Source organism: Ornithorhynchus anatinus, chromosome 5 (genome assembly GCF_004115215.2).
Source record: "Ornithorhynchus anatinus isolate Pmale09 chromosome 5, mOrnAna1.pri.v4, whole genome shotgun sequence".
In the NCBI taxonomy this organism is placed as follows: Eukaryota; Metazoa; Chordata; class Mammalia; order Monotremata; family Ornithorhynchidae; genus Ornithorhynchus; species Ornithorhynchus anatinus.
In genome coordinates, this window is record NC_041732.1 from 34,553,529 (window position 1) to 34,667,074 (window position 113,546).

At 49.1% G+C, this 113,546-nt stretch overlaps 3 protein-coding genes across 7 annotated transcripts; 1 reads left to right on the plus strand and 2 right to left on the minus strand.

Moving 5' to 3' along the window:
• Positions 1-12,301: 12,301 nt before the first annotated feature.
• LOC103169451 lies at positions 12,302-24,359 on the minus strand. Of its 5 annotated transcripts, XM_007664862.2 has the most exons (12): positions 24,100-24,359; positions 23,748-23,806; positions 22,372-22,471; positions 21,053-21,141; positions 20,083-20,218; positions 18,848-18,959; positions 18,369-18,475; positions 17,330-17,397; positions 16,325-16,409; positions 15,805-15,955; positions 12,922-13,281; positions 12,302-12,430 (listed from the first exon to the last, which is right to left on the minus strand). In XM_007664862.2, the coding sequence occupies exons 1-11, from the start codon at positions 24,152-24,154 to the stop codon at positions 12,945-12,947; spliced, it is 1,299 nt and encodes a 432-aa protein (XP_007663052.2). In that variant the 5' UTR covers positions 24,155-24,359; the 3' UTR covers positions 12,302-12,430; positions 12,922-12,944. The 5 variants fall into 5 exon arrangements, with proteins under 5 accessions (XP_007663052.2, XP_007663056.2, XP_007663047.2 ...); XM_007664866.2 differs by having other exon boundaries at positions 12,302-13,281; positions 18,402-18,475; XM_007664857.2 differs by having other exon boundaries at positions 12,302-13,281.
• A 6,723-nt stretch (positions 24,360-31,082) lies between these two features.
• On the minus strand, positions 31,083-60,621 carry ATP6V1B2 (ATPase H+ transporting V1 subunit B2). The gene is made up of 14 exons (XM_029065416.2): positions 60,478-60,621; positions 47,452-47,507; positions 45,475-45,573; positions 43,821-43,914; positions 43,625-43,702; positions 43,105-43,244; positions 41,736-41,837; positions 40,040-40,137; positions 39,554-39,677; positions 35,898-36,048; positions 34,907-34,989; positions 34,218-34,322; positions 32,860-32,989; positions 31,083-32,703 (listed from the first exon to the last, which is right to left on the minus strand). Exons 1-14 carry the CDS (start codon positions 60,578-60,580, stop codon positions 32,564-32,566), a joined length of 1,503 nt encoding a protein of 500 aa, XP_028921249.1. The 5' UTR covers positions 60,581-60,621; the 3' UTR covers positions 31,083-32,563.
• Positions 60,622-75,060: 14,439 nt separating this feature from the next.
• Positions 75,061-103,509, plus strand: SLC18A1 (solute carrier family 18 member A1). Its single transcript, XM_029064620.2, has 15 exons — positions 75,061-75,261; positions 76,223-76,580; positions 78,988-79,046; positions 80,674-80,757; positions 83,038-83,130; positions 84,238-84,327; positions 85,557-85,600; positions 88,399-88,459; positions 88,575-88,670; positions 94,758-94,836; positions 96,892-96,943; positions 98,065-98,128; positions 98,700-98,819; positions 98,936-99,069; positions 103,018-103,509. Exons 1-15 carry the CDS (start codon positions 75,138-75,140, stop codon positions 103,132-103,134), a joined length of 1,575 nt encoding a protein of 524 aa, XP_028920453.1. The 5' UTR covers positions 75,061-75,137; the 3' UTR covers positions 103,135-103,509.
• The last annotated feature ends 10,037 nt before the right edge of the window (positions 103,510-113,546 follow it).

Here is a 113,546-nt window from a genome sequence, read left to right on the forward strand (position 1 = left end):
GGACTGTGTCCAACCTGATTAGTTTGTATCTACTCCAACACTCAGTACAGTGCCTCACACATAGGAAGCACTTAACAAATACATTCTTTTTTTAAAAAAAAGGTCCTCTGCCTCCTAGCCCCATGCCCTTTCCATCAGGCCACACTGCTTCATCCTATATATCCTGCTTAATTCTCAGTGCCCGCCCAGTCTTTTAGGCCTAGCTCCTCCAAAGATCAAACATATATTTGAGACAGCAAAGGAGAATTTTACTTTATGCAATAACTCCTGAATAATTTGATCCTGGGTCTTAAAGGTCTAACTCCATGAGGGATCAGAGAGGATATCTGAGGCAGAAAAGTAGAGATTTGGTCCCTAGAATTTTCTCCTCAATTTTTAAGACCTGAGAGAGCAGAGAGGATGTTTGAGTGATAAAAGAGAAAGCTGTTTGATGCATTTGTTAATGATTCATTGTTTCCTGAGTCTTCAAGACCTAAAACTTCAGGAGAACGGAGAGTAATTGAGATTTACTTCATGCAGTATTTCTTGTTTTATTCCCCCTTGGGACTTCTAGGTCCAACTCCCTGGCAGAGCAGAGAGAATTAAAGAAGTGGAAAAGGAGAGATTTGATTTGCTTCTAGGAATTTCTCCCACTTCTTATTTGTGTCTCTTGGAATACTTCATGTGGAAAAAGAGAGATTCACTTGAAGTAATATCCAACGCTGACTTCTCTCCTGGGTCTTTTAGGCCTAGCACCTCATATAAACAGATACAGTATCTGAGATGAAAAAACTGAATGTTGCTTCATGGAATATCTTCTCACTCACCTCCTCCAAGAGGCCTTCCCAGACTGAGCTTCCCCTTTTCCCTCTGCTCCCTCTGCTGCCTCTCTACACCCCCCTTCACCTCCCCTCAGCTAAGCCCCCTTCCCCCACCTTTCCTTTGCTCCTCCCCCTCTCCCTTCCCCTCCCCTCAGCACTGTGCTCATCCGCTCATTTGTATATATTTTTATTACCTTATTTATTTTGTTAATGAGATGTACATTACCTTGATTCTATTTATGCTATTGTTTTAATGAGATGTACATCCCCTTGATTCTATTTATTGCTACTGTTTTTGTCTGTGTGTCTCCCCCGATTAGACTGTAAGCCCATCAATGGGCAGGGACTGTCTATCTGTTGCCGATTTGTACATTCCAAGTGCTTAGTACAGTGCTCTGCACATAGTAAGTGCTCAATAAATACTATTGAATGAATTAATTCTATGTAATTCTCTCCTGGCCTTAAAGGACTAACTACATGAAGAAACATAAAGAACATTTTTACAGAAATGGAGGGATCTTTTTTGATAGATTGTATCTTCCTTAATTTTCACCTTTAAGGCTCATCATTCATTCATTCATTCAATAGTATTTATTGAGCACTTACTATGTGCAGAACACTGTACTAAGCACTTGGAATGAACAATTTGGCAACAGATAGAGACAATCCCTGCCCAATGATGGGCTCACAGTCTAAACGGGGGAGACAGACAGCAAAGCAAAACAGAACAAAACAAAAACAAGACATCAAGATAAATAGAATCCCTTCCCCGATCTGTGATTTAAGTGCTGCCTCCTCCCTGCTCCCACCCCTCCCCTACATACACACACTAAATTCTAAATAATGATGGTATTTGTTAAGCGCTTACTATGTACCAGTGAATGGCAAGGTATTTGAGGTGAGAAAGGAGAAAGTTGATTTTTGTATTTTCTAATGGATAATTATCTCCTGGGTCTCCAAGACAAAGGAGAATGAGTGAGATTTGCTTCATACAATATCACCTACTTACTTCTTGCTATGGTCTCTAAAGCTTAGCTGCTCATATCACAGAGAATATTTCATGTACCAATGGAGGAATTTGTGGCATACAATATCTCCTGCTTAATTTTCCCCTGGGGCTTCAGGATCTAACTATTCAAGGGAGCAGGGAATAATTAAGGTTTCCTTCATACAATATTTCCAGTTTAATTCTCTCTTGAGTGTTCAGGTCCTAGCTCCCAAGAGATAAGACTCTAATTAAGGTTTGCTTCATGCAATATTAACTCTCTCCTGGATTTCAAAGCCTAAATCCTCCTTTGAAAATGAAAAGGAGAGATTTGATTTTCCACATTCACTAGTTCCCATTTATGTCTGTAGTCCATCTTCAAGGCCTAGATAATCAAGGGACCAGAGAAGATTTGAGGTAGAAAAGGAGAAATTTGAAATGCATCATGCTCTATCTCCCACTTTCTTCTCACCAGGGTCCTCTGTCCTGTCTTCTCTAAAGAGCAGAGAGAGTATATAAAATAGAAAATGAAATATTTTGTTTCACATTTTATCTTTTGCTTGACTCTGTGCTGGTAGTCTTTAAGGCCTAGATACTCATATGAACTCACATAGGATTTGACGTGAAAAAGGAAAGTGTGGTTCATACAGTAAATCCTGGTAAATTATCACCTGTCTCCTCAATGTCTATCTTAGTGAGCAGAGGGAATATTTGAGACAGAAAAGACAAGAGGTGTTTTGTTTAATATCACCTACTTATTTCTCTCATGCCTCCAAGGTCTAATTCTTCATACAGCAGAGGTTGGATTTAAGATTGAGAAGGGGAGTTATGCTTCAAGCGTAATACTCTCCTGGGTCTTTAAGGCCTTGGTAGTCAACTGAGCAGAGAGAATACTTGAGGTGGACAGGAGAAATAAATTCTTAATTATCTCTCTGGCTTTTAAGGCCTAGGCTCTAGAGTAGGGAAAGAAAATATGTGAAGTGAAAAAGGAAAAGTTGCTTCTTGCACTATTTACTGGCTAATTCTCTCCTGGACTTTCATGCTCTCATTCCTCCAGGGAGCAAAGATTAACTGAGATTTGCTTCATCATCATCATCATCATCATCAGTGATATTTATTGAGTGCTTACTATGTGCAGAGCACTGTTCTAAGTGCTTGGGAGCATACAATGCAAATTCATTCATTCAGTCAATTGTATTTATTGAACACTTACTTTGTGCAAAGCACTGTACTAAGCACTTGGGAGAGTACAACAACAGACACATTCCCTGCCCACAGATAGCTCACAGTCTAGAGCAACAGAACTGGAAGACATGTTCCTGGTCAACAACTAATTTACAGTCTAGAGGATGAAATATCTCCTGTTTCATTCTCTCCTGGGTTTTCAAAACCAAATTCCTTAAAGAGCATAGAATAATTGAGAGTCTCTTCATACACTATCTATGGCTTAATTATCTAGTGAGTCTTTTAGGCTAAGTTACATCATAATAACACCAATATTGCCAACAATAGTTTTAGGTTTTGTAAATCACCTACTACTACCAAGTATTTTACTAAGTGCTGGAATAGAGATAAGATAAATCAGCAGGAATTGTGTCTGTTTATTGTTATACTGAACTCTCCCAATCCCTTAGTACAGTGCTTTGCACAAAATAAGCACTCAGTAAATACAATGAATGAATGAAAGGTCATACCTCAACCCTGTCCCACATAGAGATTAAAATCTAAGTAAGAAGGAGAACAGGTATTGAATCTCTAACAAATCAGGCACAGAGAAAGTTAAATGACAGGCCCAAAGTCATACAGAAAGTGGTAGGGCATCATCATTATCAATGGTATATATTGAGCACTTATGTACAGAGCATTGTACTAAGCACTTGGGACAGTACAGTACAAGAGATGGCAGACACGCTACCTATCCACAACATTTACAACCTAGAGGGATTAGAACCCACCCTAAAACACCCACACCCATGCTCTTTCCAGAGCAGAGGGAATACGTGAGGCAGAAAAGGAGAGGCTTTTCATGCAATATCTCTGTTTAATTCTCCTCTGGGTCTTCAAGACCTAATTCCTCAAAGCAGCAGAAAATAATTAAGATTTGCTTTATGTAATAAACCATTTGTAAAGTAAAAGGGGGTGATTTGAATTGCAAATATCCCCCAATTATTTTTGTATTGGGCCTTTAAGACCTAGCTCCTCATCTGAGCAGAGAAAGCAACTCCACAAGGAATCAGAAAGACTAAATAAGGCAGAAAATGAGAGATCTGCTTCACCAAGCATATTCTCCTTAATTTTCTTCAGGGTCTTTCAGGCCTAGCTACCTGGGTGAGCAACAGAAATAATTGAGGAGAAAAAGGGAGAGATGTTGCATGTAATATCTGTTACTTAATTCTCTCCTGGGTCTTTAAGACCTGGATAGTCAAGTGAGCAGAGAAAATATTTGAGGCAAGAAAGGGAAATGTTGCTTCATCCATTATCTATTGGTTAATTTTCTCCTTGGTCTTCAAGGCCTAGCATCTCAAGACTGTACAGAATAATGAGATTTGCCTCATGAAATATCTCCTGCTTAACCCTCTCTTGGATCTTTAGGGCCTAACTCCTCTAAAGAACAGAGAATAATGAAGATTTGCTTTATGAACTATTTCCTGCTTAATTCTCTCATGGCTCTTTAAGGCCTATGTACTGAAGTGAACAGAAAGAATATTTGAGTGGAGAAAGGAGAAAGTTGCTTCATGTATTATCCACTGTTTAATTCTCTCCTTCAAGATCTTCAAGGCCTAACTCCCCAAAGGATCACAGAATAATTGAGAGTTGCTTCATGTAATATCTACTGCTTAATTCTGGCTTGGATCTTCAAGGCCTGATCTCTCAAGGGAGTAGAAAATAATTAAGATTTGTTTCATGCAATATTCCTGTTGAATTCTCTGCTGGGTCCTCAAGGTTTAACTTCTCAAGGGATTACAAAGGTGTAATTACTTGAGAGGAGGAGAATGTATGAGGCGGAAAGGTTGATATTTTGTAATGCAATATCTTCCATTAATTCTCCCTGGGTCTTCAAGGCTTAACTCCTCCAGGGTATGGAAAATAATTAAGATTGGCTCATGTAATATCTCCTGATGTATTCTCTCTTTGGCCTGAAGGCCTAAAGTCTCAAGGGAGTATGAAATAATTGAGGTTGGCTTCATATAATATTTCCTGCTTAATTCTCCCATGGGTCCTTAAGACCAGGTACTCAAGGGAGTGAACAGAATAATTGAGGGGACAAAGGTTAAAGTTGCTTCATGCTTTAACTAGTGCTTAATTCTCTCCTGGATTATCAAGACCTAACTCCCTAAAGGTTCACAGAATGACTGAAAGTTGTTTCATGCAATATATCTGCTTAATTATCTCCTGGGTACACAAGGTCTAACTTTTCAAGGGAGCATAAAGGCATACTTACTCAATTATACTTAGGTGAGCGGAGGGACTATGAGGCCAAAAAGTTGAGTTTTTTTAATGCAATAACGTCTGTTAATTCTCTCCTGGGTCTTCAAGTCCCAGCTCCCAGTGAGAGCCAAGATATTAGAAGTAGAAAAAAAGATGTTAGAGATTTGTTTCCAGGAATATCTCCCGTTTACTTCTCACCTTGGTCTTTAAAGCTTAACTACTTAGTAAGCAGAGAATTCTGGTTGTGGAAAGGGAGAGATTTCTTTCAAGCAATATCTCCTGCTTAGCCCTCTCCTGGGTTTTCAAGATCTAACTCCTCCTTGTGGTGGAGAGAATACTTGCTAAAGAGAAGTCTGATTTGCCTCATGCAGTATCTCCCGCTTAATTCTGTATTGGATCTTTAAGAATAAGATATCTGAGTGAGCAGAGAAAAATAAGGTGGAAAAGGAAAGATTTGCTATGCTTCTTGCGGTATCTGACACTTACTTTTTATAGGATCTTCAAGGACTTACTCCTTGAAAGACCAGAGATAATATTTTAAGGTGGGGAACTAGATTTGTGTCCTATAATCTACCTTGCTTAACTCTCTCCTCAACTTTAAGGCCTATTCATATAAGCAGATAAAGTGTTTGAGGTATGAAAGCAGAGTTTTGCTTCATGTAATACCTCCCGAATCTCTAAGACCTAACTACCTGAATGAGCAGGAATATTTGAGGCTGAAAAGAGAGAGAAAGAGACAATTGCTTCATGTTATATCTCCTTCTTAATTTTCTCCTGGGTCTTCAAAGACTAGTTCTGGAGCCATCAAAGAGGCTAAATGAGCTGGAAAAGCTGATTTGCTTCATGCAATATCTTCCACTCACACCTGGCCTGGGGCTTTCATTCAATCAATCATTTGAGTGCTTACTACGTGCAAATCACTGTACTAAGCTCTTGGGAGAGTCCAATACAACAATAAACTGATACATACTCTGCCCACAGTGAGCTCACAGTCCAGAGGACTTCAGGGCCGAATTCCTGGAGAGACTAAAGGGAATTTAAAGTAACAAAGGAAAAATTTTCTTAATGTAATATTTTCCACTTAATTCTGCACTGGCTCTTCAAGCCCTAGGGTATTTGAGGTACAAGACAGTAAAAAAGATTCATATTACTTCCCCTAATAATCCCTAGAAGAGTATTCCCAGCAACTGCAAAGGATAGACCAACGGCCCCTGCACCTCTGTATCAGCAAAACAGGTAAGGAGGAGGATGTTCTGGAAGGTGCAGGGGGGCCAAGGTTTTGATTATTAGGAGGTATTTAATCTCCTACAGCTTCCTAGGAAGATCTCCACCTTAAGTCTTCAAGGCCAAGATGCTGGAGGGAGAGAATAGCTTCATGCGAAATCTCCTATTCAAACAAGGTCTGCAGGAATCTAGTCAGATTACAATTTACCATTGAAATGATTCAAACAGTCCAGAGATAAATCCTTTCCCTTCCCTCTTAATCATACCAAGTACAAACTGAATTTTTATTTACTAGGTCAGTCTTCAGTGGAAGACTATTTTCACTAAATTCAGTTAATGTCACACTTAGACGTTTCTGCATCCATCACATCCGTATTATTTTGAAAGTCAGTAAACTAGTTAAAATAAATAAATAAGTGTAAAATAAACCTAGGGAACCCAACTCAAAATAGTTTAAAATTAAAATGAATCATTAAAGCATTGACATATAATTACATACATGTTTTATATATATACACGTGTGTGTGCATGTAATTTCCACAGTAATTTTCACTGAAATTTTTTTCCACTGAAAAAAAGAAATGGGGATTTTTTTTTTAGGTTAAGCAATCATTCTCTAGTCTATGCTTTCAGAAGAGGAAAGATAGAAAGGCATATCTTTGGAAGATTTTCATGAAAGGGGTGGACCCTGGGGGCCGGGAAGTGTCCAGTTGATCCAAGATGAGCACATTCACAGCTGCTGTGGATTTGAGAAGCAGCATGGCGTAGTGGATAGAGCATGGGCCTGGGAGTCCGAAGATCATGGGTTCTAATTCCAGCGCTGCCACTTGTCTGCTGTGTGACCTTGGGCACAATATTTCACTTCTCTGTGACTCAGTGAAATATCACAATTATTTTCCATTTCATAATCTGTGGAGATAATTTTAGTTCCCTCCGGCAGGAGAGTATCTTCGGCCCTGTTGGGTCCAGGAACGATGATTTAACATTACAGGTGGAGCAAAAGAGCACCCCTGGCTGGTGAAGGAGGTGTGAGATTATGTCTGCTTGGCTGAGCTGGAAGCCGCCCCTGCTGCCCCATACTGCAGGGGGAAAGGAGGAGCAGCATGCGGGAGTGGGAACTGTGGGTCTGAACCCACCTCACTGCCACCAGGTACCCCAGCGGCACTGAACAGTGGCAGTGCCAGAAAGTGGGGCAGGGAAGCAGAGAATGCCACTGGGCTCCCCTTTTCAACATGTTCCCATCTTCCACTCTTCCCCTTCCCCTCCATTCTTTTTCCTTCTTTTAATCCATCTCCTTCATCCCTTCCTCCCACCCCCCAAAAAAAATCTTTAGTCACAATAGCTTCTCCACTTTCCTGGACCACACCCAATCCCATCCTAGCCAGATGGTCCAACGTCCTCCGGAATTCATCACTAGCTATCTTGGAGCACCCCTGACTCACCATTCCTCAACATCCAGCCAAGACATTCCCAGACCTCTGTCATCATTAGGACCATCAGTAGTATTTACTGAGTGCTTACTAAATGCAGACCACTGTACTAAACAGGAGAGTATAATACAACCCAAGATGACAGGTACATTCTCTGCCCACACCAAGCTGGCAGCCTATTAGGGGAAGCCTGCCGGTGGATTTTCCCTGCGACTGGAGCTCTCTCTCCAACTATCGCTACGTTCTCCCTTAGATATGCCCAAGAACACACAGTGAATAGTTAATAAAAATGTGCTCACCCCAATTGCAGCCCTGTTTATCTTCTCTTATTTGTGGGAGTTTATTCTGGAAAGGGGTGGAGTCTACCGTGACTAACCATGTGACAGGACAGAAACATTTTTCAAAGTAGTTTTTTTTCTAAGTGATGACTGACCACCACAGAATTCTGCCTTGTCTCTGGGTAGCACATAGAACAAAGCCAGCAGAGAGCCTGGTGGGCACATAGGCCTGACCCCCTAGGCCAACCAAATACATTTCATCCAATCGTATGTGTTGAGCGCTTGCTGTTTGCAAAAACACTGTACTAAGTGCTTGGGGGCGTACAATAGAACAGTAACCAGCCATAATCCCTATATATACTGAGTTTACAGTCTAGAGACAAGCATGTTAACGTGCAACATTTAGAAGGTTGGGCAGTCCTCTCACCGCTTGGCTCTGGGCTCTAGCCACCAATTATGGGGAACTCCAAGTGTGTTCTTTGGTCCCTGGCTGCCCCCCACTTCTGCGGTCACCATTTCTCCTCTGCCCACTACTGAGATGCCTGTGCGTAGATCTCAGACCCAGACAGCTGCTCCTGTCACCTACTGGTTTCCACGCCATACAGTAAACACTATTTCCTCGTATCTCCAAAGTATTTAAGTGTCACTAAATCTCTCCTGCTAGATCACAAATTCTTTAAGGACTGAGCTCATGTCTACTAACCCATATGCCCTCTCCCAAGTCCCTCATACAGTGCTCTGTACCCAGGATTCATTCGTTCGTTATTTATTGAACGCTTACTGTGTGCAACGCACTATATCAAGCGATTGGAAAGTACAACTCAGCAACAAATAGAGACAATATCTGCCCACAGTGGCCTCACAGTATAGAAAATGCACTGAATAAATGCAGTTGATCCATTTATCTCATGTCAACCACTTCTTTAGATTGCTTGGTAATAAACAACCCAGACTCAACAAAGAATCACACAATATAGGCACTTGCCAAGTTTCTCCTGCAACCTCACACAAGAATCAGCATGACTAATAGTTAGAGAACAGGCCTGGTAGTCAGAAGGACCTGAATTGAGGCGGTCCGCAACAGTTCTAATCCTGATCTGTTCTTTGTCTGCTGTGTGACCTTGGGCAAGTCACTTCACCTCAGTTACCTCATCTGTAAAATAGGAATTAAGACTGTAAGCCTCATGTGAGACAGGTACTGTGTCCAACCTGATTAGCTTGTATCTACCCCAGTGCTTAGAACAGTGCCCGGCACATAAATACCACTCTCGCCACCTTCAAAGCACAACGAAGGCCACATATTCTTCATGAGTCACTCCCTGATTAAGCACCTCTTTTCCCCAGCTGGCTCTCCCTTCTGTATCATCAATGCATTTGGATCTGTGACCTTTGGACAATTGATATTCACCCCAAACCCACAGCACTTGTGTACATATCTTTAAATTATTATAAACTACTTATGTATTCATATTAACATCTGTCTCCCCGGATTGTAAACTCGTTTCGGACAGAGTGTTTCTACTAATTCTGTTGTACTCTCCCAAGTACTTAGAATGGTACTCTGCACATAGTGGAACGAACATGGGCTAGGGAGTCAGAGGTCACAGGTTCGAATCCCGGCTCTGCCACTTATCAGCTCTGTGATGTGAGCAAGTCACTTAATTTCTCTATGCCTCAGTTCCCTCATCTGTAAAATGGGGATTAAAACTGTGATCCTCACGTGGGACAACTTGATTACCCTGTATCTACCCCAGGGCTTAGAACAGTGCTCTGCACATAGTAAGCACTTAAATACCAACATTATTATTATTGTAAGTACTCATTAAATATTACTGATTGGTTTTTTTAAAAAAAGCAAACAGACAACCGTATGCATACAACACCAGCAATGGGGAAGAGCTGCAGCAGAGATAACAGGTGAGAAGAATTTCCCATTGTTCCTAACTCCACCACTCCCTGAGATTTGCATTTCTTGGGCTACTGCTTCAGCCAGAGCCCTGAATGCCACAATCATCATTAGGTATCTTGGAGACTGGAGGAAATATGAAACTGCAGAGAGAGAGGTTGGGGCTAGCCAGGACAATCTTGGGGGCCATTTGAGTACAGGTCATTAGTGAGAATTAATCTGCCTCATGGGTAGAACATAGGCCTTGGAAATAAAGGACCTGGATTCTAATCCCACCTCTGCCCTTTGCCTGCTCTGACACCTTGGGCAAACCACTTTACTTCTCTCTGTCTCCAATTACCTATCTGTAAAGTGGAGATTCAATACCTGGTTTGTCTCCTACTTAGACTGTGAGCCACTTTAGGGACAGGGATCGGGTCCAACCTGTACCTACACCCCCACCTAGTACAGAACTTGGCACCTACGGTTCTTAAATTGCCACAATTATTATTAGAGAAGCAGCATGACCTAGTGAATACAGCACGAGCCAAGGAATCAAAAGGACTTGGGTTCATTCATTTAATCATGTTTGAGTGCTTACTTTGTGCAGAGCATTGTACTAAACACTTGGGAGAGTGCACTGTAACAATAGACATATTCCATTCTAATCCCAGCTCTGCCCCATGGGCAAGTCATTTAGCTTTTGTGCCTCAGTTTCCTCATCTGTAAAAAATGGGGATTAAGACTGGGAGCCCTTTGTGGGAAAGGAACTGTGTCCAACCCCATTACCTTGTATGTATCTACCCCAGTGCTTAGAACAGTGCCTTACACAGAATAAGAACTAAATACCACAGTTTATTATTTTGTACTAGCTGAAGCTACAGGAGCAGAGACTGAGTTTCCCAGGAGAGCGAGTGCAGGTTTGCAAGTGAGCAGGATGGAGAGTTAAACCTTATGGGCTGACAGAGTTGGAGAGTGGTAGGGAGGGGAGGTAAAAAGCTGGTACAAGCTTGGGAAATCACCATCTCCACTGAAAATGAGACAGCCCTTCCTCCTCCTATTATACCTGCATGGAATAACATACCCCTCTCTTCCAGAAGGAGGTGATACATTACCATGTGGCAAGAGGCCTTCAACCACTATCACTACCAAAACCTTGCAGTTCTCATGAGATGGGGGCCAGAGAACCAGCTACTTTTGGTCCACGGTGCAGAGAGGTAGAGTGAATAACTGGTCACTCTCTCACTGCCTTGAGGGCATCCACTTCTAGCATTCTTGGCCCCACCTATGCCAAGATGGAGTGCGAGGCCCCGTTGGACCAGTACTGTGTCCAACCCCAATGCTAAGAACAGTGTTTGCCACCTAGTCAACATTTAGTAACATAAGCTGGGGGTCCAGTTCCCTAGAGAAACACACAACCATAGGCTGAGATGGGTACTTAGTGGCAGCCCCAGCCCAATAGACACGTGAAGCTGCGAAAAACCACACTTCCTCCCCGCTCTCCCCTCCACCACAGGAGCACCTGAGAGCAATCAGTGGGGTAAGGGTGCAAGAAGGTTCATCATCCACAATGCAGAAATCCAAGAGAGCATTTGCTTGGCGGAGAGAAAGGTGGGAGTAGTTATGTTTGCTGGATGGAGGAAGGGGAGGGGGTGTGGCAGTGAAGAATACTTCTAATTTAGGAAGCCCCAACCAGCTTTCTGAATGGCTCTCATTGCCCAGTCATTTTTGGGAAGTGTTAAAGCCTCTGCTAGGAATAATACCCTGCCTGATCCCCTCCTCAGCCTTTAAGGGGAACCAGAACATTGTCAAAATAGGCTTGCCCACACCTGCCAAAAGGCACCTATTGGCACTGTTTGAGTTGTTTCTAAGCAGTTGGATCAGTGACCTGATCCACTACTCCCATTTATCCATTCCCTTCCTCCCAATGGCCCCTGCTTAACTGCAGAGGTGATAGAGTGAAGAGAGTCAAACTTTCTGCACATGAGGATGCTTAGCATCCTTGCTCAGCTCACTTTTTGAGCCCGAATCAGACAGCAAAACTATCCAGCAGGAATCTGAGGAAGACACCTGCATGTGGGTTCAGCCTCTTAAAAGTGCTCCTTGCTCCAACTGGTGGGAGAAAGAAGAGGAGGTAGAACAGACTGGATCCAGACTTTAGCAACATCTCTTCCCTCCTCTTATCTAGTGGCCAACTTAATTGATGCCCATGTCCAATCCGTAAGAAAGGAAGATGAAGGCTCCGTCATAGGGAATAGAAGATCAGAGACTGAGTTCTCAACTACTTTATTTCAGAAACAGGATTAAAATTGGAGGCATAGGAGAAGCAGCAAACTCTTCCTATCACTGGGAATTATTCTTCCTTCTCCCAGCAGTCAAGACAGGAACAGAGGTGAGTTCTGAAAAAGTGTAGCAGGCCAGCGCTAACTCACCCTTATTTAGACTGGTTTATTGGGAAAATGCTCAGTAGCACGACTGTGGCGCTGGGGGGAGGTTGCAAAGTATGAGGCTAATTTAGGAAGTGAGGGAAGATGCAATCTGTAAAGTCTTTCTAGCACAAAAATGAGTTGGACTGGGGGCATTATTTAAAGTTTGGTAAAGAGGAGGTGGGGATAAATCTTGCTTAGAACTCTGGCTATTAAGACATTGCAAGTGCAGGCTGGCTATCCTTCCCTGGTTCAAGTCCTCTCCCTCTTGATCGGCATTGAGGTCTACCTAGCAGCAGCCTCTAACAATACTATTAGAACCTGCTGTGGCTATAGCTGCACCCCTTACCCTGTGTAACCCCTCCCCACCTCCATCCTACTCTGGGAGGATACATCTGAGTTGCCACTGGTCCCTGGTGTCACATGCCTTCTGCCCCTCATTTCCCTGGCAGCGTTCTACCTACCTGGACCAGCTGTTACCACATTTTTAGCAGAAGGCACCTTCGGCGGTGGGCGAGAAGTGTTCAAAACCGGCATGACCTTCGGGCTTGCTGGAGTCGGTGAGGTCAGAAGACTCTTCGTGCTTGCTTTCTGATCTGGGTGCCAAGCAGCTCAAGGTAGAAGTCAGACCAGCTTCTTGGCACTGTTCTCCGGACCCTGCTTCCTCACTACTCAGCGTGGGTGTACCGCCACCGCCCTCTTCCCCGATGACTGACGCTCTGCCGGCTTGAGATGCAGGGAGCTCTGCTGACGTGAGACTGGCCTTCTCCCAGCCGATGTCCTGCTGGTCCTCCTCAGAGCCGTCCTGAGAAGACTCCTCCACCCTAGAGGAAGCAGAGTTAGGTCCCCCATGCTTTAGAGGGGCCCACCCTGTTGGGAAAGGTTTTACCCAAGCCTTAGCAGTTGGGATTACTCTACCATCTCTTCCTCATGGTGCCCTTCTAGCCTCTCTGGTCTCAACACCCTCACATATTAGGAATGGAGCCCCAAAGGACAGTGACCATATTGAATTTCCTCTGGGCATTCTCTCCTAGCAACAGTCCATTTAAACACTTTTAACTGTGTATATAGCTATGATTCTAACAATGTTGGTATTTGTTAAGAGCTTACTATGTGCAGAGCACTGTTCTAAGCACTGGGGTAGATACAGGGTCATCAGGTTGTCCCACGTGAGGCTCAGTTAATCCCCATTTTACAGATGAGGTAACAGGCACAGAGAAGTGAAGTGACTTGGCCACGGCCACACAGCTGACAAGCGGCAGAGCAGGGATTCGAACCCATGACCTCTGACTCCCAAGCTCGGGTTCTTTCCACTGAGCCACGCTGCTTCTCTTTTCTACTTTGATGGTATTGATGCCTACTTGTTTTGTTTTGCTGCCTCCCCTTTTAGACTGAGTGCCCATTGTTGGGCAGGGATTGTCTCTATCTGTTACCGAAGTGTACATTCCAAGTGCTTAGTACAGTGCTCTGCACACAGTAAGTGCTCATTAAATACAATTGAATGAATGAGTGAAGACTTTATTACTACTACGAGGTCTTAGATACAACACAGGGCTGTTGGCAAAAATCACAGAGACTTAAGGCTCTTGTGATACTGGTTAAAAATGGAGATCTTGAGACCTTTCTTGTCCCCTCTTTTCCCTGTCCCTTCTCTGTTTAGAGAGATGGGGAGGGTGTGCAGACAACCTGAAGGGTCTATGCTTTGGGGAAGAGAGGAACAGGAGAATAGCCAAAACAAAGTTGCTGTTCTTTGAAACCTTCAAGGGTCTCACCCAAGTATGAGAAGACAGCATTACCTAAGATTCAAGCATCATAGGATAGCTTAAAGTACTGAAAAGCTGACTGGCTGGATGGTGGAGATCAGTGAGGATTTTTTAGAAATAGACTTCTGCAAGTTTCCAGCCACACCCCCAGGAAGCCCCTCTTCCAATTTCGTGTCTTAGGACAACTTTCCAACTAATAGTTGCTGATAGTTTTCTCCTCCCATCTCTCTGGCCACTGATTCTCAGTCTCTTTCACAGGATCCTCCTCTGCTTCCCATCCCCTAACCGTAGGTGTCCCTCAAGGTTTAGTTCTGAGTCCCCGTCTACACCTACTTCCTCAGAGAGCTCATTTGCTCACATGGCTTCAACCACCACCTCTATGCTGTTGACACCCAAATCTACATCTCCAGCCCTGATCTCTCCCTTTCTGCAGTCTCGCATTTTTTCCTGCCTTCAAGACATGTCTACTGGGTTGTCCTCCCTTCACCTCAAGCTTGTTAGGGTTAAAACTGAACTTTGAACTTGACTCCTCTCTCTCATTCAACTCACCACTAAATCCTGTCAGTTCTACCTTCACGACATCAGCCACCAGCCCTTTATTGTTAAATAAAACAGGAAAAAAGCAAAGGATAAGCACCCCCCTAGAGAACTGATTTAACCACTTGAGTAATTTTTCCAATCTTAGCTACCTATGAGGGTGTTCTGACACTCTGGTCTATGTGACAAGCTCCCCACCTCTTCCCAGTGACCATTAATGAAGGAGTGGGCTGGGCAGGCAACAAATTCCACTGCCCCAGAGGTAAATGCTGGGTTGCCTTCAGAAAGCTTAAATTCAGAGGCCCCTACACCCTGCACTTCACTCTCCAGGATAATAGGAGGGAACGAGGCCTAGATGTGAGAGAAAGTCAAACCTCTATTTTAGTGCCACAATTAAGTACCTCTAAGTCCACTTCAGAGTTACCTTCTGGGAAGGGATGACTCTTTTAAAACTGAGTGCCTAGAATCCAATCGTCCTTCAGCATGGCCAATCCCCATCCCCCAAAGTTTGAAGTCAGGTTCTCCACATGTCTGCTGTGACCTTAGGCAAGTCACTTAATTTCCTCTATGCCTCAGTTTCCTCATCAGCAAAATGGAAACTCCATAGCTGCTCTCCCTTCTGAGACAATCTCATTTCAAACCCGATTATCTTTCACTTGCCCTAGCACCATCATCACCACCACCACCATTAGGCTTGGCCAACTTGGCTTTCGCATTGGACATCGCATTCTATTAGTCTGACTGACTGCTAAGTGGCCTCATCAGCCCAGTAGCCTAACAACAAGCAACAAGAATCATAGCAACTAGCTGAGGTTCTAGCCCCTCCAAGAAGGGAAGGCAGCTTGGCATAGAGGAGAGAGCCTGGGATAAAGTTCCCTTTTGCCCCTAACCTCCTGTGTAACCCTGAGAAAAATCACAACCTCTCCGGGCCTCAGTTTCTTCATCTGTGGAGACAAGATCGACCATAAGCCTGAGGAGGGAAGTCTGTGGCTGATCTTATAGCCTGTATCTACCCCAGTACTTAGCAAGCACTTAATGTAATATTACCTCTGTGGGTCAAGTTCACCATGGCCAAGATCCTGGGAAGCAGGGGCATCAGCTAGATCACTGTGACTGGAGATTTTCCTCATTTGGCATTTGGAGAGGGCTGGTGTGAGGCTTAAACTGGAGTCATTGGAGGAGGAGGAGGAAAGTCCATCTATTGGCAGAAAGAAAACCTGTGATTAACATGGCTAGTCGAATCTCAACCATCACAGCGATCTTTATCATATCTTCCCCAGAGTGAGCTGGAGTAAGGGTAGAGGCTCTCAGCCTGGCTCTCTGGCCAAAGGCCAAGAGCCTGAACTCTTGATGAAACCCTTCCCCACACAAGCTTGCTAACTCTGGGGGTAGGCAGGGGCCTCTAAATGTTTGGCAGCTATGCTAAGTGGAGGTAGTAAGAGAAAGCAGTGCTAACTAACGTTTGAGTCACAAGTTTTAGAGGCTGTGAGATCAGGAACTCAGGACTTGCTCATTCGCCTCCCCAGGCCCCACTTCATGATCCCGCCATCCCCCAGAGCTCAGCTACCTGCTGAAAGATTCTCCCCATCTGGCTGTTCCTCTATGAGGTTGACTGTGGAGCCCTCTCTGGCTGCTGCCCCAGTAGTAGACGCCTGCGATCGACCAGGGAGGGAGAAGGCGGGAGAGAGTGACGTTAGGTGGTCCGTTCTCGGCAGCTCCGTTCTCGTCTAATCCTCCGGCCTGATGGAACGTCAAATGGGGCACAGCCCACCATCTTGGGAGAGGGAGGAAGGACCAGCAAGAGGTCCTGGGACCCATCCAGCCCACTTAGATATCTGGCTGAGAGAGGGTTTTGACATACCATCTCTCTCGCCCCCACACCTGTACTTCAATCCAACGAGGAACGAGTTAAGGGACTAGACTGAAGACTCTCCAGCCTCTAAACTCATTGTGGGCAGGGATTACATCTGTTTATCGTTGTACTGTATTCTCTCAAGCATTTCGTACAGTGCTCTGCACAGAGTAAGCGCTCACTACAATTGAATAAATGAACTAAGGCAAAGTGGTCAGAGATGCTGAGGCAGGTGGTTAAAAAATGAGTATTAGGTGAACATCTGCTCACATAGGAGCATACCATACTGTGCTCTTCACTCAGCGGGCACTCAATACTATCGATAAAGTTCTTTGTGGGCAGGAACTATGTCTACCAGGTCTGTTGGAGTCTCCCAAGTGCTTAATTCAGTGCTCTGCACACGGTACTGATGATTACATACACGGTCCAGAGATCAGGAGGAAGCTCGGATCTGGGAAGGCAGGCCAGACCCAAACCTGGCTCGGGGTTGGGACGACCCTGTCAGCATCCCTCCACCCCTACCCAGTGTCACTTTGGGCTGAGGAGGGTCACTGTCAGTATGTCATTTGGGACAAAGTCTCAGCGGCCTCCAGGGTCAGCTGGGTCTGCATGCTAGAGCAACACTGACTATGCTCCCCAGCTCCAATCCCGGCTTCCTTGGTGGAGTTCCACCCTCCATGACAATTTGGACAATGGTGAGGGGCCAGCAGGGCCACGCACCTTTGAAGTCAGCTTGGTCAGTGTGTCCAGCACCTCCTTCACAGTGCCCTTCACGGGTGGGGACTCACCTGGGTCACAAGGCAAAGGAGACTCGGTTGGCTTTGCCTGCTTTCCGTTTGGGGGCGGGCAGGGAGAGGGGACTGGGAAAAGGAGATCCAGACCACCACAAGAGAGTGTGTGGAGCCAAGAATTGACCAGCCTCCTCTGGGCTGTTCCCAGGAAAACCTCAAGGCAGAGGACTCACCAGTTTCCTTCCAACAAGCCAGGCACACAGTATTTAGGAGCTTGATCTAATACTGAAACTGTTTTGGGGGGAGGGGGTGTGGATATGTGGAGGGAAATGGGGAGAGAAGAAAGAGGAGAAAATGGAGAGGGCAGGAAACCACCCATAGTACTAAGCCATCCCCCTGTAAAAGGAAGCAAGACTAGAGGACATAGCTATGCTAGATGCAGGAGTTCCTTCCTTTAAGCCAGATCACTGATTTTCTTTGATTTTGCCTCAAGGGTTCCTGCCTGCTCTTCCCCACCACCCGACCTCCCTCTCTCTGCCTCCTAAACACACACCCACAGCCTTGAAATGCCAACCATTTCACAGTATCTTGATTTCATCTACCTTACCACCAAGCCACTTGCCCATGTCCTGCAACTTCTTCCCTCTTCTTATCCAGACAATTTCTCCCCATCTTCAAAGCCTTATAGAAGGTACACCTCCATGAGGCCTTCCCTGATTAAGCTCTCATTCCTCTTCTCCCCCTCCTTTTTAAATCCACCCTGATTTGTTCCCATTATTCATCCCTCCCTCAGCCCCACAGCACTTTTTATGTCCATATCTTATTTATATCAATGTTTGTCTCCCCCTCTAGACTGTAAGCTTGTTGTGGGCAGGGAATGGATCTACAGACTCATCTTATACTCTCTCAGAGCTTAGAATACAGTAAACGCTCAGTCTGATTGTTTGCCCAATCTGGTTTACTTTGACTTGTGCCAAAGCGATGCATGTCTGTCAGCTGGGACAGGGGCTGAGGTAACCACCCCTCACCTTCTTCCCTCTCTTGGGAGTGGGAGCACATACCACCTGGCAGAGCCTTCCTTGTTGATTTCAGCTCTGGTACTGTTTCCGAGCACTTTCTCTGGGAGAAGTTGAGCCTTTGGAACAAGATTGGAAAGAGGATCAGCTTGACGACTGCTTCTCCTAGACTGGTCTTTGAGCAGGAAGTGCCATATCTCTCCCCATCCCTTGGAATGCTAATCCCAGCAGAGGAGGCAGGCCCAGCCACCCACTACAGGTCAGCAGATGGAGTGTCTGTCTCTTGTTGCATTGTACTCTTGCAAGTGCTTACTACAGTGCTTTGCACACAGTGAGCACTCGAAGACAATTCAGTGAGTGAACCAAGTGGCTTCTCCCACAGACCAAGAGCTTCCCCTATTGGGTCATAGGCATTGAGATGAACCGCCTGGAATCCCCTGGGCGTGGACTTCAATCGAGTGCCCAGTCTAGGAGGGAAGGAGCAGCCTCACCTCACAGGAGCAGGGGAGCAGAAGCCGGGGCGAGACGGAGAGGTAGCCAGGGGACAGATGTAAGGTGGAGATGGAAATTTGGTCCTTTGCAGTTGGTCTTGTAAGAGTGCAACTAGGAAGGGGAGATTGGAGTGGACTCAGAACCAGCCAGTTCTGTGAGCCTCAAAGACAGACAGACAAGAACAAGGCATGCACACTTCACTCTAATACCAGCCTACTAATTGTATCTTCATCTATCTCACTGCCAACCCTTTGCCCATGTCCTCCCTCTGGCCTGGAACTTCCCCTTTGACATCTAACAGGCCACCACTCTTCCCACCTTCCAAGCTATCCAAGGGGGAAAAACCAAAACAAAAAAAACCCTCACATCTCTTTTCTTTCAAAAGGCCTTCTGCAAAACCCCCCCACATTTCCCTTATACGCTCTCCTTTCCGCATCACCTATGCACCTGGATCTATACCCCTTAAGCACTTGATATTCACCCCACAGCACTTTATTACATTTGAGGGCTTACTTTGTGCAGTCTACAGTACTAAGGGTTATACTCCATTTCCCCTAATTTTAACATCTGTCATATCCCCAGACGGTAAATTCTAAGTAGGAAGCTCCTGTGAGCAGGGAATGTATGTTTGTTGTACTGTACTCTCTCAAGTGGTTAGTGCAGTGCTCTGCACACAGAGAGACAAGTATGATTGAATGAGCTGTGTACACCAACTCTATTGTATTTTCCCCAAGTGCTCTGGACACAGAAAGTACTCAAGAAAAAGTAATTAATTGAGGGGATTCTGCAGAGGAGGAAATTTAGGACAAAACTGCATTTGTTTGTTGGCCCAAGACTCCAGGATAAACTGAAGGCCCATTTGACTACAGTGAAGGCGCTTGCATTCTGGCGGGGAAGTGGAGAAGTCCATCCTGAGGCCTTAGATAACAAAGCTCCCGGTGGGCAGGATGTAGGCCACTTGGCTGTTTTGTATTTCAAGCACTTAGTGTAAAGAATGCAGTAAGTGCTCACTAAGTATTACTCCTCCTGTGACTGGCAATCACTGCCACCTTAGAGAGGGAGAGGGTTGGCGGGGAGGGGTGTCCTAGAGGATTGAGCTCTGGAGAAAGGTGTCGAAACAAGCTTCTCTGACCCTAGTTCTACCAAAACCACCCCAATTCTCCACCCACCTTCCTCCAAGGGCCCCAACCCCAGAGGTCAATTCTCCACCCTCCTCCAGGAGCTCCGACCTTACCCTCTTGCTGGAGGTGGGACATACAGTGCAGATGTTTTTCCAGAATCTGCTTCTCTTTCATCAAGTCCTCCAGGGACTTCTGCTTCTCCAGCTCCCGGGAGGTCTGCCTGTACATCCTTGGCCAACGTGGCTGCTCCTAACCCCACCGGAGACTTGAGTCAGACACTTGCCCAGCTTTCACGTATGGAAGGGCTGAGTGGTTTCCTATATTAGCTGAAAAATGCTGTTTACCAGGCAGAAGGCTCAGTCTTGAGTCAGATAATAATAATATTATTTGTTAAGTGTTCACTGTACTAAGCGCTGGGGTGGATACAATCAAATCTGGTTGGACACAGTCCCCTTTCCCAAATGGGGCTTGGTCTCAATTCCCTTTTTATAGACAAGGTACTTGAAGCACAGAGGAAATGAAGTGACTTGCCCAAGGTCACACACAGCAGACAAGTGGCAGAGCTGGGATTAAAAGCCATGCCTGACTCCTAGGACCGTGCTGTATCCACTTTGCTGTGCTGCTTCTCTGGTCCATCCCTGCTCCTCTAGGCCATGAAGGGTCCCGAGCCATAGAGAAGCAGCATGGCCTAGTGGATAGACCACAGGCCTGCGGGTCAGAAGGACTTGGGTTCTAATCCTCACTCCACTGCTTGTCTGCTGTGTGACCTTGGGGACGTTATTTCACTTCTCTGTGCTTCGATTACCTCATCTGTAAAACGGAGATTAAGACCGCAAGCTTGGATCCACCCCAGCACAGTGCCTGGCACATTCTAAGCACTTACAAAATACCACTGTTATTAAGCCGTAGCAGCCCCAAACTCAGATCAAGTTTCTCTACCAAGTAGGCCCAGCTCATGGCGCCCATCCCGATGCAGCTTTAGCCTGCGAACAGACCACCACCGCGGAGGCTGAACAACACAGTGCCCAGACAAGTGGAGATGCAGCCAGGGATGTCTGAGCCCCTCTGGTCTGCTTCCAGTACCTCAAAGTCCACGGTGTCCTCTAGGTCACAGACCCAGATCGTCTGCTCCTGATTGTACTTCGAGGCATCATTCGATTTATGCTGCAGACCTGCGGAGAGGTGAGAAGGACCGACTCACTGCAAATGCCGTAGCTTGTGAGGTTTAAAACTGACACCTCCCTCCTTCAGGCAGACTCTGCTTTTCTAGGCATTTTCTTTCTAGGTTATCAGGTCAAGCAGAGAGCTTCCATCTGGGGTGGGAGCCAGTGGCCTCTCTCTACATGAACTGCTGAAAAAAAAGGCTTCATTTTTGGTTCTTCAGCAGAGAGGGAAATCATACATTGTGAACACAAACAGTGCTTATTCCTTCATGAATCTGGTACTTGTAAATGCATCACTCGGGGGGTGCTTGAGCCTAGTTAGCACTCAGGGACCCTCCAGAGCTATTTGGATTTATGGGGGTCCCCCCCACCACGTCATCACGATCCCACCACACCCAGTCAGCAGAATGATGATATTTCCTCCTCTGGCTTCATGGCAACAGCTGTTACTTCTTGCAGGGCAGAAGTCAGTCTCTTCCCAGGCCCTCCTCACCCCAGGGTGTGAGGGCAGTGTCCACACAGCTGGACACAGGAAGCAGCAGTGAGACCCTTCCCTTGCTGCCTGGACTCACCAGCGGAGGACAGGAACCCCTCCTTCCCTCCGCTTACCCACAGGAGCTGCCGTCCCCAGGCCCCTTTGGCTTGTGGCCAGTGAGTGGCTTCTCTTGTGTTGGAGTCGGGAGTGTGATTCTTGGGGCTGCACAGTGGTAGGGAGTTAAGCGGGGGAGGTGGTCCCTGCCTGCAGCCCTCCACTGCTGGATTCCACTTCCCTCTTGGCCAAGTGCTGGTAAACTCACAGGAGCCTCCATCCAGGGTAAGCAAGATTAAACGGTTCAGATGGCATTCCTAACCCCACCCCAACAGCTGGAGAGGCACACAGTTCCTTGAGAAGCCAGAGATGCTCCAAAGCAGAGACAGAGAAACAGAGACACAACATACAAACCCTCCAGCAGTACCCCAGGGCAACAAGGTCCTGCAACATTATGGGAGAGTGACAACCTCATTCACAAAACCCAAGGCTTCCTGGACTCCCTTCTAACAGGCTCTAGTCCAGTAAGACAGTGGAAGGGAGTTATAACAAGGCACAACTATCCCATCCCCGCTCCCCACCTCGCTGCCCCACCCCAGGCATACTCGGGTTGGCTCTATCAAGACTAGGAATGGGATCCAGAGCTGACCCCCAAGGACAGGTAGTGGCCCGGGGACTGGCCTCCCAATGCCCAGCCCCAGCCCACTCACCACACAATCTGTCCTGGAAGTACAACTCCTCCAGCTCGGATACGCACGGTCCTTTAGGCGATCCTGCCGTGGTCCCTTTAGCAGTCCAGTAAGATCTCACCTTTGAAAGAGGAAACAAGTCGAAAGAGAGAGAGGACGGAGCCCGCTTTGCTGGTTCAAATGGGTACCCCGGGGGGGGGGGGGGGGAGGAGGAGGGGCATCCCTCAGAGAGATCCCACCGGCCACCTGGAAGCCTCGACAGGGTCAAGTAGCATCGGCGACCCAAAATCCGAGTGGTTTTCCCTTTCCTGGAGTCCCTCCCATCTTCTGCTCCACAAGCACTATCTCCTCCAAAAACCTCCTCCTCCGGGACTACTGCTCTTCTGCCATTCTGCCAAGGTGATCTCAGTTTGCTCTGCAACAGTAACTAGTGCTTCCCCTTTCTGGCCACAACTCAGTTAGCCACGCTGTAGTCAGACCACCCCCTTTAGGTTTCCATCTTCCTGGATATGTGCAAAGGGAGGTCAAATACATTGACAGTTTCTCAGACACTAACTGTCCCCTTGAAAAGGAACTAATAATGCAGTAGTATTCATCAAATACATGCACACTATGCACTCTGCTGTGGTAGATAAGATAAGCAGATCAGGCAGTCTGTTCCACATGGGGCTTACAACTTGAGAAGGAGCATGGCCTAGTGGGAAGAACACGGGTCTGGGAGCCAGAGGATCTGGGCTCTAACCCTGGTTCTGCCAATTTCTTGCTGGGTGACCTTGGGTAAGCCACTTGACTTCTCTTTGCTTCAGTTCTCCCTCCAAATTAGATCCTGAGCCCCATGCGGGACAGAGATTGTATCCCACCTAATTGACTTGGATCTATCTCAGCACTTAGAACAGTGCTTGACACAAGAGCAAGCACTTAAATACCTTGAGAGAGAGAGAGAGAGAGAGAGAGAGAGGTAGTGAGCACAAGCAGGTATTTAATCCCCATTTTACAGATGAAGAAACTACATCAGAGGAAAGTTAAGTGATTTTGTCCAGAGTTACTCATGAGGCAAGTGGAGGAGCTGCAATTAAAACCAGGTCTCCTGTACCCAAGTCTTGATTCTATTAGGCCACCCTTTTTCTCAAGAGAAGAAGATGAAGTTAAGAGTGTTTAAGTGGTCAAGACTGAATCTTCGAAGACTGGTTATTCACAGCCCAGGGAGCAATACACTCATTTTACATATTCCTACTCCACCTGAGAAAGACTGAGCAAGAACAACCGCCCATCTCTCCACTCTTCAAGGTGATGTTTCTAGGCCCCCACTGCAGCCTTTACAACTCAGTCCCAAGCATTAAGAAACAGTCTGACGGCAGTATTTGATTATTTGGAAGCTGCCCTCACCTCCCTCTTACCTCAGGTGGGTCACATTCCAAGTCAGAGAAGTTCTGAAAGTCAGCCTCAGATAGACTATCTAGAAGACATGGAGTGGGAGAGGAGGAAGAAACATTCTACCCCCATTCACATACTTGAAATCATTAACTGAAAGTAAACTCTTCTCCCATTAAACACCCCACTCTCATGGATTCATACGCAGGAAGTCCAACACTGGAACAGGAGGCTGTATCAATAAAGGGGGAACAACCTTTAGCCCCACAGGAAGATTTTGAAGGCCAAAAAGTTGATTTCCTTCCTTACATCACATAAATCAACCCAAGCCAGCCCTCCCACCCTCCTAGGAAAGACTTAAAACCCAAGATTCATAACCTGTCAGTTGGCAGCAAAAAGTTTTCCTCAAGAGACCCCAGAACTTCCTGGCCATTGCTGTCTGGTTGGAAGCAGCACTGAGCACTTCCTAGCTCCCAGGCTGCCCTCCTCTCAACAAGAAACAGTCAATGCTTGCTAGAGAGAAGAAAAAAAACTACCATCCAGTAAAACCCCAGTACAACAAAACCTCTCAACAGTATATAAGAACTGGCTCACAGAGAAAACTCTACTGAATCCTTCCCACCGGAAGCTTGCTTAAATAGGAACCAGGTGCTGGAAGCGGTCTGCTCCGGGAGAGATGCTTGTGAAGTGGTCCCACCTGAAGCCCTCCGTGAGCGTGACTGAGGAAAAATGGGCAGCTCTGGCCCCATTGGGGTTAATTTCAAACAAGTGAGTGAAGCTCAAATGGACACAGCAACTTGTTTGTGCTGGTGTGAGGCCCGAGGCCACGAAAGTCCCGGACGGACGGTGCCGCAGATGAGAGCTGTCTTCAGGAGAGAACTTCGTGCTCAGCTCTGGACAAGCTCCGACGTGACCTCTGCTCACAGAGCCAAGTGGAAAACTGAGACGAGTAACCCAGATCATTCAAGCTCCAAACTTGCTTTCACCTGACTTATCCGGATACTTGGGTAGCAGCTGGAAGGTGGGCAGGGCAGGGAGGAAAGTTGCCTCAATTAATCAGATAAATTGCCTCAATTGTCTTGAAGGTTTTGGCTTCAAAACCATCCCCAAATTGGAGTCTAGGAATTCTTGCTCTCAGCTAGACTTTCCTCCTCCCAGGGTTTTAACGGGGTCTCTAGTGCTCTAGCACTTAGTACAATGGCTGGCACCTAGTAAGTGTTTAATAAACACCATTATTATTATTATTAGAGTCAGGAGTTTCACTTTGGGGAGGAGCTGAGGGCTGGAAGAGATGGTTGTCACTTTGGGGAGGAGCTGAGGACTGGAAGAGATGGTTGTCACTTTGGGGAGGAGCTGAGGGCTGGCAGAGACGGTTGGAAAGGATATGGGAATATGTCTGCTTGTTAAATTGTACTCTCCCTAGCTCTTAGTAGAGTGCCCAGGTGCTCACACATTCAATTGTTTTTATTGGGCACTTAGTGTGTGCAGAGCACTGTGCTTAATGCTTGGAAAGTACAATTCACAGTAAGTGCTCAGTAAATATGACTGAATGAATAAATGAGTAACGGCTATAAGTGCCTCTAGACCGTTAGCTCTTTGTGGGCAAGGATTATGCCTACTAACTCTGCTTCACTGTACTTTTCCCAAGTGCTTAATACACAGTAAGCACTCAATAAATACCACGGCTTGATTGAAGCGACATTCTGCAGAGAAGATGTCAGGGATCTGTGGTTGATTGGGGAAAGGAGGAACAAGAAGCAGCATGGCCTAGCGGATGGAGAATGGGCTTGGGGGGGTCAGAAGGAACTGGGTTCTAATCCTGAGTTTATCACTCATTTACTGTGTGACCTTGGGAAGTCACTTAACTTCTCTGTACCACAGTTACCTCACCTGCCAACTGGGGATTAATATTTTGAGCCCCATTTGGGACATGGACTGTGTCCAACCTTATATCTACTTCAGCACTTAGTACAGTCCCTGGCACATAGTAAACACTTAAAAAAAGAGAGAGAAAAGAGAAGTAATAGAGGGAGCTGGGGTCTTGGCTGGGAGGGGCAAGTTAGGTCTAAAGCACAAAAAGGGGCCTGAGATAATAATAATAATGATGATGGTATTTGTTAAGCACTTACTATGTGCAGAGCACTGTTCTAAGCACTGGGGGAGATACAGGGTATTCAGGTTGTCCCACGTGAGGCTCACAGTCTTCATCCCCGTTTTCCAGATGAGGTAGCTGAGGCACGGAGAAGTGAAGTGACTTGCCCACAGTCACACAGCTGACAAGTGGTAGAGCCGGGATTCAAACCCACGACCTCTGACTCCCAAGCCCCGGCTCTTTCCACTGAGCCACGCTGCCTCTCTAATGCTTAACTGAGATGCTTAATCGAAAATCACGAGCTTTTTTATGGTATTTGTTAAGTGCTTACTATAAATGCCAGGCACTGTACTAAGCACTGGGGTAGATACGAGCTAATCAGGTTGCAGACAGTCCCTGTCCCATATGGGGCTCATGGTCTTAAACACCATTTTACAGATGAGGTAATTTTAGGCCCAGAGAAGTGAAGTGATTTGCCCAAGGTCACACAGCAGACAAGTGGCAGGGCAGGGATTAGAACTCAGGTCCTTTTGGACTTGGATTGTCTTTTATCTCTCCCAGCACCTAGAATAGTTCTTGGCACCTCTTAAGAACTTAATATAACATTTGTATTTATTAGTATTTAGATGACAAATTCAGTTTGGAAAATGTTGAGTTTAAAGTTTAAATGTTGGGCCCGTGGACTGTCCGTAAAGCAATGTGAGATTGAGCAGTGGGAGAGGAGTTGGAGTGAGAGTGATGAAACTGAAACTCATTCATGTTGAAGTGAGTCAGAAGGACCTGGGTTCTAATCCCAGATCTGCCACTTGTCTGCTTTGTGGCCTTGGGCAAGCCACTTCACTTCTCTGTGCCTCAGGTACCTCATCTGGAAAATGGGGATTGAGACTGTGAGCTCCGCGTGGGACGCAGATCGGGTCCAACCTGAATAGCTTGTATCTACCTCAGCACCCGGCACATAGTAAGCGCTTAACAAATACCATAAAAAAGTGGTAGCTGAAGCACATGAGCAGATGAGCTCTTGGAAATAATCATAATAACAATTATGGTATTTGTTAAGCGCTTACTATGTGCAAGGCACTGTTCTAAGCGCTGGGGAGGATACAAGGTGATGAGGTTGTCCCATGTGGGGCTCACAGTCTTCATCCCCATGTTACAGATGAGGTAACTGAGGCACAGAGAAGTTAAGTGACTTGCCCAAAGTCACCCAGCTGGCAAGCGGCTGAACAGGGATTTGAACCCATGACCTGTGACTCCCCAGCCCGGGCTCTTTCCACTGAGCCACGCTGCTTCTCTGAGAGTTTACTGCAAGACCGAAAGGGAGGCCAGCAGAGAACCTTGCCTGACCCCCTCTGTTAGAGGGGGAAGAGTTTGAAGATCAGTGAGTGAATGAGGGGCAGCCAAAGGTCAGAACGGGGTAGGCGAAATCAAGATCTGATCGGGTTCCCACGATAAGGGGGTGGTAGATAACACCGAAGGAAGTTGAGATTCTAGCCAGTGCAATGTCTGACTCCCTTACAGTACTCTCCCAAGCACTTAGTACAGTGCTCTGCACACAGTAAGCGCTCAACAAATAGCACTGATTGATTGAGAGGTCAAGGAGGATTAGAATAGGGTGGAGCTTCGTTGGACTTGGCTCTGCGGGCGCCCTGGTTACCTACCAAACCGCATAAAATGCTTTTGACTTTATCCCCTTCTCCCCTTGCCACGGTCTGGAGAGGTCTGCAGCCAGCAGCTCCTTCACTTCGTGGAGCCGTTGGAAAACGGCTTTCCTCCAGTGGGCGGACAATGCAGAACCAGAGGTACGTCGCTAAAGCCCCCCTCTTTCCTTCGTAAGGTCTGCCTAAATGTCGCACCAAGCTGCCCCTTATTATTGGGGTATTTAAGTACTTACTCTGTGCCAGCCACTGTTCTAAGCACTGGGGTAGATACAAGATAAACGGGTTGGACACAGTCCCTGTCCCACATGGGGCTCACAGTCTCAACCCCCCTTTTACAGATGAGGTAACTGAGGCACAGAAAAGTGACTAGCCCAAGGTCACACAGCAGACAAGTGGCAGAGCTGGGATTAGAGCCCAGGTCCTTCAGACTCCCGGGCCCGTCTATCCGCGAGCTGCTTCTCATCCCTATCTGTGATTGCCTTCGCGCTTACAAGACGACGTCCAAGAGGCGCTGGCATCTCAGAGGTGAATCGGTGACTGATAGGAGTGTGGTCGAGTTACATTCTCCCTCCGAGTCTTCCGCGTAGCACGGCCCCTTAGCTGCTTAATGTTTTTGGAAAGGAAGGGCTCTTATTTGCTAACGTTAGAACAAAGTTCCCCCTTTATTCCGCGGGTTCCCTGGCCCACCCGGCCTAGCTCATTTGGGTCCTCTATCACTTTACCCCAGGGCCCGTCTACTATGCCTTTTCCCTTAAAGGGCAACACCTGTGCCTAATCGGAGGCCACCATCTCATTGCAAACACGGCACGGGGTCATCGAGTGACCTCTGCCACGCTTTTCACCGGCAACCACCCGGAGAAAATTTCCACTGTTGCAGCCAGTGTGGAGCAATTGCTCTTATCGGAACATTAGTCAACAGCTTCCAGCGTGAAGCAATTCCAGGTGGCCTTAGTCAGCAGGGTTCAAGTTGTACGCCCCAAACCGAGAGGGGTGGGAAGGGAGAGGAGGCGGCGGCGTAGCCCTCTTTGAGCTCGCCTTCTTTACATTTTCTCCTACCTACACCTTTTACCCCCAAGAATGTGGACTGCAAGTTCACCCTCTTGGAATTCTGCCAAAGCGCGTGATGCAGCAAGGATCAGGCAGTTTTGTTACAGATTCCAGTTCCCTTAATAACTGGCCCCACAAAGCGGTTTCATAAGTCAGGCTTACTTAAGTGAATATTTAAGTAGGTTTTGGGTTGTCTTTTTTAATTTGACTTGAAAGCATTTTTGTGCTCCCGCAGGATTATTGCTCCCTTGATGGGCAGGGGGTGCGTCAGCTAATTTCTGGTGCATCGTACTCTCCCAAGTGGTTGGTACAGTGTTCTACACATAGTAAATGCTCAAATACGATTGATTGGGAGTGGGCAGAGTGAGGAAGAAGTCCGCACGGGAATGATTTAGGTTCGGTTTCTGTTGCCTGTCTAATCGTGTTTGGAATTTTCAAGTATCCAGAAAATGACTCACTTTCCTAAGGCATCCTGAGCCACTCAAGGAGGGAAATTGATCTTAATGAAGTGATACAAAGCTGAACAGCTGCTGATTTTTACACTTTTAAGTCACACAGACAAGAGTAAATCACGTGTAACTGATACATGCTGAATTTAATGAAACATTTGGTGGACTTCTTTTAAATGACACTGAAAAAGCACTTGAAATTCAACGCAAGATGTGAGGGAAGAGACATTTTCTCAATTACGTTCTGCATTTGGCCAACATCTTTAGTCTGTGTTCAACAGTGTCAACTGAGTTACTGGGCGCTTACTATGTACAGGGCACTGTACTTGTACTAAGTACTTGAAAGTCCAACTGACCAGAATTAGCAGACACGTTCCCTCATGTCATGAATGGAAGCTCCTTGGGGGCAGGAAACATGTCTACCAAATTTGCCATTGTCTACTCTCCCAAGCAGTTATTCATTCATTCAATAGTATTTATTGAACGCTTAGTATGTGGAGAGCACTGTACTAAGCTCTTGGAATGTACAAATCAGCAACAGATATAGTCCCTGCCCATTGACGGGCTTATGGTCTAATCGGGGGAGTTAGTACAATGCTCTGCACACAAGCACTCAGGAAATACAATTGAATGAGCATATTTTCTGCACAAGTAATCATAATGTAATCGGGGAGAGTTAAACATTATTCTAGCTCCTCTCCCTCCCCAGCCAAAGAAATGTAGCCATCAATTAAATGGTTGCTTTCAGTAGAAAATGAATTTTAACGTTAACATTGGTAAGCAGGCTGAATATAGAATATAAACAGCTGCATGAAGTTGGTCGGAAAGCTATGGGAACCAGAGTCTGCCTTTTAGTTAATAAAAACTTACTAGGCAACACTTCTGCTACTTGTGATGTCCTAATACAGACGAATTGGGGCCAATGGGCCAAATATGAATTTCGGTGCTATTACCTCGCCTATTATGTACTTCTATGTAGGTATTTCACATTTTCACTTTGTTCTGCATCAATTGCTGCTTTGGCAGCCATTCGGCCTAGGTTTCACCGGACGTCTTCAGGGCTCTCTGTGGTAAATGCTGAGGCCTGCCTGGACAGGAGCAGGAGGTGGGCTCGAGCCAAAGACCCTGGCTCACTCAGAGCCACGGGGGCTCGGCCCAACGGTCAGTAACCGAGCCACCTCCCCACCTCTCCCAGGGGCAGACGACAGGCCAAAACCGGCCACAAACGTCGTACAGTTGGGACACTTGTACGAGTTGGAACCAGAGCACCCTAAACGGGAACGATGAGAAAGCCAAGGGATGAAATGCTACTGACGGTCTTCATTTAGCTGGTTATTTTTTCCTGTGGGTCAGTTCTTCCCACGTAGACTGCAAGCCCACCTGGGTTTCGATTTTTTAAATAGCATCTCAACTCCACTCGTTCTAGCAAGAAGCAAAGATCCAAACCCTCTGGGTCTGGGAAACGGGAGTGCCACACTCAAAAATGATTTACTAAGTGGGTGAAAGTACAGTAGGCTCCGCTGCGCAGATCAACAGATCTCTTTGTTCTAGACTACAAAATCGGCAACTCCCGTGGTAGAGTGTGCCGTAGGGGACACGGATGACCAAGCAAGTACTAAAACACAGTACGGTACATGTCCTACGCACGGTGGGACGAAACACCTTCCCCGCCCAGCCTCCAAATCCAATGCTCGGAACACAACGGAAGATATTTCGCTGTCATCCACACACCGGAATGAAAGTCTCACCTTTTATAGTTTCATCTTCACATAGGAAGAACTCTCAGGAGTTCTTCTCTTAGAATGACTCATAGGAGCTAACTCCATCTATATCTACCTTTCCAAGACGCTGTCCCTACCGATATTAGTTGATGTAAGGAGTGTGGTTTAAAGACGTGGTAAAGACCATACCAGACAAGGTAGCATGCAGTCTGATCTTTGGTAAGTAGCCAGTCAGGGCCTGGGGGCTGGCTGGTTTGCAGTTTAGGCCCACCCATGGCACAATATTTTCATCTAAACCAGACCCCTCTATCTCTAACAGGGTAATCCACCTGCTGCTGTTGGCTTCCCAGCCAGTGGAGATTAAAGAGATGGCAGTCAGAATTACTAGGCCAAATTCCATTTGATTGAACATTTATTTATTGTCCATGTTTCATATTCAGAGGTCACATTTCCTACGTTAAAATATTCTCATGCTAACACCCCGTCAGAGAAAAATAAAGAACTTTACACAACTTCAAAGATGGAATGCACTAGAGTAAAGGGATTGCTATTGCACCCAAATTACAAAAAGAAAAAAAAAACAACCAAAAACACAAGAGACCGAATAATGGAAATGTTAGAACTGCACTGGAGACAGCCACAGGGTTAACATGAGGAGGGCGCCAGTGTTAGAATCCTTACGTGTTTTTTATTATTATTATTATTATTATTATTATTATGTTTGTGCCACTGGGTTACCTTGGAAAGGCAGGAGTGAATGGAAAAGCAGGAACAAATGGGGAATCCCCAAAGATTACTTGATAACAGAGTTCAGAATATCCCTAAAAACATGCCGAGAGATGGACTCATCCTATTCTCCCAACAAAATCTCCAGTTTTGGGTAAACAGTTTTAGAACTGTTATCTCATAATCCCAGTGCTTTGCGATTTGGCAGGGAACTGGAATGAATGGAGTGCATCTGCCTGCTTCCCGATTCTCTCCAAGACGAGCAGTTCAAGTTGATTGACTTATGCAGCCAAGGATCTCATAATTCCCACCTCTGGAAGTCCTTCAAGGCTCCCCAAGGAGAAGTCAGGTAGGAGTCTTTCTGAACTACCGGGTCAAAAAAAAAAAAAGTTACCAGTTGTGCAAATGATGCATGGTTCTACAAGGACCTCTGAAGGAGCAGCAGCAAGACCCAAGAGCCCCTACTCCACTCAGAGTCATAATCAAAGCCAAAGGCCGCCTGGGCTCTGGCGTCGCGTTGTACGTCATTACTACATACTAAAAATAAAAGAGGGGCGGGAGAGGGAAGAGGAGACTCCTCCTGCTCGTCCGACCATCAAACTGGCAAGAGCAAGTCAGCGGCAGATGCCATCTGTGTGGAGCAGCAGTAAGGCGACAAAGGCCTGCAGGTAGACCAGAAGCAGGTGCATTCAACTATCTGCTTCTTGGCTCCTCCTAGAGAAGGATTCGGACACACCCGGGTCGGCCTTGAGTTTTGAGGCCGAAGGCATTACAGCTTCAGATAGTCTCACTCCTGAGGAGATACAGAAACATGAGGTCTAGGCGACCAAAATAATTAGGGTGTAATCATGCTAGTAACTACACCATTATAGACACATACACACACACACACACACACACACACGCAGACATAGTGAGACAAGTTCGGCCTCACCCCGGCAGCCACTTTAGACAAAGCTTGGAAGATTGTGGTTTTTTGCGCAGGGGATATTTTAAACTCTGTTATCAGCTTAAAACATCAGGAACACTGGCACAACGCTACCTAGCCTCGGTTTTAATTAGAGGGTAACAAGTAAACACCAACACAAGGGGAAAAAAGAAAGCAAAACCAGTATTTCACGGAGAGCGGAGCCCGAGATGAAACTGCGGCTAGTGCTTGGCGGAGTCTCTCGGGTAGAACTCGCTCAGGGTGCTTTGTGGGATTCTTTTCAGCATTTCTTTGGGGAAGATTCGCAGGAGTTGCCAGCCAATGTCTAGAGTCTCATAGACGGTGCGATTTTCATAAGGACCTGAAAAAGAGAGGCAGATTGTTACGGGACGGTCTGGATTTTCCTCGAGGCGGTGCCAGTTCTCTCAGGCTGGTGGCAGAAACTTCCGACGTTATTGGCCGGGTTCATCCTATGGCAGTATATGCCCGTCTCTGATGTTCTGGATGAACGGCTTACCCTGAGCAATGAAGTTCCTTTCAAACTTCTGCAGAAATTCCAAATAGAGGAGATCGTCCGAGGTAAGGGCTTCCTCCCCGACTACAGCTTTCATGGCTTGCACATCTTTACCGATAGCATAGCACGCATACTGGAGGGAGAGAAGGGTCAAAAAACAAAACCAAATCAAAAAACAAAGTGCCATTACGGTAATACCTTCTTTAGTCTAGCAGTAGCTTAGCCAGAGTAAACATTCCCCAAAATCGGAAGAGTCAGAATCATTACTTTTCAAATTTTGCCTTAGAAAAATGTTAGCTTATTCAAGGCAATGCAGCTCCAATAGTATTGAGACTTCCAATGCAGGATCAAAAAAGATTTATCATCGTATTCAAAAGGGTCCCTGGCTCCAAGAATAATTATGGCATCAGAGATGGAATTATCTGTGGCATCACTGTGTTTACTAGTGTGTATACTAGTAAATTACATTAAGCTCAGAAAAAAGCATTTTCTGATACACCCTTTTACATTCATCCAACCCTGAGAATATTCACTGCTCCTAATTTTACATATAGATGTTTCTAATGTATCCAAAAAGTTTACTTATTCTACACATTTTTGGATGTTTAAACGACGCAGTATACTTTAAAAAAGCTCCGTTAGCTTGTGGTTTAGAACCCTTTGATACATTTAAAATGCATTTGAAAGCGTGTAATGGGCAAAATAGTTTTTGTCCTGAAATACCTGAATTCCCCTAGCTGAAGGAAGATTGCCTTGGGCCCAATGAATACGCAGTAACTTCCCCCACGGCCTTAAAAGCTTCTTCGATCGACGACCCACTCTCCTCAACATAGAAACCCCTCCTATAATCACAACTCCAAGAGGCCTCTCCAGATTAAGCTTTTATTTCCTTACCTGCCCTACCATCTGCATCAGTTACGCACTTGGCTGTGTATCCTTTAAGCATTCTGATACACACACTGGACCCATAATACTTGGATAAATATTCTTAAACTCTATGTCCCATGTCCCTAATCTATTTTAATGTTTATCTCCCCCAAAGACTGTAAGCTCCTTCTGGGCAGGGATCACATCTGCCACGTCTGCTGTACTGTACTTTTCCAAACGCTTAGTTGAATGCTTACTGTGTGCCAAGCACTGAATTACCACTGAGGCGCAATCTCAGACGTGACATTCGCAGGTATACTCACAGCCTGGGTTTTTTTTTTTGGGGGGGGGGGGGGGGATGTGCTCTTGGGAGGGGGTACAGAGGGGAAAGGAATAAGGAAGTTTGGTTGTCCGGGGCCCAGGGAGCAAAAGAAAGAGGAGAGTATTTCTTTAAAAACAAAGAAAAAAAGCCCAGCTGAAATCAGCATACATACCAACTGATTTGATACATCCGCATGATCCTTCCTAGTCATACCCTCTCCGATAGCAGACTTCATCAACCGTGATAAGGATGGCAACACATTAATAGGAGGATAAATCTTTTGGTAGAAGAGAAGCAGAAAATACATTAGCAAATGGGACTGAGAATTTAAAATTTAACTTCTGTTGCAGCAGTATTTGAGACCCTCGTTTTGGCTTGAGGTGGACACGAGTGCGCCCCTGCATCCTACCACACAAAGTTGGGAAACATTCTCCAAATAGGAAAGGGCACGGACACCTTAGCGACGACTTGGTTGGGGGAACAAGATGTATGTGAGAGCCAACCCAAAACTTTCTCCAATTTCATCGGCAAATAAGATTTCACATTAAGTATGGTATGGAAAGGCAAGGAACGGGGGTTCAAGAGTCAAACCATTCTATTTTATCGGGCAATAAATTTAAACAAGATTTAAGTAGCCAGGGATAGACTTTTAATTTAATGTCATTCCTATTATAGACATTTCACACTACCTCAAAAGATAATCAAAGGCAAAACTTCCAAAGCTAAAACTTGTTCAAAAGGGAAAGAAAAAAAATGGGGGGGGGGGGGGTGTCAAAAAAAAAAAAAAAAAAGGTTAACTACAAGGAAAAGAGCTCTTTTCCATTTCAGAACAATAAAAGTGCTAGATAGATTGGCTCTTACCTGTCTGTTGTGCAGCTGCCTGTCCACATAAATCTGTCCCTCTGTAATATATCCAGTCAAGTCAGGGATGGGATGTGTGATATCTGACAGAGAAAGTAGGTTTTTATTATTAGACTAAATGTTTCATGTTCCAGATATATTACAGCGAGGCTGTTAGTTCAGGGTCAGGCTCAAAGCAGCCTTCCCAAGGCTTTTTGTAGAGAGGTCACATAGCTGATTGGCACAGGGCTGGGAATTAGGAGTCCTGGGTTCTGGTCCAGCACTGCTCTTGGCCTGCTGTGTGACAAGCCAATTAACCTCTCTGTGCCTCTATTTCCTCCTCTGTAAAAATGGGAATAAGATACCTACTCTCCCTAGACTGTAAATGCTGTGGGTGATAAGGACTGTGCTGGATCTAATTATCATTCATTCAATCATATTTATTAAGTGTTTACCGTGTCAACCCAAATGTTTACTATCTAGTAAGAGCTTAAGAGATATCATGAATTGTATTTACTTGCTACAAAATTAATTCTCATTCCAAGTCTACATCGAATAAAACACATTTTATTTGTCTCTCACTGTGACCCATACGATATCATTTTAGCAGCACAGACAACAGAACAACAGTTACAAAATTAAGCATCAGGGGAAAAAAAACAATTATTATCCCACGTAATAGTCAAGTCAAATGAAAACATTCAATCGCCCTTCTAACACAAGTTACCAAATGAATTGACTAGGCCTCAGTTGCCCAGATGGTTTGGTTATGCAAAACAATCTTTGAATGTGGTATTATCAGCAGGGGGGGATGCTAAATTCAGTTTGCCCTAAAACAAGTCAAGTAGGATTCCTAGGACAGGTGGGTCTAAACCCACAGCTCTGTGGTGTCCTGACTGAGCCAAATACTACTAGACGCTTAGAGTTGATTGGGCAGTTATTTTCCATTTCCAACTAAAACAAACAAACATACGTTACTCAATTCTTTAGGTTCAGAAATCAAGGCACTCACCATCATTGGGCATAGTGAGAATAGGGATTTGGGTAATAGAGCCATTCCTGCCTTCCACACGGCCAGCTCGCTCATATATCGTGGCTAAATCCGTGTACATGTAACCTGGGAAGCCACGGCGGCCAGGGACCTCTTCTCTGGCTGCTGAAACCTGCCAACGATTCAAGAACATGTATTATTTCAGCTGCCTCCCTCGTCAGAGTCATCATCACTAAATCCCCTGCTTTTACAAACAAAAGTTTAGAGATATTCACCTTATATTGGGGCAAACTGGAAGATTACTCTACGATCCTTTCCAAATACACTCTCATGATGAGTATTCTGCATTATAGAGGTTCTGAATTGGAAACCAAAAGACTAATGTGTCACTGCTGACATCTGACTGTCCCAATTCAGACGTTTAAATAACTTGCTATGGAGGAGACAGTTTTATATTTCAGTTGATGTGTATGTGCACACAAGTACATCAATATTGCCATTACTAGGTTAGACAACAATTCATCTCAGCATTCCTGGACAGTGGCAATAAGCTCACTGTGGGCAGGGAACGTGTCCACTGTGATGTACTCTCCTAAGTGCTTAGTACAGTGCCCTAAACCCAGTAAGCATTCAATAAATAATAATAATGTTGGCATTTAAGCGCTTACTATGTGCAGAGCACTGTTCTAAGCACTGGGCTAGATACAGGGTCAATAAATATGACTGACTGGTGGCTACGTGGCCACTCTCAATGCTTAGATATGTGCCTTTCCTAACTTTGTCTTCTAAAAGCTCTGAACTGACCTCCGCTCTGTGTATTTTTTCAAACCTGTTTGGTTTTTTTTTGCTTTAATCACAACTTTATCACAAATCATTTCCACAGGTTTCCTACACAGTGGATGAAAAATTACATTTGTCATTTTAAACCTCTGCTCTTTAAGCACAAATGAGTACCCTCTAATGGAGGGATTTGGTGAATAGTATCTTTTTCATCCTATCCACAGACTTCCATCCTGTTCCATCTGTCTTTATCTTTTTAAATCAAAGTCCTCTCAGTCTATCCGGGAAGCTGTCCCACCTCCCTTGATCATTCTGTACTATCTCCTGCTCTATTAGGTGGTTTAAAGGATGCGGCAGTTAGAAAAGCATAAAGCATCCCCGTCCAGGCAAATCATGATTTTTCTCTTACTGCCAAGACGACACCTTTGTTCTCTACGCTCTTTCTGGTGATGGCCAATATCTTCTTGGCCTTTTTGCTCCTGCTGTACTTTAAACCGGTGATTTGAGGAAACAGATTCCAAAAGATTTCTTTCTGGAGTTTTGACTGACAGCTTACAGGCGAGCCAATAATTTAAATGACTATTTCCTGGAGAGTACTGTCTGTCACCTGCTCACGCTGAAACTCGTCTGGCACTAAGCCAACTCACCTTTATTAGATCGTCCAATTTATCCCCATTATTATTTTATTCAGCTACAAAATGCCCCCTGCTAACTTGATGCTCTTATTGTGTGTGCTCCCTTTCTAAATCACTGGTGAAGTTGATGTCTGAATGTCTGAATTGGGACAGTCAGATGTCCCACCTCCCCTCCACCCCAAAACTAACAACAACAAATCTCATCTAGACCCACATACATGAGTTGGATGTGAGTCTAGGTCATTGTACTCCAGCAACTGTTGATTCCTTGTTAGTGAAGTGGAGCCTTGGAGGACTAGGGGATGGGGGAGATGAAGCCGGGGGGTTCTCACCAGCCCAGCAAGATTCTCCCACTCCTTCACAACCTTCACAGCCTGGGGAAGGTAGGGAAGGGGATTGCAGCCCCTAAATGGACCAGACCTTGTCACTGGTCTTGCGGGCCCGAAGGAAGGTGAGCCTGGAATGGTGCTCCTTTATTAAAACTGAGTGGGTAGGTTAGGTGGGCACCAAATTGGCCCCTGGCCTTGAGAGCCAGGAGAAGCAGGCAAACGGGGATGGGGAAGAGATAAACCAACTGGAGCTAGCCCTTGCCCTTTAGAAGGCTCATGGGGGTGGCCAGCACCCCCTCGCATATCCCCTCTACAGTTCTGTTCCACTCATCGGGAGGGAAACCGCCCGGGAGACAAAAATCCACCACTGTAAGAATGGAAAGAGATTATAAATGCCACCATTTCATTTTGAGTGAGGGAGCGAAAAGGAATAAAATAAAATAAAAAAGGGACAAGCTTCAAAGAGCTAATAGGCAACAATGCCTCCATTTGGGGCCTTTTCAGGCCCAGTTGGTAGCCCTCAGGCCTTGACAAAATCCTGGGAAGAGAAAAGCGGGAAGTCCAGCATGGTGGGCGGTAGGGAGGTACTGCCTCTATCGAGTTAAGGCTTATGAGATACATTAAAAATAAGTCTGTCTTAATCTTCTCCCCCCATTTACTAAACAATCAATGGTATTTAGTGAGCTGGGTTTGGAGCACTAAATCCTGGGTGGGGTACAATACAATAGAATTGGTAAATAAGATCCCTGCCCACGACTAGAGGGAGCTTCAGACACAAATTACAGATGTGGGAAATGGCAGACTCTAAGAATATGTACATAAACACTGCAGACCATCAGTGTACTTAAGGGGGACAGAGCCAAATGCTCAGAAGGTGCAGAGGGGAGGGTGACTAGGGCAGGACATTAAGACGTTAAAAAAGGTCCTCTGAAGGAGATGTGATTTTTTTTTTTTTAGAACTTATGAAGGGGGAGGGAGTTCCAGGCCAGATGGAGTACGTGGGCAATCGGCAGCGAGGCAGACAAGACCGAAGTACAGTGAGTAAATCGGCATTAAAGGAACAGAGTGTGTAGGCTGGGTTGTAGTAAGGAGATCAGTGAGGTAAAGTAGGAGGTGTGAGCTGACTGAATGCCTTTGGGCTGATGGTACAAAGTTTCTGTTTGACGTGGAGAGGAGGTTTTTCAGGTGTGGGGAGATGCAAACGCAACTTTCTTTAGAAAAATGATCTTGGGCAACAGAGTGAAGTATGGACTGCAGAGTGGAGAGATAGGAGGCAGAGAGGTCAGCGAGGAGGCTGACGCAGTAGTCAAGGCAGGGTATAAAGTGGTTGGATCAGATTGGTTGTGGTTTGGACAGAGAGAAAAGGACAGATTCAGAACAACAGACAGGATCTGGTGACAGAATGAATATGTGGGTTGAATGAGAGATGAGACAAGAATAATGGCAAGGTTACCAGCTTGTGAGACAGTGAGGATGATGGTGCTTTCTACTGAGGTGGGATAGTCTGGGGGAGAATAAGGAGCTCTGTTTTGGACAAGGTTAAGTTTGAGGTGTCGGTGAGACAGCCAAGTAGAGACGTCCTGGAGGCAGGAGGAAATGTGAGAGACTGCAGAGAAGGAGAGATGGGGGCTGGAGAGGGAGATTTGGAAATCATCTCCATAGAGATGGTAGTTGAAGCTGTGGGAGTCAAAGAGTTCTCCAAGGGAGTGGGTGTAGAGGGAAAAATAGAAAGGGATGTATGGCTGATAAGTAGCAAAACAGACTGAATTTACTTTCATTCCCCCCCCACCCCACCTCTGATGGAGGTGTTGATGACAGCGAATGGGACAAAAGATGGTCAGAAGGGAAAGTGAGGGAGAAGCCAAGGGCCACATCAACCCAAAAAGTGCTATATTAGCTCTCGAGAATGGCACCCCGAAGAAAGAAGCATTACCTCTCGCAGAGCTTCAGCATAGGAACTCATATCTGTCAGAATGACCAACACGTGCTTCTCACACTGATAGGCCAGGAACTCTGCTGTGGTTAGAGCCAGACGGGGAGTGATAATACGCTCAATGCTTTATTAGAAAACAAAAAACAACAACAAAAGAACGACATTACAATCCAAAGTCATTCAAATGTAAAAGGCCACCCCAAAGCAGTGAACTGGCACTTCCAGAGGACACTAGAGAATTGTGTTTTCCTACACCGCATTAAAAAAAGAGGGCAAAGCCAACTTTCTGTTTAAAAGCCGGTACTGAGCACCTCTTTCTCAAGACTATTAGGATCACAGGTTGACTTTCTGCCAAACGTCACCCCTGACCTAAGAGACGCGGCAGAAAGCACCCGCCTGGCCAGCCTCCTTGGCAGGATCTGCGGATGCTTGCTATTCTGACACAGACCTTCCTCGGTAGCCTCAAAAACCACCTCCTTTACTTACGTCGGGTCATTGGCTAAGTTCAAAAACAGGCAGACGTTATCCATGGAGCCATTTTCTTCGAAGTCCGATTTGAAGAAGCGAGCAGTCTCCATGTTTACCTACAGAGATATTGAGCACATCGAGACTAGAAGGGAAAGGGATCGTAGGCCACATCAGGGACTAACATTTTAAGTCTTTTTTTCTTTTTTACTATACCGTTTGTTAAGTGCTTACTACGTGCCGGGCACAGTACTAAGCGCTGGGATAGGTACAAGATACTCAGGTTGGACAAAGTCCATGCACGGCCCATATGGGTCTCACGGTCTTACTCCCCATTTTTACAGATGAGGGAAATGAGGGCCAGAGGAGTGACTTAACCAAGCCAGAATTAGAACCCAGATCCTGCTGAACTGGACCCACTAGGCCATGCTCCTTCTTTCATCGGATAAGCTAAGGCAGCGGCCCAAAGGAGCAGGTGGCTACGGCTGTTCACCAAGAGAAGGATACCCCTGACTTCCGAGTCGGGTGAATTTAGCTTAAACCCTTTATCTGATTTTGACACACGCTCAGTGATCTCGGGGAGGCGGGGGAAAGGCAGCCATCTAGCTGGGTTGCAGCAGGGTAGGAGGGCACAGCTAATAAAGCAGTGCCAAAACAATCCGTGCACAGTCCTTCACAACACTTTAAAATCTAGAAACGAGCAGGCCCAAGGAGCTACATTGCCAGAACTCCCACTTGTGGATTCATTCATTCAATAGTATTTATTGAGCGCTTACTATGTGCAGAGCACTGTACTAAGCGCTTGGGATGAACAAGTCGGCAACAGATAGAGACGGTCCCTGCCGTTTGACGGGCTTACAGTCTAATCGGGGGAGACGGACGGACAAGAACAATGGCAATAAACAGCGTCAAGGGGAAGAACATCTCGTAAAAACAATGGCAACTAAATAGAATCGAGGCGATGAACAATTCATTAACAAAATAAATAGGGTAACGAAAATATATACAGTTGAGCGGACGAGTACGGTGCTGTGGGGAGGGGAAGGGAGAGGTGGAGGAGCAGAGGGAAAACGGGAAAATGAGGCTTTAGCTGCGGAGAGGTGAAGGGGGGATGGCAGAGGGAGTAGTGGGGGAAGAGGAGCTCAGTCTGGGAACGCCTCTTGGAGGAGGTGATTTTTAAGTAGGGTTTTGAAGAGGGAAAGAGAATCAGTTTGGCAGAGGTGAGGAGGGAGGGCGTTCCGGGACCGCGGGAGGACGTGACCCAGGGGTCGACGGCGGGATAGGCGAGACCGAGGGACGGTGAGGAGGTGGGCGGCGGAGGAGCGGAGCGTGCGGGGTGGGCGGTAGAAAGAGAGAAGGGAGGAGAGGTAGGAAGGGGCAAGGTGATGGAGACCCTTGAAGCCTAGAGTGAGGAGTTTTCGTTTGGAGCGGAGGTCGATAGGCAACCACTGGAGTTGTTTAAGAAGGGGAGTGACATGCCCAGATCGTTTCTGCAGGAAGATGAGCCGGGCAGCGGAGTGAAGAATAGACCGGAGCGGGGCGAGAGAGGAGGAAGGGAGGTCAGAGAGAAGGCTGACACGGTAGTCTAGCCGGGATATAACGAGAGCCCGTAATAGTAAGGTAAGCCGTGGATCCAAGGACACCACTCGGTACGTCACCGCAATAGCTCAAAGGTGACAGTTTTCCTTCCGTTCTGCAACGCTTCGATTCCACTTACCCCCATAGCCGCAAATACGATGGCGAAGTTCTCCTCGCTGTAGTCCATCACATCTTTGGATTTCTTCACTAAACCAGCCTGGCGACAGATCTGTGCCGCGATCTGATGGCGTTACAAGAAGCGAAGAGCGTGACTCATTAACTGCCGATGCCTAGAGGTTTTGCTTTTCCTAGGGATCTGTTCTCACTCCCCTGAGACTGTGAATCATTTGTGGGCAGTGTCTGTATCCGACCGCTTTATTTGCATTTTCCCAGTCCTGAGCCGAGTGCCCTGCACACACAGTGATAGAGTCTCCCACCAGGGATGACGGACGAGCTTCGGCGCCAAGACGCCAGGGCCGAGAACTCGCACGAAGGGGGTCGATCAGACGGTGGGCCCTGCACCGTCTCTGCTCTGTCTCCGCTATCACATTTCCGCTGGGACACAGAGTGTGACGATCCAGCAGGCCGACGGACACAGCTGAAGCCCACGCGGGGTCTGTGCCCAGGTTCGTCAGCTACCGGCAGCACTGGATCTCAAAGAACTGGACCGATGGGGCTTAAGGCACTGAATACTATAACAATAAGGATGGGACGTCTGGCGCTTACTGTGTGTCAAGCCCTGTTCGAGATGCAGGCTAATCAGGTTGGACACAGTCCACGTCCCACGTGGGGCTCGGAACATTAATCCCCATTTTAGAGATGAAGGAACTGAGGCACAGATGAGTAACAGCAATTATGGCATTTGTTAAGCGCTTACTATGTGCCAGGCACTGTACTAAGCGATGGGGTGGATACAAGCAAATTGGGTTGGACACAGTCCCTGTCCCACATGGTGCTCACAGTCTAAATCCCCATTTTACAGATGAGGTAACAGGCACAGAGGAGTAAAGTGACTTGCCCAAGGTCACAGGGCAGACAAGTGGCGGAGCCGGGACTAGAACCCATGATCTTCTGACTCCCAGGCCTGTGCTCTATCCACTACATCATGCTGCTTCTCTGTGACTTGCGCAAGGTCAGGCTGACAGGTGGCGGAGTCGGAGTAGAAGCCAGGTCCTGACGCCCAGGCCCGTGGTCTAACCACTAGGCCAAGCTACTTTGGGGCTCAGGTATTTTAATAGGTCGATGCAACTTTCTCCGGTTGCTTCTGGAGTTTGATTCCACATAAAATTAGGGTCTGTTTGAGAGGACTTCAGGAGACAAGATAATGGTCGCAGAGAAGCCCCCCACTTTTGCCTCTGAAATCAACCGGAAGACAAAAGACCAGGGGATAATGGAATTCTTAGAGCAATATGTGGCAGACTAGAGAAAGCCTTGAAAATACACAATTATGAAATTATTTTAAACCAAAGCTCTAAGTGCACTCTACAAAAATACATGCTAGTACCTACCTCATTGTGTGGTAAACCAGCAGCAGAGAAAATGGGAATCTTCTGTCCTCTTGCAATACTGTTCATACCATCTATGGCAGAAATGCCGGTCTGAATCATCTCCTCGGGGTAGATTCGACACTGAGGATTGATCGGTTGACCTAATGAATTTCCAAAAGAAAAAATTTTTACTTACCTAGGTTTTGCTCATCAAAATACCAGAGCCAGACAAAACCGTTTCTCCTACATTTAAATTCCTTTTTCAAAATAAATCTCCTTTTCAAATTGAGTTGTGGGAGTACTTATATCAGAATTTTGTATCTCTTGAAACCACTGGATTGCAGCAATACACAAAACAAAGGCAAAAATGGATTTCTAGTCCTTTCCCTCAAAGCCAAGGTTGCAATACTTAAGACGCTAATTTCCACGACATCCCTTGGGAAGGTTGTAACTGGAATAACTTGCGGTCATTCAAATTCCACCCTCAAAATTCCAGAAAGTAAAAACGCTATCCCATCTATTGCCTGCTATAAGCACATACCCATGATGTCAAGAAAATCTTCAGCCAGGACCACGGGGCCTCTGTCAATGGGTTTCCCTGATCCATTGAAGACACGACCTATTATTAAAAAAAAAAGTCACAGTAGTACCCACAGGATAACCCAGCTACTTTCCAACTCTGGCAATTCTGACAACTATATATATATATATATATACACACACGATTTACTACATACCAAGCATATCCTCGGACACTGGTGTTCGAAGAATATCGCCAGTAAACTCACAAGAGGTTTTCTTGGCATCTATGCCAGAAGTTCCTTCAAATACCTACCAGGATGGGAGAAATATAATGAAAGGACTGGAAACTCTAAAAAGATGGGAATCCATGCTCAGAATAGCACAATACATAGGTGGGCACCTCAATACTTTTTTTGGACAATTTGGTGAATAAGCAAGGACCAGAAGCCTGAACTTCATTTCCCCTTTCTTCCCAATGCTTCGCTGCATCACTGGACCCCGTCCTTGCTTTTTCCTGTCCTTGCACAGCCGGATGAGGACAAGTCGCAAGGATGCTTGATGGTACCGGATGCAACGCACCGTAGGCATTTGGGAAGAACCAATCAAGTGACAAAATTTGGGATGCTGAGAAGGCAAGCTGGGGAGGATGGGCTATGAGGAGAGCCTTGATTACGGGGAGGGTTGTGGGAGGTACGGTCAGAAGACGCTCAGTAGGAATGAGGGAAACAGGTTGGGGAGGAACGCGTGAAGACAGCAGATATAAAAGGAGGGGTGAACTGGTGAAAAGCCTTGAAGCTAATCGTGTGGAGTTTTTACTTGATGGGGAGGGGCATGGGACGGCAGTGGAGGGTTTTGAGGAATGGAAAGGTGCTACCTTGCAGTTGTAGTATGGGTTGAAGAGGGGACAGATGGGAGGGACTGGAGTCAGGGAGCCAGTAAGGACGATGGCAGTCGTGTAGTCACAGTACGACCAGAGCTTGAACGAAGAGTGGTCGCCGTTTGAGTGGAGAGGAAGTGGCGAATCTGGGAGACGTCGAATCTGACTGCTTCCCCGACCTCAGAGTGCAATCGCCTTGGCCCTGAAGACACCCCCTCCAGCCCCAACCACAACTGCAGCCGCCATTCCCCTATGTCATCGGGCCCCATCTTGTTCTGTTTTAGCCCGGCACGGTGGCGCAAACAGCGGTGGGCCTTCCACGCTTTAGGAGTCGGGGTGGCTACTGGACCCCAAATGGTTCAGCCTGGACAGAGAGGAGCACCACACACCTCTTTTAATGGCAATATTCTGCTGTTCTTACGCTTCATTGTAGTCCTAGTCTTACGCTGTGTTTGTTTCATCTCTCTTGACGTGTCTGTCACCAACCCACCTCTTGGGCGCCAGGAATCATCTCTAATTCTCTTCTGAGAAATCCTTTCACCTTTAGTACAGAGCACTGCCCGCAGAGTAGGTGCTTTAAAAACACTAGTCCGGCTACTTACGTGGTGGGCCGGAGCTTAAAACTGCTGTTAGGTGGAGTCAGCTTGACACCATTCAGATCGAAGAGCTAACTTTTAAGAGACAACTGAGAGGAAGATGAATTTAAACGCCCTTGTATGTAATTCATTCCTAAGGGTCCGTTACCTGTGAACTACATTCCACCGTGCCACTTTCACTATGTAAAATCAGCTCCGGTTCGCCAACTAGAAATTCACAGAGTCAGGCACAGAACTAAGAAGACAGGTGACTGATATCTGCTATGAGCAAATATCTAATGAAATCACAGGAACTGGTCTTTCCTAATAAAAAACAGACGCCGACATTTAACGAGCCCAGAGATTCCTCACAGGGTGAAAGCTGGACAGAGGGGGAGAGCGCTGCTTATAACTTACCTGAACTACTGCTTTAGTGCCACTAACTTCTAGAACCTGCCCGCTTCTCTTTGTGCCATCAGGAAGTGTCAAGTGAACAATTTCAGCATACCTGGGAAACTAAACAAAAAACAGATGAGGGGAATAAAGTATATTGAAAAATAATTCACAGCAACCACTACAGGTGCGTGGTATTCCAAGCTTACTCGGCAAACGGTTCCTACCTTCAAGCAATTTAACCGATACATGATATATCTATTTACATTGTATGCAAAACACTGGCTGACTGTTGGAGGTAGGCACCGGAGCTGCAGATACGGCTACAATCTGCACACCTGCCAACGGCCCAAAAGAGAAAAAAAGAATCAACCAGCTGGAACGACCACTTGTATTTTGCTGGATAAAAGGGGCAGTAAGCTGCCGCGGCTGCGGTCAAAGGTCCCGTTTCACCAGGAAGTGCGTGAGTCCCATTTCTCGCCAGCCTAAGTCTGAGGGAGTGAGGGGCAGGGCACCTCGTTAACCCCCTCCCCCAGGAGCAGAAAATGGGAACCGGGCATCCTCCTCTACACTCTAAGTACGGGTCACGGAGTGGAAAAGAGGGCCACTCTTAGCACGTCTCCTATTTAGAGTCTGGAGGGACAAGGAAGGAGGGAATACTAGGGATTCAACTTCAAACTCCTCCCCTACAGCCTGAGTCCAAGCAGGAAGGAAGGACTTTTTAGTCTGCCTACACCATTATTTTTTAAATGGTATTTGTTATGCAAATAAACAATTAAGCAAGCACTTGAACCTCACCTCTGTCAATAATGCTATCACTTATCAGGATAGCTGGGTGTCAAAAGTAATGAGAAGCAACTTGGCTTAGTGAGTCGAGTACAGACCTGGGAGTCAAAAGGAGCTGGGTTCTAATTCCGGCTCTGCCACAATTTATGCTGTGTGACCTTGTACAAGTCACAACTTCTCTGGGCCCCAGTTATCTGTAAAAGGGGGATTAAGACTGGGAGCCCCATGTGGGACAGGGACTGCTGTCCAACCTGATTAACTTGTATCTGCCTCAGTGCTTAGAGCAATACTTGGCACATAGTAAGGCCGTAACACGTATCATAATTATCATTATTGTTAATGAACTTACACAATTAGTCACCGTGAACGGGAGTTGAGGAAAGGTTTTGTACATCTGACTGTGCTAGGCTAAATCAATTTATTTACAAATTACAGGTTTCTACTGACAATAGCCCTGAAGAATGATTTACATATAAGCTGCGGAGAATAAAGTATACAGAAGTTAGTTTAAAGTCTCATTAAGAACTGTACCTCAAAGGATACCAAGTAGCCACTGGGTTAATGTTCGTAGAAGTACTTCACATACCACAACTGATTTTAAAGAATATTTTCTGGTCTTTGGACAGGTCTCTTCCGTAATTTGATTTAAAACTTGAATTAAAAAATATGGTCACTTAAGAACCCCAATTTCTCAGTTCAAAGCAAAGTAGAACACATACATGAGAAGTATTCCTGTGTACCACTTTGAAGAGGAACTGAGAATCTTATGTTAAAGGAAAACTAAAACTCATTGGGGAACGCTAATCATTTTTTCCATCAATCCTGTCGATCTATTTTCAGGGCATGTTTCAACAAGCACCTCTCTAAACAATGGTTTTCTATTTTCACTTCACAGTCAGTTCTTCTATAATGGGCTTTGGATAAAGCACTATTAAGAAATCACAAAACATTCTTCTCACAACACCTGTCTGGATGCAGTGTGATGAGAAGCTGGAGAGACAGCTTGGTGCGTGACACCAACCAAGCCATGCATTCTGTGACGTGAGTTTGTGAATGTGGCGTTGTTCAGGAACACAATCCCACAATACCGAAGGTAATTTTATGTACATCTAGAGCAAATGATTTCATAATGTATTATTAAACACTGAGTTGCTGTCTAAATTAGATTTAAACATTTAAACTTCTTCAAAATATCACGACAGGAGTACTACTTACCTTGACATGATCCAAGATTACCAATGGACCATTGACTCCTGATACCGTCTTGTATGCTGGAAAGGAGAAAAACAGCAGTGAGCTTTAGTGAAATACCATGAAACCCTGAAAGGTTTCAGTCAGACAGCAAATGCCCATTTTTATGATTGGTGGGTTTTTTGGTTTTTGGTTTTTTTAAAAAAAACAAAAAAAACACACAAACAACTGTTGCTCTCCCAAGGTAACTTTCCCAAAGTAAGGTAGGCAACTTTTGCACAACACTCAGCTCTCTTAAAATGCCCTGCAAAACTTCACCTAAAGGAAAACTCATAGCTTATTCATGGCAACCACAGCTGTGCGACAAGCTTTCTCCAACCATGTTCCATCCCACACCCAAAGAGGCTCACCTTATCAGATGAATGTTCCCTAATGCTAAACCTCAGAGGGAAAACAGAACAGGACCAATCATATTTGAGCGCTCACGGTGTACAGAGCACTGTACTGAAGACCCAGAAGGGTCCAATATACAATACAGAGTTGGCAGACACAATCCCTGCCTACAGTGAGCTTACGGTCTGGATGGGGAGACGGACATTAACAAATAAATAACGGATATGGACGTAACTGCTGTGGGGGCTGAGGGAGGGATGTATACAGGGGCAAATCCAAGCGGAAAGGCAACCAGGAGGGAGCGAGAGGCAAGGAGAGGTTAGTCAAGAAAGACCTCTTGGATAAGGCTTTGAAGGTGGGGAGAGTGATCGTCTGTCTGCTACGAAGAGCCTAAGGTAAGAGGTTTCTGTCTGATGCGGATGGGCAACTACTGGAGGTTCCCGAGTGGGGAAACACGGATGGACCGTTTTGAACAAAAATGATCCAGGCAGCAGAGTGAAGTACGGACCGCAGTGGGGCGAGACGGGAGGCAGGGAGGTCAGCCAGGAGGCTGATGCCGTAATCAAGGCAGGCTAAAACAGGTGCTTGGATTAACGCGGTAGTAGGCTGGATGGAGAGGAAAGGGTGGATTTTAGCAAAACCGAGAAGGTTGAAACAAGAGGATTTGGTGACAGGTTGAATATGTGATTTGAATGAGAGACATAAGTTGAGGATAAGGCCAAGGTTATTGGCTTGTGAGACAGGGAGGATGGTGGTGCTGTCTAGAGGGATGGGAAGGTCATGGGGAGGGGAGGGTTTGGGTGGGAATGAGGAGTTCTGTTCCGGACATGTTAAGTTTGAGGTGTCGGGGGGACATCCCCCGGTGGAGATGTCACAAAGGCAGGAGAGAATATGACACTGCAGAGGAGGAGAGAGATCGGGGCTGGAGAGGGAGATTTGGGAATCATCAGCACAGAGATGGTAGTTGAAGCCATGGGAGCAGATGTGTTCTCCAAGGGAGTGGTTGTAGATGGAGAATAAAAGGGGAACCCGGGAAAGACTGAGAACGAGTGGCCCGAGAGATATGAGGAGAACTAGGAGAGGACAGTGTCGGTGAAGCCACGACTGGATGGCGTTTCCAGGAGACGGGGGGAGTTGCAGCTGAGAGGTAGGAGGAGGATTAGGATGGAGTAGAGGCCGATGGATCTGGCAACCACTGGTGACCCTTGAGAGGACAGTTTTGGGGGAGTGAAGGAGCAGAAGCCGGATTAGAGGGGGTCAGGGAGAGCACTGGAGGAGAGGAAGTGGAGGCAGCAGATGTAGACAATTTAGTCAAGAAGCCTCGAGAGAAAAAAACAAAACAATCATTTACTGAATATTTACTTACGGGGGGATTACATGTGGGACAGGAATTAAATCCAACCTGACAACCTTGCATCTATCCCAGTATTAGTACAATGCCTGGCACAGAGTAAGTGCTTAATGAATACCATCAAATAAATAATACAAATGTGGGCAGGGATTGTCTCTATCGCTGAACTGTACTTTCCAAGTGCTTAGTACAGGGCTCGGCACACAATAAGCGCTCGATAAATACCACTGAATAAATCGAATGAGTGAAGCGAGGTAGGGTGGAGCAGGAAGTCACTGGAGTGGAGGAGTGAAAGAAAGCAGGGGAAGGATCATCGGGAACAGCCGCACGGATATCGATCAATGATGGGATGGGGAAAGAGAGAGGAATGTGAGAAAGAGATCAAAACGGTTCAGAAAATTGGAGGGGGGCCTGGGGGTGACAGGTGACTGTGACTAGTCACTCGAGCGCGTGGCAGAGGTGGGCGATATAGGCTTCAAAGGAAGGGAAAGGGAGAGGGATGGGGTGCAAAAGCTGCATTGGGGAGCAAGAAGGAAGCCCCTTCTGCCCCCTTTCCCAGTGGACTGGATCTTGGGTAAGAGGAGAGGATGAGGCCCACTCTAGAGAGAGCAGACGTGGAGACTGTCATCTGGAGGGAGTATAGCTCTGGTAATTCAAAAGCTGCCGCTCACCATTCCCAAAGTCCCACTCTCGCATTTAGTGTTGCTAAATTCCCCGTCGTCCAAATCAGACTCAAGTGCTATATTGTGTCCACTGGCCACAGACACTTTAACACTTTCGATTTTTACAACTGAAAAAAAAAAAACTTGTTAAATTCCAAATTGGGAAACACAAAAGGGTACTTGCGGAGAAGGAACTTAATATCAAAGTCACTACCACTTCTCATTCTTCTCTAAACTCTAACTCTCCTTAACAGTTGTATTTCAAATGGCCTTTCCTTTCTTCGAGGGGATTGTCACAGCATGCTCTGACATTAAAAAGTAATATTAAAAAATCCAGAATGTTTGAGATCAGGACATTTCAGATTTTAAGTTACATATGTCCCAGCAAATGCCCGACTCTTGGACGGCAGTAGCGGCCCATGCACACGCGTAAATCTATTTTCAGCTCTCTTTCTGCCTGCCCCGACTTTCGCGACCACTGTCCCTTTTGCTGCTGCTCCCGGAGGCCTCGGGCCATTAATTCAAGGAACTCGACTGACTCCAAAGAGCAGCGAAGCAGCAAACCTTGTTTAAGTTTGGTCACTGCCAAAGAGGCTGAAATCCTACTTCCCCGAGAAAAGGTGCGGGTGCAGCAACTGTATATATTTTCGCAACTGTATATATTTTCATTACCCTATTTATTTTGTTAATGAATTGTACATCGCCTCGATTCTATTTAGTTGCCATTGTTTTTACGAGATGTTCTTCCCCTTGACTCTATTTATTGCCATTGTTCTTGTCTGTCCGTCTCCCCCGATTAGACCGTAAGCCCGTCAAACGGCAGGGACTGTCTCTATCTGTTGCCGACTTGTTCATCCCAAGCGCTTAGTACAGTGCTCTGCACAGAGTAAGCGCTCAATAAATACTATTGAATAAGTGGGCAGAGTGGCAGGCACTCCTCGCACGAAGCAAAGAACACGACAGCCCCTCACTATTATTAACCGTATCTATTGAGCGCTTACCGTGTGCAAAGCACGGTATATAACACTTGGGAGAGTACAAGAGAACATCAAGCACATTTCCTGCCCACAAGGAGCTCACAGTCGAGAGCATCTAGACTACAGTCTAGTAAAATATTTTGGATCTTCGGCGATGTTCTCGGTATTTGAGGATACAGGCTACAACTGTAAGACAGAGAACAACGTTCAGCTCACGGCAATTTGGGCAGTACAAAGACAACCGAATGAAGAGAATGGCTGGGAAGATTTTTTACGTAAAGAAAGAGAGACCTCTTGTCATTTTGGCCATTAGACCTCGCAGTGTTACAGGGTGAGCAAGCCTCTTAAAAGCAATATCAAAATAAACATTTCAACAAATTTCCTTTAGGCTTGATGTAATTTACATGAAGGTACGAACCACTGTCTCAGTTCTTCAGAGGTCCTAAACAAAATCGGGCCCAGTTTTTCTCATTTAAAAGTAGACATTTATGGGCAAAAAAAATCCAGTATCAATCGTTACTTCTGGGAGATTTCAGAGTACAAAGGGCCTGGAAACTTGCTTCATTTATTATGATGTTTCAACTAGCAAGGAGCCTGGGACAAGGGCAGAGCATTAACAGTTGATGTTTGAATCAGTACTTGAAGTGTCTGAGATTAAGTCTAAAATTTAAGTCATGTGGTGCTAAAATGTAATTGTCTCTAAAAATACTCAGTGCATTAGGTCACAAGATTAGAGAAAGTACAACTATTGTCTCTAAGGAAGGCGTGTTTACAAAGGGATTAGGGTTCCCCCAAAGCTCTTGAGAAAATAGGAACAATAACTGTCTTCCTTTTTAAAAACCGTTGGCTCCATTTCAATTGGGTGAGACTAGAACTTGGATCAAAAAGTGTGTTAAAATGTTCACACGCCTTTGAACTAACTGGGAAGCAGGTGGGAAGCGGCGTGGCCTAGTGGAAAGGGCATTGGCCTAGGAGTCAGAGGACTTGGGTTCTAATCCTAGTTACATCATGTGCCTGCTGGGTGACCTTGGGCAAATCACTTCACTGGGCCTCGGTTACCTCACCTGTACAATACGGAGTAAGACTGTGAACCCCATGTGGGACAAGAACTGTGTCCAATCTGATTATCTTGTACCTACCACAACATCTAGCAGAGCGCCTGGCACGTAGTAAGCATTTAACAAATTCCATTAAAAAAATTAAAAATCTACACATGCCTTAATTTAGTAAAGTCTGAGAGCAAATTATACTCAGAGTTCTAGCCTGAAAACCCGTCACTTCAGATTTTCAGAGATCTATTTGTGATTTTACTTGTTCTCCTAGAACTGTTTCCTCTTTTCCTTACACCAAAGATACTTACTCCGAGGCCTCATGCTCAAAACCCAGCCTCGCTTAATCTATGTCAATATAGGAAGCATGTTACAAGTCACAAGATTTAACTGGTCATAAGAAAAAAATGTGACCGAGAGAGAGATCATTAATCATGGTTCTTTCCCCCTCTGGAAACAGTGAGCAAATGAAAGCTATCCCCTCTCAGAACATAAATGCAGCGTACAGGGTGTCAAAGAAAACTCACACGCGGCATTAAAGATAGCAGGGAAACACAGTAAGCTTGGAAAATACATGCACTCTTATAAACCACCATTTACCTCTGGCAAACCACTCACACCATAGGACAGAATGAGAAGCTATTTCCATCCAGTTTCTATTGTAACGGGAAGGCTGATGGCCTGGTCACACACGGGACAGGGACTGTGTCCCACCTGATTAACTTCTATGTACCCCAGTGCTGAGAACAGTGCTTGACACACAGTAAACGTTTAACAAATACCATAACAATAAAGTACTTATTCGAAGCAGGATTGGTAAGACTTTACCCGGTCTTTAAACTTTTCAGTTTGTGACTAATTTGAAGTTTGGGGGGGGGGGGGGGGAGTGGGTATATGGTCAGTATTAATTTGGCACCAATCTCCCTTTCGCTTACTAATTTTACCATTAGCTCGAGGGTCCCTTTTCACTGCCCAGATAAAATATCAGCTAAGATATTAGTCAGATCATGAGGCCTATCACTCTTGCTTAGTCTAAATTAGATTTATACAGAAACTAAAAAGAATAAGAAAAAGTCACAAATTTCCTTTAAATAGGAGAGTCTAAAATGTCTTGGGGAGGGGAGATTAGGAGATTAGGTTTGAGTTTGCTTGGAATGTGAAAATCTACAAACTGCTCCCAAACACTTGATTGAACAGCACTAGTTAACCTTTGGGCGTTTCTTCCTAGTGGTTTATGTCTCCAAGGAGAAGAAGATGGATGTTCTCTGTTATCTACAGAATAGGAAGAGCAGAGAGGGTCAGAATTAATAGATTTTTACTTGAAATACTGTTTAACCATACTTCATCAGGACTGATAACTTCCCCAAGTCAAGCCATGCTCACAGGGGTGTTTCCCCCCCCAAAATATAAAATAAGGATCAAGAGAAACCCCACACTTTATCAGTGGGGGGGGGGGGGGAACAAAACCCTACCCTCCACTAGGAATTTCACAGTCAGAACAGTCTATAGCAGAGGCAGCTTTTATCAAAAGCTTTGCCTCTAATCCTAAAGAACAAACATTTTCAGTGTAAAACTAAAAATCAAATCCACTCAAGCTTCACAGAAACTTCATTCTGGTCAGGGAACATTCCCTTCTCCCACATCCCCACATTATTTTTCCAGTTACAATATTACCACTGAAGGTTGTGAAATAGCCAAAAAGGGAAACTCAACAATTACAGCACTTGCACAATATAAGAACTACCTTCTTAGCTTCTCTGCCCTATTAGCCAACAGAGACCTACAGTAATCCTGAATAACTCTTGCCTCTTTCACAAGGGAATAGCTATTTACCCCTTTGAAATCAGTTCTGAACCCTCAACTATTACTTATATTTATGTTACACCAACTTCGTTATTTTGTTACCGTATGAGAGGCTAAAAAGTTACTTAATCAAGCCTCAGTTTTGAGATTTCCATTGTTCAAAACGATGTTTTGTCTCCAATTAACAACTCAGTCTTCTTCCCCCGAGTTTTAAAAAACAAAACACAAAACAAAACCCCACAAACTGAACAGTCCTTGTCTTCAGGATTAAATCAAGGTTAAAGGGAGGAGAGAAACCATATAGTGTAAACATGTAATTTTTTTCCCCATTATTCAGCTGTATTTATTGAGTGCTGTTTGCCGAGCACTGTACTAAGCACTTGGGAGAATACAATACAACAATAAAGAGACATCCCCTGCCCACAACGAGCTTAGAGTTGGGGGTTGAGGGGGACGAAAGGGGGAGAGACATCAATCCAAATAAATTACAGATTTGTACATAAGTGCTATGGGGCTGGGAAGGGGGAAGAGCAAAGGGAGCACGTCGGGGTGACGCAGAAGTGAATGGGAGAAGAGGAAAGGGGAGGGCTTAGTCCGGAAAGGCCTCTTGGAGGAGATGTGCCTTCAATATAAGGCTTTGAAGGAGGGGAGAGTCATTGTCAGTTGGAATTGAGAGAGAAGATTAGTATTAGAGGAACAAAGTGCGCAGGCTGGGTACTAAAAGGAGAGTAGCAAGGTGAGGTAGGAGGGGGCTAGCTGATCGAGTCCTTTAAAGCTGATGGTAAGGAGTTTCTGTTTGAAGTGGAGGAGGACGGGTGTCCAGTGGAAGACTGGAGTGGCATGGACTGAATATTTCTGTAGAAAAACGATTTGGATTGGAGTGAAGAAGAGACTGGGAGGTCAGCAACAAGGTTGATTTCTTACGTTTGGCTGCTCTGATCATCATTAGCCCATCTTCCTGCCCCAACCCGAATTTTACAAGTCAATTTAAAGTTGGGCATATCTTTCTGCCATATGGAGACAGACGTGGATATCACTTAGGATAGAGTCACAATAAATCCTGTTGACCTGACATCTTTTTAAAATGGAAAAGTTTCAGACTATTACCATAACTTCCGTGTGTAGGGCACTGTACATACTACGTGCTTGCGAGCAAATGATCGATCGTATTTATTGAGCACTTACTGTGTGCAGAGCACTGTACAACAGCAGAGATTTGGTAGACATGTTCCCTGTCCACAAGGAGTTTACAGTCTACAAGATTCAGAAGACATGTTCCTTGCCCTCAAGGATCTTACAGTCTAGCAGAAGGAGACAAGTAAGGTACAGGTAAGCCTAAAGTTAAGAGTATATAAGAGGGCTATATAAGGGCCACAGGGGGTTATGGTAGCAAGTGATTAAAACTAAACCCTGAAACAAAATTTACTAAGAGAGGAAAATCCAAGCATTACTTGCCATTTACTAAACATTGATTCATAGTTTAAACTTTATATATCTATATACACACACACACATACATATATATATATAAAGCTATGAATAAATAGCTTTATTGAGCTCCTCCTTCCTCAACTTGCTATATATGCGTGTTTGTGTGTATGTGTGTATATATATATATATATACATATATATATATATACATATAGAGAGAGAGAGTGCGCAGATGTACACATATCTAAGTGCTGAGGGAGCAGTTGGCATGAGGTGACCAGGGGTGTGGAATTCATCTGAGAAATGCCTTCTGGAAGAGAAGGCTTTCAAGAGGGAAAGAAATGAAGTTCTGTGAAAGCTTCTAAACCTCCATGATCCTGCCTGAGGCAGGAAGGAACCTGGAAGCTCTTCCTTTCAACAGTAATATACTAAAGCTTTTGTTGTTGGCATTATTTTGACTTACTGCTGTTTGTGTTCTTTTCTTGTGTGTCTATTCATTTTCAGCTAACGTTTTAGGGCTTGATAAAGTATGCTGCACATAACCGGTGCTCAGTAAATATTACTGAATCTCTAACCTCTTCGGCTTAACATCCCATTCTTCCCCTAGCACTTGGAATAGTGCAAAAGGTGAGTTAAGCTAAATAGGTGTAATGAATAACAATAATAAAGTTTAGTGTTGTGAATTTCAAAACTACTCTGCACAAGTTTAGATCTGAGTCATTATGGTTAGGGTCCTTTGACACCAATTTCTAAAATGACTGTTTATCGCCTCTTGATTCCTCCCACTGTGAATCATTTCAAAAATCAAATCACTGCCACAGTATGGAAAGGTTATTCACTGCGTGGTGGCGGGTGGGGGGGGGGGGGGGGGGAAATTATCAAACCATCTGGGTGTGCATCCAGTTTCCACCGATCAGATTCAACTCCCCGTACATTTTAGGAGGATCATTTTCAAAGTCCATTTTAGGGCGAGCCTTTCAGCCGACGCTCTTACTTCGCAGACTTTTGCAAAGGGATAATTCCATAAGGCCGCCTTATGTTTTCCGGGAAAAACAGGGACTGCCGCGAAACACAAGATGAGCAGAAGGGAAGGTATAAAAATTTTTAAATCAGACATTCTTGGGACAAATTAACCTCTCCTTCTTGGGCAAAGAAGCCACCCGCACGGTTTGCTAAACCGTATATTCTGCGGAGTCTATACAGGCGACGATCCATCTTCATTTAGAGAATTTTCCTCCGGGCCCTTCCTCAAACCCGAGAGGCCCACGTATCCTGGATTTTCTTCTGCTTCTGCTTCGCCCTCATTCGATGCAACGCTGCAGTGCCGTCACATGACGGATGGCGATGGGCTGAGCCAGACAGGGGAGCCCTTGCTAAATCCTTCATCTGATTTTCTTTTCACCCAAAGAGCCACCCACAGACGAGCTCTTTGGTAATTAACACGCACATACGCAGGCTCATCATCCTGGAAGTGAACCGTCGTCCTAAGCTTAAGCGTAAAAAAATCCCTACCCTAGCTCCCTTCATTCATCCTTACCCTTTGGAGAGATTTTAGCTGTACCAGAATCCTTCAAACCCTTAGCATCAGGTCTTCTTTATTCAATCCATCGTATTTATTAAGCTCTTGAGACAGTGCTTTGCACACAGTAAGCGCTCAATAAATACGACTGAATGAATGAATGAAGCACTTGTGTGCAGAGCACTGTACTAAGCGCTTGGGAGAGTAAACTATCACAATAAACGGACAGATTCCTTGCCCGTAATGAGTTTACAGTCTGCTACCGGCCCGGTTCGCCTAACTGACCCGGATTCTGTTCGGATCGGCACCCCCCCCCCCCCCCGGGCTTAGTACAGTGCCTGGCACAGTGTAAGCGCTTGACAGATACCGTATTTATTATTATAGAAATGCCGGCTGGGGCATGGAGATGTGCAGAGGAAAGGGAGAACAGTGCGTGGCACGTAGTAAGCGCTTAATCATCATTATGAAGGGCAGAGAAGCAGCGTGGCTTAGTGGGAAGAGCCTGGGCTTGGGAATCAGAGGAGGTGGTTTCTAATTCCACTTCTGCCACTTGTCTGCTGTGTGACCCTGGGCAAGTCACTTGACTTCCCTGGGCCTCAGTTACCTCATCTGTAAAATGGGGATTAAGACCGTGAGCCCCACGTGGGACAACCTGATTATCTTGTATCTACCCCAGCCTTAGAACAGTGCTTGATATACTGTAAGCACTGACACACCATCTTCATCATCCTGAAGGAATCGGGGAAGAAGGAAAGGGGGATAAAAGGAGGGAAGAAGAGGGAAAAGGCTTCCCACGATCACGTCTCAGAGACACAGGGATCCTCGGAAATACTCCCAGGAAGAGGCAAGAGGAAACGGGAAATCACTGGGGGTGGGGGGAACGGGGGGGGGGGGGTGGGGGGGACCCCAGGAAAGCCCGGCTCCCACTCCGGGGTAGAGGACGTGGTTTAGCGGGTAGAGCCCAGGCTTGGGAGTCGGAGTCACGGGTTCTAATCACAGCTCCGCCACTTATCAGCTGGGTGACTCTGATCAAGTCACTTCACTTTTCTGTGCCTCAGTTACCTCAACTGTAAAATGGGGATTAAGACTGTGAGCCCTACGTGGGGCAACCTGATTACCTCGTATCAACCCCAGCACTTAGAACAGTGCTTTGCACATTGTAAGCGCTTAATAAATACCAACATTATTATTATTCGCTCATATTTACTGGGCACGGAGCCCTGTACTAAGCGCTTGGGCGAGGACACCATCAGGTGGCACGTTCGCCGCTGCTCGCTGCGGGACTGGCCGGGGACCGCCTTTGCCCCCTTAGAGAAGCAGCATGGCTTAGTGAAGCGAGCCCGGGCTTGGGAGTCGGAGGTTGTGAGTTCTAATCCCAGCTCGGCCACTCAGCTGGGTGACTGTGAGCAAGTCACTTCACTGGCCTCAGTGACCTCATCTGCAAAATGGGGATTAGGACTGACTGGGAGCCCCACAGGGACCCCCTGATGACCTTGTATCGACCCCAGCGCTTAGAACGGTGCTTGGCACGTAGTAAGCGCTCGACAAGTGCCATAATTATTATTATTAACCCCAGCGCTTACAACGGTGCTTTGCACATAGTAGGCGCTTAACAAATACCACCATTATCATCACCCCAACCCCGGGGGCGACTGGCCAGGCCAAAGCAAGTTCCTCTTACTGGCCCAGCCCCAGCCTGTCAAGCCTCGGGTGCTCAGCAAACCCCCTCGATTGATCGATTGATTGGGGGGTGGGAGGAGTTCATTCATTCATTCAATCGTACTTATTGAGCGCTTACTGTGTGCAGAGCCCTGTCCTAAGGGCTTGGAAGGTACAATTGAGCAAGAGAGAGACCATCGCTGCCCAACCACGGGCTCGTAGTCTAAAAGGGGGGGAAAGACAGCAAGACAAGGAGACAGGCATCAACAGCATCAATATAAATACAATTATAGATATATTCATTCATTCAATTGTATTTATGGAGCGCTGACTGGGTGCAGAGCACTGTCCTAAGCGCTTGGAAGGTCCAATTGGGCAACAGAGAGAGACCGGCCCCGCTCAATGACGGGCTCACGATCCAGAAGGGGGGGAGACAGACAGCAAAATGCATTCATTCAATCATATTTATTTGGGCGCTGACTGTGTGCAGAGCACTGGGCTAAGCGCTTGGAAGGTTCAGCAGGGCAACAGAGGGAGACCATCCCTGCACAATCAGGGCTCATAGTCTAAAAGGGGGGGGAGGCAGACAGCAAAACAAGGAGACAGGCCACAGCACCATCAAAATAAATCGAATCAGAGATACCTACGTATCATTAAAAAGATAGAATGATAAATAATATATAGAAGTAGGCACAAGTCCTATGGGGCGGGAGAAAGGGGGATGGGGAGGAGGAGCAGCAGAGCCATTATCTTGTTATCTATCAGAGAAGCAGCGTGGCTCAGTGGCAAGAGCCCGGGCTGGGGAGTCGGAGGTCATGGGTTCGAATCCCGGCTCTGCCACTTGGTCAGCTGTGTGACTGTGGGCAAGTCACTTCACTTCTCTGGGCCTCAGTTTCCCTCATCTGCAAAATGGGGATGAAGACTGTGAGCCTCCCGTGGGACCACCTGATTCCCCTGTATCTCCCCCGGCGCTTAGAGCAGTGCTCGGCACATAGTCAGCGCTTAACAAATACCAACATCATTATTATTCCCTGGGCCTCAGTTCCCTCATCTGTGAAATGGGGATGAAGCCGGTGAGCCTCCCGTGGGACCACCTGATGACCCTGTATCTCCCGCAGCGCTTAGCACAGTGCTCTGCACCTAGTACGCGCTTAACAAATACCAACATGATTATTATTCTCAGTTCCCTCCTCTGTAAAATGGGGATGAAGCCTGTGAGCCTCACGTGGGGCAACCTCATTCCCCTGTCTCTCCCCCAGCGCTCAGCACAGTGCTCTGCACCTAGTAAGCGCTTAACAAACACCAACATCAATATTATTCTCTGGGCCTCAGTGAGCTCATCTGTGAAATGGGGATGAAGACTGCGAGCCTCCCGTGGGACAATCTGATGAGCCTGTCTCTCCCCCAGCGCTCGGCACAGTGCTCTGCACCTAGTAAGCGCTTAACAAACACCCACATCATTATTATTCTCTGGGCCTCAGTGAGCTCATCTGTGAAATGGGGATGAAGACGGCGAGCCTCCCGTGGGACAATCTGATGAGCCTGTCTCTCCCCCAGCGCTCGGCACAGTGCTCTGCACCTAGTAAGCGCTTAACAAACACCCACATCATTATTATTCTCTGGGCCTCAGTGAGCTCATCTGTGAAATGGGGATGAAGACGGTGAGCCTCACGTGGGGCCAACTGATGACTCTGAATTTACCCCAGCGCTCGGCACAGTGCTCTGCACCTAGTAAGCGCTTAACAAACACCAACATCATTATTATTCTCTGGGCCTCAGTGAGCTCATCTGTGAAATGGGGATGAAGACGGCGAGCCTCCCGTGGGACAATCTGATGACCCTGTCTCTCCCCCAGCGCTCGGCACAGTGCTCTGCACCTAGTAAGCGCTTAACAAACACCCACATCATTATTATTCTCTGGGCCTCAGTGAGCTCATCTGTGAAATGGGGATGAAGCCGGGGAGCCTCCCGTGGGACCGCCTGATGAGCCTGTCTCTCCCCCAGCGCTGAGCACAGTGCTCTGCACAGAGTCAGCGCTTGACAAATACCATTATGATCTCCCCCTTCGTGGCTGGGCGGCGATGCTCGGCCCCCGCCGGGGCTCCAGGGAGCGACGGGGAGGGCTGAGCCCCGGAGGGCCTCCCGGAGGAGGCGGGGCGCCGGCGGCGGGGATGAGAGGCCGCAGCGAGGACCCGGCGGTACTCACTGAGGCGAGGCTGGGACAGATAGTCCCGGCTGACGGCCAGGACCTGCTCCCGGGCGTCGGGCGCGGCGCCGTTGACGATGCCCCTGATGGCCCGCAGCGCCATCTTGTCTCCTCCGTCCCCGCCGGGCCCGCAGCGCCTCCTGCGCAGGCGCAGATATACCGCGGGCGGCGCGCGCGCACGCGCAGGCGCCCTCCCCCCTCTCCCCCTCTTCTCCCCCCCTCCCGTCGGCGGCGCGCGCGCGCTCGGCCGTTGGGCGCGCGTGCGCATGCGCCGTCCTCCCCGCCCCCGCTCGCCCCTCCGCTTCTACCACAGGCGACGTGCGCACGCGCCCCCCCCGCTCGCCCCCCCACCTCCCCCGCAGGCGGCGCGCGCATGCGCCCTCCTCCCCCGCTCGCCCCCCACCTTCCCCGCAGGCGGCGGGCGCATGCGCCCTCCTCCCCCGCTCGCCCTCCACCTTCCCCGCAGGCGGCGCGCGCATGCGCCCTCCCCCACCCCGCTCGCCCCCCCCACCTCCCCGCAGGCGGCGCGCGCATGCGCCCTCCCCAACCCGATCGCCCCCCTTTGCAGGCGGCGCGCGCATGCGCTCTCCTCCCCCGCTCGCCCCCCCACCTCCCCGCAGGCGGCGCGCGCATGCGCCCTCCCCCCCCCGGTCGGCCCCCCCCTCGCCCTCGCGGGCGGCGCGCGCGTGCGCGCGCGCTGGGCCGTTGGGCGCGCGCGCGGCCGAAGGGGAGCTGGCCAGCGTGCTGGGGGCGGGGGGGGGGGGGGGGAGGGGCGGAAGGGATGAGGGAATCAGTGAAGGGTCGAAGGCAGACGGGCCTGAAGGGAAAATAATCATCCTAATTAATCATCAATCCCTCATTCCTTTCATTCAGTCGTATTGATGGAGCGCTGACTGTGTGCAGAGCAGTGGGCTAAGCGCTTGGAAGGTCCAATTGGGCAATAGAGAGAGACCATTAATGCCCCGCCAGGGCTCACAGTGTAAAAGGAAGGAGACAGGCCTCACTACCATCAAGATAGATGAATAGAATTATAGATAGGTTCATTCACTGTTCAATCGGATTTATTGAGCGCTGACTGTGTGCAGAGCACTAGGCTAAGCGCTTGGAAGGCCCAACTGGGCAATTGAGAGAGACCATCGATGCCCCGCAAAGGCTCACAGTGTAGAAAGGGGGAGACGGACAGCAAAACAAGGAGACGGACCTCACTACCATCAAGATGGATGAATAGAATTATAGATAGGTTCATTCATTCATTCAATAGGATTTATTGAGCGCCGACTGCGTGCAGAGCACTGGGCTAAGCGCTTGGAAGGCCCAACTGCGCAACAGAGAGAGACCAGCCCTGCTCAACCACGGGCTCCCAGTCTAGAAGGGGGGAGACAGACAGCAAAACAAGGAGTCGGGCCTCACTACCATCAAGATAGACGAATAGAATTATAGATAGGTTCATTCATTCGTTCAATCGGATTTATTGAGCGCCGACTGCGTGCAGAGCACTGGGCTAAGCGCTTGGAAGGCCCAACTGCGCAACAGAGAGAGACCAGCCCTGCTCAACCACGGGCTCCCAGTCTAGAAGGGGGGAGACAGACAGCAAAACAAGGAGTCGGGCCTCACTACCATCAAGATAGACGAATAGAATTATAGATAGGTTCATTCATTCGTTCAATCGGATTTATTGAGCGCCGACTGCGTGCAGAGCACTGGGCTAAGCGCTTGGAAGGCCCAACTGCGCAACAGAGAGAGACCAGCCCTGCTCAACCACGGGCTCCCAGTCTAGAAGGGGGGAGACAGACAGCAAAACAAGGAGACGGGCCTCACTGCCATCAAGATAGACGAATAGAATTATAGATAGGTTCATTCATTCGTTCAATCGGATTTATTGAGCTATGACTGTGGGCAGAGCACTGGACTCACAGTCTAAAAGGGGGAGACAGACAGCAAAACAAGGAGACGGGCCTCAATACCATCAAGATAGACAAATAGAATTATAAATAGGTTCATGCATTCACTCAACCATATTTATTGAGGGCTGGCTGTGTGCAGAGCACTGGGCTAAGCGCTTGGAAGGCCCATTTGGGCAACAGAGAGAGACCAGCCCTGCCCCACAAGGGGCTCACAGTCTAGGAGGGGGCAGACAGACAGCAAAACAAGGAGTCAGGCCTCAGTACCATCAAGATAGAGGAATAGAATTATAGATAGGTTCATTCATTCGTTCAATCGGATTTATTGAGCGCCGACTGTTGGCAGAGCACTGGGCTAAACGCTTGGAAGGTCCAGTTGGGCAACAGAGAGAGACCAGCCCTGCCCAACCATGGGCTCACAGTCTAGAAGGGGGAGACAGACAGCAAAACAAGGAGACGGGCCTCAGTACCATCAAGATAGATAAATAGAATTATAGATGGGTTCATTCATTCGTTCAATCGGATTTATTGAGCTATGACTGTGGGCAGAGCACTGGGCTAAGCGCTTGGAAGGCCCAATCGGGCAATAGGGAGAGACCATCAATGCCCCACAAGGGCTCACAGTCTAGAAGGAAGGAGACAGACAACAAAACAAGGAGACAGGACTCACTACCAGCAAGAAAGACAAAAAGAATTATAAATAGGTTCATTCATACAGTCAACCATATTTATTGAGTGCTGACTGCGTGCAGAGCACTGGCCTCCCAGTCTAAAAGGGGGAGACAGGCAACAAAGCAAGGAGACGGGCCTCAATACCATCAAGATAGACAAATTGAATTACAGATAGGTTCATTCGTTCGTTCAATTCTATTTCTTGAGCACTGACCGTGTGCGGAGCACTGGACTAAGCGCTTGGAAGGTCCAATTCGACAACAGAGGGAGACCATCCCTGCCCAACAACGGGCTCACAGTCTAAAAGGGGGAGACAGACAGCAAAACAAAAGAAGGAGTCGGCATCAATACAAGCAAGAGAGATAAATAGAATTATAGATATATACACATCATTAATACAATCAATATAACAATAAATAGGTACATATAGACACAGGTGCTATGGGGCGGGGAGGGGGGGTAGAGTAGAGGGAGGGAGTAGGGGCGATGGGGCAATAATAATAATAATAATGATATTAATGATGGTGGTATTTGTTAAGCACTTACTATGTACGAAGCACTGTTCTAAGTGCTGGGGTTAATAATAATAATTATGGCACTTGTTAAGGGCTTATTATGTGCCAAGCACTGTTCTAAGTACTGGGGTTAATGATAATTATGGCACTCGTTAAGCACTTAGGGAGATACAGCGTGGCTCAGTGGAAAGAGCACGGACTTTGGAGTCAGATGTCATGGGTTCGAATCCCGGCTGGGCCACAGGGCAGCTGGGTGACTTTGGGCGAGTCACTTCACTTCTCTGGGCCTCAGTGACCTCATCTGGAAAATGGGGATGAAGGCCGTGAGCCCCAGTGGGACAACCCGATTCCCCTGTGTCTACCCCAGCGCTTAGAACAGTGCTCGGCACATAGTAAGCGCTTAACAAATACCAACATTATCATTATCATTATTATTATCACTTATTGTGTGCCAGGCACTGTTCTAAGCGCTGGGGTTGAGGCAAGTTAATCAGGTTGTACACAGTCCCTGCCCGACAGGGGGCTCACATTCTCTTAGTCCCCATTTTACAGATGAGGTAACTGAGGCCCAGACAAGTTAAGTGACTTGCCCAAGGTCACACAACGGGAAGGGAGACGGGGACGAAGGGAAGGAGGGATTAGACTGCGAGCCCGTCGTCGGGCGGGGATCGTCTCTATCTGTCGCCGAATTGTCCATTCCGAGCGCTTAGTACAGTGCTCTGCCCACAGTGAGCGCTCGGTAAATACTATTGAATGGAAGAATGAATGAGGGAGATAGCAGCTCGGCTCAGTGGAAAGAGCCCGGGCTTGGGAGTCAGAGGACTGTAAGCTCGCTGTGGGCAGGGAATGGGTCTGTTTATTCTTATCTTGCACTCTCCCAGGCGCTTAGTACAGTGGCCTAAGTGCTCGATAAATACGAGTGAGTGGATGAATGAATGGATGAATGAGGGATGACGCCAGTAGGCGCCTGTAGCGTGGGCTTCTTCTCCGGGAACTTCCCAGCCCGCGGTCTGAGGGCCTTCAGGGTCGGCATCCATCTTCACGCCCCCCGAGCAGCCCCCTCAACCGAGATCTGCCATCCCGGAGGTGGCGACAGTGGTCGGGGGTGCCCACCCCTCACCCCCGCAAGGAGAACTGGAAACCGTTATCCACATCCCGGAGGCCCCGATCTCGCTGGCGAAGCGAGCAGAGCTGCGGCAGACTCCGCCGGCTCAAGTGGCCAACCGGCTCACCGAGGACCCAGCCGGAAACGGCCTAGCTAACAATAATAATGTCGGTATTTGTTAGGCGCCGACTATGTGCAGAGCACCGTTCTAAGCGCTGGGGGAGATACAGGGTCCTCAGGTGGCCCCACGCGAGGCTCACAGTCTTCATCCCCATTTTCCAGATGAGGTCGGTGAGGCCCAGAGAAGCGAGTGACTTGCCCACGGTCACACAGCTGCCAAGTGGCGGAGCCGGGATTGGAACCCTATTTATTTTGCCAATGAGATGTCCGTCACCTTGATTCTATTCATCTGCCATCGTTTTAATGAGACGTTCTTCCCCTCGATTTTATTTATCGCCATCGTTCTCGTCCGTCCGTCTCCCCCGATCAGAGCGTGAGCCCGTCAGAGGGCGGGGACCGTCTCTGTCTGTTACCGATTTGTCCGTTCCAAGAGCTTAGTACAGTGCTCTCCACATAGTAAGCGCTCAATAAATACTACTGAATGAACCCGTGACCTCTGACTCCCAAGCCCGGGCTCTTTCCACTGAGCCACGCCGCTTCTCTAGGCGTTCGCCGTCTCTTTTAAAAAGAGGAGCCCACCTAGCCAGGGACCGGCCCACTCTCCTCTCCCCCCGACCTGGGTCACTTATTGGACGCTGCTTGATTTCAGGGCTTCACGAACCACTCGGGGCCACCAGGACAAACGAAGCCTCGGGGAGGAGAGGGGGTCTGACAGTCGGCGAAACCGCTCCACTCGGAGACCGGCAAAGCTCAGAGGGGAGATGTCTGAGGACAAACTCGGGCATCGGGGCGGGGAAGGATGTCGGCGGTGCCTGGACTGGGAAGGGAGAAGCAGCATGGTGTAGGTAACGGAGCACGGGCCTGGGGGTCGGAAGGTCCCGGGTTCTAATTCCGGCTCCGTCACTCGTCTGCTGGGTGACCTCGGGCGAGCCACTTCTCTGTGCCTCCGTTACCTGGTCTGTAAAAAATGGGGATTGGGAGCGGGAGTCCAGTGTGGGACGGGGACCGTGTCCGACCTGATTAACTTGTATCTACCCCTGAGCTTAGAACAGTGTTTGGCACCTAGTAAGCGCTTAACAAATACCATAATTATTGTTATTATTATTATTATCTGGGACAGGGAATGGGTCCGACCTGATTAACTGAAGAGGCCTTTCCCAGTTAAGCCCCTTTCCCCTGGCTCCCGTTCCCCTCTGCCTCGTCTACGCACTTGGATCTGTGACCTCTGGACATTTGATATGCGCCCCCCCCACCCTCAGCCTCACAGCACTAACGTATCAATGTGCCTATTATTTATTTGAATAACTATTATTATCATCAAGCTATTTATTAAGCACTTACTATGTGCCGAGCACTGTTCTAAGCCCTGGGGTAGATACAAGGTGATCAGGTTGTCCCACGGGGGGCTCACGGTTTTAATCCCCATTTTACAGATGAGGTCACCGAGGCACAGAGAAGTGAAGTGACTTGCCCAAGGTCACACAGCAGACAAGGGGCAGAGTCGGGATTAGAACCCAAGTCCTCTGACTCCAAAGCCCATGCGCTTTCCACTGAGCCACGCTGCTACCCGTCTCCCCTCTGGACTGTAAACTCACTGGGGTCAGGGGACATGTCTACGGACTCTGTTGTATCATCCTTTCCCAAGCGCTCGGTAATGACAAAAATGGCATTTGTTAAGCGCTTACTATGCGCAAAGCACTGTTCTAAGCCCTGGGGGGAGGATACAAGGTGATCAGGTTGTCCCATGTGGGGCTCACGGTCCTCATCCTCATTTTCCAGGTGAGGTAACTGAGGCCCAGAGAAGTTAGGTGACTTGCCCCAAGGTCACACAGCTGACAAGTGGTGGAGCCAGGATTGATGATGTTGGTATTTGTTAAGCGCTCACTCTGCGCAGAGCACTGTTCTAAGCGCTGGGGGAGATACAGGGTCATCAGGTCGTCCCACGTGAGGCTCACGGGTGATGCCCGTTTTACAGATGAGGTAACCGAGGCAAAGGGAAGTGAAGTGACTCGCCCTCGGCCACACAGCTGACAAGTGGCGGAGCCGGGAGTCGAACCCGCGACCTCTGACTCCGAAGCCCGGGCTCTTGCCGCTGAGCCACGCTGCTCCCCGGCCCCCTTTCAAAGCCTCCTTGAAGGCACGACTCCTCCAAGAGGACTAAGCCCTCATTTGGGGTTAGACACGATCCTCGTCCCACCTGCGGTCTCAATCCCCATTTTACAGACGAGGTAACCGAGGCACGGAGAAGTTAAGCGACGTGCCCCAGGTCCGCGTGGCAGACCGGGGATTAGAACCCGAGACCTCTGACTCGCGGGCCCGTGTTCCATCACCAGGCCGTGCTGCTCCTCTTTCCATCCTTGATTTGGGTCCTTCCCTTACCCCGTTCATTTCCACGGAGGATGCGGTCAGAGCACGAGATGAGGAGTCACCGGGTACGGCATCTGTTCCTCCCTGCACGTCCCCGACCCACCGGGTCACCCTGAACTAGTCACTCTAATTCTCCCGGGCCTCGGTCTACCCACCTGGGAGCCGAAGTCATCACCTGCTGCCGAGGGACACGGCAGTGCCGACTATTTCGGGGTGATCGAAGATCTCCGTGGATAGGATATTCAAACCGGTATTTCAGTGTGATTTCATATGCCGTCTGATTTAGGAAGAGACTTACAAAGAAACAGGGATTTCACTCGTCCGGAAACCGCCGTCAGTGGAAAACGTTATGCTGGCAAACCGCGGCCCGCGGAATATCCGCACGCCGCAGAGAAAACCACCGAGACGCGTCCATCGCGGCACGCGCACCAGCTAATGAGAGAGCAGATGCGTAGAACCGAAACGAATACGCGTCGCAGTCTCTCCTCCTTTCCGTAGAGACGGCCGACGTCCAATTTCAACATCCAGTGCAGGGTGGGCTTTATTCCCCGGAAATGTTTCGTGTGAGCAGCTTCTCGTTAAATCAACCGGTTGTACATATGGAGCGCTTACTGTGTGCAGAGCACTGTATCGAGCGGGTCCCGTTTCCTTGCATTTTGGCTTTCCGAAGACCGAGAAGGCCCCTTCTTCCAAGTGTTGTAGCCAATTTATTGGAAAGAGGCTCACGGGACAGCAGAGGGCCCCCGACTCCTGGAATTCACACGGATCGCAAGCCCCACACTCCTGTTCATTCGCTCAGTCATCCATTCGTATTTATTGAGTGCCTACTGTGTCCGTGGCACCGTATTGACCGCTTGGGAGTACCACAATAGGCAGACGCGTTCCCCGCCCGCAGTAAATGAATAAATAAATTACAGCTATATACCTACGTGCGCGGGAGATCACAACGGACTCGCGAGCTTCTCATCGGGTTTCATTTTTTGGTCAACTTGCCGGACGGACGCCGCGGCGCGCGAACTGATAATAATAAGGACAATAACGATAACGGTAACATTTGTTAAGTACTTACTACTTCACAGACACGGTACTAAGATACAGATACAAGATACAAGAGAATCGGGTCCGATTCAGTCATTCGTTCATTCAATAGCATTTATGGAGCGCTTACTACGGGCAGAGCACTGCACTAAGCGCTTGCAGTGCATAATTTGGCAACAGATAGAGACAATCCCTGCCCACTGAGGGGCTCAGGGTCTGAACGGGGGAGACAGACGGCAAAGCAGAACAGAACAAAAACAAGACGACGTCATCAAGATAAATGGAATCAAGGAGATGTACGCCTCATTAACAAAAGAAATAGGGTGATAATAACACGGTCCCCGTACCGTGTGGGGCTCACAGTTTAAGTCGGAGGGAGAACGGGCATCGGGTCCCCATTTGACAGATGAAGAAACTGAGGCCCAAGGTCACACAGCGGGAGAGTGACAGAGCCATGACTAGAACCCAGGTGCTTTGACTCCGTTGTAAAACAGAACGTAGTCCTGTGGGTAAAATCGATAAATCAGTCAACCCTAGCGACTGAGTGGTTGTTATGCGCAGAACACGATGCTAAACGCTTGAGAGAGAGAACGGTAGTATGGAGTTGGTAGACGTGTTCCCTGCCCGCAGTGAGCTTACATTTTTCCGGAACACCGGTCGATCGATCGATCATCCCGACTGAGAGCTTGCTACGTGCAGAACACTGTACTAAAAAAGTACCATAGAACAAAGTTGGGAGACACGTTCCCGGCCCACAGCAAGCTTACAGTCTAGAGGGGGAAACGGACATCGATATAATAATAATGCTGGCATTTGTTAAGCGCTTACCGTGTGCAGAGCACTGTTCTGAGCGCTGGGGTAGACAGACACAGGGGAATCGGGTTGTCCCACGTGGGGCTCACGGTCTCAATCCCCATTTTACAGATGAGGGAACCGAGGCCCAGAGAAGTGAAGTGACTCGCCCGCAGTCACACGGCTGCCAAGTGGCCGAGCCGGGATTCGAACCCATGACCTCTGACTCCAAAGCCAGGCTCTTTCCACTGAGCCACGCTGTTTCTCTAAATGAATGAATTACGGATACGTACGTATGTACGATAAGTACTCTCCCAAGCACTCGGTACAGCGCTTTGCACACGGTAAACGCTCGATAAACACATCTGAACCAACGAATGAACGTAGGCGCCCACAGCAAGCTTACAGTCTAGAGGGGGAAACGGACATCGATATAAATAAACAAATTACGGATATGTACCTACGTACAATAAGTACTCTCCCGAGCACCGGGTACAGTGCTTTGCACACGGTAAATGCTCGATAGATATATTTGAACCGACGCGTGAACGTAGCGCAGTGAGGCTGAGGGCGGGGCGAATAAAAGGGTGCAAATTTAAGTGCAAGGACGACACAGAGGAAGAAGTGGAAATGAGGGCTTAGTCGGGGACGGGCTCTCGGAGGAGGTGGGCTTTTAGAAAGGTTTTGAAAGCGGGGAGAGCGATCGTCTGTGGGATGTGAAGGAGGAGGGAGTTAATAATAACGTTGGTATTCGTTAAGCGCTTACTATGTGCAGAGCACTGTTCTGAGCGCTGGGGTAGACACAGGGGAATCGGGTTGTCCCACGTGGGGCTCACGGTCTTCATCCCCATTTTACAGATGAGGGAACCGAGGCCCAGAGAAGTGAAGTGACTGGCCCGCAGTCACACGGCTGACAAGCGGCAGAGCCGGGGTTCGGACTCATGAGCCCTGACTCCAAAGCCCCTGCTCTTTCCACTGAGCCACGAGTTCCGGGCCAGGGGCAGGAAGCGGGCAAGGAGTTGGCGGTGAGATAGACAAGGTGGAGGTACAGTGAGTAGGTTGGCAACAGAGGAGCGACGTGTACGGGCTGGGTGATAGCAAGAGATCCGAGAGGTGAGGTAGAAGGGGTGGAAGTGGTTGAGTGCTTTCTAAGCCAAAGAGAAGGAATTTCTCCTTCCTCCGAGTCATCAGGTCTATTTAAATGTTGACCGCTATTCCCCGGGAACATCTGGGGTTTGAACTGACGTTCAGAAAGTAAACTCACCATCCCGAACGTCAGAGGTTTCTGCATCGCAAAGCCCCGAAAGACATTTAGCGGTGTGGAGGGGACGGGTCTGGGGACAGTAACAAATCTGGAAGAGAGCTTTATCAAAATGAAGAGCCGGAAGACAGACAATACCTCCAACCCGGGAAAGTAGATTGACGCCGGGGAGTCCAGTCCAGTCTGGTCTGCTGGGAGGAGGATGACGAGAAAGATGTGTCGGCTCCCGCTGGACTCCAGACAGGTTTCCAAAATGTCCTTCCAAGTCTTGTACGCCTGTAAATTTCTCAAAAAAACACTTGAAAGCGGAAAAGAAGCACCAAATAAAGATTTTTTTTTGAACCCCGATAGTTCACCCGGAAAAGCTCATCACTTGGCCCGTCTTCAGTGGGAATCCTTGAGTAGGAGTTTAGAACTTTTCTCTATGCGTCTTGTTTTCAGTTCCTCTCAATTACGACCAGGTGTTTTTTCCTATCCCAAATCGAAACAAAACGAAAGTAAAAAACTCCCCCCAGTCCTTGGGACCATGAGTTTCCAGGTCTGAATCTGGAGAAGCAGCGCGGCTCAGTGGAAAGAATCCGGGCTTGGGAGTCTAGGGGTCACGGGTTCGGATCCCGGCTCTGCCACTTGTCAGCTGTGGGACTGGGGGCAAGTCACTTCACTGTGCCTCAGTTACCTCATCTGTAAAAGGGGGATGAAGACTGTGAGCCTCACGTGGGACAACCTGATTACCCTGCATCTCCCCCGGTGCTTAGAACAGTGCTCTGCACACAGTAAGCGCTTAACAAATATCAACATTATTATTATTACTATTGTAAAGGCAGAGGAAGGGGGAAAGAAAGGATGGGCGGTAAAGGTTCAGAAATAACACTGATTCTAGAAACTGCATCCGACCTGGAGTGTCCTCCCCCTCATACCCGACAGCCGATTACCCTCCCCCAACGTCAGAGCCTTACGGAAGGCACGTATTCTCCAAGACGCCTTCTCCGACAAAACCCCCTTTTCCTTTTCTTTAACTCTCTTCTGAGTCGGCCCGACTTTCCCCCTTTATTCATCCCCCCCTCCACAGCCCCACAGCGCCTACGTCCATATCCGTGATTTATTTACTCACAGTAATGTCCTTCTCCCACCCCAGACCGTAAGCACGTTGTGGGCAGGGAATGCGTTCGCTGTATTGTTAGATTGTACTCTCCCAAGCGCTCAGTACATTATTCCGCACACAGTAAGCACTCAATAAATACTATAGACCGCCTGCCCGACTGACTAGAGACTGGTTTCGAGCCGTAGTTTGGTGACCCCTGGGCACCAGGGAGGAGCAGAGAGGCTCTTGGAAAAACCTCCCCCCCGTCTGTGTTCATTTTCCTCCGGAAGACGCTGGCATCTGTCGGTTCCTCCTCTATTTTTCCATTTCATTTATGAAAGTATTGAAACCCTGCTGGTTTCTTGTCTCCGTAAAATAGGTCTATTGTTGACCCTCCTCTCCTCTGTTCAGCCAGATGCTGCTCCTATTCTAGTGGAAACTGCCCCGGGCCAAGCTTCCCTCACACCCTCTCCGCCTCTTCCCCACCCTGACCGGCAGGATGGTCTAGTGGGAAGGGCACAGGCCTGGAAGTCAGAGGACCTGGGTTCCGATCCTAACTCTGCCCGCCTGGCTGCCGTGTGACTTTAGACCACTCACTTAACTTCTCTGGCCCTCAGTTTCCTCGTGGGCAATATGGGGATTCGACGCCGGTTCTCTTCTCTCCTTAGACCGTGAGCCTCAGGAGGGACAAGGACTGTGTCTGACCTGATTAACCTGTACCCGCTCCAGTGCTTGGCATATAACGGATGCTCAACAAACATCACAACTGTCATTATTAAAACAACATCCCCCAGTTTCCTCTTATCAGAAGGCTAAATGAGGTTTATGCCCTTCACTCACTGCCCACTGAGAAGCGGGGAGTCTGTCAGCCTGCCTGATTGAAGCCAGGAGACCACAGATCTGCCGGGTAAATATTTGGACAATAAAGTCATGAAGCTGTGAACAGTTCTGGATCTGCACAAAGCCATCATTTGCTGAGTAAATTTGGTGCTGAACATAATAAATCGAGGAAGGGGTCCTTTCCATCTGCCCCCTCCGCAGCCTGGCTATGCCACATGTCTGCTGTGCGACGTTGGGCAGGTCACTTAACTTCTCTGGGCTTCAGTTCCCTCATCTGTTAAACGGGGACCATTCGCTCATTCACACGTATCGAGACCGGGAGCCCCGTACGGGACGGGGACCGTGTCCGACCCTATTACCTGGTGTCTACCCTAGTGCTCTGAACGGTGCTTGGCACACGGTGAGTGTTTAACAAATACCACAGTTATTATAACTGCGTGACCGTGTTACCAGACACTTCGGTCTGCGGTGGCTTTCGGCACACCGTCGTAGCCTTGAAATAAAATCATCCAAGCCATTTATCTCCCTAGAAATCCCCCCAGGCTCTGGCAGAACGGATCCAAAACGGAAACTTCGAGTCTCACAAACCATCGGTCCGCGGGTCTAACCCGGCTAAATAGTCCTCGAGGCCCAAGAGCCACATTGCACAGTTCGAGTCTCGCGTATTCCATCCCGGATTCTCCTCCTCGGGTCGCTGTTTCAGACTCCAGCCTTTTTCCCTACCTATTTCCAGTGTCTCCATTCACCTCGGGGGTTCTGGGGACCGCGTGTGGGACGGGGACTGTGTCCGATCTGACCGTCTTCTACCTACCCCAGCATGAGCCCAGTGCTCGGTGCAGAGTAAGCAGCTTCATCGATCGATCGATCCGGTTTAGCAAGCTCTTACTGGGTGTGGAGAACAGTTGTGAGTGCTTGAGATCGATCGATCGTATCTGTTGAGTGCTTATTGTGTGAAGAGCACTGAACACTAAGATCTTGGGAGAGTACAACATAGAGTGGGTAGACACGTTCCCTGCCCCCGTCTAGAGTGGGAGAAGGACATTAATAAATATATTACAGATGTGTACCTAAGAGTTGGGTCACGGGGGGGGAGGGGGGGGGAGGGGCGGGGGTGGTGAATAAAGGCAGCAAATCCAATTTGCGAGGGTAGTGTAGAAGGGAGTGGGAGAGGAGGAGATGAGGGCCCGGTCGGGAAAGGCCATCTGGGAGAACACCGTACACCGAATGCCATAAATATCACGATCGCCGAGGGACGGAGCAGTGGGAAATCCCTTAAAAGGCCCCAGTCAATCCGAGGAACCAGATTAAAGCCAGGCAAGAGTAAGGGGTCCGATGATAGATGAGCACTGATGAAAAGCAGCCAAACACCAATGCACCTTTGCTTAGGTAATCTCTCCGACCCCTCTCCTCTCAAGGCCCTGCCTTCCTGCCTGTGACGCAGAAAGCTGAGGAAGAACGGGACCTTCGCGAGGTCTCGATTAAATCTTTGCGGAGAAGGGACGTTCGTATCCTCCCCCAGATAAAAGGTGGCAATAAATCTATCGGCACCGCAGCTTTCCGAACGCGGTGTCCCCGTCACGGTCACCGTCGGCAACTGGCGCGGCGGACCAAGATGTGCTCTAAGGTAAGACTTTCTCCTTTTGAACACGGGCAGCAGGTCTGAAGTCCTTTTAGCTTACGGGAAAAGGATTTTTTTGCCCTTGATCGATTCCATAATTGGCTTCATATTTTTGTCTGTAACTTTTTTTTCCGTTTCACTTCTTTCGCCTCTTTTTTTTTTATGCTCTTTTCAATTCAACCCGTACAGTTTTCTGTGCTATCTCTTTCACGGTTCCCTTCATGCTGGATTCATCCAGATCCACCTAGAAAAACAAGGGGAGTTGGAGGGCAGAATGTGAACGGCGAAGAAAAGTTCACTTTTCGATCTGTGAAAAGAATCCGAGTTCGGGCATTAGGGTCGGCGTCTTTAGTTAACGATCTGGGAAATCGTTCTTATTCTAGAGTAGAAGATGATCTGTCATGTCAGGGACAGCCGGCTTCCCTGATCATTCCGCTGTTTAGGGAAATCGAACGAGGTGATGGGCAAATGTATCGCAAATCTGAGTCTTCTCTTAACCTCTGCCCCTGAAAAAAACAACCTTCTGAGCATCTCTCACGAATTGATTTGAATCTCATTTGTCATTTACATTTTTCCCGGTTAGCTGCAATGAAGAGCCATTAGGAAAATGAAAGATTTGCAGGAAGCTGTTTATTTACTAGAGATTAAGCAGGCGATAACGACTCGAAACAAACTGACGAAAAGAAAATCAGTTTCCACAGAAACAAATGGCAGCGCAACACTCTCTCCTCGGTATCCTGTAACAGAATAATCCCGGAGAGCAGGGTCTTGTGATTAAAGCAAAGATCCAGTCACAGGATTCTTGATTTCTGTTTCTAACCCTGCTATTAATTTTCTGAGTCTCATCAGGACATTCAATATTCATTTATAAATTGCTTATTTATTTGTACTAATGTCCCCCTCCCCCTCTGGATTGCAGACTTGTTAGGGGCAGGGAATGTGTCCGCTTAATTCCGTTGCGTTGTACTCTCCCAAGCACTTGGGATCGTGTTCTGCACACTGAAGGTGCTCAACCAACATCACTCACTGATCGATGGACTAAGGTAAGACCCCGTCCCTTGCACCTCAGCTCGGGGCCACTAAGCGCCCGTGAAAATTCTGGAGTCCAAGTTTCATTTGTGGGCTTTGAAGGAGGTCTTTTGTAGCTTGAAGTTTAGGCCCAGGAAAAGCCAGAAAAATAAATTGCCACCCTTTAGATCCACTCAATTTTAATCCTGTGGTTTGCGAGGGTCTTGTCCAGGCGGTGGGTTTCGTTTTTGTTTTCTTCCTCGAAAGATCGCGGGGGATCTTCAACCCCGATAGGAGTATCGAACGGAATTCGGAGACGCTACCCACCTGGACGACTCCATCATGCTCCCGGCCATCCCCTCCGCCCCACGGCCGTGGCTGAAGGAGGGCCGGGAATCCCGGAAGTTGGTGCTGGTGGTGGTGTTCGTGGCCTTGCTGTTGGACAACATGCTGCTGACCGTGGTGGGTACGTTCTGGGGCAGAAGGTAGGAGGGCGACCCGGGCAGGGTCCGTAGGTCACTGTGGGGAAAGCCCAACCCCAACTCGCCCGTGAACAGCGGCCAGTTGGGTGGTCCAGACATCAGAGTTACAGGGTCCTGGGCCTGGCCGGAAAGTCACGAGACAATGAGGCTCGTCAGAGATCTCAAGAGAACTAGAAAAAGGGACCCACCCCGTCGGTCGACCATGCCGGTAGAGGCCTCCCCCGGCTAAGCCTTAATTTCCTCTTCTCCCACTCCCTTCCACGTGGCCCTTTCGCTTGTCCTTTCCCCCTTTATTCACCCCTCTCTCCGCCACACAGCACTCGCGTGCAAATCTCCTTGCGGGCAGGGAACGTGTCGTACGCTCCCAAGCGCTTAGTACAGTACTCTGCGCGCAGGAAGCGCTCAATAAATGCCACCGATTGACTGATTGATATTCACAGTGTGTTTATATTAATTGAATCGATATTAAATCATATTATTCACGTTCTCACTGTGGGCAGGGAACACGTCTACCGACGCCGTTATTTCATAGTCTCCTAAGTGCTTAGTGCAGCTGGTGTTCAATAAGTATCATCGATTGCTCGACCGACTGATGGGGAATTAAGCCGACCCGAAGAGGAATTGAGGTTCCTCAGAGGAAAGCTTGCTTTGTACCCATATGCGCCACCAGTGAATCGATCGATCGTATCGACTGAGTGCTTCATTCGTTCATTCGATCGTATTTATTGAGTACTTTCCGTGTCCAGAGCGTGGTACTGAGCACTTGGGAGAGTACAGCAGAACGGTAAACAACACGCTACTGTGTGCCGAGCACTGTACTAAGCAGCCGGCACAGTACGATACGATAAAATTGGTAGAGACGTTTGCCGCAAAGAAGGAACGCTCTGGATGGAGGAATTAAAAAGGGTCCCTGTTGCTTACCACCTGTCCCTATTTGGCTTCCAGTGCCCATCGTGCCCACCTTCCTGTACGCCACCGAGTTTAAAGGCGCCAACCTCTCCGCCGCCCCGCCCCACGGCACCCCCGTCCAGGATGGCGCTACCTCTCCCGCCTCCATCTTCTCCTTCTTCAACAACAGCACCCTCGTGGTGGAGAAAGACGGGCCCGGAGGCTTGAGTTGGACAAACGGTACCCCAGGAACCTTCTCGCCGCAAGCAGACGGGTCCACCCCGGCCGCCGGAAACAGTTGCCCGCGGGGCACGGAGTTCCTGGAGGAGGAGAACGTGAGGGTGGGGCTCTTATTCGCCTCAAAGGCCCTGATGCAGCTGCTCGTCAACCCATTCGTGGGACCCCTCACCAACAGGTACGTTTCCGTGGACATCTGACCCTTCCGCGGAGTTGGGACAGACGGGGGAAAAGGAGAGATGGGACAGGATGGCAGAGGGAGAGGTGGGTTTCGGTAATACCTGTGGCTGGAGGGAAGCCATCTAGTCCGCCTCTGGCGAATGAGCCACTTTTGAGAAAGTCAAAATCCCCAGATCGAAGCCTCCCCCGATCCCCAAACTGCCAGTTTCTGAAGTTAGATTTACCGCAAACCTCTTGACCGAGCTCTGCTTAGAGGAGAGTCAGCGACCAGCCCTAGATCGAAAGCCGGCAGTTGAGCACTTCAGGGTTCCGGGACCTCAGTCAATCCATAAATCCAGGGTATTCAACCTCTGCCCTCCATTCCAAATCAGTCGTTCGGTGGTATTTACTGAGCACTTGCCGCGTGCCGAGCACCGTACTAAGTGCTCGGGAGAAGAAAGCGTAACAGAGTCGGCGGACACTTTCCCCGCCCACAGCGAGTTTACAGTCTAGAGAGTTTACAGTCTAAAATAAATCACAGATCTGTACACGGCGGCTGTAGGGCTGAGGGCGGTGCCAGGAGGAATGGTCTATACCTACTCTTTTATTTTCCCAAATGCTCAGTAAGGTGCTCGGCGCCCAGGAAGTGGTCAATAAAATCTGTTGATTGAACGATCGATCGATTGATTATCCAAATACCCACCAGCATTCCTTGCCTGCTTTATGACCTCGGGCAAGTTACGTAACTTCTCTGGGTCTCAGTTTGCTCATCTGTAAAATGGGGACTCAATGCCTGGTCTCCCTCCTACTTAGACGACGAGCCCCACGAGGGCAGAGACTGTCTCCTACCTGTTTAACTTGTGTATCTACCCCAGCACTAAGACCGCCATAACTGTAATTTGTTTATCCAATAGTATTTATTGAGCGCTTACTATGTGCAGAGCACTGTACTAAGCACTTGGAATGGACAAATCGGTAACGGATAGAGCCCGCTGACGGACTTACAGTCTAATCATTTAGGTTAACATCTGTCTCCCCCTCTATACTATAAGGTCACTGCGGGCAGGAAATGCGTTCACTGTTGTTTCGTAGTCTCCCCGAGCCTTTAGTACGGTGCTCTGCACACAGTAAGCGATCAGTAAATACAACCGAATGAACGGTGCTTGATACATAGTGAGCACTTAATAAATACAATATTAATAATTCCTATACTTTAGCTATCAAGCGTAGCCGTTCCCATGCCATGAAACATCTCCTGTTATACCTTATAGAGCTGATTGCTTAAGCCCTAACATATGTGTATATATATATATATATATATATATATATATATATATATATGCATCCCCTTTTCCTTTTCCTTCCTATCTGTAATTCCCTCCTCTCTCTCTCCCTTTCTGTCTCTCTCCGTCTCTCTCTGCGTGGCTCAGTGGAAAGAGCCCGGGCTTTGGAGTCAGAGGTCAGGGGTTCGAAACCCTGCTCGGCCACCTGTCGGCTGTGTGACTGTGGGCCAGTCGCTTAACTTCTCTGTGCCTCAGTTCCCTCATCTGTAAAATGGGGATTAAGACTGTGAGCCCCACGTGGGACAACCCGATTCCCCTGTGTCTACCCCAGCGCTTAGAACGGTGCTCGGCACATAGTAAGCGCTTAACAAATACCAACATCACTATCATTATTATTATTATTATCTCTGTCTCTCTCCACTGAAAGACTTTGAGGGCAGGGAGCTTGCCTCCTAATTCTGTCATACTCTACCAAGCAATTAATATAGAGCTCTGAGTTCAGTAGGTGCCTGATAAATACTACTGATGGATTGACGGATTCCCGTTCCACATCAAACATGCAGCCGGGATTTGAAACTCTATCCTGAGGACTAGAATTGGCCCACCGCTTGATTGATGCCATGGTCCCAGCTCTCCCGGCAGAGTAGCCTAATGGAAAGAGCGAAGGCCCGGGAGTCCTAGGACCCGGGGTTCTAATCTTGACTACACCGCTCGTTTGCTGCGTGATAATGGGCGAGTCACTTTCCGTCTCTGTGTCTCTGTTTCCTCGCCTGCAAAATGGGGATTTAATCCCCGTTCTTCCTCCTACTTAGACTGTGAGCCCCATGGGGGACAGGGACCCGGTCCAACCTGATTAACCTGTATCGACCCCAGCGCTTAGAACGCTGCTTGACGCGTAGGAAGCGCTTCAGAAAACGGGGCAATTATTCCAGCGGCTTTTAGGGGCGCGGGGAGGAGGGGAATTGCTGACGATGCCGGTGTGAGACTTTCACTCGGTTAAGCACCCCTTCTCTTCTCCCCTGCCTGCTCTCGCATGACTGCCTGGAAATATTCCAGCCCACGAACCGCCCACCTCTACCCTCAGAGAATACTCATCAGAGACAGGAATTCACGTTTGAAATGTCTGTTTCTCCTCCCTCTTAGGATTGGGTATCATATCCCCATGTTCGCCGGCTTTGTCATCATGTTTCTCTCTACAGTCAGTGAGTACCAGCCTTCTTTCTCTGGTTCCTTGCCGGGAACCTTCGGATTGTAAAGGGCGCGATCCGGACCGGCGTCCCGGGAGATTGGGAGGGAAGGGAGAGCTGCTTCCAGAGTGTTTCCAGAGCTTAGTACGCTGCTCTGCCCCCAGATAGTGCTCAATAGCTATCACTGAATGAATCGATAGGATCGAATAATAATAACGATGGTATTTATTAAGCGCTGACTATGTTCAAAGCACTGTTCTAAGCGCTGGCGATGAAAGTGAATCCTTCAGTTTGGGCAATCACGGAAACTGAAAGAACGCGGGCCTGGAAGACAGAGTAGCTGGTTTCTAATCTCGGCTCTGCCGCTTGGCTGCAGCGTGACCCCGGGCAAGTCGCTTTACTTCTCTGTGCCTCCCTTTCCTCGACTGTTAAATGGGGATGAAATTCCCGTTCTCCCTTCTACTCAGACTGTGAGCCCCGTGCGGGACAGGGACCGTGTCTGACCTGATCGACTCGCATCTATCCTTTTAGAAGAGTGCTTGACACAGAGTAAGCGCCTAAGAAATACTATCACTGTTCCTGTCGTTATCCGACACTTCGTAGGGTTGGTTATTTGGGGGATCTCAAAGCGCTTCGCCGTTAGGATTCTGTTTCTGTCCATGACTGCGAGCTCTATGTGGGACATTCACCTTCCCACCCTCTAATCTGTAAACTCCTGTGGCCAGGGATCATCTGTATCTCCTCTTTCGCATTGCGCCTTCCAAATCACTCAGTACGAGGCTCTGCACACGGTAAGCGCTCAAAATCCGACCCGATTATCTTCTATCTCTCCCAGCACTTAGGACAATGCTTGGCACCTACTAAGTGCTTTGTCTGTGCCTCAGTTGCCTCATCTGTAATTTAGGGATTAGGACAGTGTCCAACCTGATCAGCTTGCATCTACCCCAGGGCTTAGTACGGTGCCTGGCACCTAGTAAGCGTTTAACAAATACCATATAAAAAAACCAAATACCGCAATTCCCATTATAATTGCTTCCTCCCCGAGGGTCTAGAAACACAAAGGGATCCTTCTCTCCATTTTCAACATGCAGCAAGTTGTGGGGGTGGGGAGAGGCGAATCGTTTTGCGGTACTGGGCTCTCCCAGTCAATTCATTCATTCAGTCGTATTTATTACGTGCTTACCGTGCGCGTAGCACTGTACTGAGCGCTGGGGAGAGTACAGTAGTAAAATAAACAGACCCATTCCCTGCCCACGGGAGCTCACGCCGTCTTTGGAAGTCCAGGGGTCCATGCCATCCTGCTGCCCAGCTGGCTTCTTGTCGTGCGTCCGAATTGGACCTCCCAAGCGCTCAGTACAGTGCTCTGCACGTAGTGAGCGCTCAATAAATCCTATCGAACGAATGGGTCCGTTCGGCAGTCGGTTTCTGCAGCCGCCTGTGTGCTCGGACTAGTTTGAGAGGCTCTGTCCGGAAAAGGAGAAGCTGAGCTGGACCCTACCGGGTTGGAAAAACAATAAAACGACCCACCAGAATACCTTCATTGCCGTAATGGGTGTGGATTTGAAAAGAGTTAATTTGGGGCCACATTCGGCAAAGGGACCGTTTCGCTAAACCCGTTGGTCTTCTCTTTTCTCTGTTACAGTGTTCGCTTTTTCAGGCACTTACACACTCCTTTTTGTGGCTCGGACCCTGCAGGGCATTGGATCTTCTTTCTCATCTGTGGCTGGTAAATCCATCAACCACCCAGCCCTCTCCTCCCACCTAAAAATTAGCGGTAGGCCGAAGGGAGAGCTGCTTCTGCTACGTAAGCTCGTCGTGGGCGGGAAAGGTGGCTACCGACTCTGCGGTACTGTACTCTGTCACTTGTCTGCTGGGTGACCTTGGCCAAATCACTTCACTGCTCTGTGCCTCAGTTACCTCATCTGGAAAAGGGGGATTAAGAGCTGTGAGCCCCAGGGGGGACAACTTGATGACCTCGTACCCACCCCAGCTCTTAGAGCAGTGCTTGGCACACGATGAGCCCTTAACAGATACCATCATCATCATCATCATTATTACTCTCTCATGGGCTTAGTACAGTGCTCTGCACGCAGTAGGTGTTCAATAAATACCACTGATTGACCGACTGATTGAAACTCAACCCTTCTAGACTGCGAGCGCCTCTAGACTGCAATCTTCCTTCACACTGTAAGCTCCCTCTAGGCTGTAGGCTCGTGGTGCAGCGGTGGCTCAGCGGAAAGAGCCCGGGCTTGGGAGTCAGAGGTCATGGGTTCGACTCCCGGCTCTGCCGCTCGTCAGCTGTGTGACTGTGGGCGAGTCCCTCAACTTCTCTGTGCCTCAGTTACGTCCTCTGTAAAATGGGGATTGACCGTGAGCCTCGCGTGGGACGACCCGATGACCCTGTATCTACCCCGGCGCTTAGAACGGTGCTCTGCACATAGTAAGAGCTTAGCAAATACCAACGTCATCACGATGGGCAGGGAACAGGTCTGCATCGTCCCGTCGCACACGTTTGGTACAGGGAGCTCTGCCCGCAGCCAGCGCTCAATAAATAGCGTTGACTGTGCTACTGCGCTGCTTGGAAGCAAAGCTCTTGGGTACGAAGTAAACATATATTGAGTAAAAGGGTCAGGACGTGGATAGCGCTCAGTACAGCGCTCGGCACACAGTAAGCGCTTAATAAATACGATTGAAAGAATGAATGAGGTCGAGGTTTAGGAATCTCTTCTCCTTGCTGACACAGAGGAGTTTGTTAGAGAAGCAGCGTAGCTCAGCGGAAAGAGCCCGGGCCTGGGAGTCCGAGGTCACGGGTTCGAATCCCGGCTCAGCCACTTGGCAGCTGTGTGACTGTGGGCAAGACACTTAACTTCTCTGTGCCTCGGTTACCTCATCTGTCAAATGGGGATGAGGACTGGGAGCCTCACGTGGGACAACCTGATGACCCTGTATCTCCCCCAGCGCTTAGAACAACTCTGCACATAATAAGTGCTTAACAAATACCAACTTTATTATTATTATCATTATTATTATTATCCTTATTCGGTTTCTGATGGAGTTTGGAGCAGAGGTGCCTCGAGGTCAATCAATTAATTATATTTAACGAGCCTATACGGTGAGCAGAGCAGAGAGAACGATACAAAAGAGTTGGTCGACGTGTCCCCTGCCTACAGGGAGCTTACGGTCTAGAGGACCACTCACCACGGACATCACATGGGCCTTTGGGAGCGTAAAAGGGAGCTCCCTCCCAAACTGGAGTGGCGGAGAGGAGGGAAGGAGAAGCGACATGGCCCGCTGGACAGAGCACGGGCCGGGACCTGGGTTCTAATCCCGGCTCCGCCACTCGCCTGCTGTGTGACCTCGGCCAAGTCACTGTGCTTCTCTGTGCCTCAGTACCCTCACCTGTAAAGTGAGGAATAAGACCGTGAGCCCCATGTGGGACGGGGACTGTGTCCAACCTGATTAGCCTGTGACTACCCCAGAGCTTCGATCGGTGCCCGGCACAGAGAAAGCTCTCAACCGACTCCGTGGTCACAGTCGTCGTCATCAGAGCCAGGAAGCGAGAAAGGAAACAGAGAAGCCACGCACGGAGAGCCCACGATGTCATTCGTGTCAACCCCGGTAACCTCCTTTCCTACCAGCACCCCGCTGATCCTACCCCCTCCGCTGCAATTCTAGAGAAGCTCTAGGGGGAGGACACATAAGCGAGGGGGAAACTGTCCAGGCCTGGGGTGCGGTTTAGGGACGAGCTATCTCGGCCCGGGGAGCCGGGCCGATTTCCGGGGGTCGGCGCTCGGGCGGATCGACCTGTGTGGACTGGCGATGACCCGCGTGAGGTCAATGGGGGAAGGGCGAGGAACGGGGTGGACCTCACCGGTCAGACGGCGAGGCGCCCTTCCGCCCGACCGCCGGGAAAACGCAGGTCAGCCCGAAGGCCGCTCGACGTTGACCCGAATCCCCGCGAGGGTAGTTCGACCTTATACCCGACCCTTCTGCCCTCTACCTTTAGGACTCGGCATGCTGGCGAGCGTGTACACGGACGACTACGAGAGAGGAAGCGCCATGGGAATCGCCTTGGGGGGTCTGGCTTTAGGCGTATTAGGTAAGCTAGCCTCGTACCCACCCCCTACCGCACACCGCAGTGATTCTTTAATTAAGGTCGAGGGTCGGCTTTCCTGAGCTCAGCGATTCGGCAGAGGCAAAATCGGGACCACGCAGGAGGCTGAGAGTCGAGTGATGAGCTGGCCCGCCGCGGGTTAGCGTACTTGCTCAGCAACTCCACGGTGTCTCGCTCGGTAGCGGGGGGAAGAAAGGGAGAAAAGGGGTGGGAGAGAGAGAATGAGATAGAAAGAGCAAGCGAGAGCGGGAACGAGAGAACTCTGCTCTCCTCTAGACTGTAAGCCCTTTATGTTAACGTCTGTCTCCCTCTCTTGACTCTAAGCTCGTTGTGGTCAGGGAATGCGTCCGTTCACTGTTATATTGTACTCTTCCAAGTGCTTAGTGCAGCGCTTCGCACTCATTAAGCCCTCAATAATTTGAATGAATGAAAGCTCACTGTGGGCAGGGAATGTGCCTACTAATTCTGTTTTATTGTACTCGCTCAAGCGCTTAATACGGGGCTCTGCACCTAATAAGCACCACTCAGTAAATACTACCGACTGAATGACCGGTTGCTCTTTCATGCTCGTTCCACCCAAAGTTACTCTGGATGGGGGAAACTCGTTCTTTCATTCATTCGGTCGTATTTACTGAGCGCTTACTGCGTGCCGAGCACTGGACTAAGCGCTTAATAAGTACGATTAAACTCAAGCGAGGCTAAAGGAAAGAGCGCAGCAGTCAGAGGACATGGGTTCTAATCCCAGCTGTGCCACATGCCTGCTGTGTGACCTTGGGTAAGTCACTTCACTTTTTTGCGCCTCAACTGCCTCGCCTGTACAACGGGGATGAAGACTGTGAGCCCCGTCTGGTACGGGGACCGTGTCCAGCCTGATTCCCCTCGTTATCTATCCCAGCGCTTAAAACAGTGCTTGGCACACAGTGAGCTCTTAATACCACGATTATTATGATTTTCTTGGGTGAGGGGAAGCGGAGCTGAACTTGCCTTCTGCTGCTTGTCGGGCCCAGCTTCTCTCCGTCCACGCTCGCAACCTCCTGCCCGTCTGCTCGGCCGTGTCTGCGTCCCGAGCTTGCCCTTCTTTCTGCCTTTCAGTGGGAGCTCCCTTCGGAAGCCTAATGTACGAGTTCGTCGGGAAATCGGCCCCCTTCCTGATCCTGGCGTTCCTGGCCCTGTTGGACGGAGGTGAGCTGCCGGGAACAGTGGGAAAGCTTTCAGAACGTCTCAGGAAGGCACTGCCGAACAGGGAGAGGGAAGTCGGGCAGCGAAAGAGAATCGATGAATTACCGCGGAAGCGCCTGTCGCCGTTGACGAGCGCTCAAACACCGAAAGGAAGCACCTGACCCGGCGGAGAGTTAGGCTACGGAATTATGGATGGAGGGCTACCAGTTTTAGCAGGCTCGGGGGGAGGTTGGATGAATCTGTGGGTGAGAGGTCGACAATAAGTCGCTAGAGGAAAAGTCGGAGAAGAAAGACAAGAGAAGCAGCAAGGCCTAGTGGATAGAGCACGGGCCTGGGACTCGGGAGGACAGGGTTCTAATTCCACCTCTGATACTTGTCTGTTGTGTGACCTTGGGCGAGTCACTTCACTTCCTCTGCGCTTCGGTTCCCTCGTCTGTAAAATGGGGATGGAGACCGTGAGCCCCCTGTGTCCAATATGATTACCTTGTATCTTCCCCGCCGCTTAGTACAGTGCCTGGCACGGAGTAGATGCTAAGCAAATATGATGATTATTATTATGGAGAGGGAAAGGAGGATATGTGAGATGGAACCATCCCTTTATTCACCCCTCCCTCAGCCCCACAGCACTTACGTCCCCGTTCATAATCTTTTCATGCATGTTAACATCTATCTCCTGCTCCAGACAGTAAGCTCGTTGCAGGCAGGAAACGTGTCTGCCGATTCCGTTGTATCGTATTCACCCGGGCGCTGAATTCGGTTCTCTGCAGTCGGTCGATCATATTCACTGAGAGCTTACTGTGTGCAGAGCACGTACTAATGGCTCGGGAGAGTACACTATAACAGTGTGAGTAGAGCCATTCCCTGTCCACAAGAAGCTGCGCACGGGAAGCGTTCGACACATACCACTAATGAATCCGACCGATCCCTCTATATTAGGGTGGGTGTCGGGGAGGACGACGATCACGCGATTCCTCATCGTTCACTCATTCGATCGTATCTATTAAGCGCTTACTGTGCGCAGAGCACTCTACTAAGCGCTTGGGAAAGAACAATACGGCAATAAAGCGGGACAATCCCTACCCACAACGAGCTCACCGTCTAGAAGGGACCGTGGAAATATCCCGTTGGAAATATCACCCTGTTCTGATCCAGTAAAGGCATCGTATCTTTTGTTCCTATATTCTTAGCCGAGCTGGCCAAGGATCAGAGTAACTGATGTCTCACTTTTCTAGCCCTGCAGCTCTGCATCCTGAGGCCTTCTAAGATCACCCCGGAGGTAAGTACCGGCTTCACTGGATACTGGCGACTGGGAGAAGGTCCATGCTGGGAAAGCCGCAGGAGAAACTCGACTGGCTCCTAACACGATGGGAATGGGAGCTAGGGAAGCTGGTTTGGAGATTTAGCAGGGAGACTCAAGGGGGGGACTCACCTTGGCATGTTGGAGAAGTAGCATGGCCCAGTGGAAAAGGCATGGGCCTGGAAGTCAGGACTTGGATTCTAATCCTGGCTCTGCCAGCTGTTTGCTGTGTGACCTTGGGCAAGTCATTTCACTTCCTCTATGCCTCCGTTTCCTCATCTGTAAAATGGGAATTAAACCCCCGTTCTGCCTCCCACTTAGATGGCAAACCGCGGGTGGAACAGGGATCGTGTCCGACCTGGTTAACCCGTATCTAACCCAGAGCTTAGAGCAGTGTTTGAAGCAGAGTACGCGCTTAACGGATGCCGTAAAAAAGTCCACCATTCCCCCCCGAAAAAAATGTTGAAAGTTTGATGGAGATCCCATCTCTAACATGGCCAGAGTATATGCAGCCAGAGGCAAGGGCTTCTCGAGAGAGAGAGAGAGAGAGAGAGAGAGAGAGAGAGCAGAGGGACCCCTCCCCAAGGAGGGATTAGAAGTCGGTAGGTTTCCAAGGGGCCCAGTCCCACGATCGAAACCCAGATGAAAACCTGGACCTCAACTTCCAAATCGTTTACGGTAACTGTTAGATAGAATGAACTGTGTGGTGTGTGTGTGAGTGAGTGGACGGGGGGCAGACCAAGGGAATGGGAAGGTTTGGCTCACCATCCAAAAGACATAAGGCAGGGGAAGCAGTGTGGCCTAGTGGAAAGAGTGGGAGTCAGAGGACCTGGGTTCTAATCCCGACTCTGCCCCTTGCCAGCTGGGGACCACGGACAAGTCGCTTAACTCCTCTGTCCCTCAGGTTCCTCAACTGTAAAATGGGGATGAAAAACCTCTTCTCCCTCCCCCTTAGACTGTGAGCTCCTTGTGGGACGAGGACTGTGATTATATCTGATTATATCTACCCCGGAGCTTAGTACAGTGGTTGGCATATAATAAGCGTTAAACCAGTACCATCATCATCATCATTTTTATGACTATTCCTTTACCCAAGGTGACAGGAGAAAGCTCGGCCCTCGGCCCCTCTCCTCCCTCCTCTTCTTCAGTGACTCCTTTAGCTGCCGCTGTCAGTGGAAAGAGCGTGGGCCTGGGAACCAGAGGAGCTGGGTTCGAATCCAGGTTCCGCCCCTTGCCTGCTGTGGGACTTTGGCCAATCGCTTAACTTCTCTATGCCTTAGTTGCCCCATCTGTAAAAGGAGGATTCAATCCCCGTTCCCCTTCCTACTTAGACCATGAGTGCTATGTGGGACAGGGACTATGCCTGACCTGATTATCTTGTATCTTCCACAGTGCTTAGAATGGTGCATTTTTTATTTTTTAAATGCATTTTTTTATTCTGCCAAGTACTTACTATGTGCCAGTTGCTGTTCTAAGTTCAGGGGTAGACGCAAGCTAATCAGATTGGACACAGTCCATGTCCCCTGTGGGGCTCACGGTCTCTCAGCGGGATGACCTTGGGCAAGAGACTTCACTCCTCTGTGCCTCGGTTCCCTCATCTATAAAACGGAGATGAAGACTTTGAGGGAACCGAGGCACAGAGGAGTGAAGGGACTTACCCAAGGTCACATGGTCGAGAAGTGGCGGAGCCGGGATTAGAACCCAGGTCCCTTTGACTCTATCCACTAGGCCACGTTGCTTGGCCCGTAATGGGTAACGAATATTACCATCGATATTCCTATTATCATTATTATTACTGAAGGCAAACTGGTCCTTCTGGGCCACTGACGGGAGCTTCCCGCGTGGCAGAAGAACGTTATCCAGTTGAGCTGGAGACTTCCTTCAGGAGCTATGGTGGGACCGGATGATCAGGCAGCTGCTCCTGCCCACCTCTAACTAAACACTCCCCGTCGTCTGGGCCCTCCCCAGAATGGCCCTACAGTCACCCCCTGGGAGGTACCTGCTGCAGCGGTTCATGTGTGACCTTGGGCAAGTCACTTGACTTCTCTCTGTGCCTCAATTCCCCCATCTGTAAAATGGGGATTAAGACCGTGAGCCCTATGTGAGACGGGGACTGCGTCCGACCCGATTACCTTGTATCTACCCCAGCGGTGAGAACGGTGCCTGGCACTTAGTAAGCGCTTAGCAAATACCAGGGTTATTATTATTATGCAACAGAAAGAGGCCTAGGAGGCTCTTAGTGTTGGCAGTCGGGGTGCCACGATAATGATCCGGGCGAGGACGAGGTGAGCGCTATGTCTGTGTCTTTGTGCGCACGTCTGGATTCACGAGTCTGCCTCGCGTTACTGTCGATGTAGGTCCAAGTGGATGAGCGTGTCCGAGGGGCTGTGGGCATCTGTGTGGGTTCGCGTGTGGATGTGAGTATGCGTGCGCCCCCTCTTTGCCCCCAAATCCCTCTTCTCATCCCCCCCACCGTGGGTACCTTCCGTCTCCATCGACTCCGCCGAAATACGGCCAGCTTAAGGCAGCCACAACCAACCGGCCTCGGTTAAGGAGTCGATCCCCCGGTCCCAGTGGGCAAGCAAAGGCGGGGGGACCCTCCTTTTCGCTGCCGTGCCCAAATGGCTAGGTGCGAGGAACCTGGAGGATTGACTTGCCTCCCTGCAGCTTTGATTTGGGAGATGGGCTATTTTGCTTCTGGTCCTCTGAGAGTGGGCACTTTGGCCAGGGTCACGTTGGTGCCGTCTGAGTTTTGCCCCCTTCTCCATGTTCTGCAGAGTACCAGATGCACCCCGCTCTCGACCCTCCTGAAAGACCCCTACATTCTGGTGGCAGCAGGTAAGGAGGCACCTGTGAGGCCGTGAGCCCGCCAGCGGAAAGGCGGGGTCCGGCACCGGTGGACGGATCTAGGGCAGCTTGGGGCTCTTCGAACCGTCTCCGCTCTCGCCTCCAGGTGCCCTCTGCTTCGCCAACATGGGGGTGGCCATGCTGGAGCCCACGTTGCCCATCTGGATGATGCAGACCATGTGTTCTCCAAAATGGCAGCTGGGTGAGTCTCCTGCCTCTGGCCCCGCTCGGGGAGGAGAGGTGAAAGGGAGGGGTGAGAGGGCTGGACCTTCTGCGGCAGAGGGGGAGAAAGGGGGAGAGAAGGTAGGAGAGTGGGGGAAGAGAGAAAGGGAAATAGACACTCAGAGAGAAATGGGGCTCAGCTCTTTCGCGACTTCTTCAAGTAAGCTAAGTCTGGATGAGGGGTCGCACAGAGGATTCTCGGGTGAGGAGAGCAGAGCTGAAGTGAATCTAAGCCTCCAGTTTGCCCTCCTGGCGCTGACTAACCAGCGGAGGTATAGATTCTAGTTCCTTGCCATTCCTTCCCCTTTCTTTAATTCATGGTATTTATTAAGGGCTTACTATGTGACGAGCACCGCTCTAAGCACTTGGGTAGAGAGAGGTTTACCAGTTTGGACACGCAGTCCCTGTCCCACGTGGGGCTCACAGTTTAAGTGGGAGGGAGGAGGAGTTAATCCCCATTTTACAGATGAGGGAACTGAGGCCCAGGGAAGTGAAGTGACTTGCCCAAGGTCACACAGCAAGCAACTGGCAGATCTGGAACTAGAACCCAAGTCGCTTCACTTCTCTGGGCCTCAGTTCCCTCCTCTGTAAAACAGGGATTAAGACGGTGAGCCCAAAGTGGGACAGGGACTGCGGCCAACCTTATTAACTTGTATCTAGCCCACCACTTAACGCAGCGCCCGGCACATAGTGAGCGCTTAACAGAAACCGTAAAAAAGCAAAACAGACGACAACAACCGAAAACCGGCCCTCTGACTCCCAGGCCCGTGCTCTTTCCACTAGGCCCCGCTGTCTTGTACCCTTTTACTGTAGGGGAAGCAGAGTGTCTGGCAACCGACTGTGTTCAGACAGGTGGTCCCAACCCTTTCAGGAAGTCTGAGGGAGCGAGCCTGGTACTCTACGTGAAAATTAGTCACCCGCGGTTGGTGAAATCTGATAAGGACGTTGTTTATTGCACAATAAAAAGCCCCAAATCGAATTTGCTCCGGGAGGGGGGTGGGGGGCATTCAACTCTCAGGGAGAGTACCAGCTGCACTCGCAATCAAATTGAATTTACCCAACCAGCAGCAGGCTCCAGTCATGACTGCTAATCGCGTTAGTCATCGTACTGAAGAGTCCAGCCAGCAGATTATGTCCCCGTCCCCTCCCGTCCCCTTTACTAGAGCCTTGCTATTTTAGCCCTCCGATTCCCTGGTGGACTTGTGGAGGGTTTGATACCAGGAGACTAAGCCCTCACGTCCTCTTCTCCCTCTCCCTTCTCTGTCACGCTTGCTCTTGGATCTGCACCCTGTATTCATTCATTCAATAGTATTTACTGAGCGCTTACTAGGTGCAGAGCACTGTACTGAGCGCTTGGAATGGACAGATCGGCAACAGATACAGACCCTGCCCACTGACGGGCTTGCGCTCTAATCGGGGGAGACCCGACAGCACTCAACGTACATATCCGTAATCTGATCATTTACAGTTAACGTCCGTCTCCCCCTCCAGACCGTAATTCCTCGTGGGCCGGGAACGTGTCTACCAACTCTGTTGTACTGCACCCTTCCGAGAGTTTAGTACAGGGAACGCCATACGGTTCACTAAGTACCACTGATTGTTAGAAAAGGATGGTTGACATCATTCCGGGTGAATCACTGATGCGATCTGCTCAGGGCCCAGCAGATTTTAAAAGATTTTTCTAGTGGAAAAAACCACCCTTGGGACCAAATAAGGTAAGTGTGAAGTGAGTGACTTCTAGACAGGAAATGATTTCTCGTCGGGAAGTGACTTCTAGTCAGGAAGTGACTTTTAGACAGGATTAAGCTCACCGTGGGCAGGGAACGGGTCAGCTGACTCTGCTGTACTATATTCTCCCAAAAGCTTAGTACGGTGAGCTGCGTACAGTCAGCGCTCAATAAGTACCACTGATTGATAGGAAAGGGTGGCCGGCATCGCTCCTGATGAATCGCCGATGCGATCCACCCAGGCCCCAGCGGATTTTGAAAGATTTTTCTAGTGGAAAAAAACCACCGCTTGAGAACAAATAAAATAAACGAAGTGAATGACTTGTAGAGCGGAAGTGACTTCTAGTCAGGAAGCGACTTTTAGACAGGATTAAGCTCTCTGGGGGCAGGGAACGTGTCTACCAACTCTGTGGCATTGTAAGCTCCCAAGCGCTTAGTACAGTGCTCTGCACACAGTCAGCATACAATAACTACCACTGATTGACTGACTAATGTCTTCGGAGCCAAGTAGGTCCCCTGTCCCCGTCGAATCCACGCACGGAACCGATGTTGGCACATTCAACTCCCAGACAGTATTCTGTGCTTTTCCTGCTCCAACCCTGTCTCCTCACCACTCGGAGTCCAGGCAAGGGACAGTAGAGTAGACCAAAGGCGACACTCTTGGGTGGCAGTGGTCGGTTGGGTGGACTTGGAGACAACCAGGAGGCTGGTTTCGGAGTTAATCGGAAGCCTTTACTCTCACGGGGCCAAATCTTCATCAGTGCAGACTAAACCAACAACTTTCTGCCAATTCCGAACGTGGCTTTCTATCAGGGCCATTTTGGTTCAAGTGAAAAAGGAGCTGGACGCAGGATTAGGGAACGTGCGAGCTTGGAATCTTGGGGGAGAAAAAAGTGTCGGTTCGTCCGGAAAAGACTCACTGAGAGGTGGGGGGTTTTCTTGTGTAATGGGGTAATGTTAAAGGAGAAAATACTTCCGACTCACAAATCAGAGAACAGAAAATTGACAGGCTTGGAATTGGCCATTCATTCGTTCAATCATATTTGCTGAGCGCTTACTGCGTGCAAAGCACTGTACTAAGTGCTTGGGAGAGTACGATATGACAACAGAGAGACATACTCCTGCCCACAGCGAGCTCGGGGTCTAGAGGGGGAGACGGACATTAATATAAATAAATGACAGCCGGATTCATGCGCGCTGTGGGGATGGGAGGGAGGATGAATGAAGGAGCACGGAAGAGCGGTGCAGAAGGGAGTGGGAGAAGAGGAGAGGAGGATTTAGTCAGGGAAGCTTTCTTAAAGGAGATGTGCCTTCAATAAGATTTTGAAATGGGGGAGAGCGATTATCTGTCTAAAGCCAAGGTTGTCCTGTTAAGCTCTCTGCCGGACACGTACGAAGGAAACTAGCAGTATTGACCCCTTCAAAATACCATTTAAGCAAATACATGGGGCATAATCTCATATTTACCTGAAGAGTATTAAAGCAGTTGCTTACCGGGGCAAGGAGACTGATAAATCTCTGGCGACTATAGTCAATAGCCTCCTCTGTCCGCCCCCCGCTTCCCCCGCCCCCGATCCCTATCGCTGCATGAAGTGACCCCGTCCGAGAGTGTGTGGATGGAATAGTGTAAACTCTCCCCATGATCCAAGATTCATTCATAAATCAGGCTGACAGCGCACCAGGGAAACAGCCCGCTCCATAAGCTCTTAGTACAGTGCTTGGCACACAGTAAGCACTTAATAAATACTATCGATCAACTGCATCATCTTTAAATATGAAAGACCCAGCGATGGAGCTAAGAGACCAGAGGGTTTCTCTACGAGGTCCGGCTCCGGAATCTTAGCTAAACAAGGGCGGAGTCGTGACCTTTTTTGTTACCCTCCCCCCCGCCCCCAAAAGAATGAAATGAAATTTAAACAAAATGGCTAGCTAAAACAGATGCCTTAATGGAAAGGCAAATACACCAGAGTATGCTTTCCTTCCAGTCCACGGGAGAACATATTAAAAATACACAAGAGCGAGGCCACTAACCAGTGAAATGTTTGTCTTTGGTTTAATTATAATCCCTAGATTTTTTTTTCAATTAGACAGTGCACTTCCTTTTATCATGGAGAGAAGCAGGGGAGGGAGGGAGCATGAGAGAGAGGGAGAAAAGGAGAGTAATGTAGGCTCAGAGAGAAGGTTTCTTCTGGGAGGATCGCTTAGGAAGAGGCGCTAGGAAGCCGGGTCCCCTCCCCGAGTTGCATTATCATATATATATTTTTTATTATTAACAGTAATAGTAATAATATTAATAGTATTCTGTTAAGGTCTTATAATTAATCAACGGTATTGAGTGCTTACTATATGCAGAGCACTGTACTCAGCATTTGGGAGAATTAGAATTAGCAACTACAGCTCTACAGCATGACGAGCTTACAGCCAGTGTGGGAATGACGATAATAATCATAACTGTGGTATTTGTTAAGAGGTTTCTACGTTCCAGGCACTGTACTAATCACTGGGGTGGATACAAGCAAATCAAACTGGACACAGTCCCTGTCCTACGTGGGACTCACGGTCTCAATCCCCATTTTACAGATGAGGTAACTGAGGCCCAAAGAAATGAAGTGACTCGGCCAAGGTCACACAGCAGGCACGTGGTAGAGCCGAGGTTAGAACCCACGACCTTCTGACACCTAGGCTCTATCCACCACGCCGCGCCAGACAGACATTCATATGAATAAATGAGGAATTTGCAATATATAATTTAAAGATACATATGTAAGAGCTTTGGAGTTGGTCCATGTACAGGTCCCTGCACTAAACGTCGGGGAAAAGTGCGGGGGAGTCACAAGCTAAACACCGGGGTGAGGACTGACGTCCTGGGATAGAAATCCCCCGGGGAAATCTAGCAGAATGAACAAAAAACAACAGTACATTATTTCTGGGTGGGAATAATAATGAGGGAGGGCCTCTCCAGTCCTATCTTCTATGACCTTCCCAACGTCTGATAGTTAAAAGTCTGGACGTGGGTTCTAATCCCGCCTCCGCCACTTGTCTGCCGTATGACCTTGGGCAAATCACTTAACTTCTCTGTGTCTCGGTTACCGTGTGTAAAATGGTGATCAAAAGTGTGAGCCCCACGAGGGACAACCTGATTACCCTGTATCTACCCTGGAGCTTAGAACAGTGCTTGGCACCTAGTAAGCTCTTAATAAATACCATCAGCATTATTATTATTATTATTTTTATTAAAAAGACTGGCTTCTGCCCGCCCTGGCTCCAAGAGGCAGGTCTTTCAGGCAATAGTGGGTAGGAGGGAGGGAGAGAGAGAGGGAAGGAAGGCTCTGGAGCTGCCATGGTCAGCAGAGTGGCAGAGAAGTAGTACGGCCTAGTGGCTAGATCACGGGCCTGGGAGTCTGAAGGACCTGGGTTCTAATCCCAGCTCTGCCACCTGTCTGCTCTGTGGCTTCGGGCAAGTCGCTTCACTTCCCTGTGCCTCGGTTCCCTCATCTGTAAAATGGGGATTAAGACCGTGAGCCCCACGTGGGACAGGGACTGTGTCCAACCCGATTAGCTTGCGTCCAACCCGGCGCCTAGTACAGCGCCTGGCAACCAGTAAGGGCTATTTAGCATTTACCATTTAAACGAGCAAACAAAAAAAACAGAGTGTGTATCTCAGAGGAGTGGCGCGCACCTGCCGTGAGGAAGGGAGGTCAATAAACACAAAATGAGGCTAAAGGTAAATGAAGGGCTGAAAAGCACCAAGGGAAGGAGGGGCTGGAGGCGAAGGAAGCATCTGCTCTCGCAATTGTTCACAGCTTCCCTGAGGGACAGGGGACAATCTTCCCTGAACAGTGAGCTCCTCGTGGGCGCAGATCGCCTCTCCCAACTCGGTTGTACTCTACTTAGCCAAACATTTAGTACAGTGCCCCGCACAGAGTAAGTGCTCACCAGATACCACCGATCGATCGATCGATCGATCGATCGACGGAGGGACCGGGAATGGGGGAAGCCGCCGATCTTGGCCGGGAAAGTGCAGCGAGGTGGAAAGAACAGAGAACCGGGAGGTAGGAGACCCAAGTTCAAATCCTGTTCAGCCGCTAGCCTGTTGGGTGACCTCGGGCGAGGCACCTAGCTTTTCCAGACCTCAGTTTCCTCATCTGCCAAATCGAGATAAAATACCCGTGCTCCTTCCCTCAGGACCGTGAACCCCACGAGGGGCACGGACTGTTTCCAATACGATTATACTGTAACCCCCTCCGGCTTTTGACGTATCCTGAGAGCTCAATAAATATTAAGATTAGGGATTGAGTGGGCCAATTTGGAGGCCCTAATCTGCTTTCCCCTTCCCACAGGTCTAGCTTTTCTGCCCGCCAGCGTGTCCTACCTCATCGGCACAAACCTCTTCGGCCTGCTCGCTAACAAGATGGGCCGGTAAGTGGCCGCGGGGGATTTGGCGGCACCCGGAAAAGGTAGGTGGGAGGTGAGGAGCGCTGATATCGCCCCGACCACCGCTCTCCCCATCTTCAAAGCCCTTCAAAAAAAAAAAAAATCCCATCTCCTCCAGGAAGCTTTCCTGACTTAACCTCTCATCTCCCCAACCTATTTCCCTCCCTACTGTCACTTAGGCCCGAGTCCTCACCCCTTTCTCGCCACAGCACTTCTTTAAACATCACTAAACTCGGTCGTTTCCCAAAGGCGCTTCTTTAAACGTTTGTAAACTTGGTTGTTTCCCCTCACTGGAATTTATCTCCAAGTCTGTCTCCCCTGCTAGATCGTCTGTTAACTCTAGGGCAGTCTCCCAAGAGATTAATAGTAATGTTGGTATTTGTTAAGCGCTTAGTAAAGTGCCCTTCCCCGGGAAAACACTTCATATGCATTACTGAGTGACTGATCGATTGCCCAAAGCTCAGTCCAAGACATCCAAAAAGTGTGTTGTTGCTTTTCTTCCCGTGACACCGGGGGTGAATACCAGTGTGACCTAATGAAAAAGGGCAGGGACCGAGGACCTTGGGTTCTAATCTCAGTGTTGCCACTTGCCCCCTTGCAAACTAGGGCAAAGCACTTGAGTTCCCAGGGCCTCAGTCTCCTCATCTGTGAAATGGGGATTCGACACTTGTTCTCCTTCCTGCTTCCGTTCCTTCATTCAGTCGCATTTATCGAGCGCTTGCCGTGTGTAGAGCACTGCACCAAGTGCTTGAAATGTACAATCTGGCGACAGATAGAGACAATCCCTACCCAACAACAGGCTCGCGGTCTAAAAACTTAAAACCGTGAGCCCCACGAAGGACAGGGACGGTCTCCAATCTGGTTATCTTGGATCTAACATAGGGCTTATTACGGGGTTGGGTATACGACGAGCACTCAATACGCAATATTTCTATGATGTATCACGTCAAATTTTTGAGAAGCGGCACGGTCTAGTGGGTAGAGCACGGGCCCTGGAGTCAGAAAGACCTGGGCTCTAATCCCAGCTCCACCGGGAGTCTGCTGTGTGACCTTGGGTAAGTCGCTTTACTTCTCTGAGCCTCAGTTAACTCATCTGTAAAACGGGGATTCAGACTGTGAGCCCAGTGTGGGACAGGGACAGTGACCAATCCAGGTAGCTTGTCTCTACCCCATCGCTTACTATAGTGCCTGGAACGTGGTAAGCCCCTCACAGATAACATCGTTATTTTCATTATTATTATTAATTGTGGATACAGAGAAGGGGAACTGCAGAAGGAAGATGGAGAAGCTATTGAGAAACTGAATCTTCTATATCCCAGTCCCTTCCGGAGAGAAAGAAGGGAGATTCCCTTCACTCCACCATGGAAACGATGCCTTTGTGATCAGCATTCTTTTAGGTTTCTGATTTCTTTATGGTAGCCGTTAAATGCTTATTGCGTGTCAGGCGCTGTTCTAAGTGCTACGGTAGACAGATGCAAGTTAGCGAGGCCAGATACAGTCCCACATGGGGCTCGCAGACAAGTAGGAGGGAGGACAGGTATCGAAACCCCATTGTGCAGTTGAGGAAACTGAGGCGCAGAGAAGCTAAATGATTTGCCCAAGGTCATTCAGCAAGCGGTGGAATCAGAAGGACCCGAGTTCTAATCCTGGATCTGCTACAGGTCTGCAGCGTGACCTCGGGTGAGTCACTTTACTTCTCCGTGACTCGGTTATCTCATCTGTAAAATGGGGAGTAAGACTGTGAGCCCCACGTGGGACAGGGACTGTTCCCAACCCGGTCAGCATATATCTACCCCAGCTCCAAGGCCCGGGCTTTACCCACCAGTCCACGCTGCCTGAAAACAAAAGAGGATCTTTCAAAAAAGATGGAGTGAGGGCGGGCAGGAGTGCCCTTAGTTGGAAACATTAGGCTGGGTAATTACTGGAAATAAAATGAAGGTGACATCGGGGGGGAGTCAGAATCTGAAATATTGAACCCAGGGGGAGGTGGGCCGAAGGTTTTCCCAGACGGTTCCCTTGCCGGTGGTTTTCTCCCTGCAGGTGGCTGTGCTCCCTGATCGGCATGGTGGTGGTAGGAATCAGCTTGCTGTGTGTAAGTACCGCGGGGACAGTCTCGGGCCACGCCGCCGACCCACTTCGAGAAATGAGCTGGGCAGAGACCCGGTTCCGATCCTGCAGCAAAGCACAGAGAAGCAGCGTGCCGTGACGGACAGAACACGGGCCTGCAAGTCAGAAGGACCTGGCTCGTCAACCCAGCTCTGCCACTTGTCTGCTGGGTGAACTTGGGCAAATCGCTTCACTTCTCTGGGCCTCGGTTCCCTCGTCTGTAAAATGGGGATTAAGACCGTGAGCTCCGTGTGGGATATGGACCGCGTCCCACCCTGATCAGCTTGTATCTAGACCGGTGCCTAGTACAGGGCCCGGCACGGAATAAACACTTCAGAAAGGCCATAAAAAAAAAAGAGAGAGATGAAGGGGTCACTCCACTGAGTGAGGACTCCACTGGTTGGGGAATAATAATAATGACGATGGCATTTGTTAAGCGCTTACGATGTGTCAAGCACATTAGACCGTAAGCCCGTCAAACGGCAGGGACCGTCTCTATCTGTTGCCGACTTGTTCATTCCAAGCGCTTAGCACAGTGCTCTGCACATAGTAAGCTCTCAGTAAATACTATTGAATGAACGCTGTTCTAAGAGCTGGGATAGATACAAAGTAATCGGGTTGTCCCACGTGGGGCTCACAGTCTTAATCCCCATTTTACAGATGAGGTAACCGAGGCACACGGCAGTTGGGTGACTTGCACCAAAGTCAGACACAGCTGACGAGCGGCGGAGCCGGGATCAGAACCCACGACCTCCGACTCCCAAGCCCGGGCTCTTTCCACTGAGCCCCGCTGGCAAGGGGGAGCTGGCTGGATCCTCACTCTCTCCCCAGAATAAGCTCAACGGGAAAACCTCCTTTGTTTTTCTGCTCTACGGCATGTGGGGAGAGGAGAGAAGAACTGGGACTTCTGGGGTTGAACTCGACTTGCAGCCAGAGAGGGTCACCCGGGTGGACTGGAAATACAATCTGTGTGCGATGGGGGGGACAGAAGTTCTTTTGGCATAGAAGTGCCCCTTCCAAGATCCCCCATGCCCCCTGATGTCATCCATCTTCAGAGTGACCCAGCCCGAAGTCTGAGATGGCTTTCTCTCTTCTCTTCTCCCCAAGGTTCCTCTTGCTCGGAATATTTACGGTCTCATTGGCCCCAACGGTGGACTCGGCTTCGCTATTGGTAAGAACGGCCCGCGGGAGTGAGGGGGGAAGAGAGGGCCGGGTGGGAGTGAAGGGGGGAGGGAAATGGGGTGGGGTGAGATGGGGAGAACGGGAAGAACCGAAGGATCGGGTATCCAAGTTGCCGTTTACTAACTAGCCCTTGTGTAAAACGGGGCTTCCCTCTCCCGCAATCCCCCAAGGTGAAGGGTAAACAGAGTCAGCCTGGGGAGGTGGCCGACGGGTCGAGGCGGGGGCTTTTATTTGCCACAGAGGGGAATGGGAGAGAAGGAGAAAGAAGACGAGGGATGGGGAAAAGAGGCAGAAAGAGGAGAGGGCATTCATTCATTCGTCCATTCAATCGTATCTGTTGAGCGCTTACTGTTCGGAGAGCACTGTGTCGAGCCCTTGGGAGGGTATAATACGACAAAAGCAGACACATTCCCTGCCCACAGTGAGCTCACAGTCTAGAGGAGAAGCGGGGAGGAAAAGAGAGGGGCGAGGGAGGAGGGTGAGAGACCAAGGAAGGAAAGCCGAAAAGCAGAGCCGTCGGGGAGGGGGCGACTAATGAGATACCGCCTGCTCTGGAACAGGTATGGTGGACTCCTCCATGATGCCCATCATGGGGCACCTAGTGGACCTACGTCACACATCGGCATACGGGAGCGTCTACGCCATCGCCGACGTGGCTTTTTGCATGGGGTTCGCCGTAGGTATGGTCCCTGCAAGGGCAGCTGGCTGGGCCGGTCGGGCCCCCACCGCCGGGAAACCTGGTCTCCCCCAGCCGGTCTTTCCCCAGTGACTTTTCACCCCCGTTTACCCCCTGCAGGCCCATCCACGGGAGGAGCCATCGTGAGGGCCCTCGGCTTCCCCTGGCTCATGGTGGTCATCGGGGTCATCAACGTCACCTACGCTCCCCTCTGCTACTTTCTCCGCAGTCCTCCGGCCAGAGAGGAGAAGATCGTAAGGGACTCTCCTGACTCCAGACAGACCGGTTCTCCTTCCTACCGTGGTCGCGTTCCCTCTCTTTCTCCCCCCTTTACCTTTTCCCTCTCTCGCTTCTACTATTCACCTCCTCTCTTTCCTCTTCTCTGCCTCCACCGTCTCGTATTCGTTTTCCCTCCCGAGTCCAAGAGATTCTCGGCTCCCGCGATGGCCAGCCGTCGATAGATCCAAGGGCGGCCCATGAAAATAAGCTACACCGGACAATCGATCGATGATTATAATAATCATCACGGTATTTGTTAAGCGCTTACCATGTGCCGAGCACTGTTCTGAGCACAGGAATAATGGTATTTGTTAAGCGCTTACTATGTGCCGAGCATTGTTCTAAGGTAGATACAAGGTAGTCAGGTTGTTCCGCGTGGGGCTCAGACTCTTCATCTCCATTTTACAGATGAGGTAACCGAGGCCCAGAGAAATGAAGTGACTTGCCCAAAGTCACACAGTGACAAGTGGCAGAGCCGGGACTAGAACCCATGGCCTCAGACTCCCAAGCCCGGGCTCTTTCCACTAAACCACACTGCTTCTTTATCAAGCAGTGGAATTTCTGGAGGGCTTATTATGTGCGGAGCACCGTGCTAAACACTTAGGAGAGTACAATAGAGTTGGTAGTCACGAACACTTTTTTTATGGTATTTTTTAAGCCCTTAATATGTGCCAGGCACTTTACTAAGTACTTGGGCGAGTACAATACAACAGAGTTGGTAGACACGAAACCTTTTTTATGGTATTTGTTGAGTACTTATTATGTGCCAGGCACTGTACTAAGCGCTGGGGTAGATACAAGATGATCAGGTAGGACACAGTCTCTGTCCCACATAGGGCTCGCAGTTAAAATCCCCATTTTATAGATGAGGTAACCGAGCCCCAGAGATTTAGGTGACTTACCCGAGCTTCACCCTTCACGCGGGGACGGGTTCGAGGATCGACGTGGCAAGAGCGAGGGGCCGGGGTCAGAAAGGCTGAGCCGTGTAAAAATGATTCCGCAATTGAGGAGGAGTTTCGGGAGGAATACACTTATTTAGTTCATCGCACGCGGCGAAGCATCTAGCTCCCGCCCACTCAGGAGGAAGACATTTAGGTGGCCAACGAGATCTTTCCCGTCCCCCTTCCCTTCTTCCTTTGAGCTGCTTTCCGCCCGTGGCCAACTCCTCCTCCGAGCCAGCCGTCGTTCTCATGTCGATCGACCCAGTTGGCCCCCTTCCTAAGAGATTCCCGCCCCTTGTCCTTCGGGAAGAGAGTCGGGAAATCCATTCCCATCGCCTCCAACCCCACTTCTGACACCAAATTGATATCACCGGTGGAACCGGCCTCCCAGTAACTCATCAGCTCGTGGATCGGAGGGTTGGAAATGGATTCGCAGACACGAGGGCTCTGGGTGATAGAAGCAGGTTTAGTAAGGCGATGGCACAAGGAATTGCGAGGTGGAATCTTCAGGGGGCTGAAGCTATTCCTAGACCAGTAAGTACACCGGTTAGCAGGATAAAAGTGGGAAGGAGATGCTGGTTGTCTCCTTGAGCTACCTTTCAGTCACCACCCCCAGACGGGCTTCTTTTCAAGTAATCCCAAACGGGCTACTTCTCAAACCACCCCAAATGGGCTTCTTTTAAAGTCCCACCCCGCCCAAACGGGCAATGTTTCCCAAACCCCCCGGGGAGCAAGTTCCGAGAATACTCAGTCCTCCTAGCTCCGGCGAGGAGGTTCAGTCGGTCTCTCGGTGCCACCCGGGGTCTGACGGAGTGGGCGTCCCCAACTCTGGGTAGACTCGCCGCCTCGGCGTGACGGAGTCCGTGGAGACCCCTCTCCGGATCATCTCGCTACTTCCCGATCCTCTTCCTTTCCGTTGGCCACATTCGGCCCGAAAAAGGACCGCGTGACAAGACCCGTCGCAATTTTCTCATTCCGGGCCCAGTCGGTCAGTCTTCCCGCTCACCCAGCCCCTCCGTGGGGGCGGGAGAGCCGGGAGCTACGGCTAAGCCAGTTAGCCTGGCCATGATGTGACCGGTCATAAGCGGACAAATGGTAGAGCCAGGATTATCAATCAGTCAGTGGTATTTATTAAGCGCTTGCTATGTGCACAGCCCGGTACTAAGCACTTGGGAGAGTACAACGGAATTAATATGCAGTTTATAAAATACAATGTAAAGATATGCACATAAGCATTGCGGGGTTGGGGCGGGGCAAAAATCTAGTGTCCTAAGGTCGCAGATCGAAGGAAGTAGACGTCGCAGAAGGGAGAGCGAGCCGGGGAAAAGAGGGTTTAATCGGAGAAGGTCTCTCGGATGAGATGTGACCTTGATGATGCTTCGAAGGTGAAGCGAGCGGCGGTCTGGCATACATGGAGCGGGAGGGAGTTCTGGGCTAAGGGAAGGACATGGCGAGACAGACGAGGTGGGGCAGAGTGCGTGGGCTGGGCTGGAGTAGGAGGTTAGTGAGTTGAGGTCAGAGGGGGAGAGCTGATGGCTTTCAAACTGCTGGTGAGGAGTTTCTGCTTGATGCCGAGGTGGATGGACAACCCCTGGGGGTTCCTGAGGAATGGGGAGGCAGGGACTGAACGTCTTTGTTGAGTTTAGTTAAGTGGCTTAGAACCCAGGTCCTTCTGATTCTCAGGCCCCTGCTCTGTCCACTAGGTCACGCCGCTTCTCCTTGCCACCTTGCTGCTCTTGTTCCCAGCCCAGCGTTTAGTGCGGTGCTTGGGTTTCACAAATACCATTATCCCTCTTATTATTTTCAATTTGTTATTTAGTTTCAAAGAGTCACCTGGGGCTATGCAGCTGCCCTGTTGCAGGGAGAGGACGGAGGGGAGAGAGGGAAGGGAGGGCCTTCAACAACGTCTCTTTTCCTTCTGCCTTTTCTCCCTCCTCTCCCCTCCCACTTCTTCCACCTTTCTTCTTTTTCTTTTTTTTCCTTCTATGCTTCTTTCCCCTCCTCATCTCTCTCCCTCTTTCTCTTCCCTTCCTCTGTTTTCCCTGCCTTCTCCCCTCTCTCTTCCCTCTTTTTCACCCTTTTCTCTCCTTCTCCCTCCCTTTCCCCCCTCAACCCAGTATTCTCCCTCATACCTTTTACTCCACTCCCAGGTCAGTTTGCTTTAGGCAGAGGGGCTGCAGCTTGAGAGCTCTGTAGCAGGAGGAAACAGGCAGGCAGGAAGGCAGAGAGGGAGGAAATGAGGAGGGAGCTGTGATTCTCGACAATTCCTAGTTGCCTCATCAGTCCTCCCACCTCCCGCACCTGGGATTGCAATCCTCGCGTGTTCGCCGGGCGCTCGGCATCGCCCAGCTGTGGGATGGAGAGAAGCCAGAACATTTGCCCTATTATCATCTTATACCATATGAAATGATGTCAGGAAAGAAGTTGGAGAGTCAGGAATTTTTCTATCCATTCCGTTGCAAAAAAAATCACCCTCGGCAGCTGGCCACCCTGCTTGCCGCTCGGTTTAGAGGAGTGAAAAAGTGAGGCTCGCAGATTTCATTCATTCGATAGTATTTATTGAGCGCTTACTATGTGCAGAGCACTGTACTAAGCGCTCGGAATGGACAGTTCGGCAACAGATAGAGGCGATCCCTGCCCGAAGACGGGCTTACAGTCTAATCGTGGGAGACAGACGAAAACAATGGCAATAAATAGAATCAAGGGGATGTACATCTCATTAACAAAATAAATAGGGTAATAAAAAATATATATAAATTTTCTGGTGGGGCGGGGGGAAATCGAGTGTATAAACATCCGCGAATTCTATTCAAACAAGGCCCGATATTCCCAGACTCCTCGTGGGCACGGAAAGCTGCCGAAACTCCCGTTGGGTTAGCGGCAGGGCGGGGCCGCAAAACGGAAAAGAGGATCCTGGCTCTGGGGAGCGGTTTTCCACGAGGAGTGTTCGCAAGAGACAGACCGACTTCTCCTCCCCCGCAGGCGATCCTGAACGAGGAATGTCCCGTGCCGACGGGGACCTACGCCACGCAGAAGCCCACACGGGAGTTTCCTCTCAGCGAAGGTAGCGATGAAGACGTGGAAAGCGAAGAGGAATAGGGAAAGGCTTCCGGCGTCGGGCACCGCGTAAGATACAGTTCAGGAGCTCAGAAGGACCGCTACGCAAAGTCCCAGGGGAAAACGGCAAGAGAAACTGAAGAGTGGAGCCTCTCGCCTCTGTCTCCCGAAACTCCCTTCCTCCTGCCCTCGCCGCCTTCTTCTCCGTGACGTGCTAGTGCTATTTGGTGTCAGTCTGGGGAACCCGGACTCCCGTCTTCTCTTCCAGTCTCTCAGGCCCGAGGCAGCCTGCCCGGCCTCCGGTCCAGCCGGGGGCCGAGGGAGCGTGCCACCGACCACGCGGGGTCACGGTTACGAAGCCTGTCCGACCAAGCGGCTTGTAAAAAATATATGGGGATTCGGAAGGCCCAAATCTAACAGGTCCGGGGTGGTGAGTCTTGCCACGTGTACGTGCCTGCTGCAGATTCCGCCTTATTGACAACCTGTATCGTCCCTGGGGGGTTTCCAACGAGAGCCTTTCCCTTTTCACCTCGGGCGGAACCTGCTCCGACTGGGTCGGGGCAAGCCGATTCTCAAAGTGGCAACGGGTACCGTTCCAGCGTGGCTTAATGGAAAGAGCCCGGGGCCGGGAGTCGGGACACCTGGGTTCTGAACCTGGCTCCACCACCTGCCTGGCTGCCGTGTGACCTTGGGCAAGTCACTTTGCTTCCCTGAGCCTCCGTTTCCCCATCTGTAAAATGGGGGTCAAATACCCGTCCTCCCTCCCCTCAGACCGTGAGTCCCACTGTGGGACAGGGACCGTACCTGAATGGATCGTACCACATCTGATCGAGTCCATGACACATAATCAGCACATTTATTCATTCTTAGCTGATTCCTAGTTTGTTGCGAATTCTCCCGCCCTCAAGATCCCGGGTTAGATTTTTAGGCTGGCTCCCGCTTTGCTTTCATTCTGTGCTATTTCTAAGGTTGGTTCCACCTTCACGGCATCTCTAGAATCCATCCTTCCCCCTCCAGCCAATCAGCCGCCATACTGAGCCGAACGTTTATTCTATCCCGCTTCGTCTACCGCCTCGGCCTCCCCGCCGGCTCCCTACCCGTCTTTCCTGGCCACGCTTCGCTCTGCTGATCGGGTCATTTTTCTAAAAAAAAAAAAAAAAAAAAAAATGTTCCGTGCGTACGTCTCTCCACTCCGCCAGAGCATCCGACGATTGCCCGCCCACCCTTCCACATCAAAGAGAAACTCCTATCCGTCGGCTTTAAGATACTTAATCAGCTCTCCCCCTCCTCCTACCTTACCTGGCTGATCTACTACAATCCAACCCACCCAATCTGCTTCTCTAACGTCAAATACTCACTGGACCTCGATCTCGTCTGTCTCGGCGCCCACCCCTCGCCCGTGTTCTCCCTCTGGCCTGGAACCTCCCCGTCTTTCATATCTGACAGACCGCTTATCCTCCCCACCTTCGGAGCCCTCCTAAAATCACACCTCCTCCAAGAGGCCTTCCCTGACTAACCCCTCATTCCCCCACCTCACTCAACCTCCCCTCCCGGATCGCCTGTGCTCTTGGGTCTGTTCCCCTTCAGGACTTCGGTGTTCACCCCACCCCAAGCCGCACGGCACTAACTCTAGACTGTAAGCTCGTTGCGTCTGTTTACTTTTGCTTTGTACTCTCCCGAGCACTTAGTACAGTGCTCCCCACACCATCACCTCCCAATAAATACGATTATCTGCTTAACGTACCTATCCTTTTACTCTGCCTTTTCCCCTCTCTGTAATATGTTTCGCTATCTGTCTCCCCGACTGAATTTTTAGTTCCACTGCGTCGAATCCTCCCAAGTGCTCAGTACCGTGCTCTGCACCCAGGAAGCACTCGGGAAATATCCCGGACGGATCGACCGACTGAGTTAGCAGCGGGGAAAATCCTATCATCAGAATCCTTTCTCTTCTCCTTCTCCATTGCCGGAATCCTTAGGCTGTGGGATGAAGCGGTAGCTGGGAGAGAGGAATGCGGGCGGTGGGACCCGCGTGGTTTCGCCTCCATCCCGCTACGTCCGGCGCTGTCCTTCTTGCCACTCGCTCGGAGAGCGACGGTAAAACAAGTGGAGGGTGGCTGTATCTCGGAACAGCAGCAGCAGCAGTAATGATGCCATTTATCAAGCGCTTACTTTGTGCGGAGCACGACACTAGGCTCGATCAATCGGTCGTATTTACTGAACGCTTACTGGGGGCAGAGCCCCGCGCTAAACTCAGTCGATGGATCGATCGACTGCATTTACTGAGCGCTTACTGGGTGCAGAGCCCCGTACTAAGCTCAATCAGTCAATCTCATTCACTGCGCGCTTACTGTGCGCAGAGCACCGTACTCAGCGTCTGGGAGAGTGCAATATAACCGAGTCGGCGGACGCTCTCCCTGCTCACGACGGGCCCGGGGTCAATAGTATTTATTTATTGAGCGCTTACTATGTGCAGAGCACTGTACTAAGCGCTTGGAATGGACGATTCGGCAACAGATAGAGGCCATCCCCGCCCAGCGACGGGCTCACCGTCTAATCGGGTCTACAGGGGAAGCTCTGGGACGCACACTCGGAAATTACGGAGGTGAAAATTAGCCCAGGTCCCTGGGCCTCTGGGGACTCTCAATTTAAAAATAAGGGCGGATGGGTGGCGGGTACATACGGAAGGATGAAATGATAAAAAAACGGAAACAGAATAAGAGACAAGGATGACGACGCATACGGCAAAACGGTTAGGGGACCGAGGTTAGGGGAGCAGAATTTCAGGTTCCTCGCCGCTCAGAATCTAAAGTCACAGCCGCGGCGGGAGCCACGGCCTTCTCAACATTCAGAAAAGAGCGGCGACCCCAAGCCGTCACCTCTCCCCTCGCCCTCCCGGCTGGAGAAACCGGGGGCGGGGGGGCTAGGTGGCCCTGGACCGCAGGCCCGAAACAATCCCAGACACAGACATGTCGCAAAGGAAATAGCCTTGGTACCCACCTACAGTCCATTTTTTGCAAATAATAATAATGATGGTATCTGTTAGGCACTCACTACTTGCCGGGCATCGTACTGAGCGCCGGGGTGGATACGAGCAAATTGGGTTGGGCAGAGTCCCTGTCCCACGTGGGGCTCACAGTCTCGATCCCTATTTGACAGATGAGGTCAGCGAGGCACAGAAAAGGGAAGTGACTTGCCGAGGTCACACACGGCAGACGAGTGGCGGAGCCCGGATCAGAACCATGACCTTTAGTGGATCTGTCCACTACGTCACGCTGCAGATCTCTTCCTCAAGCCAAGAATTCAGGATCAGTGCGGCGCCCACCTAAAACGGTCGGAAGAAGAGACTCCACTGGGACCCCCTTGGAGTTGGCGCTACAACGGAGGGAACAGCTGAGGCAAACCTCCGGGTGATACAAACACACACATAAATACGATAAAGGATGAGTCAAGGGGGGAGGATCGAATCACAATTGCCCCTGCAGGTGACGGGTTGGGAGGATCCAGAAGAGTTTCTGAAGGAGATGGGGTTTGAGTTATAATTTGAAGGAGAGGAAGAATGTGATGGGGAGAGCCGGCCTCCAGATTCTTATCCCTTCTGACCCCTGACAACCTCGCTGTTTGCTCGAGTCCGTGCGTCGCTTTTTAAACCTATCGTCTGTTGGGCCGTTTATGTTCGTCCTTTCAAACGTATTTATTGCGCAGATCGCTGTCCTAAGCGCTTGGAAAGCACAATGCAGCAATGGCGAGAGACAATCCCCGCCCGCAGCGGGCTCGGTCTCCTCCATCGGACCGCAACTCGAGGGCAAGAGCCGTGTCTCTGACTCCCGTGTACGGGCTCAGTGAGTTCTTTCCCGTTCCCTCCGAAGCCAAGACAAGCGGGAATAGGTTAACGTGTCAGCAGGGAAGATTTAGAGGAGTTATCAGAAGGAAGGATTTCCTGCGGGGATGTTGCAATTCATTAGCCAAAGAGGCTTCGCTCAGACTTCTTGGCAGAAGATTTTAAAGGAAAGGATAGCTATGGGAATTATCTTTCCGGGCCAAAATAAATGTAATCCTGCCCCGAGGCAGGAAGATGGATGAGGTGAGTTTTCAAGGTTTTGCCTCTCTGTTCCTCTTCCCCGCTCTCATCACGGGTGACTAAGTTTGGCTCTGCCTGCCTCCCCGATCGCTCCCGGCTCCTTTACTGCTCTTTTACTTTGCCCGAACCCCGAAGCCGGTCCCGCGGGACGAGCAAGCGATGGATCGATCCGTGGTATTTATCGGGCGCTTACCGAACTAAGCGCTTGGAAGGGTACGGAGTGGGTAGACACGTTCCCCGCCCGGAACACCGCTCCGGGACCTGGCGGGCCTGGTTTCTGGTGCCGGTCCTGGCCGGAGCTGACCAAAGCGAAGAAGCCCGGCGCGGGGGAGAAGCAGCATGGCGTAGCGGAGAGATCACCGGCCTGGGCGTCAGAAGGCCGTGCCTGCTGCGTGACCTTGGGCGAGTCACTCTACTTCTCTGGGCCTCAGTGACCTCATCTGTAAAAGGGAGATGGAGACCGCGAGCCCCACGTGGGACAGCGTCTGCGTCCGACCCGATCTGCGCGTCTCCACCCCAGTGCTTAGAACGGCGCCCGGCACGTAGTAAGCGCTTAATAAACACCATTATTATTATCATCATCATCGACAAAGCGGGCGGAAACCGCACCCGCCTTTCACAGCGGGCCGCCCACCGTCCTCCTACTTTCTTGCCGCGTTCCGAGCTCCAGCGGGAACGCGACTGGCGAGATCGGCAGGGCGTGAGCGGCAGCGTCCGGACCTCTAGCGGCGCCATCGATTCCCCTCCGCGGTCTCTCGGGCCCGGGGTCGGAGGACCGCGGCTCATTCATCATTCCTGACGGGAGGCTCCATCCCGTACCTCCCCCAGGCACTTATGTGCTCGATGAATACGATGGACGATGACAGTCTCTTTCCAGCCTGCCCTTCCAGAATTATAGGATCAGGCCAAGATTAAGTCTAGGTCGGCGCTTTGAACAACGGACACGTAACCGACACATAACGATGGGAACGGGGGATCTCCGGCGTGGGCCGGCGTAAGGATTTCTGGCAGTTTTTCGTTGGGGGAGGCGCCAGAGGTGGAATGGGCTGGAATTCGACTCTGGTTTTCATTTTTTTAATAGTATTTATTAAGCACCTACCATGTGCCGGGCACCGTGCTAAGTGCCGGGGTAGGTACGAGCCGGTCGGGATGGACCCGGTCTATTTCCCACGTGGGGCTCGTAGTCTAAATCCCCTTTTTACGGATGGGGGAACTGAAGCACAGGGCAGTGAAATGACCCGCCCAAGGTCACGCAGCAGACGAGTGGCGGGGTCGGAATTAGGACCCAGGTCCTTCCGACTCCATCCACTCGGTCACGCCGCTTCACGCCGGCTAAACGATCAGTTCCAGAACAGAAACGATAATAATGATCTTGGGGTCCGTTAAGCGCTCACTATATACCAGGCACTTAGGACTAAGTGGTAGGGATAGATTCGAGATAACGGGGTCGGTCCCCGCTCCACAATAGGGCTCACGGTCTTCACCCCCATTCCACAGATGAGGTGACTGAGGCCCGGGGACGTGCAGTGATTTGCCCAAGGTCACACAGCAGACGAGCGGCGGAGTCGGGATCAGAACCCGGGTCCTCCTGCCTCCCCGGCTCGTGCTCTATCCACTTGGCCACGCCGCTTCTCCACCGTCGACTATTCACCCCGTTGCCCCTTCAACCTGGGGAAGGAGTGCGGCCTGGTGGAAAGAGCACGGGGCTGAGAGGCGGAGGACCTGGGTTCTCCAGGGCTGGCTCCACCTCTTCGATCGATCGATCGATCGATCGATCGATCGATCGTACTTACCGAGCGCTAGCTACGTGCACAGCACTGTACTAAGCACCTGGGAGAGTACAATTCGAAAGAGTCGGCAGACACGTTCCCTGCCCACACGAGCTTACGGTCTACAGGGAGGGACAGACATGAATATAATAAGTCATTTCTAATACATAATTTAAAGATAGGTAGGTAAGTGCCGCGGGGTTGAGGGTGGGGTGAATATTCCTTCATTCGATAGTAGTTCTCGAGCGCTTCCTATGTGCAGAGCACTGCACTAAGCGCTTGGGTTGGACAAATCGGTAATAGATAGAGACGGTCCCCGCCCTCTGACGGGCTTAGGGTCTCATCGGGGGAGACGGACGGACGAGAACGATAGCGATAAATAGAATCCGTGACTATCAAATGTCCAAAGAGCACAGATCCTCCAAGGGCACAGATGTGGGTATCTGTTAAGCGCTTGCTATGTGCAGAGCACCGTTCTAAGCGCCGGGGCGGACACGGGGGAATCGGGTCGTCCCACGTGGGGCTCGCGGCCTTGATCCCCGTTTTACAGATGAAGGAACCGAGGCACAGAGAAGCGAAGTGACTCGCCCGCGGTCACGGAGCCGACAAGTGGCAGAGCCGGCATTCGAACCCATGACCTCTGACTCCAAAGCCCGGGCTCCTTCCACCGGGCCACGCTGCCTCTCAACAAACGTAAGGAGAGGGAGCCGGAGAAAAGAGAGTTCCATCGGGGAAGACCTCATTCGGCCGTATTTATTGAGCGCTGGCTGTGTGCAGAACGCTGCGCTAAACGCTTGGGAAACTCTGGCTCAGTGGAAAGAGCCCGGGCTGGGGAGTCAGAGGTCACGGGTTCGAATGCCGGGGAGGCGATGCGACGTCAACAGTGCTTCGAAGGTGGGGACGGTAGCGGTCTGGCTTATCTCTGGCCCTGACCCAAACCGCCCGAGATTTAATTCTGCCCTCTGACGAGGGAAATCTCAGTGCTACGATTTTTACTACGCGCCCGCTGCGCGTCGAGCGCTCTTCCAAGCGCCGACGACGGATGGGGAAGCAACTGCCTGCCGGGGTCAAAGGTCTGGCAACGTAAAGGAATCTATCGAAGTCCTTGAATACCCACTGTGCGCAGAGCACTGCTATGAAGTCCTGGGGAGAGTGGAATCAGTAGTGGATCGATCGTATTTATTGAGCGCTTCCTTCGGGAGAGTACGGCATAAACAGACGCGCTCCCCGCCCCGAACGAGCTTGCGGTCTAAAAGGGGAGACAGACGTTAATAGGAATAAATCACGGATATGTACGTAAGCGCTGTGGGGCTGGGAAGAGGGGGAGGAATAAAGTGAGCGAGTCAGGGAGTGGAAGAGAAGAAAATGAGGGCTTAGTCGGGGAGGGCTTCTCGGAGGAGATGTGCCTCCATTAAGGCTTTTAAGGGGGGGAGAGCAGTTGTCTGTCGGATATACTAACGTCGGTATCTGTTAAGCGCTCACTATGCGCAGAGCGCCGTTCTAAGCGCCGGGGGAGATACAGGGGAATGAGGTCGTCCCACGTGAGGCTGACGGTCTTCATCCCCATCCGACAGATGAGGGAACCGAGGCCCGGAGAAGCGAAGCGACTCGCCCACGGTCCCACGGCTGACGGGCGGCAGAGCCGGCGTTCGAACCCGCGACCTCTGACTCCAAAGCCCGGGCTCTCTCCACCGAGCCACGCCGAGGGAGGGCGTTCCAGGCCAGAGGCCGGACGGGGACGACGGACGGGAGGGGGGCAGAGGGAGAAGGTTGGCATTCGAGGAGCGGAGCGTGGGCGCTGTAGGAGGGGAGCGAGGTGAGGGAGGAGGGGGCCAGGCGATGGACTGCTTCGAAGCCGTCTCCTAGGAGTTTCTCTTCGACGCAGAGGTGGCCGGGCAACCCCTGGAGGTTCTCGAGACCGTGAGCCCGTCAAACGGCAGGGACCGTCTCGATCGGTTGCCGACTTGTTCAGCCCAAGCGCTCAGTACAGTGAATAAATACTATTGAACGAATGAGGCCCGAACGTCTCTGCAGAACAACGGCCCGGGCGGTGGAGCGAAGCCCAGACCAATAATGACGACGGCATTCGTTAAGCGACGTGCCCACCCCCGTCGCTGGGGGAGATACGAGGCGATCGGGTTGCCCCGCGTGGCGCTCCCGGTCTTCATCCCCATTGGACAGACGAGGGAACTGAGGCCCGGAGAGGTAAGTCACCCAGCGGGCAGGCGGCGGAGCCGGGATTAGAACCCGCGACCTCCGACTCCCAAGCCCGGGCTCCTTCCGCTGAGCCCCGCTGCCCCGCGGTACCTCTCTCCTCGTTTGGCGTCGCTGTCCGTCTCCCCGCTTGCAAATAAATAAAATAAACGCCGGTATCTGTTGAGCGCTCACTAGGTGCCAAGCACCGTTCCAAGCGCCGGGGGAGATACGAGGTCCTCGTTTCGTTATGCCGTCTCCCCCTCTTCGACTGAGCGTCCAGTGGTCCGCACGGGGTCGGCGCTCAATAGATACGACCGGATGCAATGACCGGATGAACGCGTATCGGTAATTCTACTTCTCTTAGCCGTTACCCATTCGTCTCATCTATTTACGTGGCTCGATAAATCCGCCAGAGTGAACGGAGAAGCAGCGCGGCTCAGTGGCCTGGGAGTCGGAGGTCATGGGTTCGGATCCCGGCCCTGCCCCTCGTCAGCTGGGTGACCGTGGGCGAGTCACTTCCCTTCTCTGGGCCTCAGTGACCTCATCTGTCAAATGGGGATGAAGACCGGCAGCCTCAGGTGGGACGACCCGATGACCCCGGATCTACCCCGGCGCTCAGAACGGTGCTCGGCACGTAGGAAGCGCTTACCCAAGCAGCGTGGCTCGGTGGCGAGAGCCCAGCCTCGGGGGGTCAGAGGTCAAGGGTTCGAATCCCGGCTCGGCCGGTTGGCAGCCGTGTGACCGTGGGCGAGTCACTTCCCTTCTCTGGCCCTCGGTTCCCTCATCCGGAAAATGGGGCTGAAGACTGGGAGCCTCCCGTGGGACCACCTGATTCCCCTGTATCTCCCCCAGGGCTTAGAACGGTGCTCTGCGCATAGTAAGCGCTTAAAGAAGACCAACATCACTATCATCATCATTAACAAATACCAACATTATCATGATCATTATTAACAAATACCATTATCGTTATTAATAACAAAAACCAACATTATTATTGCATTATTATCAAATACCAACATTATTCGGATCGTTATTAACAGGTACCAACATTATTATTATGAACAAATACCAACATTATTATTAGCATTGTTATTATTAACCAAGACCAACATTCTCATTATTATTGTCATTATTAACAAGTACCAACATTATTATCATTATCATGAACAAATACCAACATTATTATCATCATCATTAATGAATATTATTATTATTATTAACAGATACAAACGTTATTATTATTATTATTGTCATTATTAACAAGTACCAACATTATTATCATTATTATTAACAGATACCAACATTATCATAACAAATATCATTGTTATTATTAACAGATACCAACATTATTATTATTATTATTGTCATTATTAACAAATACCAACATTATAATTATTATTATTTATAAATACCAACATCATTATTATTAACAAATACCAGAAATTATTATTGTCATCATTAACAAATGCCAATATTATAATTTTTATTCATAAATGTCAATAGTATTATTATCAACAAGCATCAACATTATTATTATTAACAAATACCAACATCATTATTATTATCAACAAATGCCAACATTATTATCATTATTAACAAATACCAACATTATTATTGTCCTTATTAACAAAAACCAACATTATAATAATTATCATTCATAAATACCAACATCATCATTAACGAATACCAGCATTATAATCATTATTAAGACATACCAACATTATTATCACTATCAACAAATACCAACATTATTATTAGTATTATTATCAACAGATCCCAACATTATAATTATCATCAGTCACAAATACCAACATCATTATTATTAACGAATACCAGCATTATAATCATCATTAACAAAGACCAACATTATTATCACTATCAACAAATACCAACATTATTATTATTATTATTATTATCAACAGATACCATCATTATAATTATTATCATTCATAAATACCACCATTATTATTATTAACGAATACCAGCATTATAGTCATTAATAAGATGATAATCATTAATAGAGAAGCAGCATGGCTCAGTGGAAAGAGCCCGGGCTTTGGAGTCAGAGGTCATGGGTTCGAATCCCGGCTCGGCCACTTGTCTGCTGTGTGACTTTGGGCAAGTCACTTAACTTCTCTGTGCCTCAGTTCCCTCATCTGTAAAATGGGGATGAAGACCGTGAGCCCCACGTGGGACAACCTGATTCCCCTGTGTCTACCCCAGCGCTTAGAACAGTGCTCGGCACATAGTAAGCGCTTAACAAATACCAACATTATTATTATTAATAACAAATACCAACATTATTATCACTATCAACAAATACCAACATTATTATTATTATTATTAAAAAATACCAACATTATAATTATTATCATTCATAAATACCAACATTATTATTATTAACGAATACC

Coding starts and splice junctions, on each gene's coding strand:
- LOC103169451 (XM_007664862.2), bottom strand. CDS start 24,154: ATGGCCAGGAAGTTCTGGGGTCTCTTGAGGAAAACTTTTTGCTGCCAA. Junction 17,398..18,368: donor CTCCCAAGAGAGGGAAGAAG/GTGAGGGGTGGT, acceptor CTTGTGACCCAG/GTGAGTCCCCACCCGTGAAG. Junction 13,282..15,804: donor GGTGAACTTGACCCACAGAG/GTAATATTACAT, acceptor TGCTTCCTCTAG/GGTGGAGGAGTCTTCTCAGG.
- ATP6V1B2 (XM_029065416.2), bottom strand. CDS start 60,580: ATGGCGCTGCGGGCCATCAGGGGCATCGTCAACGGCGCCGCGCCCGAC. Junction 47,508..60,477: donor TCTGTCCCAGCCTCGCCTCA/GTGAGTACCGCC, acceptor TCTCCTTTCCAG/CATACAAGACGGTATCAGGA. Junction 34,323..34,906: donor GGCAGCTGCACAACAGACAG/GTAAGAGCCAAT, acceptor TTCTACCAAAAG/ATTTATCCTCCTATTAATGT.
- SLC18A1 (XM_029064620.2), top strand. CDS start 75,138: ATGCTCCCGGCCATCCCCTCCGCCCCACGGCCGTGGCTGAAGGAGGGC. Junction 76,581..78,987: donor GTGGGACCCCTCACCAACAG/GTACGTTTCCGT, acceptor CCTCCCTCTTAG/GATTGGGTATCATATCCCCA. Junction 83,131..84,237: donor TCTGGCTTTAGGCGTATTAG/GTAAGCTAGCCT, acceptor TCTGCCTTTCAG/TGGGAGCTCCCTTCGGAAGC.